At 37.5% G+C, this 144,179-nt stretch overlaps 1 protein-coding gene across 1 annotated transcript; it reads left to right on the forward strand.

The window, feature by feature from the left end:
* The first annotated feature begins 8,816 nt into the window (after positions 1–8,816).
* On the forward strand, positions 8,817–71,058 carry AHR (aryl hydrocarbon receptor). Its single transcript, XM_059844218.1, has 11 exons — positions 8,817–9,304; positions 16,895–17,082; positions 47,329–47,444; positions 50,913–51,002; positions 52,804–52,927; positions 57,137–57,267; positions 58,128–58,330; positions 59,970–60,079; positions 62,565–62,706; positions 63,489–64,752; positions 67,928–71,058. Exons 1-11 carry the CDS (start codon positions 9,249–9,251, stop codon positions 68,081–68,083), a joined length of 2,580 nt encoding a protein of 859 aa, XP_059700201.1. The 5' UTR covers positions 8,817–9,248; the 3' UTR covers positions 68,084–71,058.
* Positions 71,059–144,179: the final 73,121 nt, after the last annotated feature.

Here is a 144,179-nt window from a genome sequence, read left to right on the forward strand (position 1 = left end):
GAAACTCACTTAAAACATATCACACTGGCCTTGAGACATTATACAGACCACAAGCCACCTTAAGGCAAGCCTCAAGGCCAGCTGAAAAGTTCAGACCCACCAACACGCAGCTGCTTGTCTTTCTTAACATAGATGAGATCATCTCACCCAATTTCTGTGCTTATTGTTTGGTTTCTTTTCAAATCCAACTCTACTTCAAAATATTGTAGAATGTGCCTTGAAAGGATTGTCAACTGCTTTTGAAGGATCATCTATCATGCTGCACAGAACTAGGGAAACCTCATCCCTAACTTTGTAAAATGAAAGAGCCCAGATACAAACTTACCGAGTGTAGACTCAGGGAATTCCTATAGAAGGAATCCTGGATGAAAAAGTAATGTTTGCTGGAGTTTTGCTGCCTCTAGGATATCCCTTTTGGTAAGTCTCCCTTATGAAAGAAGCTGTGAACTGGCTCTGGTATATACTCTCAGAAATAACAAGCAGTATTTTATATCTCTGAAATGAGCAACTTTTAATCTCTGGCAGATCCTTTAGATAACAGATTCATTGATTATTTAGGGAAAATGGCAAACTTCTAAAACTTCTTGGTATCTTGCTGATGCAATCTATTGTAGTGCCAGGATAATAAAAATATTTGTGCAAAACACTGAAGAAACAGTTCTGACACTATTGTGCTGAGATTGCTAAGAAAACTGACATAAGAAACCGGTAATGTGCAGGATTCAAAGCTGGTTTAATCTAGTGATTTAGTTGGTTTGATCTAGCATTTTTTAGAAGATTAAAGACATAGACTAAAAACAAGCACTTCTCTTTAAAAGACCTTTTTATTGACAAGAATGCCCATGATATCTCTTAGCCACTCCAGCATTTTGTCATTTATTTACAAAGTTATATATATATATATATATATAAAATCCAAAATACAAATTATAAATGAGGCAGCATTCCTTAGAATAAACAGAACAGCTTTTTTTTTTCCACTGGACAGATAGTTTTCTAATTCAGTATCTTCATTATTCAGTATCTTTATTATTGTAAACAGAAAAATACTCAAAGAATGTTCTGAACTGCAAAAGAACGCACTAGACATTGGTCTGTGGTTCTTTTGCATGGGTATAACATAAAAAATATTTAAGAGACAGCTTCTGCATAGCTGAGATTGTTAAAATCTTACTTTTCAGACAACACCCGAGGCTCTACTCTGAAGCTGATGCTCGATAGCTAGTTGGGAAAATGAACATGCAGGTCACTATAACTGAGGAACTGAACATTTATCTTGCATGCAGGGCGCACTGATTTAGAAGGCTTTGAGAAGACTCATTACAAGCAAGTGTTAAATACTAAAAGTTAGTCCGTGAACCAGACAGAATTCAGAGAACCAGAGATAATGAGACTATAAAGATGATATGTAGCTAGCAACAGTTGTGGCTTGCTTAGGGATACATGTAAACACAGTCTGGTTAGGACACTTAACAGGATAAATGTGGAAAAAATAGAAAGGATAAAGCAAACAATACATCAAATGGTTTGTGGGCAGTTTTCAGTACATGCATGTTCTCCATTAATGCTAAGAAGAAATAACAAGCCATGACTACTACTATTTGCAGAATAAAAGCACTCAAGTTTTTCCCACTGAGAAGATACCTGCTCCCGTTACCCTTTCTCCAGTGTTATTGTTTGTTCTATGTAATGTGGTAGCTCTCAGGATCCATGCTGGCTTTAATTCTTCAAAGGCAGTTGTTTCCCTACATTCCTGCCCTAACAAGACACATTGTCTTCTCTCCTCTCTTCACTTCCTCACGTGGCTCAGTCAGAGATGAAATAAAAAAAAAAAAAAAAATTGCTGGAATGACAGAAAATTGTAGTCACTCTGGATAGGAAAGTATGCTAGGTGTCTAAATTAGAAAGCCTATAAAAATGGAATTGCTCAATGAGAAAAAGTCTCTAGGAATAAGCCTTGAGCACGTTAGCTGGGGAGGCTGCAGTCTCCTTGTGACAGAAGGCAGTAAATGATAGGTGGGGCAATTATCTGTTAGGGATGACATAGATTCAGTTTACTATGCCTTAGAGAACTATGGACTCAAGAAATGACTGCATTTTGTATCATATCAATGAAAATAATTTCAACGAAAGTAACACAGAACACAGTTTTATTCTCAGGCAGGCTAGTTCCTGAGCAGGTATTAAAATCAATGTGTTTGGGCTTTATTGTTTGTTTGCTCTTGTCTGTTATTAATTATACATTATGTTTGTGGAAATCTCTGTGTAATTATACAGATCTCATATTAGTTTTAGCCTTGATCTTTGGCATTTAGATATCTGTGTATCTATTTGCTTTTTGTATTATATTCTTCTCTTTGTATACCCACTAGATTAGACAGGAAGTCCCCTAGAATGAAAAATAATACAATTGCCATTGATACAATACCTGTAGCTCATCTTAGTCATGGTAAAGGTTTTGTAAGGTTAAATTAAAATGCAGGATGCCTAAATTTATTTATTAAAGTTAGCTCAAGTTCTTTTCACAGAAACTCTGGCACGGAAACAGCATTGTCATGTCTAATTTAGATAATTTTTTTACTCATTAGTCTAACTTTATGTACACCTTTTCCTCTTAATGAGAGCAGAAAAAGAATTTATTGCAGCCTACTGAGTCAGCCATCATAATTTTAAGCTTGTTTCAGGACCTCTCAGACCACAGGTTTTGTTAAAATTATAAGCCAATTTAGCAACAAAGCCCTGTTAATGAACAGAGTACAGTAGTGTTTTTAAAGCAGAAGTAAATGATCAGCTCTTCATGCATTTGTTGTGTGTGTAAGAGAACAGAAGGTCTCGGTGCAGCAAGATTGTATTTGTGGTGCAGCTGGATCATATGCTGCCCACATTTGCTGATTGTCATGGTGATTTATTGTTGTGACCAAAACTTTCCTGCTCCTGCATCCTAGTGATTGTAGGCTATTTGGAACATTTACAGCCAAAAGCATCGCAAATGTTTTCTGAGGCTCAGTCTGTATTCGTAAATTTAACAAGTGTTGTGGAACTTCCAGGATGTTAAAACAATCACTGGTAGATTTAAATTGTTGGAATCATCATTTAGACAGCTTCAACATGTTCCCACATGATTCCCAGGGGCAGTTCGCGGACTAGCACAGGCAGTTTGCAATTTGCATGCAATCACCTTAATTTGGAAACTAAGAAAATATAATAGTCTGGATCTGATTCCTTTTGTGCCAGTGAGCCTCAGTGACAGGGAAGGATCCTGGGAACATAATGTATTTGCTGATTCTGGTGTTTTGACTGCAGGAAACATCATATAATATATGCAAAACCAGTATTTTTCTCTTTCTAAGTTTGTAGTTGCAGACCTAACTTTTTGTATATTCATGTAACAAACATAAACTTCCTCCATCAACAAGGAAGCAGGGGAGGAGGAAGGAGTGGCTGTCAGTCATACTGGTGTCTAACTGCTGGTCTCTTGGTTAAGAGGTTCTCTTGGGTCATCCTGATTTGCCACTGGGAAGAGATGACTTATTATCACTGATTGCTTTATGTCTTCCAGTACTTGATTGGGAGTGGGTTATGTTGGATGAAAATGAGTGGGTCTTTACTTCTCTGGACACAAACAAAAGTCCTTGGGCATAATAATGGAAGACTATTTTAGCCATAATATAAAATTTATTTTCAATGCTTGTGGGAAAAAGAGGATTGATGAATGTTTTAGGCAGGCAACTTTCATTTAAGTTACTTGCTATATCTCTAGAGCTCTTCAGAAATTCTTGTTTTCAGATTAAAAAAGAGTCATCTTGAACAAAGAGGCAGTTTCTGTATAAATTTGTTCTCTTCTACTTGTTTCTACATGTGATAAAAAACCCCTGAGAATATGAAACAATGTACTGACTCTTATGACTATTTTATCATAGTGTTCCTTTATCCCCGTACTAAAAGTGCAATATACTCTTTTGGTTTACATAACATAGGATCTGAGCAGAATAATGATCCTGCCTTCAAGATGATTCTTACTAATTTCCCAAACTATTTCCAAGTTGAAAAATCTTGAACACAGTCTCTAAATGTGTTTTTCATCTACTCAATAATTTTCTGGGGGCTCTGTTGGAACAATTAAGATTATAGATTACATTGGATTAGTGCAAGTCAATGAATTTAAAATAATTAAGACACCATTATTACCAAGATCTATCAGCAGGAACCTCTATGTGAGGATTTTATTCTCCTTTCCCAAATAGTTATATTTCATATTTTTCATCCTTTATATGGCCCTTCAACTTTTGGAAATGCTCCCCAAGTTAAATATTCAATAGAAACTGGATGTGATTTTAAACACTAACACATCAGAGGTACCTGCAAGGGTAGTGGGAATGGAGAGGCAGGTGTCTGGATGAGAGCAAAGAATAAGAATGTGGTGTTTCTGTCTTATATTGACAAAAATAGAAATAGCAGGTTGGGGGAGGGGGAAGTTTATTGTCAATCCCATTTTCTCATTAAATTTGTAGACAGTTCAATTAGTACCTGCAAATGAGGATTTTGTAATATTAGTCCCAATACTGACTTTCTTTGTTCTCTGTGTAATTACTTCTGTGTAAGTTTTAAAAAGTGGGATAGAATCTCCTCCAACAATCCTTGTTTCTTGCAGTAATATGTTTGTATGACGCTTCCAGTCACCAAATAATCCACATATAGGCAATTCACTAACCCTCATTCAACTTGCACAGATGATTACTTCCCTGAAATGAGTAGGACAAGACTCATCTGAGTTGCCATAGATATTCCTTCTTAGCAGAACACAGCAAATTATAGCTAAATCAGCAACAGTTCTGTATATCCACAAAACCTGAGATGCAAAAAATCACAATTTTAACTCCCAATCTTCTTTCAATGTCTCCAGGGAAGGAGAAAAGAAATCATATATACCAAGACTAGGTTTCTTCTGTTTTATTTGCACTGCAAACAGCTAGAACAAGTCAGCACACAGAATTAAGCTGACGGAAGTAAAATTTTGGCCATGGACAGAAAGAGTAGGGTAAAAGCTAGAAATGAGTCAGAGATGACCCTAAGATAACAAGCAGTGTTTATAGTTCTTATAAATTCCTCCCAAATGACAAGATTTTTCTTGGTCTCATAGTGACCCTGTGAATCTCCAGCTCACTCAGGAATTTCTGTCTGTTTAGTAAAAGTCCCCTCTTCCAGATAGCCTCTACTCTACGAAATGAGTAGGCCAGGAGACAGAGCTTAGGAGGGAACTGTTCAGGGCAGGAGATGCAGAAATGGGACAGAATGTGGAATAGTGTGGAACAAAATGATAGAGCTTATCTTGGAGCTAGGGCAACAGGTGTGAGTGCTGACAAGTGACAGCTCTGGAAGTTTCAGAGGATGACAACTGCAAGGCATACTGGATACTGGACCTCACACATGCTGGGGTTGGGGAAAGGCACAGCTCACTACATGCACAAACAAATTTCTCTTAAAAATCTCATCATTGATAGGCATCACAAGTCATATCTATACAGGCAAAAATGCTAGCTTTGAGTATGAGGAGAGAAGGGATTGCTAGTTGTTTGAGAGAATTTATTCCAGGAAGATTTGTTCCTTGGTTTAGAACTAGCAAAACACCTAAAGATAGTGAGATACTACACCTTTAGGAGCAGCCTAAAGATAAAATGAGAAGAGATGAGAGTACTATACGCATGAATGTGATCTCCATAGGAACTAAACCTTTTTTAATAGTCCATATGTCATTAACCACAGTCATCCTTTGCAAGACCAAACCTGCTGTTAAACATGACAAAATACAAGTTCAAAAAGGAAAATAACAAAAAGTCCAACAAAAATAATACACTATAAAGGAGGTTCTAAGACTGCTGAATCACAGTTGTACAGTTTTTCTTGTTTTACACTCAAAATGAGTCAACATCTCTACTGTACCCAATTTATCAAATAGAAAAGAAAATACTGAGACAGTGCATTAAGCAAAGAGACATTAAGGATATCAGATGAGAACTGATTTGCAAAAGTTGTAGGTAAATTTTAGAATTTTTTTAGTTAAATGCCTAAAAGGCCCCAGTAAGGATGTTCTCCATGTATTCTGCAATCCTCTGTGTGCTGAACACCTGAAATCTCGTATTTGCTGCTAAAAGGTGTCTCCTCCATTGGAGAGGATTTGTAACAATGGGCAGTGGATTGGCATGCCAATGTACAGAAGATGCAACTTCTGCCTAGTAGCATGAATTTACCTTACTCTCTATTTCCAAATTCGGGAGCTAAGAGTAACAACAGTACCTCACTTGTGCTATGCAATTCCCATGGCCTCAGAAGGGAATTGGGAGATACAGTCCATCATGGAAGGCTATTTCTTTCTTGTATTGCCCAGTAGATTTGGAGGTAGCACATGAGACAGCATGAGTGTCTCTCATGAGTGTCTAGGTAGCACAAGAGATCAAGAAAGCACTGTGATCTTGATGCCAGTGGAGAATAAAAAATCTTTGTTCCATCTCAAAGTGAATAAATAAAAGACTGGAAGCAATTAAATTAAAAATTAGGAGAAGAGGAGCCATGAACAATGACTGTAACCATTCAACACAAAGATAATGTGAGCGAAGAGAAGAACGGAAGTGGAGCAGCAATTTATGTTGTACGGATTGATCACAGCCCACTTGTGTTGTCAGAAACCAGTGAATAGGAAGAGGCTCAGGCTGAAAAGAGCTCTGAACGGGACTGGGAAGTTTGGGCTGGCAGAAACTGAGTGCTTCCATAGGTGCATATGTTTGGAGTGAAGAATGCACATGAATTTTCAGTGCATTCCAGTTTCAGATCTAAAATCAATAGAAGAAAGGGGCTGGAAAAGAGAAGGAAGTAAGACACACACAGTATTATCCACTTGTTTTTTTTCTAGGGTGCTGGTATGATCTTGTGAAGAGAGATGAGAGTGAAGAGGAAAGGGACAGAGGAATGAAGCTACCAAAAAGTTAGCATCCTCTGCAAAAATGTTATGTCAGAAAGTTGGCCGGACTGTGACTGCAAGGCATTGACCTCATAAGGCATAAGGTCCTCTTTCTGTATTTTTTCAAAAATATTATATTCTGAAGACTTTTTTTTTTTTTCATAATTTGACAAATCTCTGGGATCTGACAAGCCCACTAGCATCGTTAAGATTTAGTCAAATTAATTTTATCTGACTGTTGTGGCTTCAGTGTACTTTGCCCCTGGCACAGGATGGCAGGGAATGAAACCCGAGCAATTAAGCTGATAACCAAGTGCGCCTAATGTCCGCCGCCAGCGCCCGCGGAGGGACCCGGCGTGGCACGGCCCGGCCCACGGAGGGAAGGGAGCCCGCGGGACCGAAAGCAACGCCCCGGGGAAGCCGCCGGGCCGCGGGGAGGGCGCCGCGTTCTGCCCCAGGTTTTTGCCGAGCGATAACACCGGGACCACCGCTATCTCCTCCGCTGGCAGAACGGAGGAGAAACACCGTCTAAGCGGGCCTCCTCTCCGTGTAAGCGGCGGAGGAAGGGGCGAGCCTCCCTCCGCGGGTGAGATGCCGACAGCCCTGCCGGCCCCTGCGGACGGGCAGCCAGAGCAGCACCACGGACACTGCCTCGGCCTCCCGCCAGTGGGAGCGGTGGCTGCGGGGACCGCGCCGCGGGGCCGGGGCCGAGCCGGCAGCTGCCGTCGAGCTCCTGCGGGGCAGGGCCGTCCCCATGGGGCGCGGGTGCCTCGGCAAGGGAGAAAATGGTGCTCTTCCCGACCCTCGTCTCAGCCGTGACCGCGAACAGCCTGTGTTTACACAGGGCGACTCCTGGGCTCTCAAGTTTAGCCCTGAGACAAAATTTATTGCGGTTATTCCAGGGGAGGGAAGAGCTCTGATGCTTGCGGCAGCGGCAGCGAAAGGGACCGGAGGGAGAGAACGGGCGGGGGAAGCGACGGCTGGTCAGACCGGCACCGGGGTCTCCTTGGACGGTTTTACTCGTCAGCAATTCGGCAGTAACTTTCCCATGTAGCTCCTTTTATTTGAAACTAATGTTTAGCCGAAAATATCAGCTTAATGTCTCTGAGATTCGTCACCTAATGGGACATGAGCCGCGTCCTCGGTCGCTGAGACCCGCCCGTCCTCCCGGTGCTTGGCGAGAGAAAACCTTGACCCCAGTGATTTCCGTTCTGTCCCCAGGTGTCCTGCTGTCCTTGCCCTCGGTGGAGCCCGGTGCCTTTCTGCTTCTCCCCCAACAGCCCCTTATTTTGGGCGGTCGACTGTTATTCTGGGCTTCTCTGCTGGGGCGACCTGCGGCTGTGACGGTGTCAGTCCAGCGGAGGCGGGAAGAGGGGGGGAACGGGGGAGGTGGAGTGACAGACGCGGGCATCACGGCGCCACTGAGATGGTGTCATTTATCTTTCAACCTTAACGCTGTGATTTTTTTTCCCCCTCGATTATTTTCTGTTATCTTAGCTACATGAGCGCTGGGAGCTGACCTTCCTTCTCACTGGTCGCGGGAGCCCCGCTCGCATCGCTCCCCGGCCACCAGAGGCTCGGGGTTTCTCCGTCTCCCATCCCCGTTGCCACCCCGGAGCGCTCCCGCCGCGCTCCCCCCGCCGCCGCGCCGGTCCGCCCTCTCCTCGCGTGACCTTCCCAACATGGCGGCGCGGCCGCCCCTGCTCCTCAGCCCGCCGCCGCCGCGAGGGGCCTCCCCGGCGAGGGGGCGGTGGCGGCTGTCAGCCGGGCGGGGCGGGACCCGGCCGGGAGCGGGCGCGGGGCCGGGCCGGGCGGTGCGGGGCGGTCCCTGCTCCGCGCACTCTGACAGGCGCTCGGCCAGCAGACGGCGGCCGCGCCGGGGTGCAGAGCCCGCCGCGCACCCTCCCACCGCCGCGGAGGAGCCGACGGGGAGACGGCGTCGCCTCGGCGGGGAGACGCGGCGCGAGCGGCGCTGGAAAGCCCCGACCGCCCCCATACCTGTGCCCTCCGGGGGCGGCGAGTGGGTGTAGCCGCCGCCGATCACCTGGGAACCCGCCCCGCAGCGCCTCCGCCTCCCGTCCTCGCCCGCCCGGGGAAGGCGCCACCGCCGCAGCGAGCGAGCGACCGAGCAAGCTCCCGGCCGCCGCGGGCAGCAGGACCGGGGCCCGCGGGCGGAGCGAGGCGAGGGCTGCGGCACCGGAGGGGCTTGCCCGCTCCCGGCAGCCGGGGTCAGGAGGGGCGGCGGCCCCCGGCCGGCGGCGCCCGCGGCGCGGGGCGCTAGAGCCGCGGCAGGATGAACCCCAATGTCACCTATGCCAGTCGCAAGCGGCGGAAACCTGTGCAGAAAATGTAAGCAGCCCCGCGGGCGGGCGAGGGGCGAGGCGAGGAGGGGAATCGAGCGCCGGGCTTCCCGGGGGCGCGCCGTCCTGCCCCGCACCGCGCCTCGGGGGCCCCGTGCGGGGCAGGGGCGCCGGCCGGGACCGCTGCTGCTGCTTTGGAGTGCCGGCAGGACTCTTACTGCTTTCAGGGTTTTTTCCCCCCGCCCCGATAAAAAAGAAGAAGGGACGGTCGGGGCGTGGAGGGTCGGGGTGGTGGAAGGAGGGAGCGATGCCGGCAGCGCGGCGCAGCCGGCTGACCTAGATTGGGAGGCATCTGAGGTGACGGCTCCGCGCGGTGGCTGCGCTCGCCCCGCCGGGGTGGGTGCCGTGGGCCGGGGCCGCGCTCCCGCACCGCTCCGCACCGCGCGGCCGCCGGCTCGCTCAGGTGTCTCTGCGAGGTCGGAGTCGGGAAAGGCTTGGCCGGTTCCCACCGCTTAGGGCCTGCCTGGGAGGGCTGAACCCCAGCTTGAACCCTCCTCTTGAATCCTCCGGTACCGCATGGGATGCGTTTATTTGCGCGTAGTCAAACAGACCCAAGTGCTGTAGGCCAGTCGGAAGAGGAAAGAAAAAACAAAACAACAACAACAAACTGGCTTTAGAGTGGCTTTTTGTTTATTAATTTTTAGTTTTGAAACTGTGGGAACAGTTTAGTGCCAGAGTAATTTTGTTTGCTGCACCTGCTTTAGGTCTGCATCCTAGGTTTTATATGCTTCACTAAAACATTGCTCTCGTGAGAGGGGAATTTTTAGGCTAGAAGAGATGCTTAACTTGCACTTTCAACTGAAAGTCAAGAATCTCTAGGTCATAAAAAGTAGCAAGGGTAAACTACCGAGCTGCAAGAAAAATAAGCAACGCTCAAAAAATCCAAGTGCATTTCTGTGGGCTACTTCTGTAGATGTAAAATAACTATAAGGGCTACAAAAGTGTAGAAGGAGAGAATGGAAAATATTTGATAATATCCTATTGTGAATGATATGTTTTTAGATTCACAGCAGACAACTCGATCTCAGGGTGAAGGGAATTAGCTTGAGTGCTTGCTTCTTTATGGTTGGAGTTGTTAGAATGAATGCATGTACATAGCTTGGGTTTTTACTTCACAAATTAGGAAAAAAAGTTGAAAAACCTGTGTATGTGTATCTATGTGTATATACTTTTATGTGGATATATGTATATAATTCCCCTGCTAGAAAATGCATTAATTATGAAAAGACCAGTGCCTACTTTTTTGAGTATTCATTTCCAAATAAAAAAATGTAGAGGTACTTAATTAAATTCACACTGTAATTTTGGATTTTTAAGAATGAAATCAGTGTTTGTTTGTGAGGAAATGAAATGTACTGGTGGTATCTGTAGCCTACTAGTATCTAAAGGCAAATGGTTCTGATTGTGAAAAGTGAGGCATTCTGCCTTGTTGGTAAGATCTCCTTATTATTAAATTTTGGTTAGCCTTGGATAGAGGATGTGAAACCTTTTTGTTTTACCTTACTGTGGTGTCTATGTAAGTAATCCTTTTCCCTGTATCTTCTTGTTATGTAAGTTGGTTGAACTGCTGTGATTAGTTGAACTTGAAGCTTTATTACTATGGGAGCTATGTATCTATTGGCCTTAGGATCAGAGGGAAAAGTTTCTTCTCAAAATAAACACATTCATATTGAAACAGTTTGTTCGCCTGTAATTGAAGTGGAGGCTAATTATTAACCCACCTTGCTTGGGTTACTGGAAATTATTTTTGTGTAAGACATTTATCTTGCTTTTAACACATTTATCATGTTCATGTATTTTTTTTCTTCTCAAAATACCTTATGCTCTTTGGTTGCTGCTTCTGTTGGGCCAGTCTTGGAGAATGTTGCTAGTGGGTCAGAGGGCCCTGATTTCTCACATAACTACATACAGACCACACCTTTAGGCCAAAAGAAAGTGAGACAGGCAATAAAACTTCTTAACTGATTGCAGGAGAGAGGAAAGATGTACTTGATGCTGGCTAATAACGGTTTGACACTTACTGTCATTTTAATCTGTTTGAATTCAATTTTTCCTCCCCTCAGTAGAATTCAGTTATTCAGAAAAGAAAAAGAACAGAAAAAGGTGGAGGTGATACATAACTGGGACTAGTATCATTTGTAGAAGAGATTATATCTGCTGATAGTTCTAATGTTTTATTTGTCATATATATATACCTCTTAATGGAGCATAATAATGAGTAAGATGTGTAGATGGCTTAGAGAAATGGAATAAGGTCTAAATATAATGACATAGTTGCCATGGGAAAAAATTAAACAGAAGAAATGCTTCTTGTTTCAGGTACAAATAACTCATGAAAGCCATGATCATAACTCTATAACAATTTAAGAAACTTCCTCCTTACAACTCCCCGTTTCTACTATGTGCCCTGTAGAGAGTTGAATCTGAGAGGGAATCTCAGGCTGTTGTCTGACTGTGCTGAGTGTTGAAATGTGCTTTTTTGAGAATTGGGAATTACAGTACTGCAGCTGAAAAAGAAGCACAGTTGTGGGGGAACATAATAGGCATTTGTTCCTGCAATTCATCTTGTTATCTTGTCATGTAAGGGGAGAGAAGAAAAAGATGCTAAACACGTGCACTGCAATTGCTTGTGATATGCTACAGAAATCACTTTCTCAATACCTTGGAGTCTTTCAATTTCCTCCCTCTTTAAGGTTTAAACCCTGTGAGTCCCCCTGGTGGCAGCAGGGCTGGGGGATGTTCCACTCCCCACTGAGGCTTGGGGAGCAACGCGTGGTCCCTGCTTTCTGTTTTTGTCTTTTTTTCCAAGTTTTCCATTTCTTTTGTCTAGTGATTATAAGTGAACTAATATAGTACCATTGTAGTTGGAGGGAAAAAAAAGCAAGTTTTATGGAAGTGGGGTTTACTGCAGATAGATTCTAACGTGAGATGAAAGGTGTTACATAAGTACAGCTCCAGTTTGCAGTTTTTATGTCTTTCTGCCTACTAGCTCTGATTTGATTTGTTTTTCTTCTTTTCAGTGTTTGGATAAGAATTGTTTTGTATAACTGGATGAATGTAATAGACAAGGAATTGGGTGGGGAGTTCTAAATATTTCATGCTATGCAGAGGCAAAAAGCATAATGATTTGTTTATCTAGTAGATCAAATTAAAAGTTGTGATAAGGTTTTCTTCTTTGCTATCTTAAAGGTATTTGTGACATTAAGTATTCCAGAGTTTTGACTGATTGATCTTTAGTAATGAGTAGTCGTAGTAGTATTAGAAACCAGAGAACACGTTTTAATTAAAAAATTTGAACTATTTATGTGTTCATTCAAGGCAAACAAACAAAAAGTGCCAGAATAAGCTTTCAAAAAGGAAGTTCATCAGAAAAGAAAAATAATCATTGAAATATTCCTTTGTGTAAAGAAGTATCTGCCACAAAGCAGTCTGCACCTCTTACTTGAAATGGGGGTAGTAAGACTGTTGACTTTTGTAGAATAAACGTCTTATATATATATATTTGTCAGTCTTGGGGTAACTGTATGTTACATGTAGTAAAATCGCTGTTTTAAGTGACTTTACTGTTAAAAGTCACTTGTTTTAAGGTTTGTCGGTTTTTTTTTGATTGGTTGGTTTTGGTTAATGCTTCTTGCAAAAGAATATTTTTTAGAAAGAGAATCTACATCAAATGGAGATATACGTATATAAATAACATGGTCAGTAGACAGGAACGTAACTTTTTGTTTCTTTTTTTCCAATAATCTGGCTTGTTATCTTAGAAAGTTGTGAAATATGTTAAGACTGAGTGTCAGACTTTCATCCTTGATCGGTGTTCTGGATGTTTCTATTACTCTGGTTGAATCCTTAATGCACCAAACCAACTTGAACTATTTGCTACTGGATGACAAATAGTAGCCCAGCACCAGATGAGTAGCGTGTCACTGATTGAGGTTTCTTTAATAAAACAACTTTATCCCTTCAGCAGTGTGAATCTTGACTGGTTTCAGTCTCTGCTGAAAGAGCCACTGGAAAGGGTCTCTGCCCTTTTAAGATTGGTTGAAAATAAGTTTAAGAGGTTGATAGTCTGTAATTCTTATCTGTTGTTTCCAAAGGAATCATCAGCTGAATTTTCAGTAATCGTAAGTTCAGTTTGGGAAATATGAGTAAATGCTTAGAAGTATTTTTTTAGTTGGTCAAGTAAATATATATATATATTTTTAGGATTCTATTACTTGCTTGGTGTCATAACTGATTCTATATACCTGGCCTCCACTGAGTGAAATAATTCCTGTGCATAGGTAAAAGATATGTTATTGCATGTACTGTTAAATATGAGATGAAAAATATTCAAAGCTGAGAAGATGAAATCTATTAGTTAGGTGCATGTTTTTCCTTATATCCTTCTTTCCTAAGGTAGTTCTGATCAACTAATAATTAGGGGTTTTTAACAAGTTAGTTTTTAAAAAACGTGTCTCTCTCTGTAGTGTTCTTTTTGCACATTAATTTATTCTGATTTATTTCACACTTCAGTCTTGCTACTAAAGTATCATGCTTTTCAGTGCTTGGCTGTTGGGTTTTCCACTTTTTCCCCCCAGTGTTTTATGTTGTTATGAACAAAATAAACTTGTTCTCTCTTTGCATTTTCTCAGAAACTACTAAAATTTGATTTCCCTTTAAAGTAATACAAATGAGCATGGAAATATTGAAACTTATTTGGCCTTTTGATAATAATTAAGACTCAGGTAATTGTGCACTTTTTAAACATTTAGGGTTAATGCCTATGAAGGTGCATGTGATGAACGTGTGTAGTGAAAACTTCTAATTAAGTATGCTGCAGCAGACCTGTGAAAACAGCAGTCAGCTGGTGTTGTGATGGAAATCCTCTAAAATTAAGTGTTCTTGCTTGTCTTGCAGCTATTGGGTGACAAGGGTTGCAGATAAGTCCAGAGGCACTGAGTGTACAGGGACCTCTGGCCTTTGGTTAGAGAATTCAGATTTCCTATGAAAGATAGATTTAGAATGGAAAGATCAGCTTAAATACATTCCTTCTTTTAGTCTTTTTTTTTTTTCTTTTTTCTTTTAAATAAAACACATGCATGGATTTAATCTTGACATAGCACATAATTTGCCTTGAAGACCATTTTCTGCATTGAATCTGGGCTGTCTTTAGCATCAAGGGCTTATATAAATGGATGGAAAATGGTTAAGTTGCTGCTTATGCCCCTGGCATTTCTGCCCTCATTCCCTTCATCACTGAAGGATCCATTTTTATATGATGAATTTTAGTTGTGTGACAAAGGGGAAAATTAGGGATAATTGCTGTTTGATTTGGGGTTGAGAATATGGCAAAATTTCTGATGCAAATACTGGTAACTTAGTATTCAGAAATGCTTTGAGCTAAATAAAAGTAAGACAAATCTTTAGAAAGTAAACGTAAAGTAGAAAAACAATTGCATCTGACTGACAATCTGATGAGATGACTGCAAGTTGAACATAGTTTTTAGCTACTTGGTCAATTTGCAAGTTTCAATCAAAGAAGGGGACAGTTGTTAAGATAGAAAAGCCTGTTACTTAGTGCTGATGTATTTTGTAAAGTTTGCATGTCTTAATTGGTTTCTACGAGGTCCTCTGCTTTTCAGAAGCTGACCACTTTGATTGGATCGTAGTTAGCTGTTCACTGGTTGTTATACAACTGTTATATGACTAATGTTTGAAACTCATTATTTTGTTTCTACATTTAGAAAGTCTAATACATGAAAATATTTAAGAAATACCCTTTAATGTTGCTGCTAATGTTTGATGATTTTTAACTATTTTTTTTTAGGGCTATTTATAAGTTTTGCTAATTATATGGCTTGTACAAATTGATTTTCTATGAGAATAAGAGAATATAAATAAAACCTTGCTAAATTATTTAATGTTCACTTGGGAATATGGTGAACTGCTGGTGTCAAAGTCATGATTTGTGACTGAAGTACCTATCTAACCAAGTAGTTAGTCATCCATTGACATTGATGGTGAATCTATGGGTTTTTTTAAGAGAATTTTTCTAAATCTTGATTCAACTGTTTTGCCCACTTTTCAAATGTTTTTAGGCTAAAGCACTACTAATTTACAATATTTATTTTGCAGCATGTTTAACTTTATCCATCTGGGAAATAATTTCTGCTGATACATTATATTTTTGTCTATTATCAACATCTTGCATTATGGTGTCTTTGCATTTCCAGGCTCCACATAAGGCTCCTTTAAAGTGGAAAAGGGCAGTTGTAGTGCTGGGGAGAAGGCAGCCAGGCTTAAGTGCAAGTTTTTGACAAGTGACAATTGAATAAGCAATGGCTGTAAAAAGAATTGCTTGCATTTAAACTAACAAGAGGTGTAATTGAAACATAAAGTAAAAACAAGTTAAAAATAAGAGTGTCCACTCTATCAGTACTCATTTGACTGAAAATATGAGATGAAATCACTTTTCTATATGGTTTATTTCAAACAGTGGCAAAAATAACTATTGGAGCTTTTGCAATTGCTCTTCGTGTACTTGATATAAGGATGACAGTTGGGAGCAGATTAAATGAAATACTGAAGAAATTAGCTGCTGAATGTCTTTCTGCTCAGTATTTTTGAGTGATGCATCTTGCAAAACCAACATTTCTGTGAGAGCAGCACAAATTGATAACTGCTGTGGATCTCACGTAGAACTGCAGTGCTGGAAAAGTGACAATGACTCACTCTTTAATTAGAAGACTGTTAAATAAAGAACATAAAATGTTCTATGGCTTAGGCAGATAAATTATTTGGTTTCAGTATTGGTTTGTAATGACTAGTTGTAATTTAAATGAGTAGAGTTTTTAACCTTTCCCCAGACTTCTGTGTATGTGGGAAGGGGTGAGAATCCAAGTATCTGGAACTGGAGCTCAGGGTGGATATGAATGGAAAATAGCAAGTTTACAAAAACTTCATTACGTAATTCATAACACAAAGATTTTAAAATTGTTCTTTGTACTGTACAAAGGCATGCTTTTGCCGTGCTGTACTCAAATGAAGTGCCTTCAACAGCAAGATGACTTAAGGGATGAGCTCCCAGTGCTTCCATCAAAAATTTTACAAGTTTTGAATGCCTAGGAAGTTACTAAAACTTTTGTTATATTCGGTTAATACTAGCCTGTTCCAAACCGATAAAAATTAAGGACATCAGTGAGAAATTGTTATTGAAGTGAAAAGGTGTACCGTCAAATTTATTTGTACACAAACATTACTGAAAGTTATCAGTATATTTGGAATACTAACATTTGGAAGAGCTCAAGTGATATTTGACTGAAAACAGGAAGATTTTTATAAAAATTGAGTCTTAAAGGTTTCAAATGTTCATTAAAATGTTCAAGTAGACCTTGTAGCTCAAACTGCTTCATTTAACAATGTGTGTGTTGGAGGGGAGATTAGGCCTTTTTAGGGTTTTTTTTTCCAATGGGAAACAAAGTCACTCAGGAAAACATTTTGGTTGTTACAGTTTGAGACAGTATGTAACATTAGGCACAGCAAATGTTGCCTATTTTGGAAAGGAGCTGGTGTTTACGTTGTGTTTGTTTTTCTGCCACAGTGTAAAGCCGTCCCCAGCTGAAGGAGTCAAATCCAATCCCTCCAAGAGACACAGGGACCGCCTGAACGCAGAGCTGGACCGCCTGGCGAGCCTGCTGCCTTTCCCTCAGGATGTGATCGCCAAGCTGGATAAGCTGTCTGTGCTTAGGCTTAGCGTCAGTTACCTGAGAGCAAAAAGTTTTTTTGATGGTAAGCATTGGGAATTTATTTGGGTTTGAACCGCTTGTAAAATTCAGTTTATACTGTATGTTGATTTCAGCTGTTTAAGTACTTAAAACTGTTAAATTTATCTGCATTTTAATGGCACTGTCAGTTTCATGAATATATACAATGTAACTGTATAAAGTAAGCTTTCCACTTTCTTGAAACCAAATGTAACTACTTTTATTTCACTTAGGTCACCAGTCATTCAAAGCTTTGCATTTGGAAGTAATATTGCCCTTAATGAGTCCTCCAATCCTTTTCATCAGACTGTCAAAGATACCCAAGAGATTTCTCTTTTCCCCCTCTGAAAATTGCCTTAGTAAAACTATTACTGTTTCAAAATATGTCATAGGACTTCCCATCCAGCTGTATTTTGCTTAATGATTCATCAAAAATGACTTTGCTTTGATATAAAATAATTGATAGTGCCCCTTCCTACAGTTTATTGCAAAGGTGACTTGTAAAGAATAGAGACAAAATCTTTCCTATGTCCAAGCCCTGATTAATGCAGGACATGAGGCATTAAAGTGACAGCTAAGGTTCTCCAGTTAGGCGGGCAGGTGTGCGCTGACCCCAGTCCTGGCCAGGGTAATACAGCAGCACTAAGAGTAGTCGTGGGGTCAGAAGTGTGTGTCCTTGGTCACCTTTGAGCTGGCCAAGGAGTCCAGTCCCTCTCTCTCCTTCACTCCCTGAGCTGCTCTGTAGGGTGGGATGCTCTGCTTGGCTTCGTGCCAGTAGTCTGATCCTATTCATTGCAGGAATAAAGCAAGGAGCTTGTCTTTAATTAATTGTCCTCTTCTTTTACCAGTCACTGAGATTTTACTGTTATTATATTGAAGATGAAGTCTTATTGATCAGCTGTATTTAAAGAATCTTCATTGCAATGAAGTTGATATTAAATTTCAAGTTGTCTTTAAACTTTCTTTGACATTAAAATAACCGCTGTCCTCATCAGTTTAAGATTGTCTCAGACTCCAAAACATGGATGAAAGGATTCAAGAAACCTGTCTGAAATAGTTCTACATTGTCATGCAGGAATACAGAATGTTTGTTTTCATTTATTGTGTCAACTGGCTTCAATTTATTAGTGCTTATGAATTTATATTCTGTCTTATTGTTTGAAGAATAGGTCCAAGTGTCTTGATTTCTGTGCTTGATCAGGAAAATTCTTAGTATAAAGTCTAAACACTAAAGCTAGATCTGGCCGAGTATTTCTAGCAGTGCTTTTTTCAAATGCAAATATTTTGTCCCATCAAATGAGAGTTCTCTTGGCACCTCAGTTTCATTAAAATCTTTGCAAGAAGTTGTCTCAGGTAGACTGCTGTAAAAGAAATTGTTTTACTTGTCTGTGTTTTCTTGGTGATTTGAAGAAGTTCTCATCTCAATGAAAATTAATTTGTTGTGGTTGCTTTAATGATGTTTTCTGAAATAATTCCAAGATTGCAAGTGTTAGTCTTACTTGGCATGGAGTGATAATAGTAAATCTTGATTTCTCATTATAATTTCTTGTGCAATGGGACTGACTGATTTTTATTCTTCCTGCCTCTTCCCCCCTGTTTGCACTTGAAGGTTCTGGAATAAAGCTTAAGCCTATGATTTAGAGTTTAAGGCTATGAGTTCTCTACAGGGAAAAAAAAGAATTGATACCTTCAGTAGAGGCTGTCTTAAAGGGTTTTATTAACAGAAAGAGTCTTTTTGATACTTCTTTTCAGGTCTTTGTGTTGTAGGACTTGCAAATCAGGTTAGTATCAGTCTCCATCTGAAGGTATTTAAAGACTAACATTGTTGACTTCAGTGAGGATAAAAAAGCAACCAATTTGTGACTGACAGACAGAAGAGTGAAAATTAGGTCTTTATACTATTTCAGCTGTCTTAAATGACATGGAATCTATTTCAGTAAAATTCACCTTCCAAAAGAAAAATTAGTCCTTCGAAGAACAGAATTAGCAAAAAATCCCTGAAATGCCCTAGGTTTGATTTTCATGCTCTGTCTGTGCAGCGCTTCTCAGAATGGCTTTTTTGGAAGAGCATTTTGTGTAGTTGGATATATGTGGAAAACCCTGTAGAATAAATCTGACAAATGCAAGAGGGAGCACTGATTTTCACCTTGAGTGCCCAGGCTGAGCCAAGGCTCCACTTTATTAACGCAGCATGCCGAAGTGAAGGGAAACGCTAAATGAATAACAGGATGCAAATGGGGGGTGTGTAAATTCCTGCGGAAAGTAAAATATAAACGCGTAATCATATGATCTTGCTTGAAAGGAAACCCAAGTTTTTGCTGTAACAATAGATATTTTTTTCAAAGAAAACACTTGCATTTTTCCAAGTTTAAATAATCTAGAGTGAATGTCTGTTTTCTGAAGGCGGAAGTGTGTGGGGAGAAAAAGAACAGTTTCGTGAAAGACATCTCAAAGAGTTACATCAATTTGAATAAGTGTGCCTCACTTAAATATCTACAGGGTTTTTTTTTGGTGTTGGTTAAAAGCTAAGTGTGTGTGTGTGTGTATATATATATATATATATATATATATATATAATATATATATATAAAATAGAAGAACACCTTCACTTTACCCTAGTTATTAAGATGGTAGAGTGGTACAGAATGTTCTTTGGAGCTACAGACAGGTGAGTTTTTCTACAGTGTTTACTGAAACATAGTAGACCTCTGCATGCTTGCTGTGTTTCAGGTTGTAGGAAATAGTTATATGCATTTTACTCTTCCACAACCTCAACAGATCTGTATTCTGTCAAGCAGTTGCTTTTGATTGTTGTTTTTTGTTAATGAAGATATTGTGCTGCTAAGTGACCCTTTACGTTATATTTTAGTGTGATCAGGTTAGTTTAAATCCGCATGGTGTCAGCAGACCTTCTGTATGCCTATGTCAGGCACTCTGGCATGCTTTTATAGGTACAGATTTGACCTTACTCAAGAAGGAAATTGTAGTAGTGGATTAAAATAGTGAGTCTCAAGTCTGTTTCTTTATAAAGTCTTGTGTGGCAAGACAAAGCTAAAAAGTGGTTTAAGGTGGTGTCGCTTCTCAGTTGTGCACTTCTACCTGCCATACTGAAGTGGATTAGCAGTCCTCAAAGTCAAGCAGGTTAGCTTAAGTCACTGCTGGAGTGTTTATTTTGTGCATGTAAGATACTTTCTGAAAGTGGCTTAAGGCAAGCTTTTTATATATAAGAGACTGGGATGAATCAGGCAGGTGTCTGCTGACAATCACTAAAGCCTTTGTGTGTTGTCCTGGTATTATTTCAGTTCATTTTGCTGTTAAGTGCCCATGCATGTGTGCATTCAGCAGTGAAAAATATAAAGTAGAATATGGGACAACAGCTCTTTGTGTAGATGCAGGTTAGTGTGAGCTCAGCATCTGGAGCACAACTGGACAATCATTTAGGCATAGCCTGTGTTCCCCATGGATACTAAAGGAAAAAGCCCTTCTGCCTCTAGCTTTGGTCGATGGTTATATGATGAGTTGAAAATCACTTAAGTACTTTACTGTGGTAAAGAAAAGCATTCACAATTTTTCTTGGGAAACAGATTAAAGGGTTAAAAGGAGAGTTTGTATGACTGATCACTTTTTTAATGTTAGGGGCATGATTTTTCTTTTTAAATGTGTACTGAGAATAAAGGAGAGGCTTGCAGAATCTAAAATGAAGTAGCTGTGCTATGTGTGTGTATCAATACATTAGAAACAAAATTCAACATGTTGCTTATTAATTGTCCTTTCATCCATTTCACTAAGAATTCCTGTGGTTTAAAGTATTTGGGTTTTTTTCCCCCTCTTGCTTATTGGGCAGTATTTTGCATTTATAGAAGAAAGTTTCCGCTCAAAATTAGTTTAGAATTGGTTTCTTATGTGGGATGCTAGGGATTCTGGCAAGCACAGCAATAACAAAATAATTAAGATTTATTTTTTCCACTAAGTTTGCATTGCCTTTTTTCTTTAACTTTGTAATATAATTAACACACATTCCTTGGCATCGTATGGCCTAAATTTCCAGTGCAGCCATTGTCATCACATAAAATATATTTTTTGATAATGTATGTTTCCTGTCATGCCCACTGTTCTACCATGCTATGTGCTGGAGAGAACAGGCTGCATGTGGTTCCTGTTCTGGATGGTATGGCTAAGATGTAGAAATGGGAAAGGCAGGCAAAGTGGGAGACAATGTATTTATTCTGTCACTCTGAGAAGGGCAGCAACATTTTGCCAGTCTAGCAGATATAGATAGCCTTTCTGCCAAGTGTCAGGTGGTGGTCTGGAACAGAAAATGAAGCACAGAAAAGAGTGCAGAAACAAAGTACAAACATTATTAAAACACAGCCCAGTAAGACAAGGATAATACAGTAACTCTGTCCTGACTTGCTTTTATTTTAGACAGTTGCCATCTCTGCCTGCTGTGTGTGTCTCATGCAATTTTCCTCGTGTATTTTTTTCAAGGTGTGACTTCCCTTTCATGTTATACCTCCTTTCCCTGCTCCTGTTGCTGCATACATAGATAATTGATCTCCTCACCAGGAAAAGCTACATCCCTGTAGAGCAGTCGAGTTAGGCTGCACTTACTGCTTTTGAGTGTTTGTGTAGATGCTGTATAGGAATTTTCTGCTGCCAGCATCTTCCAGTGGGCCTGGCTAATATTACTTGATTCATGAATGTCTTGAGCCGTTTTTCTACACCCAAGGTAGAAAATACCCCACTGTTTGGTTGTTCTCTAATTAGTTTTCCTGTATCTAGTATTTTATACCATGCACACGAAGTAATTTTCACAGTTTTGAATGCACTTTGAATCTTGTCTGAGAGTTGGAGGAAAAAAAATATTGGGGAAAAAAAAGGCCAACCCAAACAAACCAACTCTATTTCCTTTTGTACTGTCTTCCCCTGGCCCAAATACAAAATTAATGCAAAATGTGAAGCTTGGAATTGTATAGTTATTTCAGTATCAGACTACCATACCATTCATGTTATTTCCTAATCCATGCTTATTCTTTCACTGCTTGTCTCTCTTTTTTTTTTTTTTTTTTTTCCTCCTCCAAACTTCCCCCCTTGCCTCCAATCCCCTGAGATTCACAGTGACCATTTGGGACTCTCTGCTACAGACTATTTTAGCCTGTATTTTACGTAACAGATGATAAGTAGGGATTTAAGCTTTCAAGTCCTAAATTCTGATCTTCAAAAATGATGATTAGAGCCATGTAGCTGTGACATCACTCTAAATCTCAAAATATGTATGTTTCCACAATCTTAGCTTTTATTTTAGGAGTGCTGTGTCATTAAGCATCTGATGCAGCTGGGCAGCTCTCTGCCCCCATGGATTGTTGCAATTTAATATAACCCAAACGAAACATCTAAGATTGAAATTTCTGTTTATATAACAAAGTAAGAACTTAAAATGTTAATGTATTTGTAACATAAGAGGAGAAACCAGGTACAAATGATAACAGTTAATATGTTCTTTGGATCTTCTCTTCCTATTACATTCTGGTATTTCAGTGATTGATGTTAATCATTGTTAGAATTCCCTTTGCAAGGAAGAGAAATGAAAGGTTATCTCCTCTTCTCTGCCCTATGTGTACTATTTAATCAAAGGCATATGAAAAGTCAGTGTAGGAGCCTCTTATGTTCCACAAAGCTGTTGTAAAATTACTTAAAAACCCTGTCCCAGTATGCAGAGCATTTGTTGTTTCTCTCTCGGCCTTGTTAATAGGGAGATTAGTTTTAAGCATACTGTTCTGGGCTTTACTCAGGATTCCCGACTCTTGTTTGCAAGGTCAGAGCCTAAAATATAATTTTTCCTGTTCTAGCACATCAGTGTTCTGGAGATTGACACTGAAACCTCGAACAGGTAGCAAGATAAAAAGCCTAGCCTCAGGAAGTACCACTGCTTCTCTGGCCTTGTGTATTCCAAATCTTGTAATCTTTGCTAATGTTATTGCTGTACTGTAGCACCTAAAGATAAGGTGGTTTGGAGCTTTTTGGTTTTTTAATACAAATCACCACAACTGTTGCTCCCTCCTCCAATGACAGTTTGAGTGGAGAATTATAATTAGATCCTGCACTGGGCTCTCAACATCTGTCTTCCATGGGCTTCATGATTCATCCATCTGAATTTTTAGAAGTATGGTTTGCTTGACTATGACCTTAGAAATATGCCCTAGTTATTTAAGGCTTCAGTATGAATACACATTAAAAATGTGTACAAATAATCTATTAATGCTGGAATGGTTTTTGCTTCTGTCTGTGCTGTTTGTGACTCAGCAGTTCTCCTGTGTGTATTTGACAATGGGAGAAATGCCCTAGTTTTGCCTTATCAGAATACAGATATAATCAAACAGGAAATAAGACATGTATGATTGAGTTCCATAGATGTTTACAGTTCCAGCTAGTTCTAACACTGTTTGTTTTTCCTGAGTAAACAAAAGCTTCACCTCTGTTTGAACAGTTTCTGCTGCGTGCATGCTTTCATAAACTACTCACTTAAAGAATGATTGCTTTGAGAATGGTCTTGGAGATCCAGCTAGAAGCTAATTCTATTTACCAGACCTTGGTCATTGTCATTGTTTAATTTATTAATTTGTTGTTAAAAATAATAATTAAATTAAATAATTTACCTCTTTTTAAAGAGGTAAAAAATAATGAATTTCAAATATGCTCTTCAAAGCTTCAGGCAATGTATTGATAAATGTTTTCTGGGAAAATTCTCTTGGGAGTTCCTGCTCATCAGTGCTGTGTCCAATCTGTGAATGTTTTACAAGATATTATGTTAATGATAAAACTTAACCATAGTTTTTCTAGAAACTTGAATGAACTAAACTGTAAGAACTAGAATGAGTAGTTATCTGAAACTCCTTAAGAAAATGTAGGTTTACTGCCTGCCAGCTGTGAACATTAAAAGGGACCTACAAATAGGAATTAGTTGTCCTTAGTGATGCATGTTAAACGCTGCTTTTAATTGAACAAAGAGATGCTCATTTTTTTCCACTGAATAATTGCCTCTTGAAATTCAACCCATGTGCCTTTTGAATTGCACAGTACTGCACACTTTATGCATGTCATTGTATAACATCTAATGAGCTGAAATATATACATACTTGGCCCCTCAAGACAAATTCTAACTGATTGCATAAAGTAGAGATTACTGGAGTAAGTCAACTGCCTGACTGGTCAATTAGTCTGACTTCCCCATCAAAGATGTCACATCTTCATCAGTACAATTCCTGTGGGGCCACCAGAAGACACTGGCTTTGTGAATGGATTCCCAATTTCCTCTTGGTGCCTCCATCTGAGCTACAAACTGAAGGATGATGTCTTTCCTTTATTGCTTCTTTTCTTTATGCCACATTTTTTAGCATGCCGTATTTTACTTATTTAGAGGAAAAAATAAGGGTAGCCCCCAGTTTCCTCCTTGCCTATACAATTTGTTGTTTGATTTACTTTTACTGGAACAAGGACATGCATGTGGCTTTTAACAAGATAAGCCTATGGGCTCTGGCAGTGAAATAAGCTGAGAGCTTATTTCATATCTCTCGTAGAGAAAGGACAGTTTTGGTCTGGAAAGGAAGCAATCCTCCAAAAGTCCACTTGATTCCCTTGCTATAATCAGTCATTCCAGAAAGCCTTCTGTTAAACTGCATGCAAGTTATGAATTGGTACAAAAATACAACTACATCTCTTTTGCTGAAATGCATGTTTTCCTCCCTCAATTTAAATAAGAGATATTTCTGTTAGAAAGTACTTATTAATTAATATTTTTATATAGCAAGATTTTGAATTGAATGGTGTTGTAAAGAAACCTTCCAAACCCATTTCCATACCCTTTTAATGCAGTAGTTGCAAAACTCAACATTGCCTTTTACCAGTGGAATAAACTGTCCTTTTTCATGTATGGAATATAATTGACAGTTTCCATTTTTTCAGCAAAAATGGTAGAGAAATTCCCCAGGCAAAAATTCTATGAAGTTGATGTTGAGCCATCAGTTCAGTGAAGATAAAGTTAAGACACTGTTTCAGTAGGGAAAAAAAAAAAGAATTTGAGTTAATGTTTGAGTACCAGGTCCCAGTTTGTGTGAGGTGAGAAAGAAAATAGCTGGGAACTGTAAAGGGAATTTAAAAAACACTTTTGATTCCTAGGCTTTATAATAAAAAATATTACTGATATGTAAAAAGGAGCAGATATTTCAATGTGATTCTTTCTTAAGCAAAGAGTGTAACCATTTCAGAACTAGTGATTTATTAAAAAATAAAAATCTATGGTAGTAGATTGTAATTTTCTAGTTGATATTAACTTGTCTTCTTTTCAACAAACCAAAAGAATAACAAATGGGGGTTTAAGCAATATGTAATATTTGATTCACTTTATGGTCTAACATATTGAAAAATTGTTATAGGAAGAGAAAACTCTGATTTTAGGAACCAAAGGCTCAGAAGTAGGAAAATGTTAATCTAGATTAAATTTCCCATAGATCTTATTCCACAAGGAATTAAATTACTTCACTTTCATCTTTGATTTTTTTGTGCCTCACCTGAAAAAAAAATGAAGAAGCCTTTTTTCCATCCCTTTTTGTGGCTAAAGCAGTATCACATTAACAGGTCTGATGATAAGTTACAATTTACCAGCATGCACCTCTTGCTGACCTTTTTTTTTCTGAAGAAGCAAAGAAGATCTACCAAGAGAAGCAACTGAATGGGAAATAGCTCAGAAGAAATGTGTCTATGCCAGGATATGGTTTTGGTGATTCAGCTGGTGACTGTCACCTCTGTGATAGTTAGGGGACAAGAGTTCATTGCCTCTAAGTCTTGAAACCACAATCAGTATACAGTTTGGTATGTGGTTGTTAAGCTTCAAAGACCAAGTGAGAGATTACAAATTTGAGCAACTCTATGCTTCCTGAGATTTACTTTTCTAAGTACAAGATAAAAGCAAAAGTGAAGTTTTATTCCTTGTGTATGTTTAAAAAAAAAAAAAAAAATCTGAACTAAAATTTTATCAGGTGGCTAGGTGAAACTGGCTAACCCTAAGAGCAGTGCACACTTATTGCTGTTCTGCTGAATTATACATGTTCATATGCAGTCATTCTTGTTTTTTCTCAGCTTTACTTTACTTTGAGAGCTACCACTGATGCATTAGAAGCTTAGAAATTCCCACCCACTTTTGACCCTCTCTGACAAAGACATAATAGCTTACTCCTGACCCTACATTTACAAGGTCCTGTAACCTTCTGCCCATTTCTTGCTCTCAAAAACGGCAAACTGTCTTTCATCTCCCATTGAAATCTCATTTTGCCTTCCTTTTACCTTCTCTGAATCTGGGAGGCTGATGGGGGTATTGAGAGCAAGATGCACACACACACTTTTTGAGGGAATGAGCATTTATTCCATAGTGGTTGCAACTATTTATGACTCCACCTTTATTTTTCTGTTCTTTTTTATTTTGTCTTTGTTCTCACACCCAGATCAGAAGCAGTGGCTCCTAGTGCGTAGCACAGTTTGGGAACATCTGCTATAGGAAGTGCAACTGTTTGTGTGAGCAAATACTTGGGTCTTCCAAATGCAGTGACTGAACTCTCATTTTTGTAGGCTGGTGCCTGTTGACTTAGTGTGGTGTTTCTGGATTGAATAATTATCATGCTGTGAAATAAGTTCAGTATCAGTCACTTAAGGAAAAAAAATATACACAGCTTGGTTGTTGGTTTTACCTTCTACTTAAGAAAACAGAGTTGTGTTAAGTACCGCTTTGTGGTACTGAGGATATGTCCCCCATTTAAGGGAGACTACTGCATAAACACTTAACATTCCACACTTAATAATACTGTTAACTCTTTCTTTAAAGAGTAACATTTAAAAGGCTAAAAACATATTAAAAACCTGAGAGCTGACCTGTGTAGCAGAGCTTGGGTTGGTTTTAATCAATGTTGTGAGTGAATCTGTGGTGTATAATGGTTTTTCAGCCCTTTAAAAGCAGATATTTTATTTATTTTAGTCTTTTATTGGTCTTAAGAGAAACACCAATTGACTTCAACAAGCAGTTTAGGGCTTGCTGAGCTATGTTTTGGGAATGGCTCAAAAGAAAGTATATTGTGAAAGCTGAGGAAAATCATCCCACACACAATCTGGTTAAACTTCAAGTTCTTGGGTTAGATGAATGTTTTAAAACAGAGTATGGTATATATATATATATATATATATATATATATATATATATATATATATATATATATGTGTGTGTGTGTGTGTGTGTGTATATATATATACATATATATATGTATGTATGTATATGTATGTATGTGCGTATATATATATGTATGTATATGTATGTATGTATGTGCGTCTATATATGTGTGTATATATATATATATATATATATATATGTTAGGCAAACCTAGTAAATCTAATGCCTTCATTTGGTAAAATGTTTCTAAAACTGGTAAATGTATTGCCTCAGTGTTGCTACTTCAGCCAAATTTAAGAATGTCGTAGCTACTGTTAATGCTTATAAAAGAAACATGTTCTGCATGGATGTGATATTGTAGGAACAGTGTGCAATTACTGTAGCAGCAATATTTTGACAAGCATTTTGCTCTTAGCATGCAGCAAGCATTTTTTTTTCATAATTTTTCTGTAGCTGGCAATGCAAATGTACTATTTGTTAGTACTAAATTTTGTAGACAGTAAGGGCTGTGAATTGAGGAGTGAGATTTAGGCAGCATTTTGTACATTTGTCTGGGTGGGAGGAAAATAGGACATTAAGAGCTCAGGCATTGAACTACTGATGTTCATACCAGCTTTCCATTTTAGTGGGTCTAGAACTAGAATGTGGTCTTTCAGATGTGACAATTCTAGTACTTCAAAAGTCAAGAGATCTTAATTGAGAAATGTTTTGAGGATAAACTGCTTATGCTACAAGATTTGCATGTTTGAGCTGAGTTAGGAATAGTTCAGCAGAACACTGTCAACAAGGTTTACAGTTGCATTTAGTCTAATTTGTATATTTTGAAAACATTTTATAACCACTGCTTACATATTTAACTCAATTCAGAATTCAAGAGCAAAATCGGCATTTGCTTCTCTGAAATCCTATTGGAAGAAAAGGTTTTTAGGCAGTTTCAGTTCAAGATTAGACTGGGTGTTTCTGTTGTGTTTTAATGTTTTTGAATTAGTGATACAGAAAGGAATATGGATTGAGAAAATGCTGAAAAAAAAAGGTGGTTAATTGTCTGGAGTTATGAGTATTATGCTGTGCTAGGTGGTTTCCTTTTCAGACACAACTTCTGCTTACTTAATTGCTTGCTGTAGTGAGAATAGGCTTAAAAAAATCTGGTTTTGCTGGACAGACCAAGTAATCAGGCTAACTTTTGAAAACAATAAAAAGCTTGATTGTTAAAAAACAAACAAAAAAATTCTGAACGGGCAAGCAGATCACCCTTCACAAATGGTTCTGAGCTGCCTACTCATCATAATGTGTGATTTAGGATATGTTAGAAATCAGAAGTTGTGGCAAACTTTCAAAAAGTCATGAATGCATGATATGGATCAGTTTTATTTTTGACCTCTTCCTAAATTGTTTTCCCAATAAAATATAGAGTGTAAAAAATATGGAGTTGCATGCAAGACTGGATGAAAATAGAGAACACTTAGAAAATCATTAGGATGCAGATCAAAAAATTAAATAAAACACACATCTCATAAAAGAGAGAGAAACCTGTAAATTCAGTGTGCACAAATGAGAAGTTTAAAAGCCAAGTTAAAATAACAAAGAACATTTTACACTAAGCAATACGGAAGCCTGGGAAACAGTGGAATATTGTAATAAATATAATAAGCTATATAGGAAAAAATAATTCAGGCAAATGATTGGATTACTAACAATCAAAAAAATGTAATGGACAATGAGAAAAATGTAATGGGTCTTAAAGTGCCTCTTGTAACTAGAGAAGAAAGCATTGGAGATACTAATGACAGAATTAGGTTCCACCTGTTGTGTGCAAGAATGCCGGTTCAGTCTTATAAGCTTGTTTCTTGCAGAGTTTGAATCCATCTGAGTAAGACCAAAACAGAAGAATGCAACAAAAAACTTCTGCGAAATCAAGAAATCATGGTTGTGTTTGAGAGGAACCTTAGCAAGTGTTTTCTGTGCCTTGCAACTTCAAATTACTTTGCCATCATTTTACATCACCTGTAACGTCCATGCCAGCCTGTTTTGTATAATGCAAAGGACTTGTGTTTCTCGTGCACATATTTACTTACATTTCTATTCGTGGGGTCAAGTAGCAGTGCTGAGGGCAGCTAATGCTGTGAAATGCATCTTCTCTCTGGAATATTGTGGCTCAAGCGAGTCTCTACATCTATGTACAATGACATGGTTTTGGAAGGGCTCCACCCTTGCACTTCAAATAAGGTCTCTCTCCATTAAGAGACAGAAAAGTATCTGCTGTCCTTTTGTGCCTTCCTCTAACCAAGGATACCTGACTGTTAGTGACTAAGCTGGTCAGAGTAACCTAAATAGCTGAGACTGTCCTTCTGTTTTAACCCTTTGCCTTATTTTAAGCTCCTTAGTGTCCTAGAAAAGAATATAGCCATGTTCATTTTTGCCTTTTCTCTCCCAGGAAACCTGTATGTAAATTATTTTATAATCTCTTGGAGAGGATTTGTCTGATTAAGGAACAGAAATGAATGGGGAGGGAAGGCAGTATCACGTGCAAGGGGATAGATTCAGATGATACACTATTAGATGGTTATAACTGCTCAGAAAAGACTCCGGCTCTAAACTCATCTGGGAGAAAATTACTTGTGCAGACTCTTTCAGTGCTGTCCAAAGCCATGTGCTGCTTTTAACTCCTATCTGGGTGAAATCATATAGGAAAAGATTTGTCTCCCTTTGGATTTGGTAATGCCCTCCAAGCCCACAGTTGCTCATGTTCATAAAGTGGGTCATGTTTTCATTCAAGATGAAAATAGAACACAGGAATTTACAATGTATGCAAATATTTTCATACTTGAAGTATCTTCAAAGTATTCTGAAGATTCTTTGTCTGCATTAGCTAACCCCACTCTATGGCTGTATTAAACTAAATGTTGAAGTAGAGACACGATAAATTAAATGCGAGAGACTTTTGAAGAAATTGCTTCAATTTCTTTCACTTTTTTTTTATGAAGGTATTGAAGTGAGAATATACTTACATTTCAGACATTTTCAGATATTCTGACTCGAGGTTTCATGATGGTACTGTCTGCTCAGCTATGTGATTCTTACAGGGATCCTTTTAGGACTCCCTGATGGGAATCCCCTGCCTTTGTAGAGGTGTTTACTGACTTTTATATGTCATGACCAAATTCTCTCCTTTGTTTGCCTTTGCTGATGGAAGAATCCAGTAAGTGCTAGGTGTTATGAACCTTCTTTGCATCAAAATCTCGAGCTCTGCATTCAAGGAACTTTTAAAATGTGAAACATGCTATTTAATGTGCACAGATGTACTTCAGGCTTGCAGGTATGTGGAAGGTTCTCTGGAATATATGTAGTCAAGATTATCACTTTCCAAAATATCACACTGGACAATTTAATCTCCCCTAATTGGAAACTTAATGCTTAAGAGGATGTAGCTCATGTGGCAGCATCTGAGAGATGTTTAGGGAATCAGTTCTGTATTTCAATAGCTTTATTGTAATCAGTAGGAGCCAAAGCACTAACAAGTTTCCCATAATGCCACTTTCTTTTGTAAAAACAACCTAGGAAATAATAATAATAAAATCCATTGATGGTATATCTGCTTCATTTAGATTATATTAAGGCCACTGAACTTTCTTCCTCCTAAGACATTGATAATAACCTTAAGAAATTGACACTTAGCAGAAATTACACAATTATCATTTAACTCAAAAATTAATCTCACCCTGGTAAATTGTTAGTTGATGCATTAAGTTCAAATATAACATTGCTGCAAGATCAGCTTTTCTATGTAGATCTCTGAAAATAAATGTTGGTGTCTACTTTCTGAATGTGATAATAGACTACATGTTACTCGAATTTAGAGATTGTCACTCCACCTAAAGGTTCTGTATAAGAAAGTTACATGCATAAGATAAATGGAACTAAAAGATCCAAATAACAAATTATTTTGTGAAAGCTGATTATTTTTTGTATTTTATGCCGGTCAACAGTGAAAGTTGCAATCAGTTCTGATTCTTTTGTGTATTTTATGAACAGGATCAATTGCTTATAGCAGAAGCTCTTGCTCTTTTGCTTGCAGAGTGAGTTGATTCCAGATTGAATGTAAAGTATTACTTGAATTTATTCTGCAAGGCTGGCAGCTATATATTTATGTATGCAAAGTGTAATACTATTAAATGTTTGGAATGAAATAGTAGATTTTTGTTGGCACTAGGATCTAAGGATGGAAATACCATTTGGTACATAAAAGCAAAAAAGTGTAAATTACTACAGTCCTAACTAGACTAAACACCCATAGTTCCTTTCATGAGAAATACATCACTGAATTACTAATAGTTTATTTTTAATTCACCCCTATATTATCCCAGTTATGCTTGAGGAGAGAGATGAATATCAATAGTTTTCACAGCCTTCATGAAGAGCTGGAAAATAAATCTGATACATAAGCTATTACTTTTTTAATAGTTAATTTTATGGCCAGAGCTAGAAATAGAATAGGAAAGCTTATACAAATATTAACTTTTTATCTTCCCTGAAAAGCCAAGCTGTCCTGAAGAAGGAATGCCTGGCAATTTTGTATCTGTCTTTTTGTGAGACTGAACAAGATCAGTTAAATCTCAGAAGCTGTGTATATCCTTTGTGAAAACAGACCATGTCTATCCAACCTGGTTTTTTATCTTTGTACAGGTCAGTACATTCCTCTGCTTGTACATTAGTATAGTCATCACCAGGAATATGCCTTTTTAATTTCCTTTTGCACTTGAGTTTTTTCAGTTTAAGCATACCTGAGAAACCAGTTATGCTTTTAGCAGGGTGAATTTTATTTTGCTGAGTAGCTTATACATATGTACCACAGAGCTGAAACAGTACAGACTCATTTTACTTTTCCTAAACTGGTAAAATAACATAAACTATAATTTTTTTCCAATAGTTTTGCACAGCCTTGTTGCTTAGTTGAATGTTTGGCTCAGAGAGAGTTAAGAACTGGTTATGGAATATTAAAAATTGCAGTGAAAAGATACTAGTGATAGTTTTCTACTCTGTTAAATGCAGTGTTGGATTCAGTGACATTTAATAATTGGCCATCACATTTGAAAATATTTGATGTATGCAAAGGAAGCTTATAAAATGGTGAGGCTGCAGCTATATGTGTTATCATATATGTTCTGGTATACTTTATCTGGGCTCTGGGTTTATTTGCTGTTGAGCTCAGCAGCCCTAGCTGAAGCTGGTGATGATGAATGTTGAGCTGTGGTGATTTACTGCTCACTGTGTGGAAGAGGAATCACTGGGTTTGTTCTACCTGAGCACTGTATGCTGTGAGCTGTCCTAACTCAAAGGCAAATATGTTCTCTGCTAAAACTATGCAAGCTGTAGAGTGAACCCTGTCTTCTCTTGGGTTGGAAGGCAAGTTGGGGGAAAGTGTTTGAGGGCTGTCTCACCTTTCTAAATCAAAGTCTTCTGTTCTTCAAGCCATTGCATTGCTTGCTATTTTATCACTTGTGTTTTGCTACAAGAATGAGGATTGCTCAACTTTGTATTCATTTGAATGCAGATATCTGAAGCTGAGCTGCAGAGTTAATAAATTATATCCAGAATGTGTTTGTATGCAAGGTCTTCTCCAACAGAGATGAAAACTGCATAGAAATTGAAACATACTTCTAAGTCCTTTTATAAATTTACGTATTAAATGTAATGGCAAACTGAAATCCTTAAATTAGGATTTGCAGTAGTGTTACAAAAATGGTGATGTGCAAGGCAGTGAGGGGGATGTGTACAGGTTTTGCCAAAAATCTCATATTTCTCTTCTTTCTTTTGTACTGTTAGGTCAGGGAAATTAGTATGAAGTTGTGCCTGGAATCAGTCTGGACTTATTGCTACAAAACAATTCATAGCAGCGGTATATTTTAAAAAAAGTTATTATCAGAATATGCCATAATTTATAAACTCAAATTAAAACACTCTTGATGAGTTCAGCATCCTCCTGCACAAAGGGCTGGGATGCAGGAAGGAAGTGGGGTTTGTCTCAGTAACACTCACCATCTGAATCCTGCAGAGAGTTCCGTGTCATCTTTTCATCTCCTATATGCAGCTCCCTCGCTAACACATTAAAACTAATAATAGATTCTTATTCTGGTTTATCAAAGCTTTTATTTGATGCATTAATTTTAGAACTGAAGTAAATGTGGAAGAAAAATTTAGTTTCTATTTAAAGATTAAACAAATATGGTGAATAGTTGCAACTGGATTCTTTTATATAAAAATATATCTTGTCTTTAATGACAGCTGTCAAAGGCACGTATTTGTAAGTGTTGTTATTAATAATTCAAATAGCTTAGTAGAGCAGATGGAATCAATTGAGTGAAATGGTCACTAGAGTGCTTCCAAGTATTTTTGCACTATTTTAGCTTACATTTTAAATTGTTAAGCTAAATGCATGTATTTCTGTAACTTTGTGTTGTGTTTTTTTCTGATGAACATAGTGAAATAAATTGTTAATGTAAATCTTTTTACCTAAGAGTCAACTGCATAAGGATAAGTTGTGTATTTTAGGGAGGAGCTGCTAAACTACGAGATGTGATTTTGCTTTTCTTCTTGGCTAAATCCCAAATATTCGAAGCATATGGAACATTTTAGCAGAAAATAAGTAATTATCAAACAGATCTGTCTTTGCCACCTTGAAAATTATTTCTTGTGGCAGGGTAAATGAAACCTCATGTTTAGGTTTTACTTCATTTGATCTTTTGCTGCTTTGGCAGTAGAATACAAAAAAATATGACAGATGGCACCATTAAAATATGAGTTGATTTGTGCTTACTCTAATATGAATCTGAATATGCTTGATAAAGGCATGGCACAAGCTTGTAACTGAAATTTTGAAGCAAAGTACATTTATCTTGGTAAGAACATGAGCAATCTGTGTAACTGTAAAAACAAATTTAATATCATGCAGGTGTTCACAAGAAAATATGTGCACATTATTCCTTTCATTATAAATAAAACTGCAATCAAATTTTGGCTTTAAGCTTGTTTCTGTTTCTCTTTTCTGTGTGGAGGCCAATATCAGCGATTGCCAATTCTCCATTGCAGTGTCCACTCTGTGGGCAGATAGACTTAATGATGTTGTAGCCTTACCTATAAAAAGCACTTTTTACAACATAAAAAATGTTCTGTCAAGATTAAGTCAGTATGCTCTTATTTACTTGACTTCTGATTTTTCTTTATTACCTTACTAGATCTAAAGTCTTTTGAAAATGGAATTTTCTGGACTAGATGATGCATTTCCCATGAAACACTCATCATCCCATAACAGAGTAGTCCCTTTTCAATGGGGACTGGGTTAGAGATTAATCTTGTCTTTTTTTCTCGTTGTCCCAGATGGAACATGCTTTCTGATTTGGTATTTCAGACTTGAGAAACTTTTTTTTTTTTCCTTTCTGTATGGTAGATATTTTTCAACAGGAAGAGTAAGTATTACCTGTATCCCCAGCTTTCAGACCTCTTCTGCAGTGGAAAAGGAAGGGGTGGGAACCACGTGTAGCAGAGGAGTGAATAAAACCTGGGTTTATATCCTGATACTGAAAAAGGAGCAATGCAATTTTCTTCAGACCTGTAAAAGAATCAGTGGCTACCAGCTGACAGAAGAGCTTGGATTTAAGCCATATGGGGGAAGAGTCAGGAGAAATCCAATTTCTGCACCATGCTTAGGATCAGGTATAGAACCCCAAATTTGGTGTATCAGGTCCTTTATATGGATCTGTCCTTCTGGAGTTGTACAGTACTCTGGCCTGTAGCCATATCCATCTCTACTGCAATTGTCCATGTTAAAATAATGTTTCCTGTTATATGACTGTTTTCAGAAGTCTGGGAGCCAGACAATAACTGTCTAAACTAAAATGTTGAGAATGTTTTTCACTTCAGTAGCTGCAGTTAGTAAATACTGATAAGTATTTTTCTAAACTTGTAGTCATTCTCAAAGTCCCAGCTTTTCTGGTAGGACTAAAACAAGTGATGTGGAAGACTTTTTATTAAGCTGGACTTGGCTGTCTTTTGTTTCTCTCTTCTGAAGATTTTTGGTAGATTCTCTTGAAGCAGTCTTGGAGGTAGTATTGAAGGGTACATTCCCGTAGAACAGGGTTACTTCATTTATCAACGAGTTTAAAACAACTGAGATTCTCCAGAACAACTGGGAGATTGTCATTCAGTTTGTCAAATCAAGTTAGGGTCCTACAAATACCACAGGAACAGGAGCAAAGAAGCCCTAGAGAGTACATATTAGAGGAGATAATTGTGTTTGTCATGTTTAGCATGGCAGAATGCAGGCTAGGGGTTATGATTGCAGTCTGTGAATGTACCAAGTAGGGTAATACCAAAAAGGGAGAAGAGCTGTTGAAGTTAATGGGCAGTGTTATCACAGGAGGACATAAGCTGGACATGGTAAAATGGTCACTGGTGGTTAGAGGATTTCTAGTAAAATAAGCAAAGTAAGCCTTACTAGAATGTCAGTGAGGGGAGAGAGAAAACAAAAAAAAAAAAGGAGGGGAAAGAAGTAAGTATTATTGAGATTTAGCTAAATATTTGCTGTGGTGATGCAGTGTAACAACAGTTATTGTCTGAAAATGTTGCTTTGTCCCCTTAAAGACATCTTCCAATGTACCTTTTTAGTGGCATTTCAGGTGCAGTGAAAGTTGAACGTACTTCAAAAAGCATTTTGTGAGGAAATGGTAATTAGTTATGTACAGCCTTTCCAATGTTGTATTTTCTTTAGAAATAAGAATTTATGGAATTCCCAAACAAGTAAGGAATGCATGTGAAATGAAGAGTCAGTGAAAGGAGCCGTTCTTTCTGAGCATCTAGCAAAGTCTCATGTTTACTGTAAAGCTGTAGAACTAAGTTATGTGGAAGCAGATGGAAATTCCTTTTAAATTTGCTATAGTATTGTCGACTTCAGAGATACCCATGGTGTGTAGTTGCGGTATCTTGTATCTCTGAGCTCCATGGCCAGGTTGTGTCACAGCTCCAGAGAGGTCCCTTTTGCTATCATATTCTCAGAACAATCTTTGTATTTCTACACAGTTGCAAAACAAACAAAATTTCTCTACAGCACAAACTGAAAACAAACAGAAACCCCCAACCCCTCAACACCCCCAACCCCTCTCCTCCCCAACCAAAAAAATTCTGCCAGTCCACACAAGCCACATAGTTCTTCTAAAGTATGAAACTGAAGAAGAAACTCAACAAGCAACAAGAAACTGAAATCTTGATACCATAGTATCACTCATCTCTCTTTGTGTGTGTGGTTGCCCTCCAGGGCAATCTCATCAAGGCAGGCGCTTTCTGTGTTTATGTGTATCTCCGGGTGAAATTAAGTGGTGATGTTTAATGAATAGCGTTTAGGTATCTGCCTTGATTTCTAAAGCAGTTTATTAAAAGTAGAATGAAAGCATTAAAAATATTAAGAAATTTTTTTTACCTTTTGGTTTGCTAAAGCTTATGCAATGAAAGGGACATGTCATTTCTGTATTTAGGATTGTTGGGAATAGAACCTTTGCTAGAGTGTTTTTTTAAAACAATAAGTAAAATTTTGTATATTCATTTAGAATCTTAAAACCATAAAATTTGTTAAAATATTTTATGTTATTGAAGAAAAGGTTCTGTCTATGAGAACTTGTAGACATACCTGGTAACATATAAATGAAAACATTGTTTTGCTTTAGGTTTACTGTCCATAGACATCTGACTCAATTGAGCAGTTGTTTCTGAAAGATGAATAAATAATTTGTTCCAGTAGTAAGTTTTTGTTAATAACTGTTGTCTCTAGGGTGTGTTTTAATATTTAAAATTTTAAATTTTTAAAATATTTATTATATAAAATCATGTAAGGCTAGAATTATTGAAATAAACTTTGCAAAATTATGCCATAGTTTTCCTGTGGCTTTATCAGACTGCTTCTATCGAGTTTACTTATGGACAGACTAGAACAGGCCCTCTGTGAAATGCATCCTTGTGGGGCAGAGCAGATGACAGAAGCAGAGGTTCCTGTTACCCAAGTCCTCTTCTTCCAGAGTTTGTCTGTGTGCTCCAGTTCCCCTTCTTTGCAGCATTCCTTGCCTTTCTATTTCCCTCCTCTTTGGGGTTGTAATGAATAAAATATAGTTTTCCTTTGCGTCACAGCCTAACCCTTAGCAACATAAGTTATATAACGCTCGCTGTTGCTATTTCTGTATTTCTGCTAGATCAGAAATACAGACCTCTGTCCTGTGCGACCTCCTAAGCACAGTCTTCAATAAAAGTGTCTGGGAAAAAAATCCAGTCTGACCTTTTTTCCTTTTTTGTTCTTTCTGTATAGGAAGCCATTGAAAATTTTACCTCGTTAGTTATATGGAGACTATAACCATTCATAGGTCTTTAATTCTTTAATAGACAATAGTTCAACATAGCAAACCAAAATTGTCAGGAAAGATGATATTGAAATAATGTACAATTATAAGCTTTAAGATTTGTGTAATCTAATGTGATTTTCACAGGGAGCACTGAAATCTCTCCCAGTTAGAGAATCTGAACTTCCAAATCTTTACTGCATTTATCCTTGCAGTGCTGGTGGAGCTGAAGTGCTCCTGTTCTGGTTTCATGGTTAAAGAAATAAAGTGTACAGTGCCTGTATGATTTCCACCACAACACACAGGAAGATGATGTCAGAACCACAAAAGCATTCCTCCTCTCAACTGTTAGGCATATTTTTGATAACTTCCTCATTGTCTTCAGCCCCTCAGTCTTTTTGTTTCTTGCCTGCCTACCACCCAGCCTGCCCCATGTATATGCTGTAGTGTATATTATAATCCTGTATTTGCTTGAAAAGTATAATAGTGGCTGGTAATGTGTGAAAAATAAACCCAAGCCAAAGACTTTGCACTATTTATTGCCTTCCTCATTTTTCGATGTAGACTTCTGCTGTCCTCAAGTGCTGCCAAGACTGAAGCCATGGAGAAAGACAGCTGCCACTTTTGTAGGCTGTTGCAGTTAAAGCATCATTCTTTTAGGATATTAATACGAGGTTTTGGATTTCTCCAAAATAACAGTGGAGACCCAGCATCTTGTCCAAATTCTGGCTCAGGAAGTTGCTACACATTTAGCCTATCATTAACTCATTAGATAAGATCTAATTCCTGCCCTGGTTACCTGCTGTTACCTATTCAGCTTTCCATAGGAGACTGAGGTTAGAGTTCATTTCTTCTAAGAGGCTTTTTGGTGGTATAAAAATAATGCCAGGAAGAGATAGAGGTGTTTCATACAGGCTTTCCCATGTTTCAGGTGCTAGAAAGGAAAAGTTTATGGTTTTCTTCCTCCTGTTTAGAATTTATGCATGTAGTCATGCATTTAGCAGAACGATAACTTTTCAGTACAACCAACTATTAAAATGTATCTCCTTGTTTTATTATAAATGAGTTTTAGGGTTTAAATTGTGGTCCACTAAACCCAGAACTTGTGAAACAGCAGAGAAGTTACCAACTTGCTGGTTCACCTTCTGTAACTACAAGATATTTTTAAAAGTGGCTGATATGGCCTTGTATTTTTTTTCTATATATGTAATTTAATAATTATTTAAATGGAAAAAATGCAAATTTAAATTAAAATCTTGTTTTTTAGAAGATACATATTCAAATAGTATGTTCAAGGGTAATATATAATAAAGTAAGGGGAATTAAAATATTACGCTACAGTATTTTTAGGATATGGTGGTTTATCAACAAAAGCTGTAGGATTTAGAAACTTTTTGGAAGTTTTTTTTCTGGTTTTGTTTGTTGTTAGTGTTGGTAAATTTTACTAAGCAGCAAAATTAGATTTAGAGAAAAGATGGTTTCTTTTTTTCCCCCAGTAGAACAAATGAGTGTTCTCTTGTAGTATCTTATAAATAATCTTGTGATTCAGAAATGTAATTTCTGGCAAATTTGTGGCTCCCTTTGAATCTTGGCCAGTGAAATTTGATTGAAGTTTAGGTAGGAAAAAAGGTGACACTCCTGCCAAGTTTTTGTCAGTTTTATGATTTATAACTCTGAGCATTGGAAATGTATCCTTGCCATAGACCTGAAAACCAAGTAGAACTGATCTGAACTCCAGACATGTCAATTTTGAAAGGGCAAGCAACAGACTTCCTTATGCCAAAAATATCTTTCATGCTAAATTATTTAAGTGTATTATTTGATCACAGATAAATGAAAAACAATATTTTTCATTTTGGGCCTTTTTTGTATAGTAGGGGAAACACAAGGTCATTTAAAATTTAGATGGGTTTTGTTAGGTCAGTCTGAAATATCACACGTTCAAAAATCGCGGTACTTGGTATTGAGAAAAAGTCCTCATGTATATTTGTTATAAATTGATTGCAATGAAGAGACTATTTTAGACTCCTGCAGCAATTCAAGTAATGTGTACCACTTCTGCACTTTTCTCTTGTTGAGTGTAAAATATGTATGAAGACATGTCTGAAGTGTAAGTACAACAGGGCCCTTGGGAAGTTCTGGAGCTGTACCTTGAGTAATTTCAGTCCAATGCTGACAAAATATTTACTGGTTTATTTTTGGTTTGTAGGTCTGTTTTTATCCATGGTCTCCGAAATGTTCAAGTAGTATTCTTAATAGAACCTCAATATTGAAATTTCATTATCTTGATTAAGCCAAAATATTTCCCCATAGTCTAGCAAATACATATGGCTATATTGTAGTAGGGGCTTTGGTGACAGCCACTATAGGATCCCAACAATTTCTATTGAAAAATTTTGTATTAAGGTGCTTTGAACTGTTGGAATCATCTCCTTTGGAGATGAAAATTTCTGGTTCTTAGCCAAAGCATTTTTGGGCATGTCCTACATTTCTTCCTCCCCTAAAGAATATTCATTTTATACTTGAACATCATCACAGATGGGTAGACTTGTGTTCTCTGCTGTGTCTGATTGTATAGCTGATGAGCATGCATTTTATTTGGTTTGAATTTGGGCTAGAAAGGAAGTACTGGATGACTGGAAATGGAGGGGTGCACATGCACAGAGCTTGTGGTGCATCCATTGCAAGTCTGTGGCACTGCTGGGCTCTGGCTGCAGTAACAGAATCTGCACACCTGGAAATATTGGATTTCTAGAGATTTTTAACATAATTAAGCAATCTGTATCCACACAGCAGTTAAGTTACTGACTCTCAAAAGCCCAGGAAATGCCCAGAACCTGACCACTTAGCCACATTCTGTTCTCCTTTTCTAAGTAGTGGAAATAATTTTTCAGTTAAAACTTTCTCTGATAAAAGTTTTACTTACCCTGAGTCTCCTTTTTCTTCTTTCACCAACCATAACCTACTAACATTTCTTTGAAAGTATTCATGGTGGTATGATTTATCCTCTTGTGATAGCTGCTTCATGGCATTTTCTGTCTCTTGAACCATGAATAATTTCTTTGAGGCCAAATGAAGAATGCCGGTCTTCTGTGGCTTATTGGTTCTTTCAGTAGCTTTTCCTAAATATGTAGACATATTTATATATTTTCATATTAGCTGAAAATATTTTTATGAATTAATGTACCATGGCTTCTAAGGCTGAAGGTTGGTTGTTACTCATTTTTAACCTGTAGTTGGCTTTCTTATGGAAAGTAAAGGCAGCTCCTAGGTATGTTTTATTGGTAATTTTTCTGATTTAAAATGTATTATTTGAAAGCAGTTCCAGTACTGTCATAATTAGCTGCATTCGTTGATGCTTAAAGGGGAAAAAATGTATCCTTTGTTACTAGTCACTACCAAATGTACAATTTCATCTTAATTTTGCTTATATTTACAAAATCTGATTATTCAACTTCCATGACTACTTTTGTAAGGTGTTTTCATCTGATATTGCTCTGAAATCTTCTAGTGTTGCTCTGCACATCAGAAAAGTTATGTATTTTTTTACATTTTTATTACAGTATTTATTACATCTTGGAGTATCAGTAGTAACGGAGAACACGAGTTGTTATACATTGCGCCATCCCTCCACAGTTTACTGTAATTTAGAAGCTGACCTGTAATTTATAATACCTTTACCAGGAAGACTGCTCTTTAATTGTTTCATCTTCAGACATGTAAGGAAGAAGATCCACTCTAAATCTATCTTGACAATTATTCAGAATCATAAATGAAAATGTAGGAAATTGAAAATTTAAGGATGCAAAACACAGTGAAAACTTTTTCTCCCCTATATGTAATGTGTTTTGCTTGTAAATGCAGCCTACACAGAAGTCAATCTTGCCTCATGTAACCTAACTATGACTTTAGAACTAGTTATGATAATTCTAAATTTTATTTATTTTCTCTTGTATCTCTGAATACAGAGCAATCCTTCATAAGTTTTATTACTAAAATGCACAGGTTTTTCTGTCTAGAAGTGCAGCTGTTTACAAAACATGCAGTCAATGCATCTTTTATCTTCCTAGAAAAATAATTAGTTGCATTTTTTCCTTGTGTTACTTAACTTTCATAAACATTTTTGCCTTGACAGTGTCAGAGATGGCAGGTGCAAAATGTTTTATATAATCTTAAGTAAAGGAAATAGATAAGGTTGCATGTAGATAGATATAGACAATAGACAGGTTGCATGGTGTGGATATATAATATTTTCTCCCACTTAAAATGTATCTTTCACAGGTATAAACAGTTTAGCTTATGTTAATGATTTAGGCAAGAGTTTAATATTAAACTACTGTTTTCTCAGTAGTGCCCTCCTTGTCTTGTGTTAACTGTGACCTTCGTGTTGAAGCTTAGCATTTGTTGCTGGAGCAAGACCACCCCCCTGAAGAGAACTGTTGTTTTTGTACAGTAATCTAGAACAGACAAGGAGAATTTATAAATCTGCTGAAAAGGTTATGAAATGGTCTCAATTGGCTTTGACTGCGAACTCTGACCTGTTTGGCCGGATTTTGGAAACTGTGCCAAAATTTGATTTAAAGCAGTTCTGGGAAGCTCTTAAAGATTACATTCCAGGACTGTATGACTGATGTGCTAGTGATATACTTGCAATATTAGACAAGTGTTGCTTCAATACAGCTTTAGCCTTGAACAGATCATTTACCTAAAAGCAAAAATTATCTCAAGTCTGATTCAAAGAAATTTGTTGAATCCCAACATGATTTTAAAAGATCTGTTTAAAATTTGGCATCTTGATATTCTGTTCTTTATACCTCTCTATAGTGAGCTACCCCTACTCCTCCAAAACAATTTGCTATGCTTTTTCTTTGGGGAGGAAAAGCTAAAAAAATGTTCTAAACACATTGTACTCTGATATGGTTTCCATAAAGCTTTTCAGCCAGCAGTTTCTGAAATGGTTTTATTCAGCACTCTAATAACATGTGGCTGGATTAGATGAATTTTGAGATGGAAAGCTTAATCATACATTTTTTCACTCCTTTGATAATCAAATAAGAGACATTTGGTGTGCGAATGCTCAGGTTTCAGTGGAGAAAATCTCTCCAGACTTGACAACTGAGCATCAACAAATGTGCACTTGTGTCAGAAAAGCTTCCTTATTCATACAAAACAGAAAAAAAAACCTTTCTTTATTTTTCTCATTTACTTTGTTCTTTCTGATGACTTGAAAAAAAAAAAATTATTTCCCAATTTAGTAGTTTCTAGATTTGAGAAAAACAGTAGAATAAACTTGGTTTGGCTGAGTTGAGTATTGACAGTGACATCATACCCACTACGTTGGATGGATGCTACTATGTTGTTCTATGGTCAAACAACTGATTATTATATAAAATATTAGTCACATTGAGGTTAAAGGTATTTTTATTAGATTTTGTTGTTATTGATATTTCTTCTGAATATTTGTATAAGTGCTGTATGTTGTCACTTCTTTTATAAGTGGAGGAAGTGGAACAGTTTTTGAATCCTTTGTCTTTAAGTAATTTAACTATCTAAATTGTATTCTTAAAGTAATAGTAAATTCAACAGTTCAAGTATGCATGTGCGGAATCAGCCTTTTGCATGAATGCTTATCAGAAGATAATTATTAGATAATTGCTAGCATATATGCCTTATAATGAATTCTCTGCATCTCCACTTACTTTATTAACTTTGCAACAATTAGCACAAGTAGGAGCCTCTGAAGTACATCAGTTACAGTCTATTTGCATTTCCTCTGTGACAATTTTGCAATTCTCTGCTGTAATTTCTAGTAAGAAATTATGGAATCAATATTTACAAGATTCCAATTGAAGGTGCTCTGTAAGCTACAGATGGCTGCCTGGTCATTGAGTTTGCTAGCTGAAGTGGGTGAAATAGTGGAGCTGGGACTTCAGAGCAGGAGCCTGTCAAGGGAGGAAATCATGGCAAGGGTTCTTATTGAGAGCAGGAGTGACAGCCTGGAAGGAAGAGGACGCTGGTTGTGGGTTGAAGCTTGAGGGGAGCATACCTACCAGCTATAAACCCTAAAGATCATGTGTTTGAAGGTGAAAAAGACATTTTTCATCTTGGACTAGAGTCTCTCTTGAAGGACAGCATAGCAATTAAATGAGACTTAAGTAGATAGACTTATTTTTTCAATAATTTTCCTCAGATTACTTTCTGAACATCTTAGCAGATAATTAATGAAATTAATCTATCATGACTTATTAGTTGATTCAGCAAGCTGCTTATAACTCATGCAGTTTCTTATACTGACTGTTGGTCCTTGTAAAGAAGGAAGATCACCTAATACCTGTTTTCCTTGCATAAATAATTTTTAATGAATACTTATATGGTTTTAAAATGAAAGACAGCTTTTGGCAGTAGTTAGAACTCAATTGCTAGAATTCTGTTTCAGACCTGAAGTAGTTCTATGCCAAACATTTTTCCCCCACTCCATACTGTTAGTCTAATAAAATACACTGCATCTCCATATAAGTCTCTTATCAGGTGAATGTAATGGTTAAGGTCAGAGATCAGAAGCTGGTAAATACTGATGTAACCATTGTTATTGAGTTTATCCTTGTAGATGTAAGGTAAAAGCAACTGTCTTTTACATTTGCTGGCTTGGGTTTTAAAGCATTTCACAATCACAAAACAAATGTATCAGAATATATATATATATATATTTATGTCTAGAAAAATCTATTAAATGTCACTATCTAGTTCTCTTTGAGATTCAACTTGTACTTCAAATCAGGGAAGTCTGGGCAATGGAAATAATACTTATTACATAGGATTAAATGGCAATCATTAGCCTACTTGGAAAGCAGGTGCTTACAATCCAACTCTCCTGCTCAAGTTGTGTAACTGATATTTTTTGGGTTTTTGTGGGGTTTTTTTTGTTTGTTTTTGTTTTGTTTTGTTTTGTTTTCTCATTTGTTTTTGGGTTTTTCTACAAGTATAAATTAATTTGCTGTATTTTTGATTCTTTAAAATTATTAATGGGAAATTCTGAGAAGTAAATTGATGGTGAATATAATCTAGAGTATGTGTACAGATTTTTCCTCTTTACTCTGTGGGGTGTTAATGTTTTAATTTCCTGTGTAGGAAAATAAAGAGAGGATTGCCCACAATGAATTCTATTTAATTCAAAGATTCAAAGACTATAAAGTAATGAAATACTGAGATTATTTTGTCTGATGACATGAGTAATACAGACTATGAGAACTAGCAGCTGAACACACAAGGCTGATTTTAAGCTGAGTGATGTTGACTGTAATATTACTTTTGGATGAGTTATGATTTTTAAGATTTAGTTCTCCTTTCCATTACCTATTATTATATCTCTAGCTGGTGTTTCTGAGGCCACCTGACTTTGTGGCTAAGTCTGTTCAGAACTGCTGCTTAGCAAGGTGGTCCTCCCATGCTGTAAGGTTCCTTGTTTCTGGTAGCCTTCAATTTGACAGCGTAGAAGAGGCACACATGACAAGTGTGCATCCTGGTATCTGGGATTCTTCAGTGCCAGGGACTTAGGTGCCTTGTAGCAGGCACTGACAGGCCTGTGATTTATCTGTCAGAAATAGGAAAATTTGGATTGGTTTTATTTTTTTCATGAGTTGCGTACCCAAACTATGGATGTACAGCTCTAATTTCCCCTGTATCTTCCATTTTTACTAGTCCTAATTGTTGGCAATTTTCCATGTGCCTTAGTTGTAAACAGTTTGATTCCATCCACATTCTGATTTCTGCAAAAGGGTAGATTCCAATTCAGGAAAATGTTTAACTTCACACTTCCTCTGCACCTTGAAAGTTAGGAGGAATATAGCTCCTAATGCATTGGCTATGTTTGAGCTCAGGAGCCCTGATAGATTTTATCTCTCAGACAGTATTGAACCTTATCAGACATTATAAAAGAAAAAACCCACTTGTATTTAATGGCATATAGTATTTTGCAGAAAGGCAAGAGTGATTAGGCATCTTTACTTGCAGCTTTCACAGCTGGATTGGACTTTTTCAGTAATAATACAACATGCATTTTAAAGCATTTTCTCCTATTGCCTGTTGGCTTCAGGGATGTTTAGTTAATATTCTATATATCCTTTTGTAATAAAGCTAGAAAAAAAATTGGCTACATAATGTATTCATGTGAATTTTCTTTGACTGTACCTCCCTGTGGCCTGTTGCAGGACATTTTGACTACCTTGTAGGAAGAACAGCATTAGGATTTTAATTTCAAAGCAAACCTTTAGATACATTCTGCTCTAGTTAATGTCTCTTTAAAACGCATTTTTCCTCTGTGGTGCCTTTGAGGTATATTTTAATGAAAACTGTCTCACTTAAAAGTTCTTAGCTATCATGATAGCTTAAAAAATGGGAAAGGCATAATTTATCTTTCAGTTAATATATATAGTGTAAAATATAGTTTAATGTAATTTAAAAGTGAGTGAACAGAAGTTCTTCAGGATTCTTGAATAAAGTTCTAAGCAGTGGAAAAATGAAGGTTTTCAGCAGATTGAAAAATCATTTGAAATTTAGGCTGAATATCCCATAATTGTGAGGAAATTATATTTTGCAGAAGTGCAGTTGTTTTTATAGATTTTTTTCTATTATAAATTTTGCTTTGCTTTGCATCATTGAAATTTTTGGGCTGGGAGGTGTGGCCTTTAATTTTATGGTAAAGTTTTAAAGTACAATTGCTTTACGCTGATTAGACACTACAGACCTACTCAACTAATTTCAGATTTGAAGATTTCTTTCTTTTCCCCCTCTTTTTTGGAGCACTGAGAAGTAGGTAAATTCTGAGTTATGGATGATCTTTGAATATGTAGTTTTATTTGTCAGCATCCTGTTTATTAGAAGGATGCAGAGATGGGAATGTCTTTTGAGAACTTCATAGAAAATTGATTTGATTCTTCATTTCTTAGTCACTGGGTAATTTTTTCTTTCAATTAGGTATATTTGTGATCTGAATAATGATGATTCATTGTTATAGTATTTTATCTGAAGTTGGAAAGAGTGCCTAGTTGTTTAAAAGGTTAAAATTTAACAATGACAGAAAATGCACACATCTTTTTGTTTGAAATACCTTTCTTTGTTTAGTTGGGATTTTTTACTATGTACCATGCATTTAGGGTTCATTTAGGGTTTCTTTCCTTCCTTTCCCTGAAGGGAGCCTTAGGTCTAGAGCAGACTTTACCTGTCTGATGAACCATAGTGTGATGTCTGAAATTAGGTGGGATAAGAATAAGTGTGAGTGTTTTCCTACCTTAACACAGGGTTGCTACCGTCATAGGAGGATGGCCTATGAAAACAAAAATGTCCTTTTTTGTCACAAGAGGGGCAATCTAGAAGTGAGTCTTATAGTAAGAAGAAGGAAAAAAGGTATAAAATAATGAGACTTGGGTTGATTGCAATAATGATTTTGAGGTGACAGTATTATATATAGAAAAGAAAAAAATGAAAAAATTGGGGGGTTCACTCTAAAAGTAAGGAAGAAGTTTGACATGAAAACAAAAATCTTTCATTAGATTGTATTTTAAATATATAAAAATGCATATATTTAAATCCATTTTTTTCTTACACAAAGTAGCTGATCATTACCTAAATTTCTATTCAGCCTTTCAAAGGTAGCTCACATTGTTTTTTCTTTTCTTTGTTCTAGTTGCATTGAAATCATCTAGCTCTACCAGACCAGAAAGAAATGGCATTCAGGAAACCTCTAGAACAGGAAAATGTGGAGAAGGGATGCAGATCCTGGAAGGAGAACTCCTCTTGCAAGTATGTTTTGCAACAGACATATTTTACAAAGATTTAAATTTTAAAAAGCCAAACACCTGTATTTAGCATACTAGATGCTCAGTGATGAGATAGAAAAAGCTTTCTTATTGTGAAATTCTTTCCTCATTTTCTTTAGGGTAATATTAAACAGCTCTTGGATTTTTTTGGTAGTAGGGACTTTTGAGTGGATGTTAAAATATGGGCTCCTCTTCAGTGTTTCTAAGTAATTTATTGGGAGAAAGGATTCCCATCTCTTTTCATCTGTTGTTAATAAAGATGTTAATATAAAGGAACAGTTTTTATAAGGGCCAGATAAGTTACTGATTTGCTGTAAATTTGGTAACTAATTGTCTGGAAGAAACAATTTTTAACTTCAAAGACCTTGGGCTTGCTGAGATGTCTTGCTTTCTCAGTGGTTTGAAAGAACTCAGCATACATAGTGTAGATTCAGGACAAATTTTAAATACTTTGAATAACTTTTATATGAACTAATGGAAAATATTAATTTTAAAGTGTGGGTTTTTTTAAAATTGTCTAGCCTGTTTTAATATCCTAGAGTGTCAAAGCATATGGATGATTATATACCACCAAGTCCAGATTAAATGCAAGAAATTACAAATATAGATATTACTATGTTCCAGCTGGTTTCACAGAATAGATTTTATGGAGACCTGCAGCTCCATTTGAAATATGTTGTTAGTCTGTCTACTACATAGGTTTCACAGTGACATATCTATCAAAAGTTGCAAATCTTTCAGTCAGAGCCAATTGTTTCCTTCAAACAAAATGAATTTCAGTGTTCAAAGACTTGAAATGAAAACGAGTTCTAAGAATCCCACAAAACAGTTATTTTAAATTGATGCTAATTGAGATTTGTTTTCTAATCAACTAAAAAAACTAGGACATTTATTTCATTTTCTAACCTTAATAAAGTAGGACAAAGAACTGTTGTGGAGTTACTGACAGTGAACAGCTTTCTTTTAGACAGAAAAGAACCAAAAAAGCTGAAATATATGGTTTATATTGGAGGCACCTATTTAATCTGAAGTATAGTGGGGGGGTTTATGACTTCTGACTGGAAGTTATATGAGGGAACTCTTTTCCAGTATGAAAATTAAGTGGGTGATATAGCTATTACTGAAAATTCTGCCCCTCTTGGGAAGTAAATTAACCAAATTTCTTAAATGAATTTGTTTTGTAAATATTTTATATATGTGAAAAAAATTATGAGAATGACTGTGTAGATAGAGTTTTCTTAGGTTATGTAACAAGTCATGAGTGTGATGAAATTGGGAATTTTCCAGAAGATAGTGGGAAGCAGTAAGTTGTAAATATTGGCAAAGTCCTTCCCTTCCACTTATGCCCAAAAGTGTTTTGCATTACACAGGCGAATAGATGGTAACTGATGATGAATGTTTTCCTTTTATTATCTCCTTACTTTTTTTTTTGTTTTTCCAAGGTGATATGAATAAACATCCTATTGTTTGTAATTGCTTTTATTTGTTCATCAGTTTTTCTTGCTTTCTTCTTAACAAACAGAAAATTGTCTTTAATTTCCAACACAAAAACTGTCTTACCAATTCAATATATTGTGGGAGCTGAGATCATAAATATGTCTTTCTTAAAAGCAAGCTAAATTTCCTTTAAAATTATTTAAATTATTTCAAATTCTTATTTTAAATACAAAATCTATTACAGCCCAAACAAGTTTATTGAAAAAAAAGTAAGAAAAATTATGACCTTTAAGAAATTTTTAAAATTTAATTCTCAACAGTAATGAACAATTTTGTAATTATGTCTTTATTAGAAGCATTGAAAGTATTTTTAGAGGCACAAATATCATCTTCAGTCCTCTAGAATAATAAACTCACTGAGAAATTTCATTATGTGTTTTCAGATAATTATTTTTTGATTGCATTTTGCAAAAATCTCCATCAGAAGTCATCTCCCACTTCTTGGTATATCCAGATATATGCATTTTACAGAATTTTTGGCTTAAGAAATGCATATTGCTATCTCAGTAACAATCCTGGTTCCAGATGAACTGTGTACCAGGACCAGTGCAAAATGTGATTGAATTCCAGGTACAGAAAGTGCAGGTAGCTCTGTATGAAATGGACCAGAATAACCAATTTTAACATTTGAGACAAAGATGCTGTGCAGCTTGCATATGTTTTGTGTCAAGCAGCTGAGGTGAAATGCCCTGCAGAACAGGTCAGCAGAGGACACAAGCACCTGCCACTGCAGCATTCTGCTCCCATGGAATTACTGCAAGCTTCACCAAAACCAAGGATTCTGTGTAACCACTCGAGATTTCTTGCATTGGCCCTGCTATTTAATTTTAGATTATTACTGGTTTTTTATCTCATTCTTTATTCATGTAAAATTTACTAAACTTATAAGGAGTTTTTATAGAGCTAACAACTGTTTATGAGAGTAGATTAAATGATATCTACACATTAAATTGGAGTGGTTCACAGCATTTAAAGATCAGTAATTTAATCAGATATTACATTTATATGATATTACTTTGTTGCAGTAAAATATACGATATCCTTCTCTTGCTTTACATTTTCTATGTACAATAATTCTGCATAAATAAAGGGTTTTTTTTAAAAATTGTTTTGAGTATGCTGGCCAAATTTGCCTTTGAATGCAGCTGAGGAAATTAAGTGGCACAATATACTCAATCCAGCCCCTAGAGACTGCCTTTTGTTAAATCTTGACTGAAATCCATAGAAGTAAATCGGCACCTTTCAGATGAGCTGCCAAGTCACAAATGTACTGTTTGCTATCACAACAATTGCCATGGACCCTATTGATTGGGAGTTCAGATAAATGCCCTTTGCGTGACTTTGAGTGTGGAGCCGCCTGGTCTGCTGCTCCACGGAGGGGGAAATCTCTTCAAAAACATTGTTTACTTGCAATAGTCTGCTTTTGCAGAGGTTTTCTATTTTAAGTAAACTATAAAATGTTTTCTTGGACTATATAGGGGATCTTGATAGCTTGATTTCCTGTCCACAGTGGCCTGTCTGCACTATGAATAGAACGGATTTTGGGACTGGGTTTGTGACATGGCTCTCGTTTGTGTGGTGGGCAGCTGGGGGTATCCAAGGCTTGAGCCACACAAACATTGTGAAATATGGTTGATATCAGATAAACTTATAGTTCTTCATATATGTCCCTTGTCCTCTACAATCAAGGGTATTGAAAAGTCATCAACACTTGGCTTCTTCACTGAATTTTAAAATAAAGTCTGGGCTTTTTTCATTAGATCAAATTTTCTTCATTTAACTCTAACACTGTAGAGAGATGCAATGAGGAATCCTATTTGTGCTGTCAGATAATGATGTGCTTTTGCATGCTTCACATTTTATTGGGGGACTACAGTATAGGTAGACCTAGACACACAATAATTATCTGGAATTTTATCTCTAAAACTGACAGATTGCTGTGTTTCTTCCCCAGGCATTAAATGGATTTGTGTTAGTTGTTACAGCTGATGCTCTGGTTTTTTATGTCTCCTCTACTATCCAAGACTACTTGGGATTCCAACAAGTAAGTTTATTTTTTCTTTTATTTTTTTCCAAGGTTTTGCCTAATTTCAGGGAACATCAGTGTTCATATTTAGGGTCTTAAAATTTTTTTGTAATAAAACTCTCAGTTAGGTACTTTAGGTTGAATTACTTTGAAACCATATTTTCTATCAGCTTACATAGCCAGGATGTCAGGCCAAGGACAACAGGAATATAATTTCCAAAGTTGAGTTAGGCAAGATAGGAAATTTTCACACTTAATTATTCTTTACTGGAACAACTGTTTGAAATTTATACTGTGGTGTTACCCAGTTTATGATGCTGAGTGAGACATAATTCAATGGGAAGGTAATTATTTTAATAGAAACCTTTCATGAAAAATTATTTCCATATGCCTTGAGATTTATAAATATCAAGCGACTGATTTAGGTATTTTTGGAATTTGTTCTCTTGCTCGTGTTTATTTATTTAATTATTAATTTCAAGACAAGCATTTGTTTTTTACTATTTATGGTGCAGATCACATATGGCTGACTTCACTGGGCTTGAAAGCCAGGTGCCAAAGTACTAAAGACTGAGGCATAGCAGGCAAATTCTGCCTTTGTTAGAAAACTCCTGGAATTACTTTATGTGAAGATGATAGAATGAAGATGATAGATGTAGTTCTCAAGGTATATTCATGAATACTGCATACTGATAGATTCAGCTGCTATCTAAAAATAGCAAGAAACCTTGCTTGGTGTGCAGTTTCAGGTAGCTGATAAGAGATTGGGGAAAGTTTGTGTAAAAGAAAGTATTTCAAAAAACCCCGTTTTTATTCCTGGGTTTACGTATTCCTTCAGTGCTGGGGAACGAAAAAAGAAAAAAGCTTGGAAAACAAATTGGGGGCAACATTCATGAAGTAATGCTAGTAAATCAAGTGCATGATATAGAAGTAAAGTCTTAAAGTTACAAAAATTGGTATTTCTGGCAGTTTATTCTGGAAAATACTGATTGTTTTATGAAATTCGTCATAGCAAAATTTGACCTAGGCTTCTGCTTTTGCCAGTTCATCTCAATTACATTAGATCTATGTTTTATTCAAATATTTTCTGTTTATATAATGGTTCAGTTTTTGAAACATGCCAAAAAGCAGGATCTTAACTCATCTCAGTCAACTGAGTCTTTTCTTGACTGTTTTGGGTGGGTTTTTTTCCCCCTTAAATTCCTTTAGCACAAATCCTTGCCCTTGAGCCTTTGCCATTTAGATCACATTCCTAATCACACAATTGGTATTGGAATAAGGGCTTAATAATTACATGTTTTAAACCCATCCTTAAGAAGTGACAAAGCTTTCAGGCAAACAAATCCACTGTTTATAATCTGCTTGGCTTAGTTTTGGCAGTTTGGTTCAGGGTCTTTAGCTTCTTTTGTATTCCTGTAGCACGTATAGTGGGTCAAGTCAAGTACCAGATGGCAAATACCTTATTTACCAGTATTTAAAATTAAATAATTGAAACAGAACCTAAGCATAGCATTTTGAAGTCTTCTTAGGTAAAAGCAGGTAAAGAAATAGTTGAAATAATGTAACTTCTTTTTCTAAGGCAATATTTTTTATTATTGTTTCCCATGATCATACTCATGTGTTCAATTAAGCTGTTCTCTGTGCTGCCAAAAATTGTTTCATGAAGCTTTGCCGCCTGCATGTGATTGTATGTATTTATCCCTGAGAAAAATGTATTTTGCTATATCCATAACAGGGCTGTCCATCAGACAACTTGTACCATATTGTGATATAATTTTCTTATTGTCGTTCTCTCTCCCCTTTCTCCTTTTGTTCACAGTCAGATATTATACACCAGAGTGTATTTGAATTGATTCACACCGAAGACAGACCTGAGTTTCAGCAACAGCTACATTGGGCATTAAATCCTGCCCAGTCAGGAGATTCTGGACCAAGTGTACAAGGTGAGAACAGAATTTATTATTTGCCTGTCGGATTAGTTGGTTCCTTTTGGGCTTTTTAAATTTGTCTATATAAAAAGAAAAAAAAAAAAAAAAAGATCATTTTAGATGAATAAAGGAAGAAATAGCATCTTTCAAATTTATTTGAATTTTATGGATTCATTTAGTCAACAGTGAGAATTACTATATTTTGCACTTTAAATGAGCACTATTATTCATAACAGAGTACCATTAAAGTACTAATTACACTTTAAATTGGAAGACTTTAATTTGGAGTATAAGTGACAAAGTTTCTTAGATTGATCAGTCCAAGAATATGCTAGTCACAGTGTTACTATAGGGAATAGTGCATTCATTGCCACATAGAGCAGTATTTCTCTTGGAGATAAATGGGGAAGAGAAATTAAAGATTAAATAGATGAGCCTTTAAGATCAAGTAGTATGCATGTTAGAGCAGAGTTGTCACATGTTACTGACTGATGCTTAAGTGAGCTGCTATATTGGGAAACAACTAAGGAGAAACATATTGCATGTGTATCAGAGCAAAGATGTGTAGGTGCAGGTTATGTGTAATCCAGGAAGCATGTGGCCTGCATCATAATGACAACAAAGCCATAGAGACAACTGCTCCACTTTAATGCTCCTTTTGCACAACAGTTGTTTAAACATGTAGGTAAAATCTTCTGTTACTGTGACGTGATTATAGGGGCTTCATTAATCCATAAAAAGTCCATTTTTTAAATAAATCTTTAAGTAATAAAAAAAATTAGAGTATGGAAATGCCTTGAAATAATACAGAAAGGTTACTGTGTTTGTAACACACCTCAGAATATTTCAGTTTTTCATTTAGCAGTCAACGTTGTTACATCAGCTCTAGATCCATCTCCACAGGCCTGCTGCACAGCTAGTTAATAGCAGAGTTCAGTACAGCAAAGAGTGAGGTTCTCAGAAACCAGATTTTCATCCTGCTTGCTTCAGAGTGAAATTGTGTTCTATGGACCTTAAGCAAGTGCATTTGAATTTAGAAAAGGTTATTTGAAGAGGATGACACCAGGTTGGATTGGCCTCAGGTTTGACTGAACATCAGGAAGTGCTGAGCAAGATTACAAACAATTTTTTGGTTTATATCTAGTGTTTCTAGCTTAATAAAAGCTGCTAATTGTGCCCCATTCCTGAAAGCATCCAGGGACTGGGTGGATAGGGCTTTGAGCAACCTGGGTCTAGTGAAAGGTGTCCCTGTCAATGGCAGGGGGGTTGGAAGTAGGTGATCTCCAAGGTCTCTTCTATCTCAAACCATTCTATGATTCAGTCATGACTTTTGAGCCTCAAGTGGCATAAAATGTTTGGATGTTGAAGTTTTTTGAACTGAATTCAAATTTATAGCAAAGGATAATGCTATTACCATAAGGATCCCCTCCATTTTTGCTAATTTAATCCATTTCTGTTTTAATACATTCAGCTAGCATTATGTAGATATTTATAGGTATATTATAATTGTGCTCAGGCACAGATTCCATCCTGAGTCTGGGAAGTGATTCTGCTTCAGTTAGCCTGGACTGGTTATTTCTCACTCAGTACTCTGGTATGCTGCTAGACCACTGGTTTCCTCAGCTGTTACTGTGCTTCCCAGACATGCCTCCTGGTCCTTGACTTGTTCCCAGAGAAGTTTGCAAAATTTTGGTGTTTTCATTCCCAAATATCTGATTTGGTGCATTAAGTCTGAATTATCTTTTGAACTTGGCGTGTTGCGCAGCCATATGGTCTTGAGTTTAAAGGCAAGCACTTAATGCACTGCATGTTCTGCACATTGCTCTGTGGGATTGATGAGATCCAGTGTGAGCTTTGTGAGGGATATGGGTTCTAACCCCTCTAGTGTTAACTGGTAGTTTTGCTCTAGGGATTGTAGATGCTCTGCTAGATTCTTTGCCTCCTTACAGTGAGTCACTTCAAGATCCAGTCCGTAAAACCTTCCTGCCTTCTGTCTGCCTGGAAAAGTGCAGCAGTGTTGCTTTCACAAGTGTAGGAGGCTCAGTTTTGAAGCCCATTGCCTCCTGTTTGGAGTTCTGTTCCCCTTCTGTCGGGAGCCACTTCTTTCACCACAGCTTTGCTCGCTCTTGGGAACTGTGCATTTTACTATGGAACTTGACAAACTTCACAACATCCAGTTGGACTTGCTGAACCTTCAAATTTCAGCTCTGTATTTACCCAAAGAATAACACTGAGTTTTTCCCTTGGCAGAAATGCTTAAGGACCCACCCAACAGTGCCGAGGATGCCAGCAGAAACCCTGGCACTGCTTATTGGATCTGCACCCAGTCAGAGTTGGCATTCTTGAAATATTATTTAGGATTTGCAAGCTGTTTCCTTGATGCTCTTTCTTCATAATCATTGCTTCTTCAGAGAGCTTCCTAGAGAAGCACCATCTCAGAAGTGTTGAAAATTCTCATTGTTAGTTAAGCAATTCATAGTGAAAAACCTGCAGCAGTAGCAAGTAAGGAAGTTTGCATTGTCTGTTGAGAACCATCCATATGACAAGTGTGGGAATTTCTTATTTTCTAATTTCAAAGTTAGAGGGCAACTCTCTTGGACTACAAATAATAGAGTTTTTCTGCCTCTGGGATGTGCTCATAATGGTGACTGGCCAATACAGTTCTTTACATGGCTGTAATTTCAGATTATCCCTTTTCATCACACTACCAGCTAGAGCAGAAAAAGGTTTCTTTTCTCTGTACCTTGAAGTTTATCCAGCAAAAATTGACCTTGCATAGCAATTCTTTTAAGAAAAAAAAGGCATCTCCTGTTTTTATCTGAAAAGCTAGATAACTCAGCATACTTGTAGGATTTAGATAGCCTTAGGTTGTAAGGGCTATTGGTAAGATATCAGCAATCTCATTTGGCTCCAATTCAGTCCCTTGAATTCATAGGAGATTAAACAGAACTGGCTTTTGGTAATGATTTGTTTACCTTTGGGTTTGTTTTGCCAGTGTACTAACCTCTGAGCCTATCTGTAAATTTTTCCAGCTGTTCATGAGACAGAATTATATTCCAGAAAATATAATGTGGTGTGTTATTAAGTGACATGCTCTCCCTGACCTCATCTCCATGTCTGGAAAGTCAATATGGGTTCTTAAAATCTGTATTATCATTTTATCCATACTTGATAATCAGTTCTCTAAGAGTACATGGACTAATTTTTTAAATTAAAGAATTATTTATTATAAAAAGTCTTTTTAAGCTGGATTTTTCTCAATTTTCTGCATGTATGAATTCCTAGGGTATGGCTGGTTTTATATGTATTGCAAACAAGATTGCTTTGCTAAATTTGCTGTGAGTAGTCATCTCGGTATATGTAGTCTCATGTGGAACATATATATTTTATCAGAGGTTTATTGATTTACCTTCTGGTTTTACTTTATATTCCAAATGTGTAAGTCTGTTTTGTAAATACCACTTTGCAAATGCCTATCCTGACTAGGTGGAAAGATACCATGTTGTTATCCTAGTTAACAATCATGGTTTTGAGTATTTTGTAAAACAAACAGCTGCAAAACACAAGTACGCCAGGTATACCTGGAGAAATAACTATGATGGTTTGATAAGCAGAGCCCAGAAATTTTTTCACTATTTAGTAGGGTGGTTTTGCTTTCATTGGAGAAAACAGTTGATTTTTTGTGGTGGTTTCCTAAAGTTGCTGATTTTTATTTATTGCTACTGCTTTCACCTGGCTGTCTGAAAAGTAAGTTTCCCAGTTTGATACTGAGTTTTTGAATACTCAGTTCCTGTAGTTGCTGTTCATTTTTGGAGATCATACCACTGTAGGAACATGGTTGTATACTCTGCTGAGAACTCTGCTCTTTGCTACTGGTCCAGAATCTAGGCTGTTGATGAATACAATGAATAAATTAAAAACCAAAACAAACAAAAGACCCAAAATAAAAAAACAACAAAAAAAAACACCAAAAAACCCCTAAAAACTGAAATTACATTTAGTTTTCAAACACCATAGCCTGTAAAACATAATCCCATCCGAAGAATTGATGTTTAACCTCAGTGTCACAATAATAATAGGTTCTGAGGATGTTTCCAGTTTACATTGTTCTTGCTCAGGTCATGACCTAACACTTTGTTTATGAAAAGGAAGATCGTTTGTTATAGATAGCCTTCACTAGGTGTTCTTCTAAAAATAATCCTTATAAATAATCCTTTCCTGCAGGAGATAATGGCTTTTCACAGCCAGCAACCTATTATAACCCAGACCAGCTTCCTCCAGAGAATTCTTCCTTTATGGAAAGGAATTTCATCTGCAGGTTACGATGTCTCCTGGATAATTCATCTGGATTCCTGGTGAGTATGGAGTTACATAAAAACCTCCACGTATGCCTAAAAGTTGGAAATCTGCACCTCTTAAAAAGAGGTGCAGCAACTTACTTTATTTGTTAAGTCTCCAAAGGTATCTGGGCTGCTTGTACCACAATGTTTCAGTTAGTGAACCAAATGACTCCCCTTTAAGATTGTTGTCACAACCAGATGCAAGTTCTCTCTCATGGCCAGATTTCCTCAGTGAAATGCAAATAAGCAACTGCTTTTTTAAAATGCTGTGTTCTTTATAGATTAAAATGCATTACAAGAGTATTTTGTTGTAGCAAGTTGAGTATCTTGAGATGCAGTAAGTCATCGAAATTAAGAGGACCATAGTTTTTCCTTATTTGGAAAAGTTTGTACTTGTTTTTTAAAGCATTTTTTTGTTAGTCAATTATTTATATTTTAAAACAAGTATAGGTTTATCACCCTCTATGTGGTATCTTACAAAACAAAATTCTTTACAACTGCAAAATTGAACATACAAATTTCCAAGAAAAATAATGATATAATTATATGCATGTGTGTTCATTAGAATATTAGAAGCCCCAGATGATATTTGATACTACATGTTTGGGGTTTTTTTTTTTGTTTGTTTTTTTACAGAATAATCTTCCCTTTAATTAATTTTTCAATATGTTTAGCAATAGATATTGAAGTGACACACTCAAGGGTATAACAACAGTGTTCTGTACTTGTTAGCTAACCTTTATGTATGCCATCCTATAAAATTTGAATCTGATGGATTTTTAGAAAAATGAAAAATACATGTTTTACATAATACAGAAATATCTTGCTTTTAAATATCTCCAGCATGTAACAATTACTTTTTTCCTCCTCCTAAGGCTATGAATTTTCAAGGACGACTGAAGTTTCTCCATGGACAAAACAAGAAAGGGAAGGATGGTGCTACTTTGTCTCCTCAGCTTGCACTGTTTGCAGTAGCTACTCCCCTGCAGCCACCATCCATCCTTGAGATACGAACCAAAAACTTCATCTTCAGAACTAAACACAAACTGGATTTCACACCCACTGGCTGTGATGCAAAGTAGGTACAAATTGTTCTCTGTAATTGTCTAATAATTTGCCAATGAAATAGGTTTCAGGTATGTATTTGAAATATAAAATAGGCTACTCTTTGGGTATATAAACTGTTTCAGTGATGGCAGTTTAGAAGCTGTTACAGTTTTTCTCTCCTGCCCTGTTATCAAGTAAAGAGAAATGAGTGTGCCATAGTGTATTTCCTTGAAATGGCATGCTGCTCTCTGACTCTCAGTTGCTAGAAAAACAAAGCTAAAACCTGCAAAACCAATGCAAAATAGAAAAACCAAAAGACAGTATAATAATGAATTCGGGAATAAGAAAATTTCATATTAAATCTGGTTTGAAATTTGGTTTTAAAACTGATAGAACAAGTGTTTAATTTCATTCTACATTTCTCCTTCAGTTCAAATAGCTGTAAAATATAACAGAAATGTTTTTTCCTTCAACAGAATTTAAATACTTTTTTTATACTATGATTTTACCTACTTCCAAACCATTCTCTTCCCTATGTAAAATTTGGAAATACTACTGCAGTACTAGATGAAAATAATGTTTCAAAATGGCAAGAAACCCATTAGGATGCTTTTTAATCAAAATAAGAGCCTCTGGCCTCCTTCCTTCTCCTCTCCCTCCTATTTTTGACTGACAATGCTTTCATTTTCAGTGGAGCCTCTCGCATGGGTTTCCATGCCTACTTACAGGATAGAATTGAATTACTTACTTGGTGTTTTGTCTACTGAGAGACCAAAATGTTTTATTTCTCTAAGCTGATACAAGTAAAAAACAACAAAATTTTTAACACAAGTGTTTCTTTTCTCTGTTTGATGTTTTTCTTCTCTTGAAAAAAATGATTTTATGTATGTTGTTCCATATCTCTGCTTTCTACCTTTTTTTATCTTTTGTCTTTGCATCTCCATGTCATTGTTTCAAATCCTGTTTAGGTCTCTCTTTGACTATGTCTTTTTTTCAGGTCGCACAGAGATCATGCAAATTCTGTTAAGTGTCTCATCTCCCCAGCCTCTAGTGAAATACTCTTATTTTAGCTGCATGGTCAAACGTGACTCTTGCTAGTGGTCCTCTGAGTCATATCTCATTTAAATGCAAACACAGGGGTCTCACACCACTCAAAAGCAAAGGAGATGTAGTTCTGAGATACATCTGGGTTAGAACTTCAAGTTACTAAAACTTCTAATTTAGGCAAGAAGTATTAGATGACTGAAGTTAAACCCCTATTTAATTCTATACAAAAGCACCTATAGGTAAATGATTAGGGCCAAAAAAAGGGTATCTTTCTTTGGAACTAATGGAAGCTGCCTGCTGCCTGCTAGGAGTGAATTTGTTCAGTATTATGGAATTGAGAGTCTGGCTGTAGGCATCCACCCTTTTTTATGATCTAATGGTTTTGTGAACCCAGTCGTAGTCACTGAAGGCAACCTGGCAGACTAATTAAAGTTTTATGATTTGTTGACTCTGGTTTTTTTTGGAGCTGTTCTGCTTCCGTGTACAATTGATATGGCAACAAACTGTTGTTAGCTCTTATATCTGAAATACTCTAGCCATAATTAACTAACTAACTTGCAGACATTCATTCTGTGGTTGCTTCATCAGCAGTGTTGCAGTTGCTTTTTTTTTTTACCTTTCAGAGGAAAGATTGTCCTGGGATACACTGAAGCAGAGCTGTGTATGAGAGGAACAGGATACCAGTTTATTCACGCAGCTGACATGCTTTACTGTGCTGAAAATCACATCCGAAGTAAGTTTCATTCCCTAAAAAAGGCTGTAAAATCAAAGCATAGAGTATTTTGTCAGTATGAATGCAATTTGAACTACAGGAAAAAAAGAGGTTGTTAACAAAACGAACACTGTTCATTTCATATGTTCTACCTGTCCTTCTAAAAACTTACACTGGTTGAAGAAATGTTTAGTTTTCCTATTTAGACCCTTTTAGGATAAATATTCCAGTCTCTGTCACATCTTGCTCTTCTCACTTCCTTCTCTGCTCAGCCTGACTTCTGCTATTTCAAGAGCTTTCTTCGGGCAAGGGGACTACCAAGGATAGCTTTCCTGTTAACAAGATAAATAAAGCATTTTCTTTTGATATTGGTGTAAGATTTTTACCACAAATTGATCTCTGATTTAACATGCTAGTGTCCAAACTTTTCTGGGTTTGATTCTTGGCAGCTTGAGATGGTTTAAGTAACAATTATGGAGAGAAGTATAGTGTTGAGGAAGTAAGCACCAGCTATCTGATGTATAACTGTTTAGGGGACTCTGGTTTTTACTTTTGCTGCTAGTTATAACAGAGTTATCTTTGGAACTTACAGAATCATCTTCAGAATATTATGATACTTCTTTTCTACTGACTTCTCTTGAAAGGTTCAGGTTTTTTTCTTTTATCCTCTCATAGACAATTGGATAATGCCCCTCAGCAGGTTGTTCTCAGTCTATTTAAGCACGTTTTCTGCTTCAGGTGAAGCTCACTCACTGTTGCTTATCAGTGGTTTTGTTTTCCATAAAGAGAAACAAAGAGATGAAACTTGAATGGTTTGAAACTTTGTCTTAAAACTAGTTTTGGTACATTTTTTATTCTAAGATTAAAATAAAGAAAATAAGTTTTGTAGCAAGGTTGTTTGGTTAGACTGTAGACTTTACTAATACATCTTATTTAATTTTTCTATCTACAAGTGCAGGGTTTTTGAGCAATTTTATTACTTCCATCCTCGCGTCTCTGAATCTCATATTTAAAAATTATCTTTAAAATCCACATTTATCACACAACCTTCACTTAGAACAACAAAACTAGCTAAAATAAAGCTCCCCACACAAAACCAAGATAACTTCATCAAAACACAGAACAAAACTGGACAATTTGCACAAAATCCGCCCTCTGTCCCTTCGCCACAATTACAACAAAACTTCCTCATAATAATTGTACTCTCTAACATTGTTCAGTACTCATTTTGCCAGTTACCTTTCCTGGTTACTATCCTTATCTCAACACCCTCATGATCCTGGGTTTTGGCACCAAAGTGACTTGTGGGTCAACCCTGGCTGCATGCCAGGCACCCACCAAAGCCTCTCCATCTCTGCCCTTCACAACTGAACAATGGAGAGAAAATATAATGAAGGGTTCATGGGTTGAGATAAGGAGCAGGAGAGATCACTCACCAAATACTGTCACAGGCAGAACAGACTTCATCTGGGCATATTAATTGAAATGAATACTAACAAAAGAGCAGGATAATGAGAAGTAAAATAAGGCTATAAAAACACCTTCCACAAGGAAACCTCCTCTGGTATGGGCTCCTCTCTCTATGGGTCTGCAAGACTCTGCCAGGAGCCTCCTCCAGCATGGGCCTGCCATGGGTTCACAGCTTCCTGTAAGGCATCCACCTGCTCTGGCATGGGTCTCCTTCACGGACTGCAGATGGATATCTGCATCCCCATGGTTCTGCATGGCACAGACTGTGCACCACGGGCTGCAGGAGAATCTCAGCTTTAGAATCTCCTGCTCTTCCTTCCTCACTCTGGCCACAATTATATTTGCAAAATATTTTTTTTTTCTCAAATGTTATCACAGAGGCATTTTCACAATTTCTAATTGTCCCAGACTTGCCCAGTAACTCCCTTGGAGCTGATAGGGATTTGCTCTGCTGGAAATGGAGGAAGCTTCTAGCAGCTCCTTACAGAGGCCACCCCTGTAGCCCTCCCTGTAACTACCAAAACCTGGCCACACAAACCCTATACAGAAATGTACTGTGAAAATTGAGTATGTTTATCAAGCATTGTTAGTGGTAGTGGGAATGAAACATAGGATTTTTCAAGTTTTCTGCATAAACCAGTCAAAATGTGAAAAGATTGCATTCAGAATTAATGTGTTTTCTAAATGTTAAAGAAATAGCTGCTTTATGAAGGTGAGAGAGACTTGGGCTTCTGCCATTTATGTGTTCTAATATTTATTAATTTCTGTTATTGAAGAAATAATGGACAAAGCCTCATATAGAATGTTGCCAATCTGTAGCAGATATCTTGCAGTTTTGACTTCCATTTTATGAGTAAATTAGACATCTTGAAGTGATCCTTCATCCTGATTCACTGGGAATGCATTAGTGCCACCCTGAATTGGGTGATGGAGGACATGACATTTGTAAAATTTTTCTACAGATGGGATTTCTTTCATGACATGCATGTTTTCATGATTTGTTTGCTGGACAGTAAACAGTATGCTTACTCTTTAGTGATGAAGACAGGTGAGAGTGGAATGACTGTATTTAGGCTTCTAACCAAAGAAAATCGATGGGCCTGGGTACAGGCAAATGCACGGCTTGTCTACAAAAATGGAAGACCAGATTACATCATAGCCACGCAAAGACCTCTTACGTAAGTCACCAGTTCACAAAGTAGTATGCTTCCAAAACTGAAAAATAGTTTGAGGCTGTTTATATTCACAAAGGAATTTCTGTTTTTTAATTATTATCCTTGATATTCCAAATTCCTCAAATTCTTTCAGTTTGCTAACAAATGTAGAAGATATGGGTATTTCAGAACTTGTGGCATAGTCCTTTTGCATGAAACTTCAGACAAATTGATTTCTTATAAAGAACAAGGTCAGCAGCAGAAGCATGAAGTTATTCCATGCACCATATTCAATCCCAATGAGCAAAACCTGAGAAGTCCAACTGCAGTTGTGTAGAAGGAGCAACTAATAACAAATTCAGTCCTGAATTTTAGTTCTGAACTAAGTTCTGCATAATATGGAATTCAGCCTTGTTAAATAGATAAAATAATTTTTGCTAAGGAGTCTGTAAAATGGAGAAAAACTGATACTTCAAGTATTGATTTATTTGCTACACCAAGAAAAGCTTAATGCATGGAACAAAGCCCACTTGTTTTCATTTCAGCCCATAATGCACAGAAAATGGTGTATGCTGTCTAGATTTAATTACAAATGTAATATGTAAATGTGGTATTACAGTCATAAGCTCCTTATTTCATAATCTGCCTCTTGGTTTAACTCAGCCAAGTTGAGATGGAATAGGTAGGAATTCGAAAAATGCCAACAAATAGAATAGCTCATTTTTTATGTTAATTCTTTGGGACAAAAAGATTAGAATAACTGTTTATTACTGCAGTACCATGCTACATATCTGATTTATTTTCAGAGATGAAGAAGGGGCAGAGCATCTACGAAAGCGTAACATGAAGTTGCCCTTCATGTTTGCCACTGGTGAGGCTGTGTTATATGAGGTATCTTTCCCTATGTCAAGCCTTATGGACCCCTCTCAACCGAAGAGTAAAAGCACAGTGGGAAAAGGAGCCAAAGCAACGCTACACGATGACTCCGTGGATCCAAACTCCCTCCTAGGTGTCATGTTAAGGCAAGACGAGTCTGTTTATCTCTGCCCTCCAGCCTCACATAAATTTTCTTTTGAACGGAACTTCTTTGCAGATAGTAGGGATGAACTGGGTGGTGTTGTTAGCAGTGGCTGGACAGACAATCTCCTACCTGCTGGAAATCACAACATTCTCAAACGGGAGCTGATGGAGTGTTCCCAAGACAGTTCTGTTCCACTTCCTGAAGACAGTGCAGCACTCTTTCAGGATAACAAAACCAGTGATTTGTACAGCATCATGAAAAACCTTGGTATTGACTTTGAAGATCTAAAGTGTATTCAGCAGGATGAGGAGTTTTTTAAAACTGAATTATCTGATGTGGATGATATTGGAGACATCAACATAACTGATGAAATCCTGACTTATGTTCAGGATTCCTTAAATAAATCTGACTTCTTATATTCAGACTGTAACCAGCAGCAGCCCTTGGTCCAGAATGAAGGTTGCATGGTACAGCAAGACTTAGATCCACATCAACTACATCAGCACCAGAAGCAGCTTGTGGAACAGCAGCAGCAGCAACAGCAGCTGTGTCAAAAGATGAAACATATGCAAGTCAATGGGATGTTCACAAATTGGAGCTCTGGCATGCCTCTTAGCTACTCACAGCAGCAGCCCCAGCAATACATGTTCCCTGGCATGCATGCCAGTACATCTGAGTTCTCTTACAAATCAGAAGTTAACACTTCCCCTTATGAGTGTAGGCAAGACTTTGTTCCTTACAAGCAACCCACAGCGATGATGCCACCGTTTTCTAATTTTTCTCAAATGGATTTTCCTGCAGCAGGTTTTGATGGATCAACCTATTCTGCTACTTCCAACTTTGAGGATTTTCTCAATTGTTTGCAGCAAGTCCCTGAAAACCTTGAGTGTGGGATAAACTCTGAGTCGGTTATGCTGACTCCTCAAACATGCTATGCAGGCGCTGTTTCCATGTACCCGTGCACGCAGGAGGCACAGCCCAGCTGCGTGGACCGAATGCAATATGATCCTATGATGACAAATCAACAGCAACAAACGTTGGGGAACAAGGTATAGTAAACAGCATTGCTGCACTGCTTGCACTTTGAATCGAGTGGATATTGTTTTGGGTGACTGCTGGGGGGCAGAGTTTGTTTGTGACTGAATTGCTGAGTTTGACATGGATGGCTTAGCAGTGGGCGAATGTCTTTGCTTGATTTGTTCATTAGAGTGAGAAGAGTTGCATTTGGTCAAGTTTATGTATACGTGTACCTGCAGTCTGATAGCTTTCTTTAGCAGTATTAATCAAGAGTGAATTAACTAGTCTGTGGTACCATACCAGTAATTTTCCTGATAGGAGCAGAAGAAAAGTATTCCAAGTCTTGGAATTTGCTAATAAACCCTTTAGAGAGGAGTTGAGTTAGCTGGGCACACTCATTTCCATTAAACATGTTTTGAGGATAAAAAAAAAAAAAAAGGTTTTGAAGTGTGAATATTGTCTAACTACTCAGATTCCTCAATGATTTTAGGATTAGTGAAAGCATTAGATTATAGTATCATAAAAATGGCCTGAAATATGAACTGTTTCACTCCTATACACAGTTACTGCCAAAAAAAAGTTTTTATATGTTGCTGTAAGTGAAAGCCAGCTTGTTCCTCAAGCTGCTGTCTAAATTAACTCTAGGAAAAAAAAATAATTGGAAAAACTTATAGTCACAGTAAAATAATATTTTTCACCAAGGAGAATGCACAATAAAAGTCATAGAAGAGAGGATCCTGGCTGTAGCACAGACTACAGTTGTAAATACTGTTCTTCATTGGTAAAATTAACTTAGAAACAAAATTCAATTGCTAGTTCCTGATTCTGAATAATCTTTGTTGAAGTACTTTCTGTTGTATCCTTTATTTCTGTTAATGCTGCTAAAGTACAGAGGCACAATTCTTTTTTTTTTTTTTTTTTTTTTAATCTCAATGAGTTAATGTTCTAAAGTACTGATCCGGCAAATGCTTATGCACATGCATAAGCATTTACAGAATTAAAGTATTAAGTGGCATTTAACCTATGCAAGACAAAGGCGAGGAGTGCAATTAGAACATATCCATTTTTTACATGCTAAATAAAAGCACAAAACATTCCCTTTTTAAAATGCTTCACTGCTGAAAAGAATGCTATTGCAGAATTGCAGAAATTTACCTAAATTATAGCACAGTTCAGCATGATGAATGGCTTCTCCCTGAGGCTGAAATTGCATGAAGTGACTTTGAGGAACTGCACTGTTCAAACTTGAGCAGGACTTGGCTGTGCCTTGCCTGGCTGTGCTCCGTGTTTAGTCTTTCAGAGTGCTTCTTAAAAGGGTTACAGAACTACTCCAGGGCCATCCAAGTTTTTCTTTATAATAACAAAGAATTACTCTTTGCACAAAAGCTGTACTAATGTGATGCATTCATTTTTGAACAGCTGTTACACCTGCAATTCCATTTTTTTATTTTTAATGGCTGGTTTTAATTGCATTTATTTTGCAGATTATTTTGTTGTTACACTTCCTCAATAATTGTTGTTGTTGTTATGAACCTTTCTTAAATTTTCTTCCTTGCATTTACTTCACATCTATCTATAAAAAGTTTAATTACTAAGACAGCACCTTTGAAAAAATTATGTCTATTACCTCCTATTTACTAGAATGCTGTGCTGCAATAATAATAGGACATTTAGTTTGTTGTGAGAAAAAATTATCAAAGGCCATTTTGTGGATGAATTGTGCTTACTTAAGTTTTTCAGAGGCAAATTCAGCTCCTCTTGTTAGCGTATTCCTGTGCTGTGTGGGGCTGAGTAGCACTGCATGAGCAGAAGACCCATGTGAATAACCAAATAGGATACTGCTGTCTGAGCCCACATTCACACAGCCAAACCAAAGCAGGGCAGTCTTGGTGGCTGGGTTTAGCACACTGACATCCCTATCAGTGGTTAGAGTCCAGAGAAAAGACAGATGTTGCTATACAAGCCATGACCGGTATCTTTTCAGGCTTCTAAGTCCCATTGATTTCTCCATGAAAAGACTATGGAATTAGAAAGCCAGAAGGGTCTATTGTGGTCATGTGTCTTGACTTTCTGCCTATCTTGTAATAGTGGCATAGCCAGTGCAGTCTGAAATCACTTTTGGTGATGGGAACGACAGAAAGGCCTGTGATCGTTTGGCTGCTTGTTTAGGATCAGTATTCCTTTATTAAGCAGGAGAAACCTTCCTAAGTACTTGATTCTATGTTGAGAGCACTCTTAAAAAATTTAATGTGTGGTCATCTTATTAATGAAGAATATTGAAATAACCTGCTTCTGTCAGAAGCAATCCTTGTGTGTACTCTTAAAAGTATGTCAGCTTTGATTGAAAACATAATTCACATGGTTATAGCCTTGTTGTTAAAAAGTTAGAAGAATTGTGCGCAGTTAGTCAAATTTCAATGTTTGCATAGAAGGAAAAAAGAACTAATACCCAGCATAATTTGATAGATGAATGGATGAATGAATGTATAAGACATGTTCTTAAAGACAAACCTTGAAGGAATGAATACTTATGATTTAAGCTACTCCCAAAGAGATGATGGAAATGTTTAAAATACTTTGTTGTATTTTCTTTTCATGACCGAATGGAGTATTTTATAGATAAAGTCCTCAGCATGACAGGAAGCATTACATTAGGTGATTAAAATAATCCCATGAACAATTATGTTAAGACTGATGAAAGCCCTTCATTGCTCTTACTTATGAAGACTGTCAAAAAGCCCACCCTGCAACATTTGAGCCAGTGGATTGCACACAGTATGCTTCAGCTTATGGATAGGACTGCATGTGCATTCCTGGAGGAGCTGTTATGTCTGGATCCCACTGCAGGCATGGAAAGATGTAAATAGGTTGCTTTTAAAATATAACAGCTGGATGTGACATTTAGGAGTTCTCAGACTGTACTTTCTAGAAATAGAAACTCTATTGCACTTTAGATAATAAAATTATTTCTTCACTTAGCCAGAAGTAGGGCTCCCATTGACTTCAACATGGGTAAAGTTCACTGATGATTCAGTCCCTATTTTAATGCAAATGACAATATCATTATTCATAATAAAAAAAAAATTAAAGCTAATCAATATATTTTAAGATTATTTCATCCAGTGTGTCCTTAGGAGGATTTTTAAATACTTATTAATAAATTAGTTTCCTATACTAACCATTTATATTCTCTTTTTTTCCTGCCAGTTCCAAAATGGTTTCAATGGAGGAAATGTAAATGAATCATATCCCTCTCAGTTAGATGTGATCAGTAATGCACAGACTGCCACACATCTTCAGCCTCTTCATCATCCAAAAGAACCCAGATCCTTCTCAGATTTGGCATCTAGTGGATTTATGTGATTCAGACCTAGAGCTCCATCTGTGATTTTGTCTGGGCATCAGGTTGCTCTGAGGAAAAGCTTGATATATCTCTCTTTGAGTGTCAGACTTGAACAGCTAAATTACATTTTGAGAATATGAGGTTGGTTGCACTATATACGGGTGGATATGTAATTCAAGACCTGGCTTCTTAGAATGACAGGTGGAATTAAATCTTCTGATTTAAAGTATGCATGTGCTGTTTTCCATCAGACTGACTGTGTCCTTGAAGTATGGATTACATACATACTACAGACTATGTCATGCTGTACAACATAAGATAAGGCAAATGGTTTTGTTGTTTAGAAAATAATTGGGCACTTTACAAATAGCATTGATGGCACAAGGAAGGTGATTCACATGTGGATTATTTCCAGACTTTATTTTTTAAAAACTATAAAAATGCTCTAAATTCATGAGAATCAAAAGCACTTAATTTTAATGCATACTAAGCTCTGTAATCACTTATTTTATATTTGAATCCTTTTGTTTTAAGTCTCCATTTCTAGCACTTTAATAGAAGGCTTAATACAAGGATATGATATGCAACTTCAGGTTTTATATGAAACAGACCCCTTGCATTCCTCCTTTTCATGTCAACCTTAAGTGCCTCACAATTTAGCTACCTTATTTCTGATGGGAGCTTATTTTAGCAAAACTCACTATAAATGTCATCTCTAGTGTATGAACTTTTAGCTAAAATCAACAGTATCAACAGTGCTACTGGCTGTGTCTTTTTTTCTTTCCCTCTAACAATTATTTTTTTAGTAAGTGACTTAAATCATCTGTGGATTTGTTACACTATTATCAGGAGTTGTTAATGTTCTCAATTTAGTTCAGCTAAAGAATTTGAGTTGATTCTATACTGCTTTTCTGCTTTCTTCAGGTAATACAGGGTATATTAAAAAAGCAGATTTTGCTGAGGGGGAGGAGCAGATCCTCAGGATTAGTTTTAGATTATTAATGCTGAAAAACATGTGCCTTATCTTGTGTTAAAACGCTCATAATGTTCTTTAGAAATAATACAAGGCTGCTCTATGCAAATATTTTCATTAAAATGGATATTGAAAAGGATTGCATTTTCAATAAAAGGGGTAAAGGAGTCTCAATAGTGATTGACATTGACATTATTTTGACTGCAATTTTCAATGTTAATAGTAGGGAAAGGGTCCGTTTGGTCTCAGTTTTATCCCTGGCAAATTGCACCGCAAAGAACAGAGAGGTTATTCTTCTTCTGTATGTTGATCCATTTGGAAAGCTTTGTGCAAACTACGAAATTGGGGAAAGAAAAAAAATCATTAGAGAAATTCTCCATGCAATAGGTTTTATTTTCAGGAAAAAACCCAAACTAAACATATCCACTAAACATTCTGGGGTTTTGTTTTGCTTTTAATTGAGGACTGTAAAATCGCAGACACCAATGTTTGTTGCAAAATAATAATCTACATGAAAAATACAGAAATGTGTATATGTTCAAAATATTTCATACTCTTGTGTGTTGTATAGTTCATATATAATAAAATGTCTTTGTAAAATATTTTAAACAGTTAATTTTAAAGTATTACATTGTTATATGTTAAGAACAATTTTATTACATTTGTTATATATATAATGTAAAATGGCAATTAAACCAGTTTGTTTGAAAAAGGCAAAAGTAAATTGGCTCCCTCCAGATAGCTGTTAATATTGTTTAATAAAGGACAATCAATTAAAATTGGAATCCTTTCACAGCCGAAACATGCTTTCTTTGAAGAAGAGCATATTTTTTTCCATTCTGCGTGATGTGATACATGATGCCAAACTTCTAACTCAGTTACAACTTTTCAGATTAATAAATTCAGCAGTTCTTTTAAGTGAAATCAGCATATATGAAAGGGATATTACGGAAGCAGTTACTATTCAGGAAAAGCCCATAAAGACATTGTGGGTTTTATTATTAGGTCACTTTTTTTTCCCCCATGTTTCAGATTTTGTTTTCTGCACAAGATGGTAGTAACAAATTCACTTTCTATAATTTGAATTAATCCTTGATTCTGTCTTTTTTTGACTGAAGGTGGTGATTTAAGCCAACATCTGAAATGTCTTCCATATCTAGCTAGTGTGTCATGTTTGCATTTGAACTGGAAAATTAGAAAAATGCTGTAAAACCAGAAGGTTGAAAGGGATAATATATGTGTTCCATCTTACAAACCATTATATATCCTGTTTATGAATTTAGTTAAACCAAATACATGTTGTCCTATCACTAAGTGCCAAGGATGCAGTACTACAGCAGTGCTGCCCTACTTAATGTAAACAAGTTAGTTGTTGATATGCATATCAGCGTATTTTGTGCATTATCTTATGCGTACAACGTTGACTGTATTAGTGCACTCTTGATCTGCACCAAACTGAACCTACAGTGCACAGGTGTTTCTGAATTGGATATCTATTAGCCCTTCAGGTCTGTTATAAGTAAGATTATAACCCAGTGTTAGTCAGTATTACTGTCCATTTTTGTACAAGTTTTCTTATCTTGTTTTTCTTTCCAGTTCTCCTCTCTCCTTGGCTATGCCTGCACATACCATGCAAAACACCTCTTGCGTTAAGGTATGGTTCTGTAGCGCTCTTGCTCATCTCCACTGAAGTTTGTAAGACATAATACATGGTAATAAAATATTCACTTGAATGTAGCTGAAATGTATGTTCTTTTACTACAAAAATGTTTGATTTCAGCAGTATACAAAAAATACCTTATTGTATGGTTACTAATATCTTTTGAGAGTTTGTCATCTAAAATAGTTTACAAAACTTGTTCTTTACGTCACTGTGGACTTTGCACTTCTCTGAATATTAAATGCAAATACAATGTATATAATTTAGAGTGGTGAACAAATGTGTATTTGTCCATGGAATTAGTATTTTATACTTGCATGAAAATGAGTTTATAAATAAAGTTTGTAAATAGCAAGCCACAATTAGTAGTTGGACGGCTCTTACATTCATTGCTTACTCACAGTAAATTCACAGTTAAACGCTACTGAGGCAGGAACAGATTTCTGCATTGATGCTGCTGAAAAGAAGCATGTTCTTTTTTGTGATCTGGAGCTGGCCATTGGTACTTACATTACACTGGTATTTGCTGTTTATTGCTAGTTCATAGTGGCATTAAGTTAAGAAAACAATTTGTTTCTTTCTAATAATATTTGCTAATATTACTGTTTCCTGTGTGCTCTTTTGGCTTTGCATGATAATCTTTTAAACTGTTTGTAATGCTAAATCAAATGTTTCACTATAATTCCCTATGCAGTTTACCAAATTTACAATAGTTTTTCAGTTTAGTGACATGATGGGCAATAATTTAATTGGCTGGAACTACACCATTGTCTTGCAAAGTGTATTAAGACAAATTTCTTATCTAGAATCAATACAAGGCTATGAACTCTGTATGTCAGTACTATTGTTTACTTTTCTTGCACTGCACAAAGAGACATGCTAAGGTAAAAGTATAATTCAACAAGACTGCAAATCTATAAGGTAACATCTGGAAATAATCAGGCAATAATATAAGCAACACTGGTTATCCTTTTCTTTGTAGTCTGTAGCATTTGTTAAAAGTACACCTTCAAGCCACATATCAACCTATTCCCAAAAGTATAGGACCTTACTGTCCTTTTGTTTGAAGGAAGGAGATACTTTCTTCTGGAGAAAGCCATTTTCTTAAAGATTTATGAAGTTTTTTCTTCTTTGCTCTAATCAGCATGAAAGTTAACAACCATGGTGATACCAAACCAGCAGAAGGGCACTGTACCAAAAGCTCAGGCAATTTTTTGGTAGAAGTCATAATCTTACTCAAGGGTCTGTCAGAGGGGAGCTTTTCCAAATAGCTGTTTTGGAGATCTTCCTAGTGAGGAATCATGTTTCCCACTCGCACACTTAAACTGACAGCTGTTTTGTTCTCAGGTGGTTTTGTTTATCTGAGAACTGGCTTTTTAAGTACAGTTAATTCCACTATCTAGAGTAAGAGCCTGATTCTACTTCTAATATTTTTATTCTGTCATTGATTAATTAAGCAAATTATTTTCCTGCCTTCTTTCCTCTCTGCCCAGGCATGCTTCCCTACTAGCTGACACTTGTAGTTCTTACTAAGTAATACAAGACTGAAACATCTGTAGACATCCAAAATGTAAGTTGACATCTAAAACTAAAAATGAAATTCCCTCCGTTGTATACCTTACACAATCTCAATATATAATTTCCAGGGTGGGGCACTGTTCAGTTTCACCCGTTTCATTCCTGCTCCCTCCAGGAAGCAATGCTTGCTTTGATTGCTTATCAATGAATCTGAGCCAGGTCTACACTCCATTCTTTCACTCTAATAAGTTCTGGTGCATTGATTTTTCTGGTGAACCCACATTCTATAAAGCCTCTTATCTCTTGAAGTTTGTCTTCCTGACAAGTGAAGAAGAACCATAGTATTAAGGCATCAGTATCTGAAAAAATTTTGAGGGTCCAACCAAATATGTGAAATTAAAGATGTGATCAGTCTTAGGAGATAATGAGTTTTCTTCTTAATAACCTGACTTTTCTATTTGATGTCCAACACACAATGTTATTAGTATTAAATAAAGCTGTATATACTATGTTTCCAAAGTAGGCAGTATTTGAGAAAAAGGAGAGCTCCCTCAAACTTAAACTTTTTTATGATTCATGGTGTAGCTAACAGGCTCTTATCTTCTCTTGAATCTGGCCTGGATGCAAATAAAAATATAAGCAGCACTGCTTGCAACTTTTATTGATTACTAAATTAACTTCAAAATTAATAATTTCAACAGATATTTTTACACATTTTGAAGGCTGTATATGATCATAACCATCTGGATGTCTAAAATCTATAAAAAGAAGTTTGAAAAGTTTCATTATTAAAAAAAAAAGTAATAAAAACAGTAGAGGGTGCCTGAGGGGTGTTTGGACTAATGGGAATCCTTCACGCTGCATAATAGTAATGATAATAATCATAAATGTTGAAGTTCCTCCCATTCTTACAGAATGAAAATTTTTCATCAAATTTTCTCCTTTTTGCTGGTTATGGACATTCAGACTTTCCACAACACACACTAGTGGCCATCTGTTGGCGCAGGGTATGAAGAACTCAACTCCCTGCTAGTAAAAGAGCTAAATTAGAAAAACTATGTAGTTAATTTGTAACACTTGTCATTAAAGCTTTTAGCGGGAGGTGGAGGAGGAGAAATGATGGTGTTATTCTCAGTGGACTTAAAAGATGTTTGAAGGTATTTGTATTATTTTCTACTTTCCAAGTCATAATCCATGCTTTTATAAAGAACAAATTTTAAATCTTCAGTGTCCTTACTTGGCTGCCTTGATTATTCCATAACTGCCAAGATCCTGGCAATACCAAGCTACTTGGCTACCAAGCCCTCAAAGTTGCACGTCAGGTGTTTCCTGCATCTCTGTGGGGCCCAAACCAGTAAGTGTTTTCAGAACATACCGAGAAAATTTGTCCAACAGAATGCAGTCAGTAAGTCTGTCAAAAGGAGCTAATGTGCAAGCAAAATAAGTTAGCTCCATCCTCTACCTTGTTTGGAGTTTGGATGTGAAAGAAAAGGTCTCCATAGTGGTTCATAGTATATTCTGAAATGAAAAAGTCTCTCCTTTCAAGTCATTCCACTTGGAACATGTAGTTCATGAATAACAGAGAGAATGAGAGAGCAAGGGATGTATCCTTTGATCTAGGATCTAGGACATGCACTTAAGACAATTGGATTCCTCAGGTGCTGGATTCCCAGGATAGTCTGTGGACCAGCAATTAGGACATTCATTCAGCTCTTCATCAACATCTTTTTCATTCTCTTGAGGGAAGAAATGTAGTCAATTTTGGATGGAGGTTTAGACATAAAAGCCTGCAAAAATAAAAAACTATCTTCATACTTAGTTTTACATCTGCAGTAGATGAAGGATCTCTGCAGCTGAAATCTGTTACAAATGGTCTCATTGGAGGGTTTATTCTCTTTGATTTTAGCTGTCTGTACTGACATACGTGTTTTTTCAAGCAGAAATATTGAAAGTTCCCTTCAACATTATGATTGTAACTGTCTCTCAGAGGTTTTTTTACAGAACGTGCAAGTTGCTCTTCCAAGTTATAAATGGAACTGTAGAGTAAGTGCAGAATGACTTTCTGCCAGTGGAGCTCCACATACGGTGCCAAGAGCTGGTCAGGACTTCACAGTACTGCCAATCACTATAAAAAATAGAGCAGTCCTTTGTTGGCAGAGGTGCCTAAAATTACTGAACAAAATGGTGCAGCATTTGTGAGTCCCTGGTGGGTGGTGGCAGCAGAACTGTGTAACGTGCACATGCATGCACACAGAGCAGCCTGTGATCGTGAAGGCGCAGGATTGTGTGCCAAAGAATGTTTTAATTATACTGGCATCTAATCAGAACTTGAAAGGCTAATAAGAGCCTGTGACACCTCGTTCAGTATAAAGAAGGATCTGCATTAAACTTCAGACCTAGACTTAGTACATAAGCTTTTATGTACTTAGCTTTATGGCTCAAGTCTACTTTCAGTCCCTCAATAGTTCGTAATAAAATAAATAAAAGGAAGTTCTCAGGCAAAGAAAAGTTTTGCTAACTTTGTATTTCAGTTTTAATATTGCAAACTAAAATAACAATCTTAGGACCTTCAGACCAAGAATATTATTATTAAGCAGCAAAAATGTGGAAATGATCAGTTTAAAGAATGTAGATAAACCTCATCAAATGCTTCTAAGCTCTGACTTTTTCCCTCAAATATAACTCTGTGAAGTGACTTTGTCAAGTTTGTTCCAGTCCTTCCTTTTTTTGCAGATATCTAAAACCAGCATTTAAAATGTTTCTTGCTACAGATGAGAAAGACACAAATTTTCTGACTCAGTTGTGACTTCAAAACTTGTGGAAGTTCAAAGTGCTTTGAAGTCAACATGGTCATTGCTAGAATCTGGACAAAAGTAAATATGAGGCAAGAGAACCAGATCTGAGTGGATGTACTACTGGAACATTTTTCATTGCTTTTATTTATTTTTAGAACTAGAGTTTTTTTGTATTAATGGACATATTTACATACCCACTCTAAGGGGTGATATAAATCTTACAGAACCTGCTCCAAGAGATACCAGTAGAATGAGATCAATTTCATTTTATTGTTTAGATATTATTTAGATATAGATATTAGTTTTTGATCGCTGCTGGCTTTGAAGGAAGACAACTGTGTAGCTTCTGCAATAAGGGCTGAAGCATACTCTTGAAATCACTTTGACAGATGGCAAAGGCAGGTGAAGAACATAGCCTGTGGGAGTCTGTAGAGCAGGAACAGTTGCTTCATGGCTGGAGCAGTTGCCTGTTTCGTCAGGTAACAAGGTATCCAGACTCCTGCAGCAGCACTGCACAGTAGCTGAAGTTACTAATAGGATATACAAAGGACAAATATGGCTCAGAATTGCTGCCAAGACTCTTAACTCTTGTACAGGCACTGCAGGGAGATCTGCAGTGCTGAGTGCTCTTCACACCTCGGGGCCCAGAGCCAACTGTAAGCTCCTAGACCAGACTTGTCTGACTGGTGACTCCTTCTTATGCAACAGCCTTGTCGTTCTAGGATGAGCCTTCTACCAGGGCTCAACTGGCAGCAGGAAGGACTGCACTCAATTGTGGATCCTTGCAGCAAATACACCAGCTGAGCTTCCACCCATGAACTTGGAATAACTGATTGGAATTATTGGATGCTCTAAATGAGCTGACTCCCATGCTTGCAGACACAGATCACCCAGCTGTTGTTATTTAAGGGGGAAGGGGGAGGGGAGGTGAGAAAGGAAACTCCCTGTTGGTTAAACAGGATGATTTATAACACCTAATGCCTAAAGCAAATACCAGGCTATTTTAAAATCTGTTTTCCTCTGATGTGGCAACTGCTAGGTCAACTCTTGTCCACTTTGAGGTACGACTTAAGCAGCAGCCCTCAATTGATAATATCTATTGGGTAACGTGACCCAATTCGAACAGCTGCTAAGTTTCTTATCTGCTTTTTGTAGTTTTTCCAAACCTCTTTGCTACAATTCTTCTTCTATAACTTCTTATTGCTCTCTGTTCCTTGCTCTGGCAGCTGGTGTCTTTACACACGGCACATTATTGAGTGGTTCCTGCTACAGCAGCTCAGAGCCCTGAAAATAACATAGATTACTAACATACATGTTTATGTGTGTTAGCTTAAACAGCTTTTCCTGTTTTGCAGCAGAAAGGGAATTGTCAGTCCTCTATTCTGCTTTAGTGGAGAGATTGATTTTTTTTTTTTTTTTTTTTTTTAAGGCCTCAACCATCTGTCTTACAGCAGACTTGGCAAGTAGGATACCTGTCTTGGGATTGTCCCTTCTCATCCTCTTCCTCCTCTGCCCCCTGCATGCTAAGAACATGGCAATACCTCTGCTCTCTCTTTTCCAGTTGCTTCTGAGTCACATCTTCCCTCAAAGCAATCTTTCTCAACATTTTGGGCTGTCAATCTTCATGCAGCCCTGAGTCAGTTCTCCTGCCCAGGAGAAATCAAGCCACTGCCAGCTGTGAGAGGTAGGTAGGAATTCTCTGGCTAAGATAAACATACCCAGCCAGGTATTACAGCCCACTCATGTTCCCTTGTCACTCCCCATATTAGAGGAAGAGAACTTGTACATACTTCTTCCACCCATTATGTCTTTGGTGCCTTTTATTAACTTCCTAGTTGTAACCTAAAACTTGAGAAACATTTCTTTAAAATTGCATGCAATAAATGATGAAGGACTCTTCTTCCATCCTTCAAGAGCTAGTATTTGACCTTTCATTTACCATACTATATTTTTAGTGGTATAATTTCAGATACCATTACCTACACTCAGCTTCTTAAATCATGCATGAAATGCTTTTTCAGTGCCACATTAACAACTAGCTGCTCAGCTTGCTGGAATTAGAAACCAGATATGTTGTTCTATTTACAATAAAAAGTCAGACTGTGGTTTTCTTGTAGATTGCTATAATAAAGCAAAAAGGTCCCTTTGGTGTTCTTTAATTTATGACACACTGTAAAATGTCCAGGCACATTTTGCGTAGTAGCAGAAGTAGAAAAAATAGTAACTCTTGGCTGGAGATTAAAAAAGTCTCACACACCATTAATGTATTTTGAGATCCTGCACATTTGGGAGCAAATCAGCTACTTATCTGCTTCTGGGATCATACTCATTGGTAACCACAGTGAAGGCTCTGTGGCTTTCAAGATTTTTTTTGTTAGTCTGCCTAAATAAAATCATTCACATCAGATGAATGTCAGTACAGTGCCATTAAGATCACATTAAAGAGATCTTTAGGCTAACATTTTTGGCCTTGCATGATAAATTGCATCCTGTTCTGATTTTTTTGATTCTTAGTGTCTCAAAGCCTGCTTTTTAAGCACTAGAAACTAAAAATAGCCGAGCGCTGTGAATTGCAGCTATATGGTGCTCTTTACCCTGCTCACGAAAAGTCATGTCATCGTTCTGCTGAGTGTTTCCTGGGGAGCTGCATGAACAGCTATAAACCTATAGTTTTCTCTATAGCTTGTCATCAAACTGTTCAATCTCTGCTTGTCAGTCAGGAACCTTCAAAATGGCTACTTCACTGCAGACCTTGTAGTAGAAGTACATAACCTGATTAACTTCAATCAACTGCATCAGTAAACAGAAACATTACTAATGGATCACAGAATGATGCAAGATCTCTTACATCATCTCTCTCCTTGCACTGACAGAACAGGATTCCTCATTGTTGTAGGAAACTTCATCTGTCTGATTAGGGTGACTGGGGTACATCATATGCATGCAAGATCTCAGTAGGCCTGTAAAAGCTCTCCCTGTGAGAAGGATTTCCCTTCATTTGTCCTATATTTTTCTCCTGTTCGTTTCTTCCTCTTCTTTATATAGTCTTTATATAGTTATCTCAAGAAGCTGCCTTCCAGAGAGGAGCACAACAAAATATTTCTTGATGATCACCCTTAGTCAATTGGAACAGTATGTATTCAGGGACTGGTATTTCCATATAACATGCTATAAAATAATTTGTGTGAAGAGAAAAGTAAAAAGAAATAGAATGATCCAGCAGAAGTGGCAGGTCACTGGCTATTATTTTTTTCTTGACAAGATCATTCTTCAATAAAAATCTCCCCTTGTAACACAAGCCCATTGTTTTTATTGTGTTTTGCAATCCTTTTCTTTCAACAAGCTGGGTTTTTAGGGGGTTTGTGATTTTTGTTTTTCTTTTTTTTTAAAAGTGAATGTAGTCCATTACATCAGCACTGGACAAAGAGACATTAGTTGAATTGATTGTTTATTATATTAGAGGCATACATATATGAGAAAATCTCTTGCCTCCTTTTTACATGAGGTAATTCCTTATGCATGCCAGATTTATATTGGTTTGATTTTGATGAACATTATGTTGAAAACTCATGTCAAATGCCTATCCAATGTCTCTTTCTCCATCACTAAGAATTCCTTGTTTTCTTCATACTTTGGAAGAGTTGACAGTCTGCATTTCCCAAAAATGAGATAAAAATGGATATCTTTTCTGACTGAAGAGGATGCAGCAAGGAGCTGCTAGATAAAACTGTGGAAGAAAGACCAAAATATTAAGGAAGCTTTGAGAGTAATAGGACATCCAGCCCATGGGGTGTAGTTCAAGGTGCCACTGTGTCAGACACTCAGACCTAGACTGAGCTAGCTTGTACTCTGCAAAAAATTTATATAACTTACTGGATTTCTCCCATCTTTTATTCATGACTTTGCTTGGTCCATGACTGGGGCCTTTCATTCTGTGGGAGAAACATGTGTGCACAGCTCAAGAGTGGATGCTTTCTTGTGTGCTTTTAAAGGGCCCATAGCTGCCTGCCAGATTGATTTTCCTTTTTGGTTTCATGTGTTTTTGAAATTCATACAAAACCTTTGGAAATGACTCACACAAACATTTCAAAATCCATCCAGAAGAATTGGAAAAGGAAAGTGTTTACTCCCTAGCTGACAGCCTTTGTGTATCATATCTCAGCCTGCAGCAGGTGTTCTCAGCTATCACCAAGATGCTTTCCCAGCAGCTGAACATACATATTTCTTTGCTCATGATATTCATTCACCTTATGGAACTTGTCAAATTGCAGCATAAGTTATCTGGGCTTATTTGCAAAAACTGCAGGGAAATCCTGTATCTGCCACTTCTAAATATTTCTGACAAATTTTTGTGGAATCTTTTTGGCCTATGGGAGAAACAAAGAAAAATATAAGTATAGGTTAATCTGCTCACTTTCTGTCTTCCCCTCTATCCCTGGCAGTGTCTGTACCCTGACTGTTCTTCCCCACCTGGAGGCCCAGTCACAGTGGATTTAGTTCATTCTGCAAAGTAAGAAAATTACCTTGTTTAAAGTTGTCAGGTGAGTTTAGAAGTGGCCTACCTTACTTAGGAACTCTGTGCCTCAGGTTAGAGATCACTTCTGCCTGTTCATGTAGAAAAAACGCAGAACATATTTGCAAAAATAACTGTACTGTCCATGTACACCTAAAACAATTCTGGTACTCTCTGGCTCTGAATGTCACCTCTGGGTCTCCCATTTTTTCTCCCATCCCAGCAGGAATGGTTACTGCCTCTGAAGCTGGAGATGATTGTCATTCATGCAAAACAGGGAAAAGCTCTTATGCTTATTTTACAAATCAATATTTGTAGTTTTGAAAACATTCACTGTGGAGTTTTTTTAACCTTAGTTTTCTGACCTACCTGTGCTGCAACTATTCTGGCATCAAAGAAGGGAAGGTAGAAAATAATTACAAGAGAAAAAAACACAGATTTTTCCACATTCACTCCTCCCACTAATTGGCAGATGTTTTTCATAAATGATGGTATACTATTTGAAGAGGTTGAGGCAATAGAACAAAAAATGTAGTTTATTTTCTAAACACCTTTGGAAGATTATCATGTCTTCAGGTGGAGAAATCAGCTTTTGTGCTGTTCTTCCTTTCTATTTTATTTTTTCTCAACCATTCAGCTTCTCCTTGGCATCTGTGTAGTTTCAAAGAATGTGGTCCCTGCCCTTCACTGAGAAATTGAAACCTTTGCAATCTACTGACACAGCAATTAGCAATCTACTGACACAGTCTTACTGGTATGCATCTTTTCCTCCTTGCTCAGCGATAATGTCATCATCCATTTTACTCTTAACTTGAAGTAATGAAAAGTGACTATTTGAAATACTTCGCTGTTGGAAATGGAACAGATCTGTTACCAGATGTAATGCTAGATGTAGCTTTATTCTGTATTTTACAGAATATCAAGAGCATGACTAGGATATAAGATCAAGATCAGCTATTTAATTACTCAGAGTATACATAGCTAGTGGTTACACAAATCTTGAAATTCTGAACTCTTAAATTCAATCTCCTATGCACGTCAATGAATGACACACTGGAAGATATTCAAGGACTAAAATACAGACATCTAGTGCCATTTTAGCTATAGGCTATCCAAAATATCTACATAAGCAATTCCACAACTTTTACAGAAGCAGCTGGTTGGCCAGGGGAGATCGGTGCCTATTCCAAATATAGGAATCACCACCACATTAAGGTATCTGCATGTTGTTGCAAAGCACTTTAGAGGAAAAAGTTGATAAATAATTACATTCCTTTTACATTCTGGCATGATCGGCATGTGGATTTGTTTAACATGTTAATAGGCAATCAGTTTGATTTACAAACCATCTCATAGACATGAAAATCAGGAGGGCAAAACTGAATTTAATTTCTTATTAGTTTTAATCCATTCCCAGGTCACAGTCCTTTTGTGCTCATAGCTGGTCAATGTTGTTGCGATAAAACTTTTAAAAATTGGAAATACTTAATTGTATAACCACAGCATCTGGAATGCAGAAGCAACTTATATTTTTATGTACAAAAAACTGCCAATCTCCTTTCACTAGAGGAAGTGCAGAATTTATGTCCGAATGTGACCCCATGACAGCGGGTCTGTTCTGGCCTCTGGTGCTCAGCCTTCAATATAAACTCACTCTATCAATTATCCAACACATTCAGCTAGGTCTCATCCTGCTTCTAAGCATTCTGTGAGCAGAAGTGCTTGGGAATCATCCATTTGTTGCTGCCAGTGGCATCTTGCCTGTTCCCTATGACAGAGGATATGAAAGTTGATCAGAAAGCTTTTACAGTGACAGGCATCCGGCCGTCTGCCAGTACCAGTGGGTGTTACAGCAATCAGTGCACGCTGCCTTAGGCAGGCATGAAAGCCAGATACAGTGATCCCAGCACTTCAGCTCTGCTGGAAGTGCTGGCACTCAGCTTACTTTTCTATGCTTACTCTTTTTTCTTCAGATCTCTGGCCTGGTGAGGAGGAAGAACATTTTTTAAGAGGTGTTTTTCAAGCAAAGTCTTTTAAAGCTGATTGCAATCCCTTAAGAATATGTCTTGCATGTTTCTGGGCAGCATCAGCTAGCTGGGACAGTGCTGGATATTTTTCACAGATGGTGCATCCATTTCTCCAATAGAAGCTCTGCCATAACTGTTCCCCTCTTATCTCCTGTTTCTCATTCTAAAGAGACTTTCTGTTTGCAGATGAGGTAATTGGCTAAAGACAAGCTTGCTGACCAGGCCAAAAATTTTGTGGACAGTTCTTTACAGTTTTACAAACTAACTGATCCATGACTCAAAAAATTCCTAGAACTATGTGAAAAGACTCACCTGGGACATGGGCAGAATGTAAACCGTCGTATTAGCTGTTGCAAGTGATTAAATCATTCAGACCATCTATCCAAAAGAAAACTTTAAATAAAGTTAAAATATGAGCAGAGAGGTTTCAAAGAGTGTACTGAGAATTCTCCACTATGAAGTGAATAAGGATGAGAATTATCTTTTACCAAGGTCTGGGCTGATAGGGGACTCGGGCAGTTTTAGATAGATAGATAGATAGATAGATAGATAGATAGATAGATAGATAGATAAATAGATAGATAGATAGATAGATAGATAGATAGATAGATAGATAGATATACAGATACATACATACATGCATAGGAACCAAATTACCACTGAAATAAACTTGTTAGAATAGTTGCAGTAAGAATCAACAAAAACAAATACTTGCATGTTATGGAGTTCTAATCTTTAGAAAACCCTCCTATTGCTTCTTCCAATAAATCTGCTCCTTTTATAGATTTCCTCCTGGCCAAATGTCTGTATTGTCAATAAAAGAGGTATTTTATTTTCAAAACACATGCAATTTACTTGGTGCTTTAAATTGCCTATGAAAAAGTTTGGCTTCAAAGAAGCACAGAACAATTATCCCACACCCATGAAGTGAATAATAACTTCACTTTCTCCGAAAAGCAATGGAACAGCATTTTTCTTTGGCTTTTTGCCAAATGCAGAGGCATTCATTAAAGTTTTACTGCATTTTTCTTTATAAACACTGTCTGATTTACCTGAAATACCAACATGATATTTTCCAGAAAGGTCATTTACTTAAGGGTTTTTTTTTTCTGCACAACATATTTTGCTTGGGGATGACTGTCATTTGAAGTCTTAGAGCCACTGACCACTTGTGCCAGACTCTAAACATTGCAGAACATTATAGATATGTTCTGACATCTGAGTCCCAACAGATGCCAGGTATGGTCAGGTATTCTGACTCCTTCTTTGTATTTAGTGTAATTATAGAATAATATTTTGCTTTATTCCCTTGTCCCATTTAGCAGTCTTTTCCTATTGCTTTGATTAGTTTTGGGGAAGCCCCCTTTCCTACTTGAATCTATGTTTATCATGATTTATTACGTTTAATTGGATTCTGCTGTATGCTGAGAGCAACTGAATTACATTGGGGAAGAAAAGAATATATACAACGTCACATCAGACAAAGTGCTAGCATGATTTAATTTAGTTCCATATTCTTCTTTTAGGTACCAAAAAGGGAACTAGAACGTATGGTCATTTCCTCAGCTTACTGCAGTGGAAGAAGTGTACTTTGTCCACAAACAGGAAAAATGAAGGCTTAGGGTATAACATGAGCCTTATGTGCCACTTGCAACATGAGATACTCTATGGTTCTATGATGTCCTGCATCCAAATAATTTTCAGTCCCAGATTAAAATAAAATGTAAAATAATGAATGTAAATGTAAACTAGTTTGGAGTCCCATTACCTATATTTCCTTTTTTGCTATACATTTCCTGGTTTTTCTGTCTTGGCAAATGTGTCAAAATAGACTCGAAGAAATGTAACTTCTTTGATGTACTCACAGAAGAGCTCTGGTCCATTCTCCCCTGACACAGTCATAGAAGCTGCTAGAGGTGGACCTTTCTGATTTGAGCATGGACAATGAGTTGACTCCCATGGAAAAGGTTACCTGTTTTCTTTTATTGCGTTTGCAGTGGCAGATTTTGTTCCAAAGTGATCCATTCCCCTTCTCCCATAAGTGTGACTAGATCTCGATGGAAATGGAGACCTGCACTCCTGGTTGCTCACTTGTGAAGCACTGAGTCATGCAATGGGGCTGGCCCAAAGCAGGGGAGATTACCGAAGTGATAAAATGTAATTCGTCTCTAGATTCCCTGCTTAAATATGCGTCCCTTTCATTTAATTGAATTTGAGTTTAAAAAAAGTTTTCATATTCTATGTATGCAGAGCTCAGCATATGAGTGAGACTATTTTATTGAGCATTTAAAACTTCTTTTGATTTACAGATTCCTGGATGAATCAGAATGATCTGTGCCAGCTAGTCTGCATGGCCATTATTTAGTTCTGTCTTGACTCACACACTGAAAAAGTACAACAGAAACAACAGCAGACTGAAAGAGTGTGGAGTCAGCACCAGCCTAATATTAGAATCTGCTTGTGAGCCCAATGTCAGTACTTCAATTATTATTATCAGCAAAGATCTCAACCTACAGTCAAGTGAAGTCTGGAGAGTGATTCAGACACTGGAGTCTGGTGTAATCAGAAAGGATTCTCTGATATCAGTTGAGAAGGACTTCCAGGTCACCAGCGCTAGATCTTTGATGGTAAAGGAATATGCTCATAACATCCCACAGAAAAAATTATCAAGCACCACTGCATTTTTCTGATAGCTAGGACAAATTTTCTCATTACTGGCCCAATTGTGGTTCGGCAATGATCATTTATCCTCCAAAGCAGGGGAATCCGGATCACGCACTAATGGAACAAAGGGCCTAAGGGCCTGCCTCTCTCACCATGCAGTCCCATAATCCCAGATCAGTTCTATTTTGGCTGCTACTGATCTTTCAGGCTCTTACCTGACATTTGTTCTGGGTGAGTTCCTGCTGTAGTACTGTTGCCTTGCACTGCATGGAGCAAGCATACATTCTTCATCCCAACAGCAGAAAGCTGCACTGCTGACTTGTATTTACTTTTACCTCATTTCTTCATCCTTTGAACATTCTTTGTGCTGGCTGGTAACCATAACAACCATGTACGCCACTTTATGCTGTAGATAATGTTTGCACAATTATATAGCTTGTATAGCATTATGATCATCATCACATCTATGCTGCTTTTCTGACAGTTCCTGACAGTTAGATTTACTTAGTGTGAAAGCAGGTTACTGACTTCTTTTGGAAAACACTTGTGAGCACCATGCTTTTTGTTTGTTTTGGGTTTCTTTATTTTGTTATAGAAGTCCCATTCCAGAAATCAAACTGAGAACTTTTTCTAAACCCAGCTATTTGTAAAGCCTAGAAAAGCCTAGAAAAGTTTTCTGCCTTATTCTCGGAAATCTATTCTTGAAAATCTGAAGTTCTGTACATTAGTGTTTTAACTAATAATTTTCTTGTGAGGGAAAAAAAAGGCACAGAACATGTCCAACACTTTTCATGTTGCAGAAGATAGATATATCTTCCAAATGTAAGAACTCTTTTACTATTTTAGTATCTCTAAAGCCGGAATAAAGTGAAAGTTTTGAATCGATCTTTTCAGTGACAGCTGAAGATGGCCAACTGTCAAAATAGACAATAAAATAAAGGGACCATGACCAAAACCATTCTGAAACATTCTTTCAAAGTGTATTTCTGCAGTTATTCGGTTTCATTCTCTTTGTGTTTTCATACCTTGAAATATTATACCGGTTGTTATATTCGTAAAGAAGATATTTGAAGAATGGTTCACAGTCCATTTATTGTTATTCTGTACAGAGATGTGATGAAATCTATGTACTCTGCACCGCAGGCATAATGTAAAGCAGATGGTTTTTCCTCAAGCAATGAGTACATTAAAATCAAAACTATAACACAATGTATATAGTGCTTCTAGATTAAAGCTCTTGCATGCCAGATTTGTAGCTTTGATTCTTTCTGATTTTAATGCTTAGTAGGATTTAGCCCAGTGATTCTGCCCTTGGGCCAAAGTGAATCAGCTTTTATCTAGGATGATCATATATTGGCTAAGCCTTGTAGCTTTCATTTTAATAAACACATTACTTTAACCTACCATTACATGTACATAAAACACTACAATTCAACCTTGCACACAACACTATGGACAAACCAGAATCCATTAGAGTTTCAAATGTGGTTCATTTGCAGCAAGAACAGTTCTAATTTGTGTCCTTTTAATTGTTCTGATTGCCTTTTAGTCAGATTCCTTATAATCAAATTCATGCTTGCCAAGTTTCTTGTGTTTACAATAAAAAGGCACCTTCAGACTCCTGCCTTCAGAGTGAAAAGTCTTCCTCAATTTGCAGTTTCTTGCTAGAAAGTAACATAGTCTTGTGTGTAAAGTGACTTTCTGATTTTCCTATCTTTTTTGGTAGCAAGAGAAACAACTTTCAAAAAATGTTTCTGTATCAGTTTGGCATATTTTTTAAAACCTCTTTGTTTCTCAAGACTTTCAGGGCTTTGCTTATATTCCAGAAGATTAAATTTCTTGAACCTGGAGTTGTTATTATTCTTTTCCCAACTCTGCAAAAATACATTTTGAACTTTAAAAGTAGTGAAGTAGATCCTCTTTTCCAAAATTTTGTTTCACTCGTTTTCAAGGGCAGAAGGGAAAATCTGTCTCTAAGGCTCCTACCTGTGATACCTGCAAGATATAGATTATTTACAGGACTAACTTTTTAGGGCCCCCCCACCCCCCCCACCCCCCCAACTTTGGTCATCAGGGCACATGGTGGGGTGTGACATAGACAAAGGCAAAAGGGCAAGTTGCAGTCTGCTCTAGAACATTCTGATTTTCTCAGCATGTGGGAAAATCTTGCAGGGTCATATTCAGACTGAAGTTGAAGGGCAGAGGGTCATAAACAGTTCTTTCCACAAGTGATGTTTTTCAGTAATTCTTTGAAAGCATCCTTAGATCTGTGGGAATACAAGCTTGTTTTGTTTGGGAAGATATTTACAGAAACTGAAGCTAGAAAAAATTAGTATCAGACATGCAGCCCAAAAAATTTAACTGGTTGGTTCCAGAAAAATTAGAAAATAACTCCCTCTCGCTCCAAATTGATTTTATATATCTCTTTGTCTAGACTACTCAAAGAGGCAGGCTGAGTCTGACTTGCACTCTCTCTTTTGCATTGGCTGTATGCTTCAGTGTTCCAGATTTGACTCATTAACTCAGCTATTGCCTGAGCAGTCCCACAGAGAAGCTCTCAGTAGGAGCAATAACATCTACATAGGCCTGGGCAATTCAAGATAAGGTGAAAAAATTGTTTCAGTCAGTCCACCATGCCGAAGACTATATTTTACTGAGGCAGGAGTCTTGTACCTGTTTGCACAGGGATGTGCACTATTCCTGCCCTTCTGCCATCCCTCTCTTTGCCACCAGCTCTGTAGATCTTCGTAGAACTGCCTAGATTCACTACAGCATGTCATTTCCAAAACTGGATCACCAGCTCCTCAATGAGACTACCTCGAGCACTATGCAAAAGAGATATGCTATCATTCATACAAACAAATTAGAGGGGTTTTCCCTCTTGCCTTTTTCTCCTGCATGTAAAGCAGAGACCTATTTATCATTTCCTGTAAGTCTGGCAGCTCTTGACTCAGAGCAAAATCATTTACATTAATAAAGAAAGAAAGCGAGGCTTTCTCTCTAAATATAGCACAGACTTTTTCCTGACTGGTTCAAATTCAGACACAAGCAGTGTAAAGTTGTCACTGAGTGTTAATATAACTCCTGCAAAAGACCAACCAATGAAAAGAGTGCAGAAGGTGCAGAGAAAGCAGAGTCCTCCTACGCTTTGCAGTTTGATGTTAAGATCATGCAGCATGTGACTTAGAGTAAGCACATTTCTTGCAGCCTCCAAAGATGCTCAGCAGGGTTTGCAGCAGCTCTGTAGCAGGTGTCAACACGTCAAATAAAAGAAATACAAGTATTTGAAACAATTTGTATATTTCACATGTTAATTTACCCTGGCTGACTTTAAAACTGTCTGTTCCTTCAGATATTCCCACAGCAAGCTCTCATAACCTGTCCTTCAGTTGAATATTCCTAGGGGTGAGGTCTAAATTCACAGTCCTGAATGCTGAATTCCTGCTAGTGGGCTGGGAAAGCCACAAAGCCCCTGATGACTGTGGGAACTGCACTGGTACATGGAACTGAAGCTGCTGCTTCATTTCACCAAGAAAACAGACCAGTAGATCTTTATTCAGGACAGTAAAACCTTTGGGTTACTCCAGCCAGCTACAAAAAGATGAAAGATGCTGTCTTGAAGTACGTATCTACTGAAACCTTCCAGCTCTGGATTGAAATATGATCAGTTTTAATTACCATATTGTTAGAACTTGTTCACCCTGCCACAATTAATGCAAGGAGAATGCATCTGCACAGCAAATTGTTTGGTCGTTATTTCATTTTAAATGGGGGATATAAAATTACTGCAGTGCAGATACTCCCTTTCTTTTATTGAAGAACTCATTGTTCTCCATGAGATTAACTATGACACTCCTATATTTTGTTAACATTTTCTTCTCCAGTTGGAAAGTGATGTTTTCTGTGACTGCTAAGAATTCTATTAATCTACATTGAGCATTTTGTTTCAAAGGAGTAATAACAGCTAGGGTAAATGACTGATATCTGCCTGCACTAATAAATCATGTCTAATGTTATTTTTACCTAACAGCATTCTCTTTCTAATGTATGGATATGGAGTTTACTTCACACATAGATTTCCCTTAAATTTTAAAATCTAAGGTAAAATGTGGGATTATCTATTTTGATCTTGTTTGAAGTGGGTTTTTTTGTGCCACCTTCAGTTTCCAAAATATTCAAAAATAGGAATTTTGGACATAATTATGTGTTTAGTTCAAAGCTATAATACGTAATGAATATTTTTCTACTTTTAAAAATTTCAATAGCCATTGAAATTCGCCAATCTTCCAACATTAGAATAATTTTTGAAAGAAAAAAAATTCAAACAGTTAAATACAAAGTAAAGCTTTCAATATAAGAAGAAAATATTAATGGAAAATATGTTTGTTACAGAGGTTCCATTTAAGATTATGATGGTCTGACTGTCTGTAAGTGGTGGGTATGCCTTTTCTCATTCAGATTGATATAAATAAAAGGTAATTACTATGTAAACAAGGATATTCTAGAGAGGGATAAATTTCAAGTGATATTAGTCAATTTCATGTTGCACCTATATATTGATAAATGCGTCTTTAAACATATTTATGTCGTTGTGGCTGTCATTTTGCTAAAAAACATTCATGGAAGTTATTTTCACTTTATCCCACCACACAGGCAATGTAATGATTCTGTAGGGTTTAATTTGGAAATATGCTGTGGTTTAGTGCTGAGTTCACTTACTTTTTGTTTAAATTCCCTTTTCATTTTTTCACTATGTAGTTATACATATATTTGAATTACAGAACAGTTTCGTTATGGTGGCTTCTATAGTCAGGGAAAACAAGGATAAATAAAGCTCTAAATAAAATAAAACCATATGCCAAGTATGAATGCTTTGAACCTTTGCAATAATAGAGGAAGTGAAATGTGAATTCTTTCCTGTGAAAACATTTGGGGCAAGTATGAAATCTGGGAACTGGCTGGGTTCTACACCCTGTTTGTTTACCAGATCAAAGACATAATTGCACCAGGTTATGCAATGCACCATTGTGTGTTACCTGTGGGCGCCTTCACAGAAAAGACTTTCAGGGAGGAAGTAATAAGGAAAAAAATATATAAAAAAAAATCTACAGTTCACACATAAAATCATACTCTTCTAATGGAAACCAAAGTTTGCCCCACAGTTTTGGTGATGAGCAGCTGTTTTCACTGGGACTGGTAGATCATGGAAGGACCTTGACTGCAGCCTTAGAGAAATTTGGTGATGTTTGGGCAGAGCAGCCACAGGTGTGGTGCCTGGCCAGAGCCAAGAAAGACCCTGGAGAGGGAGGCTGAGAGAAAAACCTGGGTTTGGCCAAGGTGCTCGCAGGTCGGACTGGGACCTGTCAGGATGGGACCAGACTTGCAAATCAAAAGAGGAGGGCCAGTTTAGGGGCTAGGTGAAGGTTGGAGTCAACAAGAGGTGAGACAAAAGAAGATAAACAGACAGAGAAGAAAAGACCCATTTTAGAAAGAGCAGAGATTACTCCGTGTGCCAGTTAATGCAACCCAAGTGGGACTGTTCTAGACCCTGGATTCAACCTGGGGGTCTCAAGCAGGATTTGAGTGGTGACTGCAGCTCTGAGGAACCAAATATGAGCACACAGCTGCTGCAGAAGCCTGCAGACACATAAACACCAGAGATGCTTTCCTCTTTCGCCACAGTGCCCTGGGGCCAGGGCTCACATCTCAGCACATGGCCAGAACGGGCCCATTTCTGACAGGGCTGAGCAGCTGGGAGCTGGGGATGCAGGCATTCTTCTCCCTGAATCCCGTGCCTGGAGAGGCATTTGCAGAGCACGCTGAAGGCACTGGTGACTGACACATCCCTTTAAACCTTGCCAGAGAGGAGGGGCCCCTTGGCAGCGCTCTCTCGCTCTCTGAGGGGGTAAAGCCCTCACCCCAGCTGCAGAGCAGCACCTCCGCTTCCCCAGCAGTCAACTTCAGGATCTGGGAACCCAGCCTAGACCTACACTTCCCTTTCCTAGTCAGGCCAGCAGGAAAACTAGGTTTCCTGGAAAAGGTGCTGGAAATAAGTTTGCATGCAGTTTGTAGGAGGAGTAGGTGGGCCTCACCGATTGTAGGAGTAGGTGGGCCTCACCTATTGTAGGAGTATGTGGACCTCACCTGGAGCCATGTGTGGTACAGACCTGGAGGAATCTGGATGTCTACACCATGGTGGAGACAGGGAGGAGGATGTCCTTGTGGAATAGAGGGTGAACCAGCCTGGCAGCGTGGCCTGCAAGCACTGCTGTGAGGCCATCTTCTCTGCAGTCTGCCAGGGTTCTGCTGGGGACACCCACCCCGGTGCAGGTGTCAGGGTGCTGGAAGACACCTTAACATAAAAAAGGAGACCTTTAGTAAGTCAGAGCATAATTGTGTTGGCAAGGGCAGACCTTGGCAGCAAAAGCAAAGATGTGGTTGTGTGCCCTACCTGCTATTCTGTCCCATGAAAGCCAATTCATATTGCTATGTATTTTTACAGTAAAAGCACAAAATAAATCTGACCAGCACTTTGCACAATGTTGATTTATAGCTTCAGCCTTTAATTTGCTTCTTTATCTCTTTTTATATTGATTTTACTCCCTTCAGTGGCATGCCATAAATGAGAGCATCCTAATATTTATTACACCAACATATCTTTGTTATAAGTCAATGCATGGCTACAAGTAACAGAAGGCAATAAAAAAGGAAGAGTGTGAGAACCACTGTGTGTACAATCACTGCAATACTCCTTGATTATGTTATAAAGTACGTGCTTTATTTCACCCCATATAAAATGCACTCTGTATTTCACTGCGTGTTGTGAACTTAAAAAAATTGTGTCCTCACAATTCTGAATTCCTGTACATGTCTTGCATCAGGCTTTTCTTCATAGCCAGACTCCTCTCCATGTGCCATGTGCCTGCAGATGTGGCTCCAGGCATACCTGAGCCCATAACCTGGGGTGCCTGCCCCAGCGTGCTTGGGGTTGAACAGTGCCTGACAAAGCCAGGCAAGCTGCCTGGGAGACATGGCTGTGGTGGGAGGATGCTGGAAACTGGGCACCACTCAGCCTCTACTCACTGTCATGACTATTTGGAGACAGTATTTTTCCACTAGAAAAATATTTCCCAACTTCCTCTCAGCTCACATAGTGGACCATGCAAAATGGAACCTCTTCTCTTTGACAAGCATTTTAATAAGTTAGTAATTTATTTCCTTGTACTTCTATCAGCCTTTGTGTCCTGAGGTAAAAGTGAACAAAGAAATAATTTTTTTATCCCTTTTAAAAGCTGTTAATTATGCTTAAGCTACTCTTCCTCCCATAGTGATATACAAGTGGAAGGTAAAAAGGTAAAAAGGATGAAACTTTGAGATGGACTCAAACAGTAGTTCACTATTTTATTTGTAAAAGGGAGGAAACACAGAAATCTCTGTGGAACTTTCCTCAAACTATTATGTATCCCAAGTTAGGAATTACCACTGGGAGCATGATGGGAAATTAAGAGATCTGGCCCATGGACCCCTGACAGTGTTTGTATCTCTGCTGTAACCTTTAGAGAGAAGCATTTTGTTTTTACCCTAATAATCCTTGCAATCTCACCACACTTGGTTTCATTTTCAGCAAAATAGAGAAGGAGTTTCCCCATGTCCACCCAGCACAGCGGATGCAGGAACAATCCCGATTTAAAGATGAGAGGTATTTACAACACAACTGCAAGAGCATAAAGTACTGGTGAGAACAATGTATTCAATCCATCAACACTCCAGTGGTAGCCTCAGGCCATATTTTGGGTCTCCAGGTAAAGCAGGACTCTGGTGCAACTCTGATAGCTCCAGTGTCCCTATGTGAAAAGCTACTCAACAGACTTCTCAATTCCAATTAAATGTTAAGCACCACCTCTATCCTGAAACTAGCCCTCTGTACATCTAGTGTCCTCAAAAAATACCTTAAGCCATAAACACTGATCCTTCAAAATATAAAACCTAGTTCTGTTGTTGCTGTGGCAATCCCACAGAATCAGCACCCATCACACAACCCTGACATCATTTCCCCTCTAATTCCTTTTCTTTATTCACCTCTATCTCCATTTACTACTTCTTAGTGTGTCTTGGCATCAAACAGTACACACAATAGGTAAAAAAAAAAAAAAAAAAGACTGTGGAATTCCATTCTCTTTTATTTATTCAATAAGTTTCAGAAAGGGAAATATTTTTATAGGTAGGAAACCTTCCTTAAGGAAAGGCAAAATGAATACAAATTCAGTTAGCAAATAAGAAATCAAAACCTGTTACAATAGTCCATAAAAACCAACAACTCTGGAGTGGTGTAATGCATTTTTATTGTATTTACTATGATATAAGACATAACTCTTTTAATACCATAGGAGTGACTCAAATTAAACTGAGTGGAGAGTCCACCTACGCTTTTTAAGGGTCTTTGAAAAGGTACATAAAAGCCTAACTGTATGAGATGTCTGTAATCCATTGACAAAACAACAATACAGTGAAAGTGTGTGCCTGTGAGAAGTGCAGTATATGCTCTGCAAGCAGCTTCCAAACCACAATATCTTAGCAACTTTCAGTTTCCAAAACAAAAAGCAATAAACTATATAATGCACTGTAACATTGCCAAAATAGTTTTAACCATGGTTTATGGTTAGATTAGCACAAATACGGCCAAAATGAATAAGGTTTGGGGGTTTATCTGTGTGTATATGCTTTAGAACAACCATATACATTTTTGTCTTATCCAAGAAGAGTTATTGGGGTACTTTAGTGCACCACAAGTAGGGTTTACAGCCAAAAACTTAGTCCATTGTATTGCAACTTAACTAGTTCTGTTTGGCTATTAGGTTTTGTTTTGTGGGGTTTTTTTCATCTCAAGAAAAATAATAGTGTTAGCCAGCTTCTCATTTGAGACGTCAAAGATTTATTACTTTTTTTGAAAGTACATGGAAAGAGAGAGGTGTCAGTTCCATTTGAAACATAATCTGAAGTGAGAGTATGTATGTTAACCATTCTGGGGGTTTGCAAGGGTGATCTAAATATGTGTCTAAAACATTGGTTGTGCCTATTCATTCTTTCAATCAGTAACACAGACCAGGCCAAGTCATAAGGTGCTACTGCTAGCAGATCTTTGTCATCTGGACCAGAGCTCCAAGTTAATGCTCTATAATTATTAGTTACAGCTAAAAAAAGTCCCTTTTTATGGGAGAGTGTAGGCTGAGTAATACCATAAGTTTACATATGACATCCTAGTGAACCTAAGCACTAAATTTAATGCAGTAAGTAATGCATTGCACAGCTTGCCTTCCACAAAAAATTTTATACTACATGGCAGTGGGAAGACTCATCTCACACTCCTGCCTCCAGTCACCAAATTTATTCACCCATGGAAGTAATTTTCCCTCTCTACTTCAGATCCCCGCATTTTGAAATGGTGCCTGACCTTGAACTTCCCTAAGCAGTGTCTCTTCTCGGCAACCCAAAATTCAGAGGAACAGCTGGAAGAATACCTTTGTTCTTTTAGTCTTGTCCACCCATGTGCATTGCTAGCAATTATCAGGTTCGAGACTCTGGTTCTCCCACTGCCCTGGCCAGCACAGTTTAGGCTAATGGTGTTTTAGAGCTTTGAATGGCTCCACGAACTGGTGTGCAGAATGCTGTTGCAGTAATATTCCAGACAGAAATGCCACAGATTTATTTACTAAAACTGACTAAAACTGATATTAAAAAACACCTTATTTTTTTTAAATACTCAAGATACAGGATTGCACAGTGCCATGTTTTCAGCTAAAAGAAACTCTTAAGGATTCACAAGGACATGTCAAATGAAAAAGAAAAATTGAAGGCCTTTCTATTATATACTCCCTCATGTTTAAACTACTAATTTTCTCATTTCCATCTCATCCCAAGGTTTTGTTGAGGCAGTTCTTGGTGGATGGGAGAAATATCAGTAACATGTTCTAAGAACTGAAACTATTAAAACCCTTACTGAGGTAGCAGAAGCTGACATGTTCACCCGCTGACCATTACCTTGAGGTTTCATCTTCTTTGAAGTCCTTGTTCCTCTCATATCTGTGATTTATTAAGACAGCAGGATGTGAAAAAAGGAGATTTTCTCTGAAACAGGATATTTCTTCACATTGCCTTTCCTGGAATTTTTGTTAATGGGTGGTGGCTGGAGGTCCAGAAGGGCCGGTGCTACATGCAGGCCATGCACTTCTCATGTTCTTGCCTACAACAGAGGTCTCAGGTCAAAACTAAACCAAGAGTTAGCACTGCAATTTTTAAGAAGGTAACTCTGTAACAAAACATCTTTTAGTCATAATATAAACAAGCTTTAGGAGCTTTCCACTGCTAGCCGGGTATTTAATTCCCCTAAGTTCTTAAAAAGTCCTAGACTTTGTTCATGCAATGATCAACATCATCACTGTCATTCAAAAAATTTGCAACTGACTAAGCCACTTAATTCTTGAATTAACTCTCAATAATGCAAATGAAGACAATAGAGAGCCTGAGCAAATTTCAGTCTGGGCCATGCGATAAATTCACAAATGATCTTTAATTGTTTATCAGACGGCTGTTCCTGGATTTCTTAGAAATGGTATCCAGTTATTAGCAGTAAGCATTAATTTCCACAAAAAAGCCAAAATATTGTTTTTTAAGAATGAGCATAACGTGGTTCCAATACATTTTATGTTCTTTAAAATTGCTTAATCTCAGAGTTGGTATTGCAAGTCCTAGAAATAGCTACATGTTTGAAGCTCTTTCTTCAATTATTAAAGCATGGGAAAATTCAAACGTATTTTATACATTTGTATTTAATTAATCCTTCTGTTTTCTTAATAAAACAAAATCATATTTATGGGCCCAAATAAATTAGTACATATTAGGTACCTACATTAAAGTTCTCTAAATGAAAATGTTATGAATTCTTAATGCAGAAAAAAAGATGTAAATATTGACAGTTACCAGCTGGAGAAGCTGAGATCTAGCCTTCCTTTATCTTGCAGTAGAACCTGTAAGCATAGACTCACAATGTGGACTCCAATGCAGGATTACAGAAAGTAAAAATGTATGCAGTCTAGAAATCCAGTTCACTTCTTCCAGGCAAATCCAAAAGTTCCTTTGGAAAACACATGGCAGATTGTCTAAAACTAGTTACTAATTGCATTTGGAATGGAGTTCTGAATTCTGTAGAATGGAAATATTTGTAGCCTTTTGCTCAGTCACAGGGTTTTGGTGTGTGACACCTTTTGGAACTGTCTACCTACCATGTACCAAGTGCTTGATTGGTGTGAAAAAACAAAAGTTCTCATATTAATAGGCAGATTTTGTTGTTCTGGAACCGCTGATATAAGAGAAATAGTATAAATACAAAGGATGGAGAATAGTTGACATAAAGGAATGGAGAAATTTAGAAATAAAATCTACTAATCTGCTGAAGTGGTCTGACTCTCTGAACATGGAAGACAGTTCCAAATTTCTGAATGACTTTCCACAGATAGCTATGACTCCACAGAAATTCCACTGTCTCTATTTGGTAGTGAACACCATACTGTATACAAATAAAAACCAAATAGACATAAAGATCTTGAAAATTATGCAAACAAATATAGACAGAAAATTCTTGTTCCAAAGTTTATCCTAGGGCTCCAGATGACAAAAACATTGAAATATTTGTTTCAAAAGGATTAAAATTATAATGAATTCTGCTCAAGCATCAACCTGCACCATGTTTCTATTGTAAGCAGAGCAAAGTCAGGGAGAGGTCACAGTCACTGCTTATTTATCTGTCTGTACATTTTTGGAGGTAAAGAGGAGGATGAGAAAGAGATTGTGAAAAAAAAAGGTGAAAAAAAGGCAAAGAATGATACACACAAAAGCAGCAAAGGGCTATCAAAGTTGCCATTGAAAGGATAGGAGGATGAGTTTAGAAAAATACTGTAAAGACACTATGGGGAAGAGGAATTCTGAGGTTCCTGAAATTTGTGGGATTTCTTGTTTGAGTTCTGCCTCTTCCCACAGATTGCTAGCAGTTTTCTAAAATTAGCTCTAAGTTGCTCCTCTTCACATTTGATACCATTTCCAACTCCTGACTCAAGGGTATCAATGTTTTAGCCTTCCTGGTGGATCAGGACTGAATTTCTGCTGTATCCCACCTAAATAAGTTAGACTTCAGAAAGCCCACAGGCTCTCATGGAGTGCAACTGGGGTGGGGAGTTGAACAGATGGGCAGCAGACAACAAGAGTTTGTTGCATAGATCAAAGTTCTTAGAGTGGCAGCATTAACTACAAGTTATTAGGACCCTTTGGTATGAAAAAGGGACGTTTTAGCAAGTGTTTGAGGCAGCATTTGCAAAGAGTTTAAGTGTGTGTTTAACTTACAATGCTGAAGTCTCTCTTGAATCAACAAGATTTAAGTGTATCTCTTTGCATATGGAATGTGTGTTGTGAGGATTTTGAAAACACTGATGTTCTTGTGCCTATATAAAAGCTAGCATAGAAAAAAGTATATCCCAACTATACTGAGTATGGTTATCCTTGAAAGTTTCTTTTTTGAAATTTGCTTTCATGGGAGGAGACATCAAATAAGTAAACAAACATAGCTACAGAGAGCACATGATAAAACATTGTGCAAATGGAAATGAAACATGATTTCTCATAAATATCTGTGCTTTTGAAAAAAGTCTCTACATTGCGTGAAAAGCACCACATGTCAGTTTTATATTCCTACAAACCTTCATTTCCTAGAGGCAGTCATTGACTGAAGATCTATAGAGAAGAATTTTTTTCCCATGTTTTCAGAGAGATGAAATATTTTCTCAGTGGAAACTTCTGGGCACCACAATGTCTTCAGAAAAGTCTTAAACATTTATTTCTGCTTGGTGGCAAATATATCATGAAGGCTCTGTGACCAGTTAACAAGTGATCCTGCTACTGCTGGAGAGGAACAGGTGGACAACACACAGCTGATGTGAGGAGTTTAAATCAGCACGTTGCAGACAGGCCGTCCTCTGCAAAAGAAGCACAGGGGTGATGTGGGCATTCTTCAAGGCAAACTTAGGAAGAACTTTACATCTGCACTACTGACATGTCTCCCACCTCCCCAGTTTCTGCCCATTCACCATCCCAAGTCCCCCTTCCTCAAACCATTTCAGTCATACAGCATCTCTAAACTGGTTGCTCTTCATACACCTGTGACATAGTTTTAATCATTTCTGTCCAATCACAATCTTCAAGCCCCTCTTGAGATGCAAAGCAGTGCAAATACAGACTCAAGAGCTGTTTCTGTGGGCAGGCTGTGACAGAAGAATTTACTAGGAGGGGGACTGGAGCCCTCAAATACAAGAGGCCTATGCAGCCATTTAAATTGCTTGAGTTTTAGCTCTGCTTTGTGTCAGCATTTCATTTTTCTCACAGAACAGATGCTTGTTTTATGTTGTATCTTCCATATTCTCTCAGTTTTGAGCATTTCACAATTAACTCCATCCATGACAAATAAACCCTGACAGAACTCAGTGCATGGGAGGCAGATGTAAATGAGCAGCATTGCTTTGACTAGCTGTAGCTGGCTGAACCTCAGCAGCAAGCTGCCTGTCAGACTCTGCCATTAAAAGACAAAACCCTCACATCTTGTGAGCTGGTGTGTGTGTTTGTGTATGCTGCAGAGGCCTGAGCTGGAATAGAGATCATGCTAAATGGAGAAGAAAAGAACCTGTGGTGGAGCAGCTGCTGCAACTCAGCACAGCTTCATTTAGATTTCCCCCCCCCTCCCATAGCAAATGCTAAATCTATCCTGCTAAAGAGGAGTACAAACCATGAAGATATTCTGCACAGAAGAGGATTATAAAGCCCTGTGATGAGCCTGGAATGAAATTAAATATAGCCTGTGAAATGAATGTACTTTTCTTACTCTGCTTTGGGAGGTTTCATGAAGGAGATTTTGCCCCTCAAAGCAGTAAGTGTAATCTCTTACGGATAGATCCCAAAATGTCCACTAATTGTGTGACAAATTTAGATGACTGTTAAAAATGAATCCACTCTGTCTGTTTGTTTCTTTTTTTTGTGTGTGTATTTTTGGGGCAAGGGGAGAGTGTGTGTGCATGTGAATATGTGTGTAGGAAAAGGAGGGCTCAGCCAGTCGATCAGATTTCATTAGGTTTCTAACTGCCAGCTTTAGGCTAGTGGTTTTGGAATATTACTTGGGATCATTTCAAGTATTTTCAGCTTTGAAAAGCAAGTTGTTGTAGTTTCTAATTAAAAGAGAGGAAAAAAGGGCCCCTTTGTCAGTTAATAAATAATGGTCATTGACACTTCAGTTCAAAAAAACAGGAAACTCTGGAGCTTTCCTTTCTCCCATCTCAGCTAAGGGCTCTTGGCAAGAGACAGTGTCCCCAGCAGAGGACCACCTGCAGCTCAGGAGCAGCCAAGTTCTCAAGCTGAGATAGAGGAATTTTTTACATGACCATGATGTCCACTTCCACTCCAGCCCATCTTGAGACCAGATGCATCCAGATATAGAAGTAGAGGGTGCCAGATTTACAGTATAAAACACCTTCTTTTAGCATTACTCAGTCTATGGGATCCCTGGCTGCTTATTTTATCCCTCATAATATTAGAAAAGAATAGAGATCCTGCCAAGTTTAGTAGTTTCATGTAAAGCAATGACAAAAAAACCTTAAATGGTAAATTCTCTAAGAGCTGTCTTATGCCTGCAAAGTACCGTGAACACTCCTGCTGAAATATACCCAAATTTATATATGTATATAACATCATCTCAAGGATAGGGAAAAGGTATACTTAGCATTTCTACTTGCCTCATTCATGTCACTTATTTCACCTTGTTGTGACAATTCTCATCCCTGCCTAATAACGTCAAAATTGTTTCATGTGGATGTTTTAGTATCTTCAGAAACTTTGGAAAACATTTTGATATCTTCTCTAGATACATGGAGTTTGATATCACACCTACTTAGTGCTCAACTGAAGCTACAGATAAGACTCATCCTGGGATTAGTCAGGGGAATAGGAGGTTGATGGGACGTAGGTCTCTGTTATGTTCGTGCTACACGTTGTCCCAGAAATCATTATATGTTGATGACTGGAAGGTTTTTGTGTAGAGATCTTCAGACACTATAGGTGAAATTAAAGCCTAGCTCTAAAATTAATCATGGCTAGAGAACACCACACTCCCTGGTGTTTCTGTGGCTCACGTGAGTGTAAGGATGGCCAAGAACAGCTAAGCTGAGCCTTGTACCTCAATACAAGAAAGGTGGGTTGGTAAAAATTCCTCTTGCCTCTCAGAAACTTTTGTTCTTGATTCTGTTTCTGTGATAATGATCCAAAAAATTTTGGAAGGGTCCCTTCATAGAAGTTTTACATGACATCAGCTTTCCCTGTGACCAGCTTAAAAAACAGCTATAAGAGGTATATATGGAAACAATAAAGACCTACTGTTTTTATGGAAGTGTAATGCCATCCAAATAAAATCCCCCATCCATGGAAACTTTCATTAAAAACATAACTCTGCAAGACTCACTACTAGTAATTCAACAAAAAGAACCCTTGTTTTCTAATGTAAGTGAGAGTCCTGTAATGTCAGGTTTATCAGAGAAAATAAAAGAGCTATTCACAAACACATCAGAGGGAAGTCTGCATGTGAAGATAATGAAGGACAGATGTTACCTCATCTGAGATAAAGATGAGATGCTGTGCTTAGGATTTTATCCAGTGGAGTCTCAAGAATGGGTGTTTTATCCATCATATTCCATTGAAAATTATATATTTTTTCATTATATTTGGTATTATGCCTGTACTTTACAGGGGACACAGAACTCCCTAGGCAAGATCAAGCTTTCCATCAGCTGCTGAAAATGTGATAAACTGTTCTCACTCTATTCTTCTCTGTCTGAACATCTTTCAGTCCCTTGTGCCCAATCCCCTGCCAGTCCCAGAGCACGTACACCTATGTGAAGAAGAACTGAAATACAGGCTTAAAGGGTTACAGAAATTCTAGAAGAGGCTCTGAAAACTCCTAGGACAGCAGAAAAGTGATTTTACATGAGTCTGATCCCTTGTGCATGTCCCGTGTCTGTCCACTGTATTTAAATTACTCTTTTGTATCTCAAACGCATGGAAAATTAAGCTCAATTTATCAGACATATCTCCGTATATGTACAAAAATGTGATTGCTGAATGATTGCTTTTTCTCAGGTGGCTGAGAAAAATCATGGAATAGCCTATAAATAATCAAATACCCTTTGAGAAATATTTTAAATAATGAGTTAATATTAATTCAACAAAGGGTCAGCAGCATAAATGGTAAAGTTCTGTAATGAGTAAGGATTTGGCTATAAAGCAAGAATAAATATTCAGCTTTCAACATGTAAAGTAGTTATTAATGACTATTTTTAATTAATTGAAAAAAACAGTAGAGTGTATAAAAATAAGTGTCCCAGTAGAATCAGAATTAATTTAGATCAGAATTAAACTGTCCAACTGAGAATCAAAGATGGCTTGCATTCATTTTAGATTGCTAACTTTCCTTTCTAAAATGTTTTTAATTACTTTATTGATGCGAATGTTTTTGGTTTAGTTTGAGTAAATAGAATAGCCACTGTGCTTTTAATTGAAGAGTTGTTTTATGTCTCTTTCCGAAAGCATTATCTTTCATGCTTTTCAGTGCCCAGTCCTGCTAAAAATATGGCTGTGACATATCATCTGCTGAAATTATTTTTTACTTTTTTTATACTGGTGGGGAACCCTGTGAAAGGGTCTTTAAAACATTTAACAGGGCTTTAGATCAGTAAGTTACAGAGTATGGCTATCATGTAAGCCTTCAGTGCTTACATGGTAGTTACAGGGTGTTTGATAGGTTAGTACTTTGTACCTACTGTAATTACTTGTTCTTGCAGATTGCAGAGTAATCCAAAAAGAATTCTATAGTCACTCTACATTAACATAGAACAGGACAGGTTGTAATGTGTACATTCCTCCTCCAATTATGCAGGCATAACAAAAGAATTAAGTAGGTGTGCCACAGACCTGTTTATTTCCCACAGCACAGGCTGGTTCTTTCAGAGCACATAGTAATGTGGAAAGCAGTCCTGGAGTAGCAAATACAGCAAGTTCAGACAGGTACAGATAATAGCAAAATATTTTTTCTGCATTTCAGGTGCAACAGCTGAAAGTTGAATGTTGACACTACCCAGTTATTTTAAAGTCCGCCACAGAATAGGACTGAAATATATTTTGGCCTGAACAAGTTATTATCAATTTTAATAATTTGGGGAAGCAGGAGTGGAGTGTGTAATTTATCTGCATTTTCTTTAAAATATGTTCTTTTATGAGTTCATTTGTTTAATCTGTGTGTGGTATTTTATCAAAAACTAATCTTTTTTCATAAATAATTTCTCTCAGTTCTTATTATACAAGCAAAGTTCTTACATTTGCCTATGGAAGAGAAACATGATTTAATATTAATTGTTAGCTTTGCTCACCAATGTTGTACATTTAGCAACTTTAAAAGTTCCAAGTCCAGTTCTCAGAAAGATCAAGTATAACATGCTATTGATTCTTAATTTATTAATTAGAAAATGTTAGGTTGATGTATCCCTTGACAATAGTCTTCCTTGTGATGTATTTACAGATCATAAAGCAAAAATAAACCAGGAAGCAAAATAATGAAAGCCTGTGCAATATTAGCATGGATGAAATCCCACCAGCAACTCAGCTGCAAAAAAAATAATTCAGTTAATTACATACTTACAATTTACTCCATCCCATGCTTTGAAGGGTGACTAACAGTCATATTCAAAGAAGGACACTTCCTCCCCCATATTCGCAAAATGCACACAGAACAAAGCATTCATGGACACAGGAGATGGCTGGGCTTGCAGATGTGCCATGAGCAGCACACTGCCTTTGCCATCCCTTGTTTTGCCAGTGATCACCGTAAAAGATGCAAGACATATGGCCATAAATGGTGGGTCAGCAAATTATTTTGAGAAGAACTTAATTGCACTGGTTCAGGTGTACTGCTGTCTTTCTGCTGTACTGTGGTGGGGAACTTCCCTGGGGCAGAACACATGGGACACATTCCTCTCAATCTTCAAATAAAGGGAATGAGAAATATCAAGTGAAACAGGGACATAATATCCTCTTGACAGAGTTTACCTGGGCTAAGTTGAAGGTTTCATATGGAAAATTATTTCGGAAACCACAGTTATGGGAATGTGAGGGGATGGGAATAGGAGAGGAAACTGTCAATTCCTCAGTTCTGAGGAATCCAAATAATTTTCAGTAGATTTATCAAGTGCAAGAAATTCTGGAAGTCTCGCTCCATTTCTTAAAATCCAGCCTTCTAAAATGAGAGTATTGCAAGTGTACCAATCTGATACTGGTTAACCATAACATTGCTAAGAATTACCTCATACCTCGAATCTTTGCCAAGGGTTTCTATTTGCACAGAAAAAGGCTGGCAGTACCCACAGCCTTTGCTTCAGGCAAAGCCTCTCAGGTTGTTTTCCATGTTTTTCCTCTTTCTAAATACAGTCTTTTTATAAGGTTCCCTGGTTTCATTCTTTCCATATGTTTTCTCCTGGGCTTTTGCCCAATTGCCTGAAGTTTGAGGGCTGGGCTCTACCCCAGGTGGTGTCACAAAGAGAGGTTGGCTGTGCCCACCCCTGGCCTGGGGCCCAGTGGAGCTTTCCCAGTGTCTCCTGGCTCTCCACACCTCCAAGGAGGCAGTCCTTTGCTGTCCCCACAACCTTCAAAGAGTCCCTGGAGCCGTCACCCTTCCTCCTGTTTGGCTTGAGCACACACAGAAATGGATCCCTCTTGCACAAATGGGCAATTCTCAACAGCCAAATTAATGCCAGGCAATTGATAGAGTGCATTTAAACATCTGAAGCCAGGAGGCCCAGAAAAAACACCCAGATGTATGTGAAGTAACTTAAACTGGCCAACAGGGGATTGTCCAGGCAAGAGCAGGATTTAGCTCTCTTTTAAAAGGTAGTTCTTCTGCAGATTTTTTAATAGAGGAGCAGAGGATTCTGTTAACATGCACTTCACAGCTACAAATCAATTCCAGAAGTAGGGTAGATGCAAAAGCAATGTTTAAAAAAGCCAAAAGAGGAAGTCTGTTATCCCAGCTGAATTCAAAGCAGTGAATCCTAAAATTCAAGTCCCCATAAATTTGATTTAGAGCAATGCCTTGAAATAAAGTTGCTCTCCTCCCAAGAGAGCTGCCTTACACTTAGAATAAGCTGAGCAAAGTCTGTGTTTGTTGAAGGTGATCCACTTGACACACACATTAGTAGATGTATGAGAAGAGATTGTGATCTAAATATAGTAATTTTTACAGTCTCTCTAAGCTCAATGAATAATTAAGTGTTTTTGCACAGTAGGACAAGAGAGACTGAGAGGATATCAGAACCAAACACATCTAGCTTTGCTTTGCAGTGGTTAGATGACTTAGGTTTAAATCCTGTACACAGATCAGACAGAGGAGAGATCTCTAGCTGGATATCCCACCCTGCCTAAGCCTTCCCAGCATTGATTTCTCAGTGGTGAATGACAGGGGAAGACATGGACTTGAATCAGCGTGCTTTGTTTGAAAAGAATCACCCAGGGTCCTAAAAGCAGCTGAGACAGAAGGCAAACCAAGATATTTCTGTAACATGCTAGAGCTTAGTTGTGAGTTACAGACTCATTTTATGATGTCAAGATTTAGACAGAAATATGCAAGAACTTAGGCCCTGGAAATTGTGAGTATCAAAAGCAAGTCAGGGAGGAGTATGAGGTGAATGGACAGAAAGGTAATTTTAATTAATCTCTCCAAACTTTCCCAGATTAATAAGATGTCTCGATTTAGTCGTGTTCTCTAGTGAGAAATTACCACTGAAACAAACAAACAAACAAGCAAACAAAAAACTATGGCAAAGACTCTTGTGAGTTTCAATGAAGAGAAAAATTCTCCACAGGTTTATAGAAAGGCTGGATCTGCTCATTTGAATTCCTTGGCAGCTCTGTAGTAAAACTATAAAATCTTGAGAACATCTAAAGCTAGATAATTCAGAAGTTAGGGAATAGACTTAAGGGCTATCTTTTGACTGCAATCAAGCTTTTCTGTGCCCATGCATCAAGATAGGACCCTGGACCACCCTTGCCCTGTCCTATGATCAGGATGAATGGTAAGTCAGTTTATAAAAATCAGTTTCTTCTGCGTATTGTCCCCAGTATTTTTACTCTAAACTGTTTAAATTCTACTCAAGACATTGGTTATTTTCCCCTTGTTTTTTTCTGTACTTCATAGGACCACAGTGCCTATGTAGGATACCTCAGTATATTCCCCAGCTCAGTGGAAGCAGGAGCACACAGGCAGCTCTGTGCCTCTAAGTCTCAACTAACAAGATATTGGAGGATCTGGACTTCAGCAAAGCTGTTTCATTGCCATCCTGTACACTTGACAAGTCATCAGTTCTTGGAAGCAATTAAACTAGTTAGTTAAAATCCCTATTACCATATATACTCAGTGGGGATGTGTGTGTTTTACATTATTCTTTTGCATGATTCATTGGCATCCTTAATAACATCACAGCTCAGTAATTGTCTAGCTTGCTTGTTTTTCAGGACAAAACTTTGAGACACAATAACCCCATGCAGAACTACAGGCTGGGGAAAGAGTGGTTGGAAAGTGGCTCATTGGAGAAGGACCTGGGAATGCTGGTAGAGAGAAGCTGAGCATGAGCCAGCATGTACCCAGATGGCCAAGATGGCCAAACTCACCCTGACTTGTACCAGGAACAGTGTGGCCAGCAGGACTGGGAGAGTGATTCTACCCCTGTACTTGGAACTGGTAAGGCCAACTTCGAGTGCTGAGTCCAGTTCCTTCAGTTCAGGAAGGACTTTGAGGTGCTGAAGCATTTCCAGACAAGGGCAATGAAGCTGGGGAAGGTCTGAAGCACAAGCTGGATGACAAGCAGCTGAGGGAGCTGAGGGAGCACTGACAATTTAGCCTGGAGAAAAGGAGGCTCAAGAGTGACCTTATCACTCTCTACAGCTGCCTGAAAAGAGGGTGTAGCCAGGTGATCTATTCTCTCAGGCAACCAGCAACAGGACGAGAGGATGTTAAATTGCACCAGAAGATGTTTTGGTTGGATATTGGAAAGAATTTCTTCACAGAAAGAGTGATTGGACATTGGAATGGGCTGTCCAGGGAGATGGTGGAGTCACCATCCCTAGAGGTTTAAGGAAAGACGGGATGTGGCACTCTGCCATGGTCTAGTTGGCACAGTGTGTTTGGTCATAGGTTGGGCTCGATGACCTTAGAGGTCTTTTCCGACCTAATTTATTCTGGGATTCTTGATTATGTGTGATAACAGACTCAGGATGATGCCTTCCTTTAGTTATCTGAGGGTCATTTTAGGACAATTTTCAACACCAAGGTCCCTCAAAAGGAGGGTCTCCACATATTCCCTTGGATAATAATGCTTTTATAATTGGCTCTTCCATGGTGCTAACTACAGCAATGGGGATAGACTCTCTGATTCACAGAATCATAGAATGGTTTCATTTTGAAGGGGACCTTGAAAATCGTCAAGTTCAGCCCCTCTGCTGTGAGCAGGGACACCTTCAACCAGACCAGGTTGCTCAAAGACCATCCAGCCTGGACTTGAACATTTCCAGGGATGAGGCAGCCACAACTTCTCCGGGCAGCCTGTTCATGCGCCTCACCACATGCACAGTGAAGAATTTTTTCATAATAACTAATCCAAACTTACTCTCTGTACATGAAAAACCCAGATTTTTTTTCTCTCTTTATGAAGGTATTTGGGTTTTGCAAAGCTTAAAAAAAAAAAGCTGAATTGTGGGGTGCATCTCATTTAAAAGCAAGTTTGTTCATTCTTCTTTCTGGTTCTCCCAGAAAAAGCATAAAAAGACTTGTTTCCTCAGAGCAGAAGAACTCAGAGTACAGCTGAAGTAGCATTATGGGTTTTTATATCTCCTCTGTTCCTATTTTTAATACATGATCAAACTTTAAAGAACAGTGAATATTCCTTTGCCAATTACTTTAGCTTGTGGAGGGACAGTGTGGTCTGAAGAAGGGATGACAGTGTGGCCTAACCAGAGCTGTTTTCTCATTGTATTTCTGCCTGTCTTCTGGCCTGAACTCAGGGATCACAGAGTGTGTAGGAGTGATTAGGATGTGTTTGGAAAATTGCAGTGTTATTTTTTTCAGGTTAAGGAATATTAACTTTTCCTGTGGAAAATCTTGTGCCAGTGATTTACAGAACAGACAGTAAGTGAAGGGACACATTAAAAGAAATATGTTAACTGTTTGTTATCTGCCTGTGCTATCCTTTTCCACTATAATTAATGCTTTTGTAGTGGAAATGATGGCCAGACTTGCATAGAAGATCAGTTCCCTGCTTTCATGTGAGGAGAAAGTCAGCTACACTTAGAGGGTTCAAGAACTGTCTGTTGCCTCCCTCAAATCTCAGCTCTGCACTGGCAGATTTGTTGGTGCACAATTTGGTTTCCCTTTATTATGAATTCTGTTTTCTGTGTCCTACAGTGCATCAGATGAATCAGCCTAAAGCACTGACAATTGCAACCACTTGATTTCTGTGTCTGACTGAAGTCATCCTGAGGGCTGAACTCTTCCCTTCCTTCACCAAAGCCCTGAACATTTGGAGGAGGTTTACCACCCTTACAGATGCTTTCCTGAGAGCTGCCATGACAGGAAAGAACATCTTCAGAGGGTCTGGGTCTACAAAGCTTGTTGATTATCTGTGTTCAGTATAAATCACTGCTTAGTGCTGTAAATTACTGACAACTAAATCTAGAGTCCTGTACATTCTTACTTCCTGCTATTTATATCTAATGAAAAATTAAGCCATGTTTCCTTGCAAATGGACAGAGAATGCAAAACCAGAGTGTGAGACTACAACAATTGTGTGTTACAACAGTTTTGGGAAACTGGTCTTAATCTGTAATTTTCCCCACAGTAATTCAAATAATTTTTCTAAGTGATTTCAGTGACCTTTTTGTGGCAACACTCATGTTGCTATGGCAAGGCTTATATTATTATTAAAAGGTGCTCTCAGACCACATGCCTCCTCTGAGACATAGAAACACTTGAAGGTGGGAAATCTGCCAAGATAGTCTTTCTCCACAGCTAGGAAAAGGAATGTATGGTTAATCATTGTTATACTCAGAAGCCAGGAAGGAGAGATACGTTTGTACCTTATGTATACACCATTCCTCAACATCAGAAGGAAATAAGGCCCAAAACTTCACAGAGTTGTTTGCAACTATTTCAAAAACATTTGGATATACTAATGGTTTGACAGGAATTTTTGATAATCGTGGTTGTCTATGTTTACTCTCGAAAGAAATCATGACCAAGCTCAAAAATATTTGTTTTCAAGAGCAGTTATAACTGAGAAGCTTCATTGACTTCACTGGGCTTGCAGAACTTTAGAAAGTGTGTCAAAAAGCCTATGAAACCAGGAGATTAAAAAAAAACCTCACACAATTTTAATAATATGGTATAGAAGGCTCTTTGTAATATTTCAGGATCAAATTCTGCTTTTTTAACTCTGTCTTCCACATGTAGGAAGAAACATTTTTCAGCACTACAGCTCTTAACCTGAACATTTTCTGCACTCCAATTTCTTTAGTTTACATGAATATCAGACAGTACATGTGATTTTGTTCATCTACGGACACATTTCATATAAGATCCATAAGCAATAAATGGTTAAAAATTACATATTTCAGTTAATTGTTTTTGAGAGCCACAAAACCTGATTTTGAGTTTGGCCTTTAGACATATCTCAGGGTACTGCCCAGTCCAGCAGTGTGATGGATGGCAAACACTTCTGTATTTACTGTGGCACAGTGCCCAGCCTTTATACTGTCTGCTTCCTCCTCTTTGCAGCCCATGAGGTCTCCAGTTATTTTTCAAAATTGTGGCCCTCAAATGGTACCAGAATTCCAGACTATAGCTGAGACACGCATGTCTCCAGCATACCCTCTTATTGTATGAGAAATGTCAGTCTCTACCTAATGAGCCCAAATGAGCTATAATTAGCAGAAGGCCTCTTTATACCCCTAATAACAGAATGGCCAATTGTAAATCAGTGGATGAGGTCATTATTTTCAATCAGAGTCTTCTGTCAAACACCAAAATTTTGTAACTAAGAAAGCAGAGTATTTTTACAAACCACTAATCCTCATTCACTTCATAAGTAGATTAGCAGAGTTCACATGAACATATGAATCACTCTGTTTATCTTTTAACTTATTTTATAACTGTTCCAAAGAAAACTCTTTTATAACAGCAATTTATAGTGTAATAAACTTCCCAGCGTATATTCCTGCTGTTATTGTTGCAAAATTAAGATTTCTTTTTTTTCTATTCTTCCTATTCTTTTTGAGGAAGTGAATATTTGGATTGTGAATATTTCAGTCCTGTTAGCAATAATGTTCAGAATCACTTTGTCTAATTCAATGAACAATGCAGTAACCTTATGAACCAGAAATTTCTGCAGACATATGTTTGGGTAGAGACAGAGATGCAAATAAAGGGAACAAACCTATTTGGTGTTTAGGTAACAAAGTTTAGCTGCTTCTAACATGGAGAGAGGATTTTTTCTTGACTCTTACACTGTTGGGTGAGAATGAGTTTCCTCAAAAATTCACTCAAAATGTCTGTCATCTATAGCACACTGAGGATTGAAACTCTTTTCAAAAGCCAGAGCAGAAGCAACAGAGCCACTGATTAGTGTGATCCAGCTGTGGTTCACAGAGAGCAAATAGGTTTGTCATAATACTGCCGTTCCCACACTTACCCCATTGAGATTTCAAACAGAAAGGCCTACTGGCATCATCTCCTGCATGATTTCTGTTATGTCTTGAGAGGAATTGAAGCGAAATCATAAAAAAAGGGGTTAAAAGTTAGTGAGAGACAATATAAATGAAAGATAATGGAGGGTGAAATCTACTGGAGGTTTTATGCCTAGAGAGTGCATGTCTGCACACAAAATACTCCTGTAACAGTATTAACATCAGAGTTTAATCCACTTCTGAAATTTGTAAATAAACAAGTACTTTTGGTTACTTACAGACTGTGAGGAGTACAAATGCTTTTAATAACTTACAAGAAGATTTAGTGTGAGATAATAACTTCTAATATGTGTGTGGGGTGCAGTTTTGCAGCAGGATTTTTCATTGCTGATTAATAATAGTGTTATTCAAAAAATTAATTAAAATTACTTTTGCTGGCTGGTAAACTCTATAGTATTTAAATGAATTTCATTGTACTTTTCTATTGCTGTAATGGTGGAGGAAGCAAACTTACAAATTATTTGTTTTAAATAAGAACAACAATAAAACTAATATGCAGCAGCTCTTTAAACTTTCACTTAAGCACTATTTTTAAATTATATACAAAACATCTGTTACAGATACTAAAATATCTGGGACTGTCCTCCAGATGTGAAATAATGTTTATCAAAGGATGGAACAAAATGCAGCTATCACTGAAATAGGTCAAGAGGGAGGTCTCTGGATTACACAGCTCTACCAGTGCTTCACAATAGGCAATGGGTTATGAAACAAACACGTGGTCATAGTCAATATAACTTTATTTGCCTTATGAATAGGGTACTTAACAGGACACATCACTAACTGAGACAAGCTGGGATTCAGAGGAGTACACTGTAAATAACAAGCAGCCTTATCCATACAATTTGTATTGTATGTTTAACTTAAAGACTATCTGTCATGTTCAGACAGAGATTAATTGTTGTGCTTAGGCACAGCTCCATCTTGAGTTACACCTTCCCTGAAGGAGTTTGACTTGATTAAAATGCTCCCCAAGACTCTGGAGCTCATCGTGTGAACTTGGAGTGTGCACCAGCTGCAAGTCTGTTCTTTGTCCCTCTTAGTGGGCTGGTCCCTTCTCAGTGACACCATCAACACCTTCTGTGAGCAGAAACCTGTAGACCCCAAGACTGAACACAGTTCCTACTTTATAGCTATGCTAACTAATGTCACCCTTTCTACAAAGGCCTTCTCTTATAATTTGGGCTTCCAGCCATGTCTTTAAACTGCCTTTGTATCCTGTCCTCTAGAATTGACTGTTTCCCTTTATTTCCTGATTCTCTGATGCATCTGTTCCTTCTGTGCTGCTTTTGTGAACTTTCAAGTTATACAGTATACGTAGTTTTCTCATATTGTATGTGCAGATATTTATTTTACTACCATTCTTACAGAGTTTATTTCTCCCAGTAAATGGATGTCAGAATTTTAAGAGGCCCATGGCATCAGAGATATTTTGGTATCCTGAGATCATCCTCATTTGATATATTCGTGTTCAGAAGATAGCGCAGACTTGAACCATCAACTGACCCATTAAGCTCACAAACCTTTCATAATGTATTGGTGGTCCCAAGTCATGTGCAGCTGTAAAAATGTCATGGTTTCAATGTAACCTTTGCTGATCTTGAAATTAATTGTGAAAGCTAAATGAAAGTATCAGGAGTGATGAGGAAAAGGCTCAAAACTTTGCCAAAGTTAAAGAAAGAACTTGTGGCATCCTTAGAGGGAAACTTCTGACCATGCACTGCTTAGCAGAGTGTCACAATAATGAAGAATGGTAGAATGTTGCATTCCAGTCAAAACCACTTTGATCTTTGCTTGCAAGCAGAGATATTATGTGTCCAGATACATAAAATTGAGATTGTACTAGAATTCCTGTTATACTCCTCCAAAATTTCTCAGTCTGCATTGCAAACATCTAAATGCAAGAGTCAGCCTCCTGGGATTGCTCACCTTTTGACAGCTTCACATAAATTGAATATTCAAATGCCTCTTCTTTGCAGTAAGGTACTTTATAATGAAATGCCTAAGTGATATACATCAAAAAGATGAGAGAAAAATAGTTATAAACTGTCCTTCTGATGGATTAATAGATAATGTGCTCATTTTTCCAGTTTGAGGTTTCAAGCTTTACTGCTTCCACCTGTGTTGCCAGAGCTTTTGATTTGAATGAATATCATTACAACATGGTATCTTTAGTCCTCCCTCCCATGGAACTTTAGTAAATTCACTCCATGGCTTGGCAGAGGATGATTATTAGGTATTGTTGGTATATTGAAGCAGCAAGTAGAGCTGGTTTTGATGTCTGAACAAGTCTGCTTTGGCAGAAGGCCAGAAAAAAAGGGAAGGAAACAAGCTCTCATGATCTCCAGGCAATTGCTGGCAGCTCTTTGGGGAGGCTGCTGGATCGTGATAGCAAAAAAGTCATCACTGTAGATTGTGGCATCTTGACTCTGAGGAAAAAAAGGTATTTTCCATTTATTAAATTGTTTTATATGTAACAAGAATTCACCCATGCTTCTAAATAGACTTATAAAAAAAGTCTTGATACATAAAGCAGATGTCATCTATATGCTAATACTTCCTATGAAGTGATCCAGTGATCCAGTGATCTGAATAGAAGAACAGGATTATTGCTTCAAATCAAAACGTGTGCTGCTTTTTCTTATACAAATGCTGACCTTTTAAAGATGACTACTGGACTGTGAAAATACATTCTTGCAAAACAGAATCTGTGTACCTTTGCATATAATTAGATAAGCCAAACTCTTATTTGCCCAAGAAGGAAGAAAAAAAAAAAAAAACAATTCCCAAAAATGCCCTCCCTCCCTGGTTCAAATGAGTCATATGATTTCTAGCAACATCCTGGTGTTATTCAATATTCCATCTGTGTTGACTGAGGCACCAAGAGGTCAAGTGACTTCAAGGGTGGCTTTCCCATAAAGGCAGATCCAGCAGCTGCCTAATGGAGAAAATATAAAAGCAGTATAATATTGGTTGACACTGGAGCATTTAAATAACTGTGGACTGGGAGGAGATGGCATTTTCCTATTTCCCTGGAGCAGCTAAGGCTTTACAGAAGTTGCTAGTGAGATGACTACAAGCAGTGGGCTTTTCATTGCCCTGCCAGCAGGGGTTTTGCATTCCCTAGCACAGATCTCTAATCTCCAGGCATGCAGTTATGTCCAGAAACATTTACCTGGCCTCGACCTACTCTCCTGATGACAAAATGACTTTAAAATCAATTTAAAGATGATAAGCTCATTACTCCTTATAAAGTTTATAATTCACACATAAAATGGGAAAAATCATGACTGTGTTACAAACTTTTGGTTAGACTTCTTTTCTCTTTGATTCTTAAGAGTAGGGCTAGGAACAAAAATCAGTTATTTGCCAATACCTATTCCGTGGCAGAGTGTGAGATAAAACATAGTCACTTTACTCTGAACAGAGGCATAATCTTTGTGTGAGTGGTTACCTACAGTCTTTGGAGGGTCTGGGCTCCTGGCAGATGCAGAGAGACACTGGCAGTGCTATTCACACAGAAACTGCCCTTCTGCCTTGCCAAATGGCTTGCTATTGAAACAACTTCCAAAATAGTGCAGTGCTTTCATCAACACCACTGAGCTAGTCACCACCTGAGAGATGGGAAAAACACTCTTGCTCATGCATCTTGGGCTGATTATGCTTTTTTATAATGTCTACCAGCTGTGGGACACATTCTGCTGTGCAGCCAAGATGCAGCTGGGAAGCCCAGCAAATCCTGGGTAGGGACATGCTCTTGGTGCAAAGGTATCCCAAGTGTCCCCTGCAATAAACCTGGCCTTGTCAGCCAAAATGTTTGATGCTATCCTGAGTTATGCAACCACTTTGAACAAAGCAGGGAAGGATGAAATCAGCTGTTAACATCTCTCACAAAGTGGACTGGTACTGTCATGCAAGCTGCCCCTTCTTCCTCTTGCAGAAAGGAGTTCAGCACAGCTCCCTCTGTTCCCTGGCTGAACCAGCTGCACTTCTGCCAACTCTGCAAAAACAAAACTTCATAATCTGTTTCAATTTCAATGGATTTCTAGAGGGACCAGGGTGGGTTTTTTCACTTTTTATGTTTTTCTTTTTATTTTGGCCTTCAGTGCACTCCATGCCCAGGCCTCTGTCCAGTACCAATATCTGAGGCAGCATGAGGTAAGCAAGAACTCAGATACCGATGAGAGAGATTTCCCCTAGTAAAACAAAGATAATGATGTCAATTTATTCAATGGCAACAATACTTAGAAATTCCCATTAATTCCTGCAATTACTGACAATATACATAGGCGTCAGTCCAAGACTAATACTTTAGTTCTGGACACTTTCTCTTTTAAAGGCCAAGAAGGAAAAAAATATTAAGCGGGACAAACTGGAGTTTTGAAGCAATGCATGAGAAAGAAACTACATTATATTCCTTGGCTTTCTAGCACTTGTTCTCTGGCTGTCCTGTTCTGAGCCCATTGATGTAATTATGATAAAGAACAACTTTCTGACAAAAAAAAATAAATGCAACTCCTTTGTTTGCTGGAAATATGTTTTTATACAGCTATTGCCTTAGGAAGAAAGTTCTCTTGGGTCAATGGACTCCTCTGACAATATGGAATGAATAAAGACAGGGAAGAGGGAGCCCAAAAATATCTTAGGGAGCCTGTATAGTTGGAGAGGGATGTGTATAAGAAGAAAAGGACTTAAATTTTTAAAGGAGGTATAGACAGAGTTTCAGGATCTATACCAAAGATTGCAGCCTAGAAACTTGTGATAAACTTGCTCTAAATCCACCACTGCTTTGATCTTTAACATTCTTCAGGTACTCGAAATTCAACCTTGCTCTGCTTTGAAGTGTATTTTGTCCATTTTTTCCCCAAATTAATTAGGGAGATCTTTTAATTTAAGGCTCCTGACAGTAACAATTTCCCAGACCTCCTCTGGCAAAACCAGGCTTCACTTCAAAAATAGTGGATGTTGCCTAACACTTGTTTAGAATGTTTCCCTGAGAAATGGGAGGAAAGGTTTGCATTTTTCCTCAGCTTGAGGCATGAAAAATCTGTGTCTTCTACCTCATATAGAAGGGCTACATAGCAACTGCTGAGGTTTTTAGGCAAATACATTGAGGAAAAGTGAAGCCATTGTTTGATTATACTCATGCTAGACTGCAAAGTAACATTTTTAGTGCATATGGTCAAATATTCTAGTGAAGTGCATTGGGAGGAAATACTAATTTTTGACTCCAGTGTTTATAACATTTGGTTCAAAGATACTCATTCCTGAAACATAATCTTGGAAACAAAAGTGGTTTATTGCACATTGAATTTTTCACCTTAGAAAATGCAGACATAAGGGATCCAAAGTTAAGATTCGGTATTTTAATACTTTTGCTTGTCTTCTCTCCACATGAAACTGCAATCCTTTCCTGACATTATCAGAGCATAAAACCAGGAAGTTCCTTCACCCAGAATATCCCATATCTGGTTGCAAAATTGCTCTCCTGATATGTGGTTTTGAAATCTTTCATCCAGATGAAAGATCTGATTTACTTCAGCTCTTAGTTTCTGTTTGTATGCTTTAGATATGGGGTCATTTAACAGGTCACACATACCCATTTGTCTTTCAAAGAGTACTTTCACTACTGCATTTTTTGGTGTCTGCATCCTTTATTAGAATTAACACAGAATTTTTAACATGTAAGTCAACTACTGTTGATGCAACTTTCCGTCTGCCATTTCCCTTACCCCCTCCAAGAGAGTTTTCTTGCTCCGTCTGTTAGCTAGTTCTGCTTAAAATAGATCCATTAGCCTGTGCCAGGCAGATGTTTACAATGTGAGGTATTCTGAGCAAGAACTATATGAAAGCTCTGATTTTCACTAAATTGTTCTGGTTTAATTCATTTTATATCTGCTAAATTATTAAAAAATCTGGTAAACAATACTGGAATATTTAAATGAGCATATAAAATAGTGTAGGATAGACACTGGAGTTAAACACTCAAAATGCCTATGAACACATTTTGTGATATCACACATTTTCACAAAGTATGGGCATTGAGAAAAAGCTTTACTAATTCCCTCCTGAATCCTATTGCTGTTTGTATCTGCAGAGGAAGCTTCCCCTCATTCAGAGTTTAATATATATGAGACTGACATAGAGTAACCAAGTTACTGACATACAGTAACCAAGTATTATATAAATACACACATTTGGGGACCTGGGGTAGGTTTGTCAATTCAGAATTTGCTTTAAGATCTTTGTAATTTTTTTCTCTTTTGGTTTGATTTGAGTTTTTTTTACTGAAATCACTGAATAAAGGATATTCAGTGAGTAAAATTTCATAATTCCATGACCATTCTTCCTTATTCTGAATGCATCTGTTTCTCAGAAGTTATAAAGTTTCTTTAATTTTTATTCATTTGTGAAATGGCTTAATTCAAAATACTGATAAGCTCAAATACTGGTGAACAGATGTGGCAGTAACAGTTGTGAATGTTACAAGACATGCAGTGTGGTCGGTCATCAGGGAAAGGGTTAAATGACATTCAAAATCAAAGTTTTATTGTTTTCTGGTCTGGTTAAATCACCGTAAATGCCCACATTTAACAGCACCACAAGATAATGAGGTCTGAGTATCAGCTGGTGTCTGAGCTTCACCTTCCATATGATGGAAACACACCCCAGAAAACATTTTAGACCATACTGCATATGGAGAGCCAGAAGTGACATGGGGTTCCAATTATAGTAAAATGAACCATATGTCTAATTAAATATATATGTTTTCTATTGATCTCCACTCTAATTGCTGAAAACAGATGCACATGTTTCATCTAAACAGTAATTAGCTATGGGTAGCTATATTATGTGATTCTCCCCCATACATCTTTTTCTCACCTGCTGCTCATCTTACCCACTGTGGAAATATTTTTTTTAGGCTATAGATTTCTTTTAACTTGGAATATGCATGAGTACTCATGCTTGTTCATATGTCACATATAATTATCTTTCCCTGAAAGAAATAAGCAAATATTTTAGGAAGTAGTGATACGATATTTCTCCAGTTTTATGTGAGACATCTTAAAAGATTTCCTGAGGGTGGTGCTAAGCACATTATGAAAGTCACCCCTGCAAGAATTACCAAATTAGGAATAGGCAGAAATGCTGCAGATGTTTGAATGGAATTAATTTTCTTGGTAATTTCTTGATGAGAAAGATTTCTATAAAATTATTTCCCTTAAACTGCACAGAAGTAGGCACAATAAAAATTTTCAATGTGTTTCCAGTTTTAGCAAAAAATGCATAAAATTATCATCTGAATAAATTGCCCCTTTTTCAAGAAAAGTAAAAGCAGAGCAGCAATTCTTTTTATTATACTAATCTAGAAAATATTATATCTCATTCTTAGATGCAAAGTCAATGAAAAAACCTTTTCAAAACGAAATTCTTGAAGTAAGGATGCAATTTTAATGCAAATTTTTATGAAGTTTAAATGAAGACTGAAATCATCCTGCCCAGCTGGAGTCTTAAATGCATTTAGTTGTGCAAGGAGGGCTTTAAGAAGAAAGTAAATTGCATTATGAATGGCATAACATCTGTAGCTGCAGAACTCCAGCTTGAAGCAAAGATAAGGTGTCAGAGTTTTTCTGCTTTTAAACATGACATTAATGATTTGTCACATAAAGTTTTTCCCAGGAATTTTTAAAATCATCCTTGTAGGCATTATGCTGTTGAACATGCTCATTCTCTGAAAACATTTGAAAAGATATACAGCATAAATAAGTAAATCCTTTTGAAAGTTTTCCATTAAATTTTCAATGAAGTCTTTTTATGAGAAAAAAAAAAAAAGCTGCTTGGAAAAATTGTCACAATGAGAGAATTTTCTTTTAGGGGAGTAGAGAGGGAGATTTGAGATATGAGAGAGATTTGTCAGTTCTTAATGATGTATTTTTCCAAAGGGGTTGCTCTGCATTTTTTCTACGCTGGTTGTTTACAAAAAAAAAAGAGAATATTTTCATAGCAAATGAGCATTGTCTCATTTTAGGTGTGCAGCTTAGGTGTGTTTCAGCAAACTGAGAAGATTTTCTTCTCCTCATAGTTAAAGGGAAAAGTGTGAAAGCTTTGAAAGGGCAGGGAGAGGAAAAGGGGTGGGATGAGGAGTGGTACCTGTTAGGTGTTTGAGATGGTTTAACCACTGACAGCGTTCAACACAATGTCAAATGCAAATATGCCAAGAAGGCAATACTAAAGATGAAACACAGATTGAAAGCAAATTTAAGTTTATTATGAATGTATTGTGCTCAAAAAAAGCAGTTTATGCTAATCTGTAAATTTGTAGGCAGCTTGCACATTTGTTGAGAAGGTTTCTGACATTTCAGAAGAGGTCAGAAAGTCTGGGAATGATTCACAAACAGAGTAATGACTTCACTTGGTCATTGTACAAACAGGTGTTGGTTGGTTGTAAGTTTTCCTTGTCTCTCTTTCAAAGTCCACAAGCTGTTGTGCCAGTCTAGGCAGGGGTGAGCTACACTGATTTAGCACTGCTTTGAATGCAATCCTCCGTGCAGTTCAGCTGCCATTGTGTTTCTGGGCTTTGAGTTGGTCTGTTTTTGGGGAATCAACAAATTCATAAAACCTCTGTCAGTATCACTGAAAAAAACCAGAAGCCTTCAAAAGATTATTTACTCCACTTCATGTGGCCATTCCCCATTGATAATCAGTTATTTTGGGAATTTTCAAAGGAATGAAATCTACACACATCATTATCTGGAAAAGTAGTCACATACATTTCATCTGGTGCATTCATACAGAAAGACATTTGTAAAATGAGTAGTAAAAGAGTCATTAATTTGCTAAAGTGGATTCTTTAAAATTACCTTTTTAATGGAATAAATTATTTAAGTTGGTAATACATATTAGTTTCACCAGAAGAATCTTTTATTACAGACCTGAGAGAGAATTTGGGGAGGTTTGTTACATTTACCCTTATAGGAAAAACTTGAGTTAAATGCTGCAATTCTAATTCACATATTTTCCTGGGAAATTAGTTTCTTGCTTTACATAATGCAATAAATTTCAGAACCATTTCATTCTCTTTTGCCTGACTTTTGAAGCAGAATTTCCAAAATGAAAATAGATCAGATCACTTTGTTGTTTTACTGTGATGAAGACTTCCTTTTCTGAAGCAATCAACCTCCTTTTGTTCTGTTTACATTCATGGGTCATGTTGAGTAATGCCATCTGCTGACAGAAATATGGATGAGTGAGTCACACAACACAAAAGCAAGGGCAGGAGATAAGAAATACTCATGCTAAAGAAAGACTAATGGCCAAAGAGCCTGCCTCTGTCAAGATCTGAAGCTGATATTTATGAAAAGGATGCATGAAAACTATAAGAATATATGTCTCGTGTCTGCAAAATGTCAGTCTTTGAGACACTTAATATGTTTAATAGTCCTTGATGGATTTGTCTTTCAAAATTCTCATGTAAAATAAATCTTTATGATTTAGCTAAATCTGGTAGCAATCTAGGATTCAGTACTGAGTGCATCTTGTCTTACGGAGTACCACATTGTAATCATATGTGTGAAAAATAATATCTTTAGCTGGTTTTACATCTATTATCTTTGAGTATCCCCACCCCATCCTTTATTATGAAAAACAGTTAATAATTTATTGCTCAATCATTCATGAAGTTTCAGAACATATGTGAAACTTTTCACCAAATAGAATTTATATTCATACTTAGGAAAATCTTCCAGGTCCTTCCAAAGAATAACAACTATTAAAACTACAAATTCCCCACTGATCAAAACTGCCCTTTTTACTTACGGTAAGTGAAAATCCTACTCAGCTCTTTGCTATTGGTGCTGTGCTCAAAATGCAACAGCAGTAGTGTGAGAAGGATGAGGTAAAAAGCAAGTTCAGTAAAATACAAGACTTTTTTTCCCAGGTCTTTATGAAAATTCTTCATCACATATTCAGAGTTTTTTTGCAGTGGTTGCCTTATCTCTAACTAGATGTGCAGTCTTGCATAAGTAAAACAGCAGGGTTTTGGTTGATAACGTCTGACCTTAAAAGAGTGGTTGGGTTTTCCATTGATTTTTCTGCCAAGACTGCATTTACAGTTGGGATGATTGATTAATGAATTTCTAGTTTCAGAGAGATTATTGCTACTTAAACTGATTAGCTAGCCCAGAAGTATTTTATGGCTTTCCAGCAATTAATCTTTATAGCTAAACTAACGTAGGAGTATCCTTTTCACTGTAGCATTTCTACTTTGTGCAGAAAACAGTAGAGAAACAGTAGTTGACTGTTAATCAAGATCAAGAAAACAAAAATACAGTTGAAACAAAAATGCAGTGTGAGAATGTCACGGGACAAGTATATAATTTAGTAACAGGAGAACATATTAAAGGCACTGTGAGTTAAATATGGAGCTCTTTGTCATATCCTGTACAGATACAACTTTGTGCACAGTGTGGTTTAGGGAGGATGGTCACTTGCTGCCACAAGGTACTCATTTAGACAGTGACAAAGCACTTGACTGAGCTCAAATACAGTCTCCTCAGGGTAAAGAAAAATTCCATTGATTGCTGGTAGCAACAGAGAAAAATAATATTTTCAAGAAAAATAAGTTCTTTGGCTCCTGAAAAATAAGAGAAAAAAGAAAATGGGAAAGAGAAATTGGACTTGAAATGTCGCCAGGTTCAGTTTGAATAATCATGACTTGCTGCAGTGCTGTGTTATATATACAAATTAAATGTACATTACACAATATTCTAGGAACCATGCTATATTGGATAGCATCTCTGCATTTAAGAAAGAACAAAAAATTCTAAAAGGCTCTGCCCTTGGGAAACCGCCTCACACTGACCTAATTACTTTATTAAGCTTGGATTGAATGGTTGATCCCAAAGTAGATAAAGCTGGAAGCAGGAAAACAGAAAATTCTCCCTCTCTCCCTCTGTCTCTCTCTCCCTCTGGGAAGAAATGTCATTAGGATGATGCTTTGTATCATAAAAAAATTCCTGCTCTGTTTCTCTGTTCAGGAAATCGGCCTAGGTAGCAAATGCATTACACTGTGCAGAGCTGCAGTAATGCCCGAAAAAAAAAATTGCCATAATCTTCACTTTGGAGAAGGTGCTGCAAACAGGAAGAAGGTTTGTGTTTTGTGGGGTGTTTTGCTCTTCAAGTACAAAGGAAAACATATAGAAAAGGGGAGAGTTGAAGCAGGAGAAAGGGAAGGTGGGAGGAAGTGTTTGGGCTGTAAAAAATGTATAGTGTAAAGGAATGTGTGAGGGAACACAGGAGCTTTCGAGAGAAAAAACACTGAAATTTTAATGTCATCATAAATGACATAGAAAACAGTGAACAAATCTGATGAGAAAAAAAATTTCCTTCTTTAGGGACAAAAGTTAAAGAAGAAAGTGAGCATGATATTTCTGCTGTCACTGACTATAGTGCAAGCCAGTCCACAGTGAAAGAAATTCCTTCTGTGATCACTCCAGTCTCCCCAGAGTGATCTGAAATCCCTCAGCAATTTTGGATTAGCAGAACAGCAAAGGCTGTCCTCAGCTTTTCTCAGTGTGCCTGCAAAGTACCCAGGGTACTTTGGGTAAAGTATGATGCACAAAGAGGGTGCAGAATGTCTTTCAAGGCAATTTCCAAATTTCTTATTAAATATTTCTGGGACTGCACAAAACCAAAATTGTGCCGGTACAATAATCAGTCTTAACTACAAATTTCTTCACCTTACCTTTGAATTGTTCATGCTTCTCCTTGCAGTCATGTAACCTTGATAAGCTTCCGTCAGCTGTACTGGAGATCCCCTTAGTGTAAAAATCCTGATTTTCACAGATATACGTAACTGAATGAACTGTTAACCTCTGCTCAGAACTAAATTGATAGATTGCTATGATTATGGTCCTCACAAGAAGCACTCATCTGAACTCTGTCTCCCAAGATATATAAATTCAAAGGTTATAGCACTGCAGTCCTAATCTTACTAACACTACAGCAACTTGGGATTCTTTTGTCCACATGTCCTTGTCTTCTCTTACCTGCAATGTTGGAGTGAAAGCTGACATGCAACTGTCTTTTTTCATGCTTCCTAGTACATCACGTCAAAGTTTGGAATTTTTATGTAATGAGAAACTTTGAAGTTTCCATAATTTTTGTTCGAAAATTGAAATTTCATGAGAAAATACAAAAGAAAAAAAAAAAAAGGTTTTCACAAAGATTATTTTAGAATAAAGATTCTTTTCAGAATCTCCAAACTTCATCTCAAATACTATTTTTGTTTCTATATTGAGAGAAGTATTTTAACTTCACCTCATACCATACTATGTGTCTTACAGTCATGGCTCTCTAATTACCACCTCTAACACTGAGATCTTAAAGATGACACTATGTAATAGTTGAAATAGTCTCTCCTATCTTTAAAACCCTTAAAGACAGCTGTTATTCAGTGCTGATTGAAACATCTTATCTCCTTTTTTAGATCAAAGCATGTACTGTGACACAGTATATGACAGAGTGTGACATTTGGATATTTTAAATAGATGGTCTTCAGATGTTTGTGGATCTGAGATTTAAATTCCACTAGGAAGAAAATCACACAATTTTGAGTTTTTTGAGTTTGCAAATAATTGTAGCACTCCTTTCCAATGATAGGACCTTCCAGGGAAATGTGAAACATTTTAATGTAGGGGCTTCCTAGCACACAAACTAAATTTTTAATGGTAGCTGGAAAGCCCAGTGAAACAAGAGCATGTACAGACCCCCGCAGAAAGCTCTCAAATGTGGAACAAAAATGGACAGTAAAACAAAAAGAGACTGTATCAGTGGATGAATTTGCATGTAGAGGGCTTTCAAATATAATCCTCAGGCTGGAAAAAGCTGCCTTGACTGAATTTCCCCAAAAGGGTGGTGTTTTTTAAAGATCCAGGGAAGTTAAAAATAATTAAGTTCTCCATGTGGAGAATAAGCTTCAGTTTTGCTTCCAAGTAAAATTAATGATTGAAACACAGGCTGTATTTAGAAAAGTCCATGGAGTTAAAAATTGAAGTAATATAAAAATCCCTTCAAACCATTGCTGTGCTAGGCAACTCTTTAGTATACTTAATATAGCTATTAAGGACACAGATAACTCAATGTTAAATGGACTTTAAGTTACATTACTTACATCTGAGACAGAAGTGAAAAGGAATAATACTGTATTTTAATCTTTTTATTCAGGAGTTTGTTCAGGGATCTGGTTAAGAATAACCAGTCACCAGACTCCAGCCTGGCTGGGCATAATATTATTGCAAAGGGCTGATGGCTGCAAATGCTCCGGAAGAATGAGAGTAAACAACCATATTAATTCAACTTGTATAACTGTATATCCAGGATCCAGATGCTTGAACTATTAATGGCCAACTTGGCTTGTATATTTAATTGTATGTTGCATGTTTCATTCTCTGTACTCTGCTCTCCGTTTGGACTTGGGGCACAAACAAAAATGGGATAGTTATTTTAATGTAATAAATGAATAACAAACATACTACAGTCTCCTGCTTCCCCACTGTTTTCCAAGAACAGAAGCCCCTGAGAGTAAGACACTTTTCCCTAATCTTCTAATCAGCCACGTTTGTGGTTAGTTGAACTGTTTCCATTTGCTACCATTTATTTTCTATTATTCTTGTCCCCTCACACAAGAGAGAAATTCTGAGGACAGTAGGGTGGGGGGAGAAGGAGAGGGTGTTATGGGGGAGAGACAGACAAAAAAGACAATATCATATTGCAGAAATCCTGGCACCCTGATGTCACAGCTTAAGCTCCAAAATAGTGCCATATCCTGAAAACAGATCTTTTTTACTATGTGAGCAAAATAAGGAATTTAGCTCAGTTGACGAATAAAAAGCTTTCCACTCTGGCAAGGATTAATACTTCTTTGAAGTATGCCCAATGTCTTCAATGTTACTTCTAAGATAAGTCAGTGACATTGAAACACAATTTTGTGGTTTAAAAGTCAAAGAACCACTCTGAAGTCTGTTTTTAAAATTTGCATTGCAAGATTTGGCCACAATAAGAACATTTAATTGCATTACTTCAATACAAAAGACATTAGCCAATGCACTCTCCAGTGCTGTGCACAGACATGGACATTTGCAGCAACATCCCATTTACTCTTGTAGACTTGAGTAAATTTTGGATGATCTTGTGTAACTATTTCAGTATTCTGTAGGTAACAAACATCATAAATAGATGTAGAAAATTGGTTAGATACAGGCTGCAATGGAGCCATTTGCACTGAAAGTCACTTTACATTCATTTCCTCTAAAATTTTATATTCATTTTATCTGCAAAGTTATTTTTGGGATGAGAAGCTGTCATGATTACGTGCTTACAGAAATTGTCATGCCAGAGGTATGCAGTAGTTATTAGAAACACTTCTGTGGGTTTGGGAGACATCCAGCAGGGACCAATAGGTAACTCAAAATCTCAAAAAGAGGAAATAGATACATTTGCTGAGTCAATTGTGTACTAAGAATAGTTCTCTCCACTCTAGGAGTTTATCCCTTGCTTGGCATGTATTGCTGTCTGGGCTTGGATAACACATAAACACAAATTTCATGGCTGTGTATGTTATGATAGCATCTGAGAAGATACCATCATAATGAACTGCTAGTTAAGGATCAGCTCCCAAATTACCTGGTAATCACTGACAAAGAAATAGGTATAAACTTAAGTAGATTGTTGATGGTTTGACTGATTAGAGACAGCTCTGTCAGAGTACCCAGAAGAAATTCACACAAACACTCTGTACACATACAAATACCACACAAATCTGAACATGAGTTCTTTGAGGCAGAAAACCTACTTGAGGTGGCAGAAAAGAGGGGTGCATGACCTGGAGGAGTTTGGGAGGTCAAGAGTAATGACAAAATTATCATTTATCCTCAGAGAATGTCAGACCAAATTGATAGACCTCAAATAGTGCAATCTGATGCTGTAGGAAGCACAATACTCATCTTTGTGTACAAAGAGTGCAATTCTGTCATGTTAACAAACATCTAGGAGTATAAATGCAGATCTGAAGAATATTTAATACAGCTTTTGCATCTAAGGAGTATTGAAGTGAGGCAGATGTTTATGGGGCATAGGGTTGTGGTGTCTGAGAGACAAATGTTGAACCATGTTCAGCTGATTACTGTTATTACATCATTACTGTTTTCATTCCAGCTGCTACTATGCAGACAATTACACCAAGTTTATTAAGCAGTTTTCCAAGTCAATCCAAATGCATTCGAATAAATGCTTTCATTTACATTCTTTTGGCTTTAATATGGTTCAAAGCAAAACTTTGTGATCTGAAAAAAAGCAACAGCTCTCAAAGAGTGTCAGAAATTCAATTATGGACACCTTGAGTGAGCAGTGGTACTCAATGATGATTAATCTTTTTTTTTTTTCAGAAGGCAGTGTTGGCATTGCAAAAGCTCTACCCCTGAAATGAAACTAAGACAGATAGTATTTCATGCCATCTTGCTTTTTTTAAAACTTGTCAAAATTCTTTGATAGTCCCACAATCCCTCCATGCATAGCAAAGATTGCAGTGCATCAGAATATTATGAGGATTCCAGGAATACTATCAGGATTCCAGCTGGCACTTGAAGAGATCGACTGTGTAACCCTGTGCACATCTCTTCAACTCATTGATTTCTTTCTTCATGATTGAATTTAGGCTGAAGGCACTGAGACAGGAATTGTTTAATCACAAAGTCCTGATTTCTGCTGGAACTCCAGGAATTACAGCACCCTATGAAGTCCCTGTACAAAGCAAAACTTAGCTGATAAAAAGGACCTTTTTCTGTAAAGAAAGGCAAATTAGATTTTAATATATTTAGCTTTTCAAAATGTGCCTTTGAGAAAATGCATTACATGAAGTGTTCATGTCAGCTATTGCTCTGCCATTTCCTAAAGACAGGATAAGGATGTTGGCATATTTTGTAAGCATGGCTTTTTCTTTACAGATCTTAGTCTTGTAATTTCAGACATGTTCTGAGATAATGTGAAGTTTTAAGCCCTCTGCACTTGTTGGAAAATGAGAAAACATTTTCATAGGTACTAAGATCCTAAGGAAACATTTGTGTCATCTAAAATGTATGATAATACCAGTCCCCAATTTTTATTCCATAATTGTTCCAAATACTGTATTTCTGTAGCTCTATTGTCTGTGCCAAACTGTTTTTGATAAAATATTAAGTTTATTGTTTGAAGTATACAAAATCCTTTAACAGACATGCAGTTTTGTCTTGAAGAAAGAAAAGTGTGGCAGTTTTATCATATTTTAGGGTAATTTAATCCAGAAATGTTATGACAGACACAGGGGAATGGAGAGGGTCTCTTTTAAATTCAGGTTGGTATTCTGTGTGTTTCCATTTCTACTTGATGGTGCAACAGCTTGCCTAAGGTACCTAAGTGACAATGGAAATATCTGAACTACATTTTATTTTTAAATACAGGCATAATCCCTTCTAGAGAGATATAGCCTAGCTATCTAATGTACAGTTTTTATCAGGTACTGTCACTCAGTATTTATTTATCTGTGCTTCTTTTATGTGAAATTCTTCAGCAAAACTCAGAATTCTGCATCCTAAATGTCCTCTTATAGCTGATACAAATGCAAGCTGTTCTTTCTCTAAAAGTTATGAATTTGTTTTTTTCCACATGAGTTCAAGTAACATTAGTCTTTTAAGGGACTCATTGACTCATCAGGCATTAGGAAATAGCACAGACTGATAGGAGTGGGTCTGTGGGTCGGCTGAGTAGCTGATCCCCTCATCTGGTGACAAGGGCCTGATGCCCATGTTAAATGTTTTCACACCTTTTACTTCAGCCTATCTCTAGTTTCTTTCAGTGAACTGAATACCCAGTGATGGCTGGATCCCATCAGCTCAGCTCCTGGGGCCTATCATTGTTTAGTTTCATCCAGAAAGTGTCCAGTTTCAGAAGTCCTAGAATCATTTTTTCAGCAAAGTACAGCAAGAGGGGGCAATCAGGAGACGGGCTCTAATACTCTTAATCTGAGTAAAAAATTACTGAGTAAATATCACAGTTTTCACATACTGAGAAAAAACCAAACCCAAACCAAACCACCCTACCTTATGGAATCTTTCCTGGTAAGAGCAATGCTGAGACAATTGCAGTAAATCAACTCTCCATACTAAAGGAACAAAATAACCTTTTCCAACATCAGAAAAGGCAGACAGCTTTTCATGTCACTTACTTGTTAGCTTTGAAGAAGATATAAACAAAGCATTAAACCAGACTACCAGCTTCCCCAAAAGGTCATACCTGCCAGCAACATTTCTCAGGGGGGTGAATTTCACAGCAGATCACAAGCAAACCTGCGCTGTAAACATCAAAGTCCCTTCAGATGTTAAAACCAAAAATTGCTGTGAATTTTGTGGAATTATGAACACCTTACAAGAAACTGGATTTCATGCCTGGCACGTTAACCATGCATCCTATTAGTGAGTCCCAGTAGTGCTGTTCTAGTTGTGCTCTCTCTGGTGTACCCCTAAAATTCCAGAGATTTTAAGCTAAGCCCACTCCACCCTGGTCTGCAGCCTGTTTATGCAGGCTGCTTGAGAATACCCATACCACCTCTGCCTGTGATGCTCTGCATTAAGGAGCAGCATCTGGCAGGGCCATGCCTTCAAGAAAAATGTAGGAGTGAATAGATGGATTGGAGCTGGAGGCCTTAGACAGCAGGTAAGAAAGCTGCATTCATCCTCTTCTTCTGTCATATGCAGGTCCTGGATCCAAAACATGAAAGACAAGATTCCTTTCATCTTCACACTAGACCTTTCTTCTCTTCTTGAAGAAAAAGGGCCTCACCTTCATTATCAATCCCTGGTAAAAATATGAAAGAATAAAAGCTGTGAAAAATTCATTTTTGAGGACCATTGAGTATCTCTCCTCCCTAGGAGTTTCTTCACATCTCTCCAGCTTGTCTTATATTGTTACTGTCTTTTTTCAGAGAATATTTTTAACTGTCACTCTGATAACTCTTGATTTTAGAAATTTAATGCAATTTTTGTACAGAATAAGTGCTGTAATTTGTTCATTTGGCTTCTTTACATCTCAGCAGTGCTGCACCTCCTGGTAGCTGAGTCATCACAGGACACTCCAGGCTCCTTGAAATCTTTGAGGAAATTCTCTTTACAGAGACCATATTGAGAACAGGGAGCAAGACTAAAAAACACATCTGAGTTTTCAAAGAATTTAGTGACACAGGCAATATAAACCCATGAAAGGAAAGGATGTATCAGTTGTCAAAACTCCATTATCTGAACTACCTCTTTCTAAGCTAAGGTTAAAAAATTCCATCTTGACCAGCAGCTTAATAGTTACTTTATAAAAAGTCTGACTTCTGGTTTGGCTCAAAAAACTAGAACTTAGTTTATTTTTCCATCCAAATTTCTCATAATAAGAAGTTAATGTAATTTACTTTCTTCAGTCATACAGAAGAAAATACTCAAAGACACTCAGACAATTCCCACTTTTCTCAGTGTTTCAAGGACATGTGCAGTTTCCTAGGCACATGGTGAAAGAGGTTATGCAAAACTTATCATAAAGCTAGAAGCAGAAGCTTTTCTAGTCAGTGTCTAACCAATAGCTGGTTTTCCTGGGATATTTCAATTAAGAGAAAAAAATAATGTTAGACTTGAAGCAGTGCTAGTATCTTTGAAGGAGTTCTAGTTAGAACAGGAACAATACTGCTAAATTCCAGCAATGAAAAGCACAAATATAATAGAAATGCTGCACCTCTCATGTGGTTGGAACAGCAAAAGAAGTTCTTGCATCCTACAAAGTTCTGAGGCTGACACAAATGCAAAAAAATGTAGAAAATCCTTCTCTCATGGATATACAACGAAACAAACCCTTAGTCTGAAGGCAACACCTCCACCCCAAAGCCCACTGTCTGCAAGAGAGAGCTTTGCTGTTTTCTGAAGCTCCTTTCTTTGTCTACTTCTCTATTCTACAACTGAGAAGCTTCTTTTCTGCATACACAGTGTAGCAAAAAAATTCTAAGCCACATTTTGCCACACAGATAATCTGAATTTTATTTGGGTTTTTATTTATGGAAGAAGCACAGCTGTAGTTCTCACTTTCAGCTACCTCAAAAACAGGCAGAGTTCCTTAGTTGTGGTGAAAGATAAAACCAGCACAGTCACATACTTTTGTTCCAGTAGTCCTAAATGGGACACACCTAATCATCAATCCAAACAAAATGAAAGAGAAATAATTTGACAGATTATCAACACTGAAAAAAAAATCCTGATATACATATGTATGTATATATATATATATATATATATATATATATATATATGTATGTATGTATGTATGTATGTATGTATGTATATATATTTGTACGTGTAGTCTGTTTTGGAAGTGTTTCACTTTGTCAAAATTCAGTTCCTGTCCAAATCACTTTTTTGAGTGTGTTCCAAGCCCCATGGTAGTTTTTCTTTCAGGCACCAGGGGCAGGCCACACTCACATAGCCCTGAGGAAGCACTACAGTTTCTGTAAAAATTGCAGGCTGGAAGGTATTCTTTCCCTACCATTAACTATTTTATTACACTTTTTCTCTTTACTAGGAATCCTGCACCAATATTTCCAACTTTCCATGGAGAAGAAGTAAAAAAAGAGACATCAAGACGTCATATCCTACAAGATTCTTAAATTTGGGATTTTTTTTCTTTAGAGATTTTCCAAAAGAAAAAATGAGACATATTTTTAGTATATGCCCAGATGTAAATACTGGACTACACTTTGTATAACAAATGCCTGTTTTCTATAGATTATCTAGGGAAAAAGAGCACAGCACTTATTAGGCAGTAAAAACTATGATCATGGTTAATATTTCCACTATTCAAGCAAAGCCTTGAAAATCCAGGGTCCATAAAACAGTTTTCAGATCTGTGCTTAAATTTAACTAACATGATAATCTCTGCAGATTTCACTCACTAGTGCCAATTCCAATTCCATATCCTTTTGGTATCTGAATGGATAAGCAGCAGCCAATATTTACATGTAGCTGCAGTCCAGCATGCCTCTTCTCAAAAATACCTTTGCACTTTGACAGCTACACGTTGCAATAAAACTTAAAATGGCACTGTATATGGGCCCTCCACCACCCTTAAAGCATACTGTCTTTGGCAACACAAGTACAATAACCCTTCCTGCATCTATAGCTCTAGGTGAACCTGTAGGGTTCAAACCTTGTAGATATCACAGAATATTCTGAGTTGGCAGGGACTCACATTCTCATTGAGTTCAGCTCTTAGGTGAATGGCCCATTCAAGGGTTGAACCCACAACCTTGGTGTTATCAGCACCATGCTCTAACTAACTGAGATAATCCCAATCTGTATTTTTCCCTTTTGGGGCAAGTTTTTATTTATCTGGAAATATTGAAATACTTCAGAGCCATTCTAACAAGGTTATTTATTTTCAACATGTCAGCTGGTCTGAGTGTTAGCTACTTTTGCCTCATTCCTTATAAACTTTCTTTAACCCACACTTCCCCCAGAAACCCTGAGATACTAATGGGATGCTGAACTTGATGACAATTGCCTGAACCAAGAAATCACCTAGGCTCATACAGTCTAATTAATTATATCTTTTTTTAATTAGTTTCTTTAAATTTATGTAGGAAAAAAATCCACTTCCTGATATAAGTGCTCTGTCAGATAACCTTAGATGCAATTTTGATTGCAGAGGTGATAGAACCTATCACTATAGGTTGTAGCCAAATACAATCATCATGCTACAATTCGGCAGTACTTAATTGAATACTGGCTTTATCACTCTGTGAAAGCAGCATGAAATAGAAATCAAATCAGGTGTATCTAGGAGTAACCCTAGATCAGAGTTTGAATTTTCAAGGACATCTAAAGAAAACAGCTGCAAAAGCAAGGACATCTGTGAAGTAGATTAGCTGGCTTATCATGGGGTGCCTAAACACAAACCTTTCTAACATCCGTACCAGCCATCTGTTCCTCAGCCATTCCAGCCTGCTCCTGACTGTCACACAAAGCTGGAGGGTAGCCAGCTCTATTTAATCATGCCTTATATCATAAACCTTCTGATCCAACCTTTTCCCATCTCTGCTAGTGCTTCATAAAGTACTGCACGTGTGCTGTGAGCATTTAACAGTCAGCTCTGCTGAGAAAGTCCCAGAGCACAGCTTAGGATGGATCCATCCAGCTCACCCAGAGTGCCCAGGACATATCTGTGCAATCTCACTGCTAACAGGAATGGTCTTCATTAGTGGTAACTGACTTGTCAGTTTGCTCAGTAGCAAATATAAACCTTCTGATTTTAACCTGCCACACATACATCCTGGCAAGTAAGCCATGCCAAGATTGTTGAAAAGCCTACATTCATTCTTTTGTGGTCCTCTCTCAATGACTACAACAAACTAAAAATCTGTCTCAACAAGACACATATTGAGCCAAAAAGAACAAAAAAGTTGTTTGAAATCACACCAAACCAGCTTTAGTAACTAACAGAAGATACAAAATTGAACTTATAAAGACACAGCAATCAGTTTCCATTTTCTTTATTAAAAACTGTTTTTGCTTCAAGTGCACTGCTACAGGAGCACAGGTTCTAGACAATGGTCTGAACTATCTTTGCAAGCTGTTTGATCGATCTTATCTCAGTTATAGCAGTGCCATTACACTAATGGGGACTGGGGACAGGGAGGTATTAAAGCAGATAAAATGTTGATTTGAATACAATGAAGAGAAGTTCAATTGCAGTGAATGTAAATGTAACCCTCTAGCTAGCCTGATTACCATATACTGAATACAGTGTTACTTCTGGTACCTCTAAATTCCTCTTATCTAGCAGGAATCTCAAACAAGTTGTGATACAATTGTGCTTTCATGTGCATTATTAAACTAGGATTTAGGAGAAGTGTCACACATAAGCCATTAGCAGTTAGTAAAGTATTAACAAGATAGTACAAGACAAATGTATTTAGATCTTGTACATTTGAAAACAGAAAAAAAAGCGGTTTTAATCTCCTACGTGGCTGTTGCTGTGTACAACCTGAGGTGCCACAAGCCTGTCCCTGATTTCAGGGTAAGCCAGTGAACTGAACTGCCTGTATAGGGCTGACATGAAGATTTAATGTCCTTCCCAAATCCATGGGTTATGATGCTAGACTTGATGTAAAGACGTGTCTGCACCCAGAGAAAGAGATCCAGAAAGACTTTACAAAATCCAGAAAGACTTTACAAACTTACAAATTTATGGGAAATAAATCTCTGTCCTCAAGGTAAGAGCCTGAATTGATCCTTACAGTTATAATTTGGAGTTATCATTTGACTTTATAGCAAGGCAGCCAAGTTAAATCTGTAAACAAAATTAACGTGCAGTGTCAAATGAGCCTTCTCCAGTTCAGAAATATCAAAAATGCACCCCAGTATCATAATCTGTTACAATAATATTAAATCTTTTGGAAAATAGCTTGGAGAGGAGAAATATTTGAGAAGGAAAGATGCTTCAGAAGGCTACAGATAGAATGCTATTTTCTGCAATCACGTTTGCAGATCTGTTCAGCCCTGCTGCACACTTCTTTTCCAAGCTGCATGACAGCAGACACAATTTCCTGCCTTTGACAACTCCCCCTCCTCACACACTGCCCTTCCCTGACCCAGAGACACCAGAGATCCCAGCTGGAGAGAGCTAGTCCTCTCCAGCACTTGGATGGGCAGGGAAAGAAGGGAGGCAGTGGAGGAGTGAGGTCTGCCTTGAAGTGGTGAGCAATGTGTGTCCTGTAACTACTCTGGGTTAGGGGCAGTGAGGCTGGAGTATTGCAGGCTCTTGGGACTCAGGTCAGGGCTTTTCTGAATCTCCTGGAGAGCTGGTATCAGTGAGTTCCTTGGTGGAACAATTATGGTAGAACAGGTACCTTAAACTTTTCCCTTTTCAATACTCCAAATGCTGGCATTCCACCAAACATACTGCATTCCTATTTTGTTTTGCCCCCCTCAATTCATTATATACACACGAGCAGAGTACATACTTATGGATTTTATTGCAAAGGACTGCAACCCCAGCTGAGTATTCCAGGAGCCTTTGTACTTTATCTTGTCCTCAGAAACAGAAAAAATCTCTGATGGGTGGGTAACACCACTTTAGGAAGTATCTTTATAAGTCTACCCTAAAGACACAGGGATGCAGTCAGACTGCTGATTAGACCTTTGACAGACACTGAAAGAACATTTACTGCATATGAAGATTAGATAAGATGTTCTTTGTCAAGTTTTTTCTTTTCTGTTTAAGTGGATAGGATGAATGACAGGAAGTTTCTCTAGTCTTATATTTTCATACAGTAGATTAGAGAGGGGTTAGTTCCGAATTTCCACTTAAAATGTCTTTTGGAATGCATGGCTAATTTCCTGCAGACATGATTCTCGGGCTTTTATGTAGACTTCCAATAAATCTCTCAAAAATCTGTCCAAATAACCTTCAGGCGTAGGACTTTTTTTCCTTCCTTTTCTTTTTTTTAATGTTCTCTTTTTGAATATAGGCATCAAGGTAAATTCACAATGAGGAACTTACTGTGGTGTTCTAGATAATCACTTTTTACAGAGATTTTCTGAATAATGTTCCACAAGGTAAAATACAATCAATAGAATGTAGAAGACCTCCATAACAGCACTCCTTAATACTGAATTTGTGAGAAATGTAGATGAGCTCACATACAAAAAAACTGCATTAGAAGGTTGGGAAGGCTGTGGTTCTAGACATGTTAATTTTGTTCTGGAAAACCATAACAGAATAGAGCTACAATAGGGAAGTGTCATGAACCATCTACACAGCTTCACTGTGTGAATCCCATGATAATGTTTTCATGGGATTCCCCAGACTGTATTCCTGTGAAACATTATGGCCAGTCCAACTGAGTTGAAACCACAGTGAGAGGAAAATCAGACACCTGATAATGGGGGTTCTTTCTGTGGTATACACTTTCTTTTTCTCCCCAACATTCAGAATTGTTGCAATCTCTCCCTACTTTTCCTTTGGTATCCACTTCCCTTTGTAGTTTCCTACTCTGGATTGTCCTTTCACTGTACAATTTGGTGAAGAACAGTTCCCCATTTTATTTATCTACTCTCTTCATAATTGTGTAAGCTTTTATGAAATCTCACTGCACCCAACCTATCCCTGCATTGCAGCATTCAGCTCTGCAGGGTAGAATCCCAGCTGGTTTAATCCCTCTACAGAGGGCAGCTGCTGTATTCCTGAGGAGTTTTTAGTTTTTAGTTTTAGATGTCAGCACCTTGACTTCACTGTCCCAGAGTACTGAAGGTCACAGCTGCACATAATAATACCAAAAAAATAGTATGTACATGATTTTGTACAATGTAAAATTTACTTCTCCAGTTTATGTAATTCCTCAACAAAACCTTCTTATCCTTTGTCTGCCATTTTAAATGGAACAAAAATTGTTGGGGATTTTAAGTGCTGATATTTTGCATTTGCTGTTTCCTTCACTTGGCAAGATATCCAATTCTTACACACAGATCTTTCTACCATTATATTCTTGTCTTTCCCGTTTAGGCCCTCAATATTTGATTGGCTTTCTTTTTAAATTTATGGATGAGTTTGATTTCCTCTTTAATTATGGCATATGTTTTACCTGGCCTCATGTAGAAACACAGCCCTACTATAAGTAGATGTCCAGTAGAAGAGAAAGAAAGAGAAAGGGAAGAAAGGAAAACATTTAGAATGGTAACACATTTCCTGCAACACAGGATTTCTTTAAATAGAGCTTATGTAAATGTCATTGTCAAACACCTAATGGCAACATATTTCTTTCTCAGTTCACAGATCTAGAAGACAAGTGTGTCTTCACGTTTGTTAAAAAGTGAAGTTAAAAAACAACAGTTCATCTTACAAGCATATAAAATTAATATTTATTTTTTGCAAAGTTGTCTACAATAAAACGATATCATTTTCTGCAGGTTAAAGACCATTTCTATTTATTTTATTAGCAATAACTCCCATAATAAATAAGACTGCAATACATAAATATGAAAATTGAGGAATTTATTAGAAAAATAAAAGTTATCACACTATTTTAATGAAAAAATAGCTTTTCTTAAATATTCCAAGGATTCCAGATACGGTAACATAGAGTAAAGCCTTTCTTAGTGGTATAAATATATTGACTATTGTGATAATAGTGGAAGTTTTTCTTTCCACACACACAGTTGCTTTTTATCCATTTTATTTCAAATTTTTGACCAGTAGGTATGAAGCAGATTAGTAAAGCTCCTGTAAAAGCCACTTGTCACAGAATTTCAAGTTACATGTTCACAGGTCAGAGACCCTTAGTGCCTGAGCCTAATGAATAAGGTTGGTGATATATATGCCATGTGCCTTCAAAGATATGTGCATGCTATATGGTTATAACCATTACTATTCAGAAATTGGTGTTTAATGGCCTCATGGTATGACCCTTAAATTGCAAAGTTATTAAAGCTGTACATGTCCAAATTGCTGAAATATAACATATTCAGTATATCTGTTGGTATCCTGTGGTTGGGATGTAGCAAACATCTAAAAGGTAACCAGCTGTTGAACCTTTGTTGTGCTTTTCACTAATTACTTGCTTCGTTCATGGATACATATATTATGTTTTCATGCAAGCATTTGTTAATCTGGGCTTCACTGGAATATGAGCTATCTCCAAAATGGAAAACAACTGAATTTCTGTTACAAGCTTTACTTGTAGACTGGATGGTCAAAAGAATAATTTTCCATAGATCAAATAAGGTGTTAGTTGTTGGTTTATGACTTAATTTATCATTTGATATTTTTGAAATATTGTGTCATTTGCATGCAATGATGGTGATACGAGAGTGGCAGTGATGAACTTTATTTCAGTTGTGTTTGACTTCAAAGGAAAATTTGGAAATCTCCTATTTACCTTCCCAGGTCTCCAAGATGTCAACTTATTTCTTCTCAGATAGCAAAGTATTTTCTCACCTCAACAGTCTCTAGGTGCTGAAAAAAAGTAACTTCGAGTCACAAGCAGCTGCTTAAATTGGTCAGGAAGGAGCAATGGGAACTGGAGTGTACAGACACAGAGAGTTCCTGCCCTTGATAAACCTTCAGAATTATCCTGGTTCCTTTCTAAGCCATAGATTATTGCCTTGTCCTAAATTTTTGGAATCCCTGTTGGAACCATTTCATGCTATTCTGCCTTTTTCCTGGGATACTCCCCAAATGGTTTGGTATTCTTGCATACCAGATATGGCTGCATACTGCACTGCAATGTTTTGAGAACTCTGTCTTCTCTCTCTGTCCAGGCTGGATTCCTATTCCAACTCTACAAATTTTAGAGATAAGGTTGACTTGAAAAGTGAATGTGGTTATCATGTGGCCTCACAGGAATTCAGTAATATTCCCTACTATAAGATTATGCCTGAAATGATAATTAATTCAACCTAGCCATAGGGATGCTTGATGCACAGATTGAACATACCAGTCCTGAAACAAAAAAATATGCATTCAATGATATATCCTTTTTGGGAAACTGCCAACAATCCATATGATACACTGATAACATGGTCCCTCTATGAAACATATGGCAAACCTGACAGCCATTTACCTTGCCATGGTTTTTTAAATCCCTATGTTGGCATACAGAAGCTTGAAATATTCTCCATTAAGTGAAAATAAAGGAAAAAGTACTCTTAAAAGCAAAAAGCCAGGAACTTTACCCTTTACTGGTGACCTTTAAAGACAGAACTGATAAGCAGTTCTGAAAGAGCAGCACTCAGGTAACCCTAGTGATCCTCTCTCTTAAATGTCATTTGAGGCAAAAAAAAAAAAAAAAAAAATCACAGTATATTTAGAGGTTTATAGAATAAAGCTACCTCTAGTACTATGTTCAGGTTAATTTGTTGTTACAGAAATACGACCATATTGCTGTTGTAAATACATGTCTGATTCCAGAGGCCCTCTATATTTTCTAATTTAGAGGCATTCTATATATGCTTACTCAAAGCAAATACTTCTATCTTGGAGAGTTTAAATGTTATTAAATTTCTTCTTTGTATAAAAATGTTGATTTGTTTCTCAGATGGCCAGCTTTTAGCTTTTAGCTAGTGCTTGTAGATTTGATATTTGAGTTATACGATTTTTATGTAACAGTCTAAATATTCTCCTGTAGCACCCAGGGGAATCAGAGAGTGAATTTGGATTTTTATGATGTGCTGGCTGCTCTGATAATGACAATGAATTGATTTCTCATGTAAATTGGCAGTCACACTGTGTGGTGCTTTATTTCAATCTGGGCTTAAACTATGACATGAAGTCAGTAGTCCTTGTATCCTTAAATCCTTCAGAAGCAGACATAGATTTGTAATTATTTGCTTTCCCATTTAAGACCTTCTCCACATAAATACATTTCAGTCAAAGAATTGTCAATAAACTCTTTAATATTCATTATTTGAAGGTTGGACTTGTGACTAAAGCTATGGCTAATGATGATCTAGTTCAATTTAGATTACAAATGCACTTATAAAATTACTTGTACAATTTGGCATTTTTTTTGTGCTTTCATTCACAGGCCAAATTGAGCTCATCAACTTCTAATTTAGCTTCATTAATAAGCACCCCTGCTCAGGGACAGGGGTGCTTATTAATGAAGCTAGATTGGAAGCTAATCAGGTGCACAGGAAATGCAGGCTGGTTGTAGCATGAGAAGTGCACAGGGGGGGCACATTTTATTTTTCCTCTGCAAGTTTCCCAGGAAGTACAGAGATGTGCCATATTCTGGGCACTGTGGCCTTCTCTTGGATCCTCCAAGTCATATGTAAAAGTCACCATGAAATATGTCCACTAGAAGCCAGTGATGGAGATGTAGGGTAGATAAAGGGATTTTTTCCAACATCTGAGTAGCTGGGGAAGAAAACAGAACAGCATGTCTACCCATCTTATGTTCTACAAGTATCAAGGCTACAAATCCTTTAGGCTTGGAGCTGTAACCATCAAAGAAATTTCAGACACATTGGTGAAGAGTAAAAGAATGTTTTTGTTTGGCAGGAACAAAACAAGGTCCCTGCTTTAGCTGAAGAGAAAAACTTGTATTGTTTTTAAAAATTTTTGGCCTGGATTGCTTTTGTTTTAAGGGAATAAGTAGCCCCTGGAGTAAAAGATGTGATAAGAGACTAAATTTGGATCCCCAATTGCAGACAGCTGTTAAATAAGTCACAAGTGAAATGACTTTGGCATTGCTAACTCTTGAAAACAGATACAAGCTGAACATTCAACATGCCTGACTTCAGCACCTAATTTTTCACTCCATCTCTGTTTTCTGTGAGTCCTTAAACAGAACAACATCAATTTTAAATCTGTCGTCTGTTGCCAGGAATTGATTGAAAAAATGTGGTTTAAAAATAATGCTCTCTAGGTATATTTTTAACAGTAGAAAGTATCTTAAAAGTAAAGCAACTATTATAACATGAATCTGATAGAAGGCAGTTGAGTGTGCAGGGAATTTACTTAGGATCTGGGAGATCTCTGTTCTACTCATTACTCTACCCCAGGTGGCCACTGGAAAAATTGCTTTTTCCCAGTATGAGAAACAAGGACAATAACCTTTCTTGCACACCAGTGGACATGCAGGCAGGGAAGATATTCAAAGACAGTTTCTTCCCAAACCCAGCTTAGAGTACTGACATAGGCACAGACAGCTGTGGTCACAAGTGGGAACAGATAACCTCTGCTGCAGAGGACAAGATCTAGGGAATCAAGGTCTTTGGAAATTCAAAATATATTCCCAAACCATGAAAAGTATAGTTTTGACTATTTCAGAAGAGGTGGGTTTTAGGACAGTGGCACAAATTCAACCAGTGCACTGGCCGTGCTATCCTCTGAGGAAGCGCCTTTCAGAGCAAGTGAATGACACCTCTGGCAGTGGTTTTACACAAGAACACAGATGTGGCCAGATGCCTTTTCTGAGTGAAACCCACTGAGGAGCCAGAAGCCTTGTCTGTTTCAGTTGTGCCCACTTGACTCCTCCTTGTCAATGAATCCCCTTCCCTTATCAAACTTGTCTTGTCTTTCAGGAGATTTGACCTTTCTGAATTATACACAGAGCTCTTGTGTAACAGCCCTTATATCAGTGTGTTTACCATCTGTTCTCCTCTTCTGAATGCAGACATGTGTTACTGTTTATCCACTATGTGTCACCAGTTTACTACAACAAATTCATTCAAGTGGAAATCAGGTCAAGGTGAAATTTATTTCAGGCACTTTTGTTCCACTTCATTTTACAGTTCTCCACATGCTAATCATATGAATTCTGAACAAGGATCAAAAAAACCCAAATAAAATTACGTTTCTGGCTTCTGACAGACATTTTCAATGGATTGTTTCATTCACCTTTTGGAAAACCTCATCCTGTACTTGGCTACGCTGGAAAACGTAGCTGCTGGAAATTTTAGCAGTTTGTTGGACAATATGGAAGGTGAATGCTGAACACTTAATGCAAGGCTAAAAAAATTGAGGTATATTTGTCTTTTAATGCTGTATAGTGGGGAGGGAAGTTGTATAATTCCCATAATTTCCTCATGTGTATGGAATGGGAGGGACATAATGCAAAATCCTGGGAAAAAAGTCCATACCCACTGTGTAAGAACTAGTCACCACCCTAAAGATTATGCAGATTTTAATCTGATTCCCTGGAAATCAGTCTGCATGTAGCCTTTGTGTTATTGAGCGGTACAATATTGTTACATAGAATAATTATCACTAATTATAATTCTGTAAGAATGGGGCATGAATATGGGTTCAGAAGTGATGTGTAAGAGAAGACACTGATTACTCTGGGCCTCCATGACTGCTTGCTGGTGGGATGAGGTATGTTGGGTGTACTCAGCCCTTTAGACCTCAGAGAATAACCCAAGACATTTACTTGGATTGTGCAAATTGGCCTTAGCAATGGAAATTTCATAAACTGCTTTCCCCAAAACGAGCTATTTTGCAGACCTCGAAGTGCATACCAGAGCTATTACCACTGTGCTTGTGCAAAGAATCCCTTCCTCTTTACAGAAACATAAATTACTTGTTTCTGTAGACCCCTGAGAAAGTTTAAATCTGGTCAAGATTCAAGACATGGAAATTTAGTGAATGAACAAGCTTTTGCCTTAAAACATGCATTTCTTTCACATGATTCTATTTCTCAGTATTAACTTTTCTAAAGCAATCCATTCTTATCAAGGAGAAAAAGGATTCTTGTAAAATGTTTGCAATTTCTGCTCGCTCATTTTATTGCCATTTCAGATGTGTTTCATGACCTTTTATTAACAGTCATGTTCTAGTCTGCAGGTCAAAGAGTTTTTAGCAAATAAAAGTACATGGGGCCAACTTCAATAACAGCAAATGGAGTCCTCAGCCACAAAGACAGATGCACTTTCCTCTCTCCTTTTCTCCCTCTCTTCTCCATAAACTGGCTGATAAATGGTAAGATTGGGCAAGGATTCATTTCTCTAAGTAAACCTATTGTCACAGATTAGTTCAGTGTAGAAAACTGTGGTTATAGAAGGTGCTGACAAACTTACTGGGTCAAAATATAAATTAATTGGAAATATGGGTTAATAATACTGATTCATATAGCACAAAGTCTCCCAGTTTTGCTGAAGTGTTTTGCACAAGTGCTGAATGCTTTCACAGAGCTGTGTCCTGTTGTTTATAGATGTGACCTGTGATACTGATCCCATGTTGCCATTTTCCAAGAAACTGATAAAAAAACACATGCAATTGAACATCATAACATGCTATAGATATTTTACTTGTGGCTAAATATTTATGTTTCATTAATCTGGAAAAGAATCAGCATGGAGATCCACTGAGCTAGGTCATATAAAATATGCAAAGGAATTGTTGGTTCTGGCCCATATGAACACACAATCTACATTTATATGATGGGACTATTGTAATTCCATTGAGGGAATAGAGGGTGACTGCAGCATTTGGGGTTGTCATGGTAATTCCTTTTCAAAAAATTAAAAGAAGCCTTGAAGTCAGCTGCTAATCTCAAGGGATTCACTGTGCCAGGGGAGATGAGGTCTCCTACAGGATGAAGCAAAAAAAGAGCCCACACATCCCCTCTTGATTCCAAGGTGACACCATCCAGATTTCCAGGTATATGTCTTCTGTAGGAACACCAATCTACTGCTGAGGAGCTTAAAAAACAAAAGAAGGTGCTTCTGCATCCAACAGGGTTTTACTACAATTCCAAGAAGGTCAAAACTTCTGTGCAGGTTTTTTTCTGCTCCTTCCTGTGCTCATATATTCCATCATGACCTTCAGAGATGCATTGCCTGTTGTAGTACTCTGTTTACTACCTGGAAGATGAGGATTTAAATTTTTGTTTCCTTTCTCTAGTCTGGATGCAACTTTCACTAGGTGACTTTTCTCTGAGCTGAGGAGAAATGGACAGAAGCTCATAAACATATGTAACACATTGTTAGAACGTGTGTTGGATTGACCTTGACTGGACCAGTTGCCCACCAAGCTGCTGTGTCACTCTCCTCCTCATTAGGATAGGGAGAAAATAAGAAGGAAGAAAACCTGTGGGTCAAGATAAAAGACAGTTTAATAAAGCAAAAGAAAACACTGCATATACAGAAGCAAAGAAATCCAAAAGATTTATTGTCTACTTCCACTCAGCAGACAACATCCAGCCATTCCCTGGGAAGCAGGGTCTCAGTACATGTAGCAATTGCTCCAGAAGACAAATGTCATAATAAAAAATGTCCCCCTCCTCTTTCTCTTAGCTTCTATTGCTGAGCAGACATCACATGATATGGACTATCCCTGTGGGCAGTTTGGGTCAGCTGTCCTGGATATGTTGCCTCCAAAAATCATGTCTACTACCTGTGGACTGCTAAGGGGAAAATGTGGAAGAGACCATGTTGAGGCTGAGTGAGAACTTCTCAACAACAGACAAGACACTGATGTGTTATCAACACCTTTCTAGCTACAAATACAAAGCACAGCTCTGTGAGGGCTGCTGTGGAAAAGTGGGAAAATTAACTCCACCTCAGCCAAACCCGTCACAGTTACTTATGACGTTAGTTCAATAATGTTTGATGGAAAGCTGTGTTTTTATAACTAGATGTTATCTGAGTGTGAGGAAGAGTCCCTACAGAGAAATTAAATTCCTGTAGTTGTAAGCAATTTTTCTAATCAGAGTAGAAAAAAATGGCTCTGTGCCCACCACCAGGGAGTCCAGAGCAACTGCAATAGCTGGAATTGGCTCTTCCTTTATTCCCCTCAGTGCAGTGCACTGCAGTATAGATGTTTAAGTCACAATTTTATGCTAGGTTGTTCAGTCAGGAACATGGCTGAACTCCTCGAGGCTGTAGTGTTACAGTCAAGAAACATAAAACATCCAAAATCAAAGCAGAGCCAAATATGTGTTTCTGCCTTTTCCTTATCAAAGCTGGATTCCTAGACTGCCTTCACACATGGAATAGAGCTGTAAGATAAAAGAGTGTTATTAAACATTTGACCTTTGTAACCTGGCACCAGTCTCTCAGCTCAGTACAAAGGTTCACCTTCCCCTCCCTCACCCTGCTCTGCATGACTGAGATCAGCATCCCTCAGCTCTCATCATGAGTGCCATAAAGCTTAGCCCTGTCCTCTTATAACCAATCCCTCAATTTATCACCTACCAGGTACCTGGCAGAAGTGCTCTTGCAGTGGTTCCTTCCTTTGTAATAGTCAAGCCTTACATCTGTGGTACTTTGAGTCATGCTAAGTTCCCTCTTTAAATCCATTAAGTATTTAAAAAATTAGTAAGCATTTTTCTTGTGAGTATTTGTTAAAGATAATAGAAAACATAGGCAACTCTCTTAAAATTTAGACACAGTTGTAAAATTTTCTGCAGCTCTATTAAATATCTAATTGACTTTTGTAAAATTGTGACAATTGCAACTAAATAAAAACTCTTATAGCTCCAGTATGGAAAGCTAATATTGGCCCTTTTTGAATACCAAGAAGAAAGAGTAACTTTGCACCATAAGCATGATAATTAATTTTAAAATGCCCCAATAGACAGCATAACATTACATGGTCTTTTCTACAATAGGAGTTCTTAGATTGGGCTAATATAAAACACTCCACTGTATGAAAAATATTTGATTATTCTAATGATTAGAAAGTTGATTATCTATTTCATAGATAATTGTGGAAAATGCTTTCATGTCCATGAAAATGTGAATAAAGCTACAAACTAGTATTGCTCAAGAAAAAAATTCTTACCATAAGAAACAGAATGAATTACTTATGCATTATTTTAAAATTTGATATAGAATAACCTTAAAAAAAACCTGCCATTCATAAGATCACATAGCTTTTCATATTTAACTTGTTATATTTGTAAGATTGCTCACAGTACTTTAGCGACTTTCAGCAATTTTTTCAGCATTGGTTATTTCACTGCATACAATCCAATTTCTTAACCTTTTTTTCCATTACTGTTTTTACAGAAGATGCTTCTCTGTAGTATAAAACAAATCAGAGTTTATGAAGCATGAAGAAAATGACTAATGGGGGAATTTATTCTGTTTCTGAAATATAATAATACTCTGAAAAGTGTTCCATCACTCTCTAATCTGTTTCCCACTATTCATTGCTAGAATTTTAAGTTGATCGTTCCTCACCTTTTTCTTCTTTTACCCTCAATAACACTTCATATCACATTTATGTATGACAGAAAATAACTGCAATTACTAAGGAAAAAATATCTATTGAAAAAAATCATTCTACATGTGAATTGAGTTTATGGACCATCACTACGAAGAAACATTAACTATAATGATTTTATTTAAGGAAACACATGGCTATATGGAGAAGAACTTGGGAAAATATGGTGGCACCATGATTTGGACATTTCACATTTAATATGCTTCATTACTCATCATCAATCACAGTTGTCTTGCCTTCATTCACAGATATCTCCTGCTTTAGCAAGGAAAGTCCCATCATGTGAATCCTTTCCTTTTTCACATTATCTGTGCAATCAATCCAAAGAACAGGGTTTCATTTTTCTCTCTACAGAGAGTGAAGGCATTTTTTTCAAATCCTGAGACATGAACCTGGAACAAGAGTAGAGCTCACCTAGTCGAGACATCCCTGCAAGATTTACTGAGTCAGGTCTCGGCAACAGGCATGGACAGATATTGGCCAAAACCAGAAGTGTCCTTTCCTGTGCTTCAGTGACCTCCAGCTCGAGTGATTTGCAGCTCAGAGGGGAAGCAGCAGAGGCTGTGGTTGTCCGCTCGGAGATGGATTACCAACCTGGAGCTGGAGTGCAGAGCACCACTTCAAGCAGGTGGTGCACCTGCAGGACACCACACAACTCTCAGCAGGGATGTTCCCTGAGACCCTGAATGTGCTAGAGCTGTTCTGGCATGTGGCATTGGAGCCATTCCATGGCAGTGCCAGAGCTCTGCTGCTCACACTGCCCCACATCTGTGCTGGGTGCTGTGTGCTCCTACACATATGTCCCCATTTCCATATCTGCCCTTGGAAGCAAATTCCCAAAAGCAGCAGCAGAGATGTGCATTAAGATTGATGAACTATCATGTGTGGAACTGGAAACCCAATGGACAGCTAAAGTAACATATGCAGAGTGGTACTGTACTATATTTGTGAAGTAAAGCAATGAAAGAACTAGATAAAACTCAATATTGAAAGAAAAAGAACCCTAAAAGTGAGCTGAAATATGCTTGATTTGAACAGCAGCTCTGAGCTTTGGGAGTTTTGCTTGCCACACTATTCTATTCTGTGTATTACAGAAAAACTTCAACCTACTTATAGAAGAGGAGAAATAAGGAAAGTTGAAAACTTCTAAAAGACCATTGATCAGTCCATGAAACAAGAGAAAAATAAAGAAACAAAGAGTGTCTCCATATAGAAAAAGGCCAACATAATGAAAATGTCTGTAACTATGGAGATAATACACT

The sequence above is a fragment of the Haemorhous mexicanus genome, chromosome 1 (genome assembly GCF_027477595.1).
Source record: "Haemorhous mexicanus isolate bHaeMex1 chromosome 1, bHaeMex1.pri, whole genome shotgun sequence".
NCBI lineage: Eukaryota > Metazoa > Chordata > Aves > Passeriformes > Fringillidae > Haemorhous > Haemorhous mexicanus.

What these genes read in the sequence shown, in the direction of transcription:
- AHR (XM_059844218.1), top strand. Translation starts at nt 9,249, where the DNA reads ATGAACCCCAATGTCACCTATGCCAGTCGCAAGCGGCGGAAACCTGTG. An exon ending in AAGGAGAACTCCTCTTGCAA is followed by an intron (nt 47,445 to 50,912) that starts GTATGTTTTGCA and finishes TTTCTTCCCCAG; the next exon opens with GCATTAAATGGATTTGTGTT. An exon ending in CCCACTGGCTGTGATGCAAA is followed by an intron (nt 58,331 to 59,969) that starts GTAGGTACAAAT and finishes TTTACCTTTCAG; the next exon opens with AGGAAAGATTGTCCTGGGAT.